This window comes from Gallinula chloropus (assembly GCF_964237585.1).
Source record: "Gallinula chloropus genome assembly, chromosome: 1".
Lineage (NCBI taxonomy): Eukaryota > Metazoa > Chordata > Aves > Gruiformes > Rallidae > Gallinula > Gallinula chloropus.
In genome coordinates, this window is record NC_140085.1 from 154,280 (window position 1) to 291,209 (window position 136,930).

General features: G+C 61.7%; 2 protein-coding genes across 3 annotated transcripts in view; one reads left to right on the top strand and one right to left on the bottom strand.

Annotated features, from left to right (window-relative positions):
• The first annotated feature begins 14,429 nt into the window (after positions 1–14,429).
• On the top strand, positions 14,430–94,065 carry PPP6R2 (protein phosphatase 6 regulatory subunit 2). Of its 2 annotated transcripts, none has more exons than XM_084272722.1 (24): positions 14,430–14,597; positions 48,350–48,482; positions 50,357–50,603; positions 51,664–51,850; positions 52,330–52,467; positions 55,394–55,459; positions 56,452–56,564; positions 60,450–60,563; positions 65,126–65,252; positions 66,306–66,458; positions 67,515–67,718; positions 68,310–68,374; positions 71,683–71,798; positions 73,291–73,376; positions 74,810–74,890; positions 76,160–76,257; positions 79,189–79,246; positions 79,859–79,986; positions 80,614–80,789; positions 81,438–81,600; positions 81,950–82,038; positions 83,552–83,759; positions 90,868–91,038; positions 93,733–94,065. In XM_084272722.1, the coding sequence occupies exons 3-24, from the start codon at positions 50,377–50,379 to the stop codon at positions 93,848–93,850; spliced, it is 2,886 nt and encodes a 961-aa protein (XP_084128848.1). In that variant the 5' UTR covers positions 14,430–14,597; positions 48,350–48,482; positions 50,357–50,376; the 3' UTR covers positions 93,851–94,065. The 2 variants fall into 2 exon arrangements, with proteins under 2 accessions (XP_084128848.1, XP_084128849.1); XM_084272723.1 differs by having other exon boundaries at positions 93,876–94,065.
• Positions 94,066–111,814: 17,749 nt separating this feature from the next.
• Positions 111,815–136,930, bottom strand: part of SBF1 (SET binding factor 1) — a gene marked incomplete at its 5' end in the record, with an annotated part of 59,966 nt that continues 34,850 nt past the window's right edge. The window contains 27 exons of the mRNA XM_084279214.1: positions 111,815–113,714; positions 113,834–113,965; positions 114,053–114,140; positions 114,351–114,562; positions 114,750–114,860; positions 115,054–115,287; positions 116,583–116,713; positions 116,794–116,920; positions 117,040–117,225; positions 117,327–117,428; positions 118,720–118,896; positions 118,983–119,167; positions 119,721–119,798; positions 120,119–120,211; positions 122,215–122,352; positions 123,640–123,836; positions 123,946–124,153; positions 125,484–125,623; positions 126,895–126,972; positions 127,869–128,044; positions 129,340–129,467; positions 131,676–131,871; positions 132,812–132,885; positions 133,648–133,820; positions 134,040–134,299; positions 135,694–135,852; positions 136,881–136,930. The exon at positions 136,881–136,930 is cut by the window's right edge and continues 19 nt beyond it. Coding sequence (XP_084135340.1) covers positions 113,616–113,714; positions 113,834–113,965; positions 114,053–114,140; positions 114,351–114,562; positions 114,750–114,860; positions 115,054–115,287; positions 116,583–116,713; positions 116,794–116,920; positions 117,040–117,225; positions 117,327–117,428; positions 118,720–118,896; positions 118,983–119,167; positions 119,721–119,798; positions 120,119–120,211; positions 122,215–122,352; positions 123,640–123,836; positions 123,946–124,153; positions 125,484–125,623; positions 126,895–126,972; positions 127,869–128,044; positions 129,340–129,467; positions 131,676–131,871; positions 132,812–132,885; positions 133,648–133,820; positions 134,040–134,299; positions 135,694–135,852; positions 136,881–136,930 — 3,932 coding nt within the window. The 3' untranslated portion in view covers positions 111,815–113,615. The remainder of the gene's footprint in view (positions 113,715–113,833; positions 113,966–114,052; positions 114,141–114,350; positions 114,563–114,749; positions 114,861–115,053; positions 115,288–116,582; positions 116,714–116,793; positions 116,921–117,039; positions 117,226–117,326; positions 117,429–118,719; positions 118,897–118,982; positions 119,168–119,720; positions 119,799–120,118; positions 120,212–122,214; positions 122,353–123,639; positions 123,837–123,945; positions 124,154–125,483; positions 125,624–126,894; positions 126,973–127,868; positions 128,045–129,339; positions 129,468–131,675; positions 131,872–132,811; positions 132,886–133,647; positions 133,821–134,039; positions 134,300–135,693; positions 135,853–136,880) is intronic.

Below are 136,930 nucleotides of genomic sequence, written 5' to 3' on the forward strand. Positions count from 1 at the left end.
CCTCACTGGGAAGAAGTTCTTCCCCACACTGGGGGGAACTCCCTGGGCTCCAGCCTGAGCCCATCGCCCCTTGTCCTGTCCCCACAGACACTGAGCAGAGGCTGCCCATGGCCCCTGGGTCCCACCCTTCAGCTCTTGATCCCCAGTGATCAGATCCCCTCTCAGGCTCTTCTCTGCAGGCTGAACAGCCCCAGCTCCCTCAGCCTTTCCTCCCAGGGGAGATGCTCCAGCCCCTTCAGCATCCCTGTCCCTCCTCTGGACTCTCTCCAGGAGATCCCTGGCTGGTTGATCCCAGGGAGCCCAGACCTGGACACAACACTCCAGTGGGGCCTGGCCAGGGTCAGACACGGTATTTCTGTGTACCCCAACCTCAATGTCCCCCCATTTAATGCCAGGCAGGTAATAAACAGGGGGAATGGTGATTATTACCCAGCCCTGGCATCCTCTCTGGGCTGTACCAGGTGGTTTTGCTGGAACAGTGTGTGGAGCGTTGGGCTGGGGCAGATTTTCACCTTTATTTCCAGGCTCTGTGAAAGAACCAGAGGAACTGCTCCAGGACACGGGGCAGCCAGGGGATCTCTACGGCTCCCCAACCCCTGCAGCAGCCCCAGCATGTCTGTGGGGAGGGGAGAAACCTCTGGGACCCAGCACCAGGCCCCCCCCGGGCTGGGACCCAGCACCAGGCCCCTGCCGGGCTGGCACAGGGCCCAGCACATCCCGGAGGGATCCAGCAGCCCCCTGGGGCTGTGCTCTGCTGCAGGACCCTCAGCCAGCCCCTGCTCCCAGCCCCAGCCCCAGCCCCTGGGTAACCAGCCCCCCCTCAGCCCTCTGCCAGGCTCCAGGCAGCAGGGAAAATCCATCCCCCCACTTCTGCTCCCAGACCCCCCTCTCTGCCCCCCCCCCACCCCCCAACCTCAGCCCCCCCCCAGCACCTCAGACTCCCACAAAGCCTCCAATGCAGGGTGCTCAGCCTGACAGACCCCCCTCAGCCCCCCTGCTCCCCAGAATCACCCCACCCAGCTCCCCCACTTCCCACCCAGCTCCCCTCTCCTCCCCTCCCTCGTGCCCAGCAGGGCTCCCCCTGCACCCCCTCCCCAGGGCTCCCTGCCCCCCTGGCACACCCCCTGAGCCTGGGGCACAGCCCTGCTGCCCCCCTGCTCCCCCCACCCCCAGCACCCCTCTGCCTGCCCTCTCCCCCCGCCCGCTCCCAGCCTGCGCTCCCCCCCGGCCCCCTCACTCCCCCCCCCAGCTCTGCTCTGCCCCCCCACTCAGAGCCCATCCCCCCACACCCTGCCCCTGGCCCCCCCTCTGCAGAGCCCTGCCAGGGCCCAGACCCCCCCCCCCAGCCCCTGGGCGAGACCCCCTCCCGCAGCAGAGACCCCCCCAGCTCACAGCCCCCTGCCCTCGGGCTCAGAACCGCCCCCTCAGCCCCCAGGTCCAGACCCTTCCCCAGCCCAGACCCACCCCCCAGCTCAGACCCCCCAGCTCAGACCCCCCCAGCTCAGACCCCCCCCCAGTTCAGACCCCCCCCAGTTCAGACCCCCCCCAGCTCAGACCCCCCCAGTTCAGACCCCCCCAGCTCAGACCCCCCCAGTTGAGACCCCCCAGCTCAGACCCCCCCAGCTCACACCCCTCCCCAGCTCAGACCCCCCCAGCTCAGACCCCCCAGCTCAGACCCCCCAGCTCATTCCCCGCTGTCCCGGCACAGCGCGTCCCTGGCAGCGCCCGCTCCGCCCGGCCCGGCCCCGCCCCGCCGCGCCGCGCCCCCCGGCGGACAGGAGGTCCCGCGCCCGCCGCCCCACCCCCACCCCCCCCCGCACCGGCCGGGCGCTGCGGAGCCGGGGCCGGGGCCGGGGTCGGGGCCCCGCGTCCCGCAGGGCCCGGCCCGCCGGGGCTGCTGCGCTCCCGCCCGCGGCCTCCTGCGGGCTGGGGCCGGTGCTGGCGGCAGGGAGGGGCTGAGCCGGGGGGTCGGGGGCTGCCCGCAGGGTCTGGGGGGCTGCCCGCGGAGCTGGGAGGTTGCCCGGGGGGTCGGGGGTCTGCCCGCGGGGCCGGAGGGCTGAGCCGGGGGACCGGGGCGCTGCCCGGGGGGTCGGGGGGCTGCCCGAGAGGCCGGGGGGCTGCCCGCGGGGCCGGGGGGCTGAGCCGGGGGACCGGGAGGCTGAGCCGCGGGGCCAGAGGGCTGAGCCGGGGGTCGGGGGTCTGCCCGCGGGGCCGGGGGGCTGAGCCGGGAGGTCGGGGTCTGCCCGCAGGGCCGGGGTCTGCCCGCGGGGCCGGGGCGCTGCACGGGGGCCCGGGGGCTGAGCCGGGGGGTCGGGGGACTGAGCCAGGGGACCGGGGGGCTGCCCGCGGGGCCGGGGGGCTGAGCCGGGGGGTCGGGGGACTGAGCCGGGGGACCGGGGGTCTGCCCGCGGCGTCGGGGGCTGCCCGCGGGGCCGGGGGGCTGCCCGAGGGGCCGGGGGGCTAAGCCGGGGGGCCGGGGGACTGCCCGCGGGGCCGGGGGACTGCCCGAGGGGCCGGGGGGCTGAGCCGGGGTCTGCCCGAGGGGCCGGGGGCTGCCCGCGGGGCCCTGCCTGGCTCGGGGGCTGGAGCAGGGCGCTGGCAGCGCTCCGCGGGGTCTGGGGGTGCCGGGTGTGGTGGTGGGACCGCGGCTGGAGACCCGACGCCCCCCGAAGCCGCCCCATCCCCCCCCTCGCAGCCGGGCAGGGGGGAAACAGGTGCTGAGCGGCTCGGGACCTGAAACCGTTCCCGCTCGTCCCGTCTCATCACCTGGGAGAAGAGACCGACCCCGACCTCTCTGCAGCTACCGGCCAGGTGGGGCGGTGAGAGGGGCTCCCCCAGCCTCCTCTCCCCAGGCTCAGCACCCCCAGCTCCCTCAGCCGCTCCTGGGAAGCTTTGCTGCTCTCCAGCCCCTTCCCCAGCCTGGTTGCCCTTCTCTGCACTCGCTCCAGGACCCCCATGTCCTTCTGGTGCTGAGGAGCCCAGAACTGGACCCAGCACTCGAGGTGTGAGTGTTGGAGAGCAGAAGGGGAGAGGGACCTGAGGGTCCTGGGGGTCACACCAATGTGGGGAAGAACTTCTTCCCAGTGAGGGTGAGGGAGCCCTGGGACAGGCTGCCCAGGGGGTGTGGAGTCTCCTTCTCTGGAGAGACCCCAGCCCCTGTCCTAGGGACCCTGCTTGGGCAGGGGGTGGGACCCCATGGGCTCTGGGGGGTCCTTCCCACCCCTACGATCCTGTGACTCTGTGATTCTGTGATTACAGGACATCAGGCCCAAAAATTCCAGGTATTTTTTATCCAGGATACTTTGTGTGATGTGTTCACCCCCCTCTTCTTCTCTCCAGAAGCTTGTGGGGTTATTTCCCTGCTTGTTTCCTTTGGTAACTTGTCCTACACGTTTAGTAATAAAGAAAAACCTCTCAGAGTGTTCTGAGAGTGTCGGCAGGACAAAGGGGCTGTGTCTCTTGTGATGGACTTTGTAGAGACCCCCCACCCAGCACCTCGTACACTGTGGTGGAGGCAGAAGGTTCCCAGCAAGGGGCAGGCTGAGGAGCTGGTTCTGGTGTGTCTGCACCGGGCAGCTGTGGGACTGGACCAGCACTGATGTGGAACAGGTCAGTGTAGCACAGAGCAGCAAAACTCCTGCAGGAACAACATGCTGGGAGCCTGTGCTAAATCCCAGTCGCCACTGCAAGTCGGTATTTGCCTGGGGCAGCACCCCTGCACCCTAAAACAAGCCACAGCTCCAGCTTGGTGGGGTGCTGGGAGGTGCAGCCAAGGAGATGCTGCAGCTTGAGCATGAGGAACCAGCAGGTCAGGGGAGTGAAAGTGCTGAAACAGTAATTACATCACTAAAGAGCCCAGGGGAGGATGGTGGTTAGCAGGGCCAGCGTCGGGCCCGCCGCATCGTTAGCCTAACGAGGCTGTGGCTGGGCTGCTCTGCTTGGAAAGCCACGTCTGGCCTGCTGGGTCCCAGCACAGCCTGGCTGAGGGAGGGCCTGGCATTTGATCCTCACTTCGGTGCCTCCTGAGGATTTACACAAGCTGAGGACGTGCCCCCAGAGTATTTTTGGTTTGGTGCTGTCCAAACACAAGAGGCTTTGTAATTCATTTCCTCAGCTCCTCTGGAAACAGACCCCAGGAAGGCTCCAAGTCCTGGGAAGGGAGGGGGATGTCTGGCTCCGCATCCCTTCTGTGGGCTGGAGGAGGGTGCTGGCCCCGTGCTCCTCTGGGTAAAGCTGCAGAGAGGTGTTTCCCCCAAGGAGAAGGATTTGACCTGCTGGGTGTTGAGGTTTGGGCCACCCCAGCTGCCGGTCCCTGGGAGCGCAGCCCCCCCAGCCTCTGAAGCACCGAGATGCTCCTGGACCATATTTGGGCAGCAGAGGTTCTGCAGAACTCCCGGCTGCTCTGATCCTCTCCAAAGCTCTGCCAGAGGCCGGAGCTCCTGTGCTGCACAGGGCCAGCCTCTGGGTTTTGAAGCTGCTCCTAAGCAACCTGAGTAAACAGAACATTTCACAACCCCAACCACAGCGGTTGCTACACTTTCATCTATAATTATCCTCGGCATCACAGCTCCCAACAGCAGCCAGCCTGGGTTTTGCAGGATAGTTTGCATCCAGCCTCAGCCTCCCTGCCCTTGCCAGTCGGGATAACGCTCCCCAGACACGGGGGGGGGGACGTAAACAGCCTGTGGGCCGGAGGACGGTGCGATGCTGAGTCAATGAACCGTGATCGTGCTGCAGAGATTGATGGGGCTGGAGCTCAAGGGACAGTTAATACCACTTTGATTGGCAGAGAAAAGGGGTTCCTGACTAGTTTGGGCAGGAATGGGGTTTTGAGCTTGGGAAACTATGGAGAAGAAAGGTGAAGAAAGGTAAAGAGGTTCAACAAGAGCAAGTGGAGAGTCTGGTACCTGGGAAGGGATAACGGCTGGGATCAGGACAGGCTGGGGGGAGCTGCTGGAGAGGAGCTCTGAGGAGAAGGACCTGGGGGTGCTGGTGAGTGACAGGGTGGCCATGAGCCAGCAGTGTGCCCTGGGGGCTGAGAGAGCCAAGGGGATCCTGGGGGCATCAGGAGGAGTGTGGGCAGCAGGTGACAGGAGGGGATCCTCCCCCTCTGCTCTGCCCTGCTCAGGCCCCACTGGAGTGTTGTGTCCAGTGCTGGGCTCCCTGGGATCAACCAGCCAGGGATCTCCTGGAGAGAGTCCAGAGGAGGGACAGAGATGCTGAAGGGCCTGGAGCATCTCCCCTGGGAGGAAAGGCTGAGGGAGCTGGGGCTGTTCAGCCTGCAGAGAAGAGCCTGAGAGGGGATCTGATCACTGGGGATCAAGAGCTGAAGGGTGGGACCCAGGGGCCATGGGCAGCCTCTGCTCAGTGTCTGTGGGGACAGGACAAGGGGCGATGGGCTCAAGCTGGAGCCCAGGGAGTTCCCCCCAATGTGGGGAAGAACTTCTTCCCAGGGAGGGTGAGGGAGCCCTGGGACAGGCTGCCCAGGGGGTGTGGAGTCTCCTTCTCTGGAGAGATCCCAGCCCCTGTCCTAGGGACCCTGCTTGGGCAGGGGGTGGGACCCCAGGGGCTCTGGGGGGCCCTTCCCACCCTGTGAGTCTGTGATTCTATAAAAGATCATGTGCTGAGAGAGAGGAAGACGTCCAGCCTTCATCCCTGAAGCCCACCAGGAGACCCCCTGAGTGTCCCTGAGCCTGCTCTGCCTGGGAGGAGTTAATATAATTTCTTAGACATAATTTGCATAACCCTGCCTGTTCTTAGAAATGGTAATGAGTATGTAGAGTTAATCTGTATAAATAGGAGAGATTTGGCTTTAGTGGGGCACACACTGGGAGGGGCGATGCCCTGTGTGCCCAGCGCTGTGACTGCTGGCAGGGGCTGCCCAGAGAGGGGGTGGGTGCCCCGTCCCTGGGGGTGTCCAAGGCCAGGTTGGCTGGGGCCCTGGGCAGCCTTGTGTAGCTCCAGGCCTGGAGGTTGGTGTCCCTGCCTGTGGCAGGGGGCTGGAGCTCTGGGACCCTTGGGGTCCCTCCCAGCCCAGCCCAGGCTGGGATTCTGGGATTCTCTGATACAGGATCCTGCTTCAGAGTCACCAAGGCCAGGGAGCTTTGATTCCAGCTTTCCAAGGCATCAGTACCAGGGGGTTTTGCTTCCAGCTTTCCAAGGCACCAACGCTCTGTCAGCCAGGCAGCGTTGGCTCACCAGCCTCCTGGCTGCTGCTGCTTGTTCCACACACTTCAGAGCCCTGCTGTTTGTTCGAGACCTTAGGACTTGCCCCAAGAGGCAGCCAAGTACAATTCTCTGTCTTCCAAAAGCCCAACTGGCAAATTAAACTTATGCAAAGAGGCTGCAGCTCCAGCAGGACACAGGGAGACTCTGCCCCTCCTCCCCCCCTTGGTGTGTCTCAGGGTTCCTGCCCGAGCTTGGCGATGCTGACACAATATCTGCTCTGGGCACTGGATCACACTTGGTTTCTGTGCCAGGAATGGAGCCCAGCATTCTTCAGCAGCAGCAGCCTATTTCTGGATGAGCAGCCTCCTCTCAAACCCCGTGCCTAACGCTGCTCCAGGTGTGAGGCTGGGGAAGGGTCAGGCTCGTTCCTCCGGGTCCAGAGCGTGGGTCTGAAACCCCAAAATTGCACTGAGGAGGAGGAGGAGGGAACACAAGTGCCCACCCTCTGCCTGGGTCCTTGCTGGGGCAACCTGACCCAAACTCTGGGGTTTAGGCTTTTTCCCTCAGCTATGAGCTCAGAATCCTTGGAGATCCCCCCAGGACGGGGTTCAGCGCTTCGGGGGATGAGCCAGCCCTGGGTGGCTCACCCAGCGAGTGTCACCACAAGGCCTGAGCTGATGTGTCCTGAGGGATGGGCAAGCTGGTTGTTTGCACCTGAGCGGTGGTGTTTGAGTCCAGGGGTGTTTGAGTGAATCCAGGGGTGTCTGAGTGAATCCAGGGGTGTTTGAGTGAATCCAGGGGTGTCTGAGTGAATCCAGGGGTGTTTGAGTGAATCCAGAGGCGTTTGAGCCCAGCAATGTTTGAGTCCAGGGGTGTCTGAGTGAGTCCAGGGGTGTTTGAGTGAGTCCAGGGGTGTTTGAGTGAGTCCAGGGGTGTTTGAGTCCAGTGATGTTTGAGTGAGTCCAGGGGTGTCTGAGTGGGTCCAGGGGTGTTTGAGTGAGTCCAGGGGTGTCTGAGTGAGTCCAGGGGTGTTTGAGTCCAGGGGTGTTTGAGTGAGTCCAGGGGTGTTTGAGTCCAGTGATGTTTGAGTGAGTCCAGGGGTGTTTGAGTGAGTCCAGGGGTGTCTGAGTGAGTCCAGGGGTGTTTGAGTCCAGGGGTGTCTGAGTGAGTCCAGGGGTGTTTGAGTGAATCCAGGGGTGTTTGAGTGAGTCCAGGAGTGTCTGAGTGAGTCCAGGGGTGTTTGAGTGAGTCCAGGGGTGTCTGAGTGAGTCCAGGGGTGTTTGAGTGAATCCAGGGGTGTTTGAGTGAGTCCAGGAGTGTCTGAGTGAGTCCAGGGGTGTCTGAGTGAGTCCAGGGGTGTCTGAGTGGGTCCAGGGGTGTTTGAGTGAGTCCAGGGGTGTTTGAGTCTAGTGATGTTTGAGTGAGTCCAGGGGTGTTTGAGTCCAGGGGTGTCTGAGTGAGTCCAGGGGTGTCTGAGTGAATCCAGGGGTGTTTGAGTCCCAGGGTGTTTGAGTCCCAGGGTGTTTCAGGGCAGGGGTGTTTGAGTCCAGTTTGAGTCCAGTGGCATTTGAGTCCAGTGATGTTTTTGTCCAGTGATGTCTGAGTCCAGGGGTGTTTGAGTCCAGGGTCCAGCAGGGCTCTGGGGGGCCCTTCCCAGCCCTACAGCTCTGTGACTCTGGGATTCTGTCACCGGCCAGAATAGCGGCTCCACCCCGGCTCCTGCCCTGCCCCTCATTTCAGCACCGTGCTACCTGGTTCCTTCTGCTCCATCCGTAGGGCCGAGATGTGGGGCTGTGGCACAGGCTGCCCAGGGAGGGGCTGAGTCCCCAGCCCTGGGGGTGTTGAACAGAGGGGAGATGAGGTGCTCAGGGAGCTGGGGCAGCACAGGACAGGGGCAGTTGGACTCCAGGGGCTCCCAGGGCTTTTCCAGCCTGGGGATCCTGGGATTCTCTAATTGCTCTGGAAATGCTAAAGCAGCCAGGGAAAGGCCACCAAAGCATCAGCTCCTTCCTGCTCAGGAAAGCCAAATCATTGTGAGAGGACAGTAAGATGAGCATCATCTCCTTCAGGGCTTTCACCCCAGAGTGGGTTTAGGAGTCCACAGCGGGCAGCAGCTGCCCCAGGGGCCCCAGCCCACCCGCTCTGCTTCCCCACTGAGGTGTCTCCCAGTTCTTGCACCTTCCTGGCTGGGGAGGGGTGAGTGGGCAGCCCCAGCCCTGCCAGGACAGCGGGGACAGAGGGACGCTGGTCCCAGGGCGCTGCTCCTGAAGGGTCTGCGGCCCGGGGTGGCTGGGGGGGCTGGGACCCGGCTGGGAGGGTTTGGGACCCGGCTGGGAGCGCTGGGACCCGGCTGGGAGGGCTGGGACCCGGCTGGGACCCGGCTGGGAGCGCTGGGACCCGGCTGGGAGGGCTGGGACTCGGCTGGGAGCGCTGGGACCCGGCTGGGAGCGCTGGGATCCGGCTGGGACCCGGCTGGGGGGGCTGGGACCCGGCTGGGAGCGCTGGGACCCGGCTGGGAGGGCTGGGACCCGGCTGGGAGCGCTGGGACCCGGCTGGGACCCGGCTGGGAGGGCTGGGACCCGGCTGGGAGCGCTGGGACCCGGCTGGGAGCGCTGGGACCCGGCTGGGACCCGGCTGGGGGGGCTGGGACCCGGCTGGGGGGGCTGGGACCCGGCTGGGAGGGCTGGGACCCGGCTGGGACCCGGCTGGGAGGGCTGGGACCCGGCTGGGAGCGCTGGGACCCGGCTGGGAGCGCTGGGACCCGGCTGGGACCCGGCTGGGGGGGCTGGGACCCGGCTGGGAGTGCTGGGACCCGGCTGGGGGGGCTGGGACCCGGCTGGGACCCGGCTGGGAGGGCTGGGACCCGGCTGGGAGCGCTGGGACCCGGCTGGGGGGGCTGGGATCCGGCTGGGAGGGCTGGGACCCGGCTGGGAGTGCTGGGACCCGGCTGGGAGGGCTGGGATCCGGCTGGGACCCGGCTGGGAGCGCTGGGACCCGGCTGGGAGGGCTGGGACCCGGCTGGGGGGTCTGGGACCCGGCTGGGAGCGCTGGGACCCGGCTGGGAGCGCTGGGACCCGGCTGGGGGGGCTGGGACCCGGCTGGGAGGGCTGGGACCCGGCTGGGACCCGGCTGGGAGTGCTGGGACCCGGCTGGGAGTGCTGGGACCCGGCTGGGGGGGCTGGGACCCGGCTGGGAGGGCTGGGACCCGGCTGGGACCCGGCTGGGAGTGCTGGGACCCGGCTGGGGGGGCTGGGACCCGGCTGGGAGGGCTGGGACCCGGCTGGGACCCGGCTGGGAGTGCTGGGACCCGGCTGGGAGCGCTGGGACATGGCTGGGAGCGCTGGGACCCGGCTGGGAGGGCTGGGACCCGGCTGGGACCCGGCTGGGAGTGCTGGGACCCGGCTGGGAGGGCTGGGACCCGGCTGGGACCCGGCTGGGAGTGCTGGGACCCGGCTGGGAGCGCTGGGACCCGGCTGGGATCCGGCTGGGAGGGCTGGGACCCGGCTGGGAGGGCTGGGACCCGGCTGGGAGCGCTGGGACCCGGCTGGGACAGCCAGCGCCGGGGCTTTGGACACACAAAAGACGCTTCAGAAACTGAAGAGAGAGCAAGGGAACTCCTGAGGTCGCCCTGTCTTTCTTCTCCTCATGAGCGGCCGGGAAGCAGCAGTTTCCACACAGGTACCCCGGGAGCCCTTGGGAAAGCCGAGCCTGAGGCAGAAGGTTTGTCCATTACCCACAGCTGATGGTTTGGTGGCGTTTATATAGATATAGTTAAAAATTACATTACATTATATTATATTATATTATATTATATTATATTATATTATATTATATTATATTATATTATATTATATTATATTATATTATATTATATTATATTATAACATATTATATTATAACATATTATATTATAACATATAATATATATTATGTAATATGTTATATATAATTTATATAAAAAGAACTATATAACATTGTATTATCTATTAGATATCAATATGCAAACATATATATAATGGTTATATAAAATATACAAATATAAAAAATACATTATACTATGTAAACATATTTTATGTATTTATTATTGATAAATATAGAAATATATACTTTTTATAGATATTAAATGATATAATATATATTACATATATAAGGATACAGATTATATATAGATTGTATGAAAATATATATGCTAAATGCACTATATTATATATGATATACCATGTAAAATATTAAATAGTATATATTATATATAGTTTTGGTAGCAAAAAGATATTAAATATACAAATATATATGTCTATAAATATATATATTTATACATATATACACCTATTTGTATTGTATAAATAGTTGTGTATATATATAAATAGTATATAATTTTCTATAATAAAACAGATATATTTATATATAAATATTTTATATTAAATTAATATATTACTATAAAATACTAATATAAAATAATAAATATAATATATAAATTATATGAATTTTAATATGTAACATATACTTTTTAATAATATATAATTATATTAAATATATTTTTATATAATATATTAAATTTATTTTTATATAATACATATAACTATATATGATATATTTTTATATACCTACAAATATATATATCTAAATATATATATAAATATACATAAGGCACCTATTGCCATATTGATAAACTGTCTGTGGAAACCCTCAGATGGCAGAGGTGGGAACAGGGTCAGCCTGTCAGCAGCTCAGGGTGGGATGAACCCCTCATTCCTTCACGTGCCTCAGTGGTGAACCCCAACCTTCCCCTCCTCATCCTCCCATCCACGGGGCACGTTCCCCACCGCGGCTGTTCCAGCGGCCGATCCGCCCGGGGGTCTGAAGGGGACCCGCGTGTGTCACCCGGGTGTGTCTGAGGCTGGGGGTCACGGGCTGGGTAAGAGCTGGGGCCCGGCACAGGAGGATGTGGGGCTGGTGGAGAGGGGTCAGAGGAGCCCTGGGGATGCTCAGGGGGCTGGAGCAGCTCCCCTACCCATGGAGAGAGGCTGAGGGAGCTGGGCTGGGTCAGCCTGGAGAAGAGAAGGCTGTGGGGGGACCTCACTGCAGCCTCCCCGTCCCTGAAGGGACCCCAGGAACAGGAGGGGAATGGGCTTGTTCAAGGGCAGAGACTGGCAGGACAAGGGGCTGGAGTGAAGCTGGAGGAGGGAAAGGAGAGAGGAGAGACTGGGGGGAAGTTCTGTGCAGAGAGAGTGGTGAGGGGCTGGAAGGGGCTGCCCAGAGAGGGGGTGGGTGCCCCGTCCCTGGGGGTGTCCAAGGCCAGGTTGGCTGGGGCCCTGGGCACCCTTGTGTAGCTCCAGGCCTGGAGGTTGGTGTCCCTGCCTGTGGCAGGGGGCTGGAGCTCTGGGACCCTTGGGGTCCCTCCCAGCCCAGCCCAGGCTGGGATTCTGTGATAAGGCTGGTGAAGAGGACACAGCACAGCAGTGTTGGCAGAACCTCCCTTGGGACCAAGAGCAGGATGGGACCCATTCCTGGGGGTTCCTGCGTGATGCTGGTGTGGGGAAAGCTGTTGGATCATGGCCCAAGCCGAGCCTGGTGTGGTGTTTTGGCCCTGGCTGGAGGCCTGACACCCACCAAAGCTGCTCCATCGCTCCCCTTTCCATCTGGACAGGGCAGAAGATGGATATCGAGAGGCTCAGGAGTGAGGTAAGGGCAGGGAGAGACCATCCCACAACCAGCATCACGGGCAGAACAGACCCAGCACAGAATAAAGGAAGGAAAACTCTCTAATTGGTGACCCTGCCCCGCACCCCCAGTGACTCCAGAGTCATGAGAAGTGTGGCCAGGTCTTCAAACACCTCCCCCACCCCTCCCTCCTTAGCAGACTGACCTTGAGTCAGGATTTGGGTCCCTTCTGCCCCCCACTGTGGCCCAGGGAGGGGCAGGGACTGGGGGGATGGGGGTTGGGTCAGTTCCTCACCCCCTTAGCTGGGGGGGGGGGGGGGGGGTGGATATTCCTCACCCCCTTCCCCTGCCGCAGCCTGGGGTCCCACCCACGGCAGCCAGTCCTGCAGGGGCTTCTCCACTGAGCCCTTCCCCACGGGGCCTGAGCTCTGCCCCCGCTTCACGGGGGCCACAGACCCGGGCACGGCAGCGCCAGAATGTGCCCAACCCCGGCGGGAGCAGCGCGGGGGCTCCCGCACCCCCAGCCTTCTGCCTTCATCTCCTCCCCTCCCGCCCTCCCTCCTCCTCCTCCCCCATCCCCACCTCCCCGCACAGGGGCCGGGTCACCCCCCCCCAGCCCCCCCCCCCAGCATCCCCCCCCAGCCTCTCCTCCCCGTCCCGGGACCCCAGCGCCGCCCCCGCCCGCCCTGGCCGGGGAACCGGGGCCCGGCCCCGTCCCGCCGCTGCCGAGTCCTTCCCCAGCCCCGGGGTCCTGCCCCCCCTCCCGGCCTCCGCCTGTGTCCCCCGAGGCCGGGAGCCACCCCGGGGCCCAGCTCGCCCCTCGCCCCGCCCCGCCGACCCGGTCCCCTCGCCCCCCGCCCCGTCCCCTGGACCCAGTCCGACCCCCGCCCCGGGCCCGGTTTCCCCGCCCCGTCCTCGATCCCCTCGCCCCCCGCCCTGTCCCGCGGACCGGGTCCCCTCGCCCCCCGTCCCCTGGACCCAGTCCCCCCGCCCCGTCCCCTGGATCCAATACCCGGTTCCCCGGCCCCTCGCTCCGCCCCTGGCTCCGATCCCCCCGCCCCGGTCCCTGAATGCGATTCCCCGGTCCCGGTCCCCTCGCCCCGTCCCTGGTCCCGGTCCCCCCGCCCCGGGCCCGGTCTCGCCGCCCCGTCCGCGATCCCCTCGCCCCGTCCCCCGGATCCGGTTTCCCGGGCCCGGTCTCCGGTCCTGGTCCCGATCCCGATCCCGATCCCCCCGCCCCGTCCCCAGTCCCGGTCCCCCCGCCCCGTCCCCCGGATCCGCTTCCCTGGTCCCGGTCCCCCCGCCCCGTCCCCCGCATCCCGTTCCCCGGTCCCGTCCCCGGTCCCGATCCCGATCCCGATTCTCCCGCCCCCTCCCCGTCCCCGGTCCCCCCGCCCCGTCCCCGGTCCCGATCCCGATCCTCCCTCCCCGTCCCCAGTCCCGGTCCCCCCGCCCCGTCCCCCGGATCCGCTTCCCCGTCCCCCGGTCTCCCCGCCCCGTCCCCGTCCCCGGTCCCGATCCCGATCCCGATCCCCCCGCCCCCTCCCCGCTCCCGGTCCTCCCGCCCCGGCACCGGATCCGGTTCCCCGTGCCCGGTCTCCGGTCCCCGGTCCGGGTCCCGATCCCGATCCCGATCCCGTCCCCGATCCCCCCGCCCCATCCCCCGGATCCGCTTCCCCGCTCCCGATCCCGTCGCTCCCTCCTGTTCCCCGCCCCCTCTCCCCGTCCCCGGTCCCCGCTCCCGATCCCGATCCCGATCCCCCCGCCCCATCCCCGGTCCCGGTCCCAGTCCCAGTCCCGGTTCCCCCGCCCCGTCCCCCGGATCCGCTTCCCCGGTCCCGATCCCGATCCTCCCGCCCCCTCCCCGTCCCCGGTCCCCCCGCCCCGGTCCCGGTCCCGGTCCCGATCCCGATCCCGATCCTCCCGCCCCGTCCCCAGTCCCGGTCCCCCCGCCCCGTCCCCCGGATCCGCTTCCCCGTGCCCGGTCTCCCCGCCCCGGCCCCGGTGCCCGGTCCCGATCCCGATCCCCCCGTCCCCGGTCCCGGTCCTCCCGCCCCGGCACCGGATCCGGTTCCCCGTGCCCGGTCTCCGGTCCCCCCGCCCCGATCCCGATCCCCCCGCCCCGGCCCCGGTCTCCCCGCCCCGTCCCCCGGATCCGGTTCCCCGTCCCGCGGTCCCCGCCCCGTCCCCGGGCCCGGACCCCCGGCCCGTCCCCCGGTCTCGGTCCCGATCCCCCCGCCCCGTCCCCGGTCCCCCCGCCCTGTCCCCCGCATCCCGTTCCCCGGTCCCGATCCCGATCCCGATCCCTCCGCTCCGTCCCCGATCCCGGTCCCGGTCCCGGTCCCAATCCTCCCGTCCCGTCCCGTCCCCCGGATCCGCTTCCCCGGTCCCGTTCCCGGTCCCTCCTGTTCCCCGCCCCCTCTCCCCGCCCCCAGCCCCTGTCGTGTCCCCGCCCCCCCTCCCCTTATCCCCGCCCCCCCTCCCTCCCTCCCTCCCTCCCCCCCCCCGCGCGGCGCTGGGCAGCCAGTCGGGGCCGCCGCCATTTTGGAGGCCGCCGGAGCGCGCCCGCAGCCCCCCTCAGCTTCGCCTCCCGCCGCTGTCAGCGCAGCCCCGGCGCTCCCGCCTCGGGACGCGCGGCCCATGCCCGCCGGCCCCTCGCAGCCAGGCAGCTTCGCCGCGGGGCGGGGCGGGGGTTGGGGGGGCGGGAGGGGGGGGGAAGAGAAGAGAAGCGAAGCCAGAACCAGGCCCGGACCCCCCCCAGCCAGCAGGTGAGAAGCCGCGGGCCGGGGGCCTCGCCGCCCTGTCAGCCTCCCGCCCTCCCCCGGCCGCCGGGGCCTAGGCCGCGGCTCTGCCTCCGGGCCGCTTCCGCCTTTCCTGCGGCGCGGCCGGGGGGGAGGCGGCGGCGGCGGCGGCGGGGGAAGGAGCCGGCGGGGCCCCGCCGGCTCCTTCCCCCGCCGCCGCCGCCGCCGCCTCCCCCCCCGGCCGCGCCGCCGCCCCCTTCCCCGGTGAGGCGGGAGAGGCCGCGGGCTGGGCCCCACCAGTCGCGCTGCCCCCCCCACCCCCTTTCCAAGGCCCCGGCCCCCGACCCGGGTGTCCGGCCAGAACCGGCTCCGCTCGCCGGGTTAATTTTGGGGAGAGGGGGTGGAGGGAGGCTGGGGAGGGGCCGCGGCCCGTGGCTCACGCCCGGGTGGGGAGTGATGGGTGAGGCGTGGGGGGGCATCTGGATGAGGAGACACCCCCTCTTCCCCAATCCTTTCCCCCCCCCCCCCTCCCCTGTGCGGGCTGAGGGGGGAGTTGGGGGTCGGCGGGGGCTCGGTTGGGGAAGGGGAGGTTGGGTGGGAGATGCGGCCGGGCTGGCTCCCTTGGCTCCTTTCCCCCCACCCCCTCCCCGGGGCAGCCGCGTTTTGCTCCGGTTTAAAATAACCCAAACACAGCGAAGCTCAACCCCCAAACTAGGAAGTGAAAACGAGAAACTGGGAGAACCCGGGTCGGGGGGGGTGGGTGGAGGGGGTGTGGGGGGGAGACCCGAGGTGTTTTTCATGGTTTCATCGCTCACTCTAAGAATTCGGAAAGCAAAGCTTGTTTTCAGGCTGCATTTTGGGGTTTCTTCCCCCCCCCCAAAAAAAAAAACCCTCCCAAAACCCAAAGGAGAGGGAGTTGTGATCCCAGAGCCCTGTGCGTGTCAGGGGCCGGGCGGGTTCATCGCCTCCTGACAGGTCCTTGTTTGTGAAGCACCTTTCAGAGAAGGATGGGCGAAGGCAGCTCCACGGTTTCTCTTCTTGCTCTGACACCTAAAAAGCAAAACCAGGCTGCCAAGATACTCGGGTGGTAAAAAACCCCCCCGGGTGGATGGCGATGTAGCCATTTCCATGGCAACCGGTGGTGATCTCATGGTAAGCAAAGTTACATTTGGGAAGTGCAGGAGGGACGTGGAACGGGCTGTGCTGGCTTGAGGGATGCCCATCGGCACTGGAGATGGCTGAGGATGGGAGAGGAGAGGAGAGGAGAGGAAGGCTGTGCAGCTGGAGCCTTGCTTTGCTTGTCACTCTGCTCGCTGTGCTGGTGGTGGTGATTTTGGAGCTCTCTTTGTGTTGTGTTGCCAACCCAGAGACCCAGGAATCCTGCCTGGGAATCCTGGAAAAGGTGCAGCAGGTTTCAGGGCAGAGCTGGGGCTGCAGCAGGACGGTGTCAGGCCGGTGGTGTGGAAAACAGCAGCGAGGGTTGGGGAGGTGCCTGCACAGCCCTCCCTGCGAGGGAGCCGCTGCTGTCACGGGTTGGTTCTGGGGATGGGAGGCAGCACTGAAGCATCATCCTCTTCCTGAACCTGCTGCTGGCCTAACCCTGCCTTGCGTCGTGGGAGGGACAGGTTGGGTGTCTTTACTTTGCAGTCTGGAAATTGGAGGGACCCTCCAAGCCCAATGACAGAGGGAAAAGGGTCCTTAAGAGCTCGTGGTGCTGGGGTTTGGTTTGGCTTCCTCATGAGCATCCTCTGAGAGCCCCAGGCTGCTGCCAGCAGCGGGGCAGCTGCTGTGGGGAGGGCTCAGCAGTGCTTCTGAGGGGGGTCCCCCCGATGCACCCATCCCTGGCTGGGCTGGGGGGACACCTGGGGCTGGTTGGATTCTCGCTGCCCCCTGAGAGCACGGGCCTGAGCTGGGAGGAGGAATCGCTTCGTTGTGCTTCCCCTCCTCTTCAGCAGGGAGGTGTCCCAGGAGCAGCTGATGGTGTTTTCCCTGCTCTGCACTGGGATCCCTTCACTCCTGTTCTCCCCTGAGGTTTTTGGGCTATGGGCTGAGGTGTCAAAGAGAAACCAAAACTCTTCCCCTCCCTGTGATGCAGAAGAACTTGAGCAGGGAGAAGCCAAGAAAGATGTGGGGGCTGTAGGAGAGGGGTCAGAGGAGCCCCGGGGATGCTCAGGGGGCTGGAGCAGCTCCCCTACCTATGGAGAGAGGCTGAGGGAGCTGGGCTGGGTCAGCCTAGAGAAGAGAAGGCTGTGGGGGGACCTCACTGCAGCCTCCCCGTCCCTGAAGGGACCCCAGGAACAGGAGGGGAATGGGCTTGTTAAAGGGCAGAGACTGGCAGGACAAGGGGCTGGAGTGAAGCTGGAGGAGGGAAGGGGGAGAGGAGAGACTGGGGGGAAGTTCTGTGCAGAGAGAGTGGTGAGGGGCTGGAAGGGGCTGCCCAGAGAGGGGGTGGGTGCCCCATCCCTGGGGGTGTTCAAGGCCAGGTTGGCTGGGGCCCTGGGCACCCTTGTGTAGCTCCAGGCCTGGAGGTTGGTGTCCCTGCCTGTGGCAGGGGGCTGGAGCTCTGGGACCCTTGGGGTCCCTCCCAACCCAGACCAGGCTGGGATTCTGTGATATGTTTTTGGAGAGCTCGGGGAGGGTCGGGGGGGGGTGGACAGGGATGAGCTTTCCTGCCCCGTGTTTCTGCTAATAAGGTGTGTGGAAGTGTGAAGTGTAAAAGCTGAGGATCACATGTTGGGAAAATGACTTCACATACATAATCAAGTAGTAGGTTCTCCTCACACGGTGGCTCAGAGGCTGAGGTGCTGGTGCCTGAAGGGCAATAGCTGCAGCGCTGTGAGAAGCTCAGCCATAGGAACGGGCGAACTGGAACACCGAGAAAGAGAGGAGGATCTTGTTGGGGTGACTGTTTCTGAAACACCAGTAGAACGACCAGAATAACTGGGAAACTTCATAGAATGGCATGGGCTTGGAAGGGACCCTAGGGGTCCCAGAGCTCCAGCCCCCTGCCACAGGCAGGGACACCAACCTCCAGGCCTGGAGCTACACAAGGGTGCCCAGGGCCCCAGCCAACCTGGCCTTGGACACCCCCAGGGATGGGGCACCCACCCCCTCTCTGGGCAGCCCCTTCCAGCCCCTCACCACTCTCTCTGCACAGAACTTCCCCCCAGTCTCTCCTCTCCCCCTTCCCTCCTCCAGCTTCACTCCAGCCCCTTGTCCTGCCAGTCTCTGCCTTTGAACAAGCCCATTCCCCTCCTGTTCCTGGGGTCCCTTCAGGGACGGGGAGGCTGCAGTGAGGTCCCCCCCCAGCCTTCTCTTCTCCAGGCTGACCCAGCCCAGCTCCCTCAGCCTCTCTCCATAGGTAGGGGAGCTGCTCCAGCCCCCTGAGCATCCCCGGGGCTCCTCTGACCCCTCTCCAACTTGGGCAGGGGGTGAGGTCTGTGAGTTGAGAGCGACGCAGGAGCTGGGGGGTTTGGCAGAACTTCAGAGAACTCCCTAGGGAGGGTGTTTGTGGGGGGTCTCACTGTTTCCCTGGATGTAAAATAACCGAGCAGCTAATTGAGGAGAGCAGAGTTAATGGGCCGTGTTAACGAGGGGGGTGTGAGCTCTGGGCCTGGTGGGATGCGGGGCCACGGTTCAGAGCAGCAGCCTTTACTCTCAGCCCCATTTACAGGGTGACACAGTTCTGTTCCTGATTACATTTCATGGGCTGGGGAAGGGGCCTGACTGGCTCTTTCCTCCGTTTCACGGGGACCTACGGACGCTGGTGGGTTCACACTGGGATTGGGGAAGGAAAGTGGCCTCTGTGTGACCAGGAGTGGCAACCCCGGCACCGACCTGTTCAGGGTTGTTTGTAGCAGAAGAGTGCTGTCTTTCCCTCTCTGCTGCTGTGTTTCCAGGGTGCTTGTTTCTTTAAATGCCGTCTGCTCCTTCCTTCCCCTCCTTATTCCTCCCACCATCGTTCCCTCCCCCTGTAAAGGGCTTCTCCACGCCTGTTTTGATCTGCTGAAGTGGTCAGCACCGCAGTAACCAGCGCTGACATCCTTACATCGTGTGCCTTGGCTGCTTGTTCCTGTGTGTTAACCCTGGGGGGGAATAACCCACGGTTATCCGGGGAAACAAAGCTTTCCCAGCCCAGCTTTAAACCCTCCAGACTGGAGAAGCTGGGGTGTGTGTGGAGTTTGGATGCCAGGCCCATCGCAAACATGGTGCTCGGGTCAGGGCTGCAGCTGGGACGGGTGACACTGCTGGCTGAGCTGCCAGCAGCGGCCTCCCTCGCTGCTGCAGACGCTCTGGAGGCCCTGCAGACGAAGCTGCAGCGGGAGGTGGGTGTGTAGCTGTGCCCACAGCATCCTCAGCCTTGGCAGGGTCGCTCCCGCTGGAGCTGCGGGTGACGCCGAGCCGGGGCCAGCGGGTAGCGGGTGAGGTGGGGATGAGGCAGCCTCGGAGGACGTGATGTCAGGAGGAGGAAGTCGGAGCCGTCAGCCGGAGCGGGGAAGCTCTGCAGCTGTCGAGCTGTGGCTGCTGCTGCTGTTCCCTCTCCCTTTCTCTCTCTCTCTCCTGTTTGCCCATCCCAGGCAGGGGCTGTCAGCTCCTGGGGGCTGCGGGTGCCTGGGTGGGACACTGCCTGTCCCTGCTGTGGTGCCTCTGGGTGGCTGTGGTTGCAGACACCCCGTTCCTTTCCCTGGCTGTGTGAGGGTGCAATCTTCTCTGGGTGGCAGGGGACACCGGAAGGCGTGAGAAAATAACCTTATGCTTAAATGGCAGAGTGAAAGCCTGAAGTTCCTCGGGCCAGACAGGCAGAGCTCAGAGCTGCTTCCTCACCGAGGAGGGCAAGGAGCTCCCACCAGCTGTCGCTTCCCCCGGTGGGATGGGAGGATGAGTGCCTGGGGTGCAAAGAGCAGTCGTGGATACGTTTGGGAAGCTGACTTCAAGGCTCGTGTTCAGTTGGTGAAGGTCTCTGCTGCTCTTCCCAGGGCGCCTGGGCGAGCTGTCCTCTGGTTTTTAAGCAGCTCGCGGCTCCTGGGAGCATCGCAGCCCGCAGCGGCGCTGGCAGCCGTGAGGTCGCTTTGACTCTGATTCGGTGTGGCAGGGCTGGGAGCGATGGCAGCGAAGCAGAGACCAGAGACCGGCGCTGCTTGCTGGGAGGGAGACAGGAAGGCACGGAGGCCTGTGGGGAGGCCTGTGGGGCAGTGGAGGGACCCACCGGGCTGCGGGGAGAGAGGGAGGCCGGCCCGCCGGGCTGCGGAGAGGCCTACCAGGCTGTGGGGGAGAGGCTTGCAGGGAGAGAGGGAGGCCTGGCCCACGGGGCTGCAGAGGAGAGGTCTGTGGGGAGAGAGGGAGGCCTGGACCACAGGGCTGCTGGGCTGTGGAGAGGCCTGCTGGGCTGTGGAGGCAAGAGGCCTGCTGGGCTGCAGGGAGGGAGGCCATCCGGGCTACGGAGACGGAGGCCTGCCAGGCTGTGGAGGAGAGGCCTGCAGGGAGAGAGGCCCACTGGGCTGCTGGGAGAGAGGGAGGCTGGCCCGCCAGACTGCAGGGCTGTGGAGGGGCCCGCCAGGCTGCAGAGGAGAGGCCTGTAGGGAGAGAGGCCCACTGGGCTGTGGAGACAAGAGGCCTACCGGGCTGCAGGGAGGGAGGCCTGCTGGGCTGTGGAGGAGAGGCCTGCCAGGCTGTGCAGGAGAGGCCTGCAGGGAGAGAGGCCCACTGGGCTGTGGAGACAAGAGGCCTGCTGGGCTGCAGGGAGGGAGGCCTGCTGGGCTGCAGGGAGGGAGGCCTGCTGGGCTGCAGGGAGGGAGGCCTGCTGGGCTGCAGGGAGGGAGGCCTGCTGGGCTGCAGGGAGGGAGGCCTGCTGGGCTGCAGGGAGGGAGGCCTGCTGGGCTGCAGGGAGGGAGGCCTGCTGGGCTGCAGGGAGGGAGGCCTGCTGGGCTGCAGGGAGGGAGGCCTGCTGGGCTGCAGGGAGGGAGGCCTGCTGGGCTGCGGAGGAGAGGCCTGCAGGGAGGCCCACTGGGCTGTGGAGATAGAGGCCTGCCAGGCTGTGGGGAGGGAGGCCTGGCGAGCTGTGGAGGGGCCTGCTGGGCTGCGGGGAGGGAGGCTGGCTGGGCCGTGGAGACGGAGGCCTGCTGGGCTGTAGGGAGGGAGGCCGGCTGGGCTGCAGAGGGGCCTGCCGGGCTGCATGGAGGGAGGCCCGCTGGGCTGCAGAGGAGAGGCCTGTGGGGAGAGAGGCCTGCTGGGCTGCAGAGGGGCCCGCCGGGCTGTGGCCTGCAGGAAGGAGGAAACGGGCCGCGATGCATTTCAGTTTCAGTTTGTTTGGTCTTTGCTGCTTCTCCTGTAGCCTTAACGAGGTGAGTGGAGAGAAGGCGTGCCGGGGATGCCGGGGCATCCTGTGAGCAGCAGCTGGGGCTCTGCCCGGTGCCACGATTTCACCCCTCTCATCCCCCAGCCTCTTGCACAACTCCAGGGACGGTTCCAGCCGCTGCCTTTCATGTGCAGCGGGGTGGGGTGAGAAAGGTGGCGTTTCCTTTGCTGTTTACTTTTCATTTGCTTCCTTCAGAAGCGCCTCTGCTGTGCCGTTTAATGTAATCCTTTCATGTGAAGGCTGATTTCTTTTTGGTTTAGAAGGATAATTGAGACAGCGAACAGGTTGAGCGCTGCACCCCGTCTTCCCTGATCCAGAGGACTAAGGGTGCTGTTCCACGGCGACAAGGGGCGATGGGCTCAAGCTGGAGCCCAGGGAGTTCCCCCCAATGTGGGGAAGAACTTCTTCCCAGTGAGGGTGAGGGAGCCCTGGGACAGGCTGCCCAGGGGGTGTGGAGTCTCCTTGTCTGGAGAGATCCCAGCCCCTGTCCTAGGGACCCTGCTTGGGCAGGGGGTGGGACCCCATGGGCTCTGGGGGGCCCTTCCAGCCCCTGTGATCCTGTGAGTCTGTGACATCCACTGACCCCAGCCCAGGTTGCTGTGTGTTGGCGTTGATACTTGCCTGGTGTGCTGCCTGGGAGTGCTGAGCAGGCTGGACACCAGCCCTGCTCAGAGGGAGCAGCCCTCAGCTGGCTCAGCTCCCCTGACCAGCTCGGTGTGGGGTTGCCCAAGCAGCTCTGACACAGGGCACGGCTCTGGGCTGTGTGACCCAGGAAGCAGAGGAGCACAAAGAGCAGGTCTCTGGCTGCCCGGATCTCAGTGGGGTGTGGTTCAGCTGCACTCACCTGTGTCTGTGGTGCAACACCCTCCTGGCGCGTCCCGCTGCGGCAGCGCCGGTCCCACCTGGCAGGGAGCCAGCCTGGCAGAGACCTGACCCCCTCCCCGCTCTCCACTGGCCTGTGTCACTGGACAGGCTCGGTGGGAACAGGGCTGCTGGGGCACCCCAGGCAGGTTAAACGGGGGGGGCTGGGGAATTGGGGGTTGCAGCCATGGTGACAGGAGGTGTGAGCCCATTTGGATGGAGTCAGGTGGAAGCCCAGGGGATGGAGTATCCAGGGTGTGCTCAGGGTCCCCCAGCCTGGCTCCTGCTCTGCATTGAACAGATTAGAAACGCAAAGTGCTGGACTCCAGCTTGGCTCTGGTGCATGTCACCCTTTTCTCTTCTAAACAGATTGTTTTCCTCCCTGCTCAGTTGTTCTTTCCTGCTGCTGCTCCTTCCCCCAGAACTCTCTTCCTTGCTGACCCTGCGCTGTCCCTGGTATATCCTAATTTTTCTTTTGCCTATTTTATGTTCTTCCATGTCTTTCTAAACCTCTTTTTTTCCCCCTTAACATCACCTTTCAGACCTTGCCTTTTGCTTTCAAGGGGCTGGAGACCTCCCACCAACCTTCACACACCTGTGATGTAGATGCTGAAGGGCTGAGGCAGCCCCTCAGCATTCTGTTTGTAGGCAGCAGAGGGACACAGATGTTTATTTTCTCTTTAGAAGTCTAAAATAGAGCTGAGTTTGGCTGTGGAAGTGCTCACTTCTCTCCTGCTGCAAAGGGACTCTGGGTGAGTAACTCAGCTTAGTCACCCATAGTGTGAATGTCTGCACGGTGGGGGAGACAGACCCCGGTGCAGAAGACCCTGCTCGCTGGGCAGAGGTTGATGGGGACCTCCTCAGCTCTCAGGGACCTCCTTGGTTCCTGGGGACCTCCTCAGCTCTCAGGGACCTCCTTGGTTCCTGGGGACCTTCTCAGCTCTCAGGGACCTCCTTGGTTCCTGGGGACCTTCTCAGCTCTCAGGGACCTCCTTGGTTCCTGGGGACCTCCTCAGCTCTCAGGGACCTCCTCAGCGCTTGGTGCAGTTGCCCTCTTGCCCTTGAGGGACCTTGAGGTGAATGAGAGGCTGGATGTGTTTCGCAACGTGCGTCGCCCTTCGCTCGGCTTGATGAATCTTCTTCCTCTTTCAGAGGTGGCTGATAAGTTTGAGGTTGAAACCCAGGTCTATAAATGATTCAGAATCCTATAGAATCCCAGGCTGGGCTGGGCTGGGAGGGACCCCAAGGGTCACACAGCTCCAACCCCCTGCCACAGGCAGGGACACCAACCTCCAGGCCTGGAGCTACACAAGGGTGCCCAGGGCCCCAGCCAACCTGGCCTTGGGCACCCCCAGGGACGGGGCACCCACCCCCTCTCTGGGCAGCCCCTTCCAGCCCCTCACCACTCTCTCTGCACAGAACTTCCCCCCAGTCTCTCCTCTGCCCCTTCCCTCCTCCAGCTTCACTCCAGCCCCTTGTCCTGCCAGTCTCTGCCCTTTAACCAGCCCATTCCCCTCCTGTTCCTGGGGTCCCTTCAGGGACGGGGAGGCTGCAGTGAGGTCCCCCCACAGCCTTCTCTTCTCCAGGCTGACCCAGCCCAGCTCCCTCAGCCTCTCTCCCTAGGGGAGCTGCTCCAGCCCTCTGAGCATCTTTGTGGCTCCTCTGAGTAGACAGTTACCTACTTGAGACAGCCCAACAGAGCAAACACAATGTTTTATCCTGTTTGTGACCCACACAGTTGGTTTTCCAGACTCAGGTTGTATCAGTGTGATCATGGGCTCTGTTTGGGTCACAGAGGAGCAGGGAGCTCCCTGCTGCAGGCCTCAGGGTTGCTCTGGGATGCTTCTCTGCCCGGAGCCAGGAAGGGCCTGGGCTACAAATCACGTTATCCCTCCTCCAGGAGATGTAAACACTGAGTTTTTCCCTTCTTCCATCCCTGCAGATGACTTAATTCCAACCAGTCCCAGAGGCTGCCACACGTGTCGGGGTTTGTGAGGACTCCAGAACGAAGCAGTGGAGTAGTTTACACAAACACGAAGGGGCTTGAGGATGCCAGACTTTGCAGGAGGGTGTGTAACGTTCCAGGGACGTGGTGCCAGGAATAAATGCATGTTTGATTTCATTGATGTTCTGCTGTACCCACTGTTTCCTCTTACAAAATCAGCAGCAAATTTCACTACTTCTGGTTTTCCTGTTCCTTCTGTCCTCCCTGTTCTTGGCTAACTACAGTCCTTAGAAAACAACTGCTACCCATGGTCGGTGTTACTCTCTGTAGTGCTTCCAACAGGGCAGCTTTCACCCTGGAGGGGATCCTCCCCCTCTGCTCTGCCCTGGCCAGGCCCCACTGGAGTGTTGTGTCCAGGTCTGGGCTCCCTGGGATCAACCAGCCAGGGATCTCCTGGAGAGAGTCCAGAGGAGGGACAGGGATGCTGAAGGGGCTGGAGCATCTCCCCTGGGAGGAAAGGCTGAGGGAGCTGGGGCTGTTCAGCCTGGAGAGCAGAGCCTGGGAGGGGATCTGATCACTGGGGAGCAATAGGTCTTTTCCAACCTGGTGATTCTGGGGTTCTGTGACTTCACTTTCCAAGAGTGAAATATCTTACTCAGCTGCAGTGAGCTGGGACAGGCTGGGGGTTGTTTTAAACCAGCTGGCAGAAGATGTTGGACCAAAGCAGCCCAGTTCCCAGGAGCAGAAGTGTTGAATGGCCACTGTTGGTCTTGGGGCAGAGCAGCAGGTGCCAGCGCTCGGTGTGTGCTGGGGGTTGGGGTGTGTGTCAGCCCAGCCAGGGGCCTGTGAAGCGAAACCCAGTCACCTGCTTGTCAGGGTAGAAATTGGGAGGGAAATCCTGTTGCATCATCAGGGTTTGTGTTGGAGCTGGTGGGCTGTGCCCTGCCCATGGAGGAGTGTTTTGGGGAGGGCAGCGACTGTCGCCAACAGCCCCACAGGGGACCCAGTGTTGGGAGAGACAGGAGCATCCCAGGGGCCTTTGGAATAAGGAACAGTCTTGTGCTGCCCAGTGTGGTGATGGTTTGAGCTGTGAAAGGGAGGAAATCACTCCAGTTTGTGTGTGTTGGCTGGGTTAAACTCTGGCTGCCGAACTGGGAGGAGCTGGGGGAAGGCCAGGAGGTGCTGCTGGAAGCTCCCTGGAAATCCATCTCTGTGTGTGAAGCAATAAGCCAGAATAACAGGGGAAGTGTAATTACTGGAGTGGAGGCTGTGCCTGAAAACAGCAGAATCCTCTTGGTGTTAGAGGCAGTTTGGAGGTGGGTGGTTAGAGAGGATAGCAGGGCAGGGCAGAGAGAACCCCTGCTGGGCCATGTGCTGTGCCTGGCAGCCAGAGAGAGGGGGGGGGGGTCTGATGGTACGGGTGGGATTCCAAACCTGCTGCTTGGACACAGGTTTTGGTGTGTCTGTCACTTGCCAAGCGTGACGTCAGGGCTGTGGGCTTCATGTCAGGGCTGTTGGCCAGGCCAAGAGTTTACGTGGGGGTCTCCCCTGAGTAAGGAAGGTGTGAAAGGTTTGTGTATGTGTAATGCCCAGCAGCACCTTCCTGTGGGGCTGGAGTGAAGCTGGAGGAGGGAAGGGGGAGAGGAGAGACTGGGGGGAAGTTCTGTGCAGAGAGAGTGGTGAGGGGCTGGAAGGGGCTGCCCAGAGAGGGGGTGGGTGCCCCGTCCCTGGGGGTGTCCAAGGCCAGGTTGGCTGGGGCCCTGGGCACCCTTGTGTAGCTCCAGGCCTGGAGGTTGGTGGCCCTGCCTGTGGCAGGGGGTTGGAGCTCTGGGACCCTCGGGGTCCCTCCCAGCTCAGCCCAGTCTATGATTCTATGATTGTTCAGCCTCTGGATCCTCATACTGCTGTGGGCTTGGGCTTCTTTGTGGCACAGAGGAAAGCAGAGATGGCTGAGGAAATGACCTCCCTTGACATGAGAACGTTCTTCTCATTCTGGGGGCTGAGAGAGCCAAGGGGATCCTGGGGGCATCAGGAGGAGTGTGGGCAGCAGGTGACAGGAGGGGATCCTCCCCCTCTGCTCTGCCCTGCTCAGGCCCCACTGGAGTGTTGTGTCCAGTTCTGGGCTCCCTGGGATCAACCAGCCAGGGATCTCCTGGAGAGAGTCCAGAGGAGGGACAGGGATGCTGAAGGGGCTGGAGCATCTCCCCTGGGAGGAAAGGCTGAGGGAGCTGGGGCTGTTCAGCCTGCAGAGAAGAGCCTGAGAGGGGATCTGATCAGTGGTTCTCAAGAGCTGAAGGGTGGGACCCAGGGGCCATGGGCAGCCTCTGCTCAGTGTCTGTGGGGACAGGACAAGGGGCGATGGGCTCAAGCTGGAGCCCAGGGAGTTCCCCCCAACGTGGGGAAGAACTTCTTCCCAGTGAGGGTGAGGGAGCCCTGGGACAGGCTGCCCAGGGGGTGTGGAGTCTCCTTCTCTGGAGAGATCCCAGCCCCTGTCCTAGGGACCCTGCTTGGGCAGGGGGTGGGACCCCATGATCTCTCGAGGTCCCTTCCAACCCCTGTGATTCTCTTCTATGATTCTTTGATTCTCTGGAGAATTCTCCAGCAGCAGCAGAGGGGAGTTGTGCCCGGGCCCCTGCGATGATGTCTGGACCGTGAGGCTGTGTCAGAATGCAGTGGATGCCCAGAGACATGTGGATGAGGTGGGAGGGGTCTGGAGGCATCACCTCTACCTCAGCACGGGGCTGATGTGCCCCTCTCTGCTTTCAGAACCCGGGCTGGAGTCCCCACACGTGGCTCTGCACGTGGCAGTGCCCCAGCTTGCTGAGGGGGGGGTGTCTGGGTCGGGCGCTTCCCGTGCCGGTGGGATGCAGGAGCAGCACCAGCCTGATTCAAATGTCACCATGGCATTTCCAGCTGAGCAGAAGCCCACGCCTTGCCTCCCTCCACAGTTGGTGCAGAGCAGGAGGAACTCCTTCTCTTCAGCAAGTAGTGCCAGGCTGCTGTAGCCTTCTGAAGTCAGGTTTTAAAGCCATCAGGAGACGTGTGGTGGGGCTGAGCGGCTGTGGGGCCCATGGGGTGCTGGGTGCTCTTTGGAAAGTTAATGTGGGAAGTGCTCAGTGCTGGGGAGAGCCCTTGGGTTGGGCCCAACAGGGTGAGTGTTCCTGCTGTGCATAGGATGTCTTCCTGGGGGAGCAATTCCCAAGCCAGAACCCCCTTTCCAAGGAGCCTGGGAGGGTTACGTGTGATCTTACGGTGACTCTGTAACTGAGGGTTTAGTTGCAAAGCTGAGCAAGCTGCATTTCAGAGAATCACAGGGGTGGAAAGGGCCCCCCAGAGCCCATGGGGTCCCATCCCCTGCCCAAGCAGGGTCCCTAGGACAGGGGCTGGGATCTCTCCAGAGAAGGAGACTCCACACCCCCTGGGCAGCCTGTCCCAGGCATCCCTCACCCTCACTGGGTAAACAAACCCCTAAGGGCAGGTCTGGGATGTCATAGAATCTCAGGCTGGTTTGGGCTGGAAGGAACATCAAAGCTCATCGACTTCCAACCCCAGCCATGGGCAGGAACACCCCCCAGCCCAGGGTGCCCCCAACCCCATCCAACCCGGCCCTGAGCCCTGCCAGGGGTCCCGGTGCAGCCCCAGCTCCTCTGGGCACCCAGTGCCAGGGCCTCACTGGGTGCTGGTTTCCAGTGAACCTTTTCCTTTTGGGCTGTTCTATGACAAGTGAAGCTGAGCCCACATGGGTGGTTTAGGTGTTGCCACACAGGGACAACAGGCTGGTGCTCCAGCACCACAGATAAGGCTTGTTACCTTCTGGCATGTCTTAATATCTGTTAACTGTGGAACCACTTAAACTGTGTGTAGGCTGTGTGATGCCCTGAGAGAAGGAGGAAATTAAAGCTCCTGTTGTTTAGTGTCCTCTGAGGCTGGTCAGGGGCTGGCAGAGCGCTGCTGTGCCACGTTTGGGTGGCCTTTGGTTGGTAGAGCAGCGTGGGGCTGGAAGAACCTGCAGCATGGCAAAGGCTGCCCGAGCTCCTCTGCTGTGGGTGGGGGTGCAGAAATGTTGGACTGGGAGACAGGGCTGTTCAAGGGGCCCAGGCTGCTGTTTTCCTTGCTCAGGTGAGGAACATCTTCATGGGGTGATGTTTAACAGGGCCAAGGGCAGAGTCCTGCCCATGGGCCACAACAACCCCCGGCAGCTCCAGGCTGGGGCAGAGCGGCTGGAGAGCTGCTGGGAGAAGGAGCTGGGGGTGTGGGGTGAGCTCAGCCTGCCCAGGAGCCAGCAGTGTGCCCGGGGGGCCAGGAAGGCCAAGGGCAGCCTGGCTTGTGTCAGAGCCAGCGTGGCCAGGAGGGCTGGGGAGGGGCTTGTGCCCCTGGGCTGGGCACTGGGGAGGCTGCAGCTGGAGTGCTGGGTCCAGTTCTGGGCTCCTCAGCACCAGAAGGACATGGGGGTCCTGGAGCGAGTGCAGAGAAGGGCAACCAGGCTGGGGAAGGGGCTGGAGAGCAGCAAAGCTTCCCAGGAGCGGCTGAGGGAGCTGGGGGTGCTGAGCCTGGGCAAGAGGAGGCTGAGGGGAGCCCTTCTCCCCCCTGCCCTGCCCTGGCAGGAGGGTGCAGAGAGGTGGGCGATGGTCTCTGCAGCCAGGGGCCAGGAGCTGGGCCGAGGGGCAATGGGCTCAAGCTGCCCCAGGGCAGGGTCAGCTCAGCTGGGAGGGCAAAGTTCTTCCCTGGCAGAGTTGTGGGGCTGTGGCACAGGCTGCCCAGGGAGGGGGCTGAGTCCCCAGCCCTGGGGGTGTTGAACAGAGGGGAGATGAGGTGCTCAGGGAGCTGGGGCAGCACAGCACAGGGAGTCAAAGGGCTTTTCCAGCCTGGGCACTCTGGGGTTCTGTGACACGTGGAACTGATGGAACAGCGATGCTCTCCCCTCTGTAAAGCCCCTCTGAAGTCTGGGTGTGCAGATGCTGCTGCCTGGCTGTGCAGCTGTCTGAGCTGTGTGACAGTTCCCAGTGTGCTGTGGGAAGTGGGATCACAGGGTCTGTGGATGGACGCAGTGAAGGGCTTGGGCAGGCCGGGCTCTCTGGTGTGCCCAGGAAATCCCAGCAGCTCATGTTGAGCTGTCAGTCTAATCAATCATCAGTATTTCTGAAGGGTTCTGCTGTGGTGCTGCAGGAACGTAGTTCATTTATTGCTTAAACAACAGGTAGTGAGCAGTGTGAGTGGTGTTGGGGTCTTGTTGACTGGGGTGAGCAGCGTGAGTGGTGGAGGAGTCCTGCAGGAGATGTGTGCCAGGGCCTAGTCCCCTCACCCCATATGCCAGCCCCTAGTACACACCCCCACCTTCCCCTGTATCCCAGGGCCTAACCCCACCTCCCCCCCCACGTCAGGGCCTAACAACCCCCACCCCCCATATGACAGGGCCTAACCCCACCACCCCCCCCCATACTCCAGGGCCTAACACCCATACACCATGGCCTAAACCCCCCCACCCCGTATGCCAGGGCCTAACACCACCACCCTACCCCCCTCCCCATACACCAGGGCCTAAAAACCACCCACCCCCCTCCTCATACACCAGGGCCTAACACCCCCCACCCCCTGCCCCAGCCCCATACACCAGGGCCTAACACCCCTTCCCCCCCCCATACAACAGGGCCTAACACCCACCCACCACCACCCCACCACCCTTACACCAGGGCCTAAGCCCAGCCCCCCTGCCCTGTACACCAGGGCCTAACACCCCCCCCCCCCCCCGTATGCCAGGGCCTAACACCCCCATCCCACTCCATACACGAGGGCCTAACCCCCCTGTACACCAACACCTACCCCCCTGTACTTTGTTCTGCCTGTTGAGCAGTGATCACACGCTGGGTGGTGGAGGTGCAGGTGGAGGTGCAGGCCTGACACTCAGGCTGATGTCTGAACTGAAGCCCAGACCCCCAGGGCTCCTCACAGACCCCGTTTTGCTGGGTGTTGGGCCCTCGACCTGGGCTGGAGGAATCTCATGGATCCAGGCTGGGAGAAGAGCTGCTGGGGAGCAGCCCTGTGAGAAGGACCTGGGGGTTCTGGTGGGGGAGAAACTCCCCCTGAGCCAGCAGAGGCTCCTGCAGCTGGGAAGGGCGATGGGATCCTGAGCTCCATCAGCAGAGGGGGGGCAGCAGGGACAGGGAGGGGATTGTCCCTCTCTGCTCTGCCCTCCCCAGCTGGAGTCCTGTGGCCAGAGCTGGGGCTCCAGGACAAGGAAGATGTGGGGCTGTTGGAGAGGGGTCAGAGGAGCCATGAAGATGCTCAGGGGGCTGGAGCAGCTCCCCTACCTATGGAGAGAGGCTGAGGGAGCTGGGCTGGGTCAGCCTGGAGAAGAGAAGGCTGTGGGGGGACCTCACTGCAGCCTCCCCGTCCCTGAAGGGACCCCAGGAACAGGAGGGGAATGGGCTTGTTCGAGGGCAGAGACTGGCAGGACAAGGGGCTGGAGTGAAGCTGGAGGAGGGAAGGGGCAGAGGAGAGACTGGGGGGAAGTTCTGTGCAGAGAGAGTGGTGAGGTGCTGGAAGGGGCTGCCCAGAGAGGGGGTGGGTGCCCCGTCCCTGGGGGTGTCCAAGGCCAGGTTGGCTGGGGCCCTGGGCACCCTTGTGTAGCTCCAGGCCTGGAGGTTGGTGTCCCTGCCTGTGGCAGGGGGCTGGAGCCCTGGGACCCTTGGGGTCCCTCCCAGCCCAGCCCAGTCTGGGATTCTGTGCAGACAGGGGGTCCTGCTGAAGAAGTTTTCCTGGGAATCTCCTTAAAGGTCCAGGGATTGAGGAAAGCCAGGTTAAGTGTGTTGTGCTACCTGTGCCCTGATGGGGAGCACGAGGCTGGAGGGCTGCAGAGCGCAGCTCCTCGCTGTGTGCTCAGCTCCATCTGCTCTTCACTGACCTAGAAACCAACCCCGCTCTTTGTGCAGCTCTTTTCACAGAGTTTGGGGTATTTTTATGGCCAGCTTTTTCCTGGTTGGTTTTTTCTCAAACACTGCAGTTCCTTCAGTGCCTGGGTGTGTTGAGTTTAATTAAAAATGTAACATTTAAATGAAGAAGCTGTGCAAATTCTGTCCTTAGCATGGGGTAGGGTGTCAATTAGAAGGCTGTTGAACTAGATGAGGATGAAGTTGATCATCAAAAACAAAGTGCTTCTTGATACCATCTCTTTATTAGGGAACTTCAGAGGCAGGGAATAATTAGAAGCAGCTCTTAATTTTGTGTGCATATTTGTGCAACAGACAGGCCTTCATAATTTTTTTTTTTGCCTGCAGCAGGTTTTTGTTAAGAGGAGAGAAACCCCAAAGTCCTTCCCGTGCTGCCGCGCTCGGGATGTGCTCTGTGAGCCCAGGGAACGCAGAGCTGGGTGTCGTTTGTCAGTGAGATGGGGAGAGGAAATGAAGGTTCCTGGCTTGTGTCAGAGCCAGCGTGGCCAGGAGGGCTGGGGAGGGGCTTGTGCCCCTGGGCTGGGCACTGGGGAGGCTGCAGCTGGAGTGCTGGGTCCAGTTCTGGGCTCCTCAGCACCAGAAGGACATGGGGGTCCTGGAGCGAGTGCAGAGAAGGGCAACCAGGCTGGGGAAGGGGCTGGAGAGCAGCAAAGCTTCCCAGGAGCGGCTGAGGGAGCTGGGGGTGCTGAGCCTGGGCAAGAGGAGGCTGAGGGGAGCCCTTCTCCCCCCTGCCCTGCCCTGCCCTGCCCTGGCAGGAGGGTGCAGAGAGGTGGGCGATGGTCTCTGCAGCCAGGGGCCAGGAGCTGGGCCGAGGGGCAATGGGCTCAAGCTGCCCCAGGGCAGGGTCAGCTCAGCTGGGAGGGCAAAGTTCTTCCCTGGCAGAGTTGTGGGGCTGTGGCACAGGCTGCCCAGGGAGGGGGCTGAGTCCCCAGCCCTGGGGGTGTTGAACAGAGGGGAGATGAGGTGCTCAGGGAGCTGGTTTAGCTCAGGATGGGGTTGGTTGGACTTTTCCATCTGGGGACTCTGTGATCTGTGGCTGGAATCCGGTACCTCTGCACCGCTCAGCTCCAGGGGCTGACTCTTCCCTGACAACACCATCAATAAAGGGAGCTGGGACCACTGGTTAACCGGTACCATGGGCTGGGGTACAGGCTGGGGAGGTGTGGAGATCTTCAGTCAGGAGGTTCCCCTGCTCCTGCTGTCCAGAGGTGTGTGGCAGCCCCAGAACCTGCCCTTCCCTTGCGGGAGCAGCTGCAGCCGGGGCAGCAGCAGCAGGTACCAGGGTGCAGGGGCTGGGGGAAGCTGCTGCTGCTCCAGCAAGTCCTGCTGCTGGGACAGAGCTGTGCTGCCCTGCTGTGCTGGAAGGGGCCTGTGGGCAGCACATTCCTCTTCTGAGAGGTGTCCTTCAGCTGGGCAGAGCAGAGGCTTGGGCTGGCCCGTCACCTCTGAGGGTGAGGAGGGAGTGGATGGAGGATGAAGGATGAAAATTAAGATCAACTAAATCTGCTTTTCTTTACTAAACCTGGGGCCTGGTGTAAAATACTGGTTTTCATGGGTTTTAAGTATTTAAGCTACCCCAGTTTTGTGGTAGCAGCTCGTTACAGAGCTAGCTGTGCACAACAGAGATGGGAGTAATTAATTCAGCAATGTAATTCCTTCCTGTGCTTTCTGCTCTGGGGACTTGGCTCTGTGGGCAGAGCGTGCTGGGGTGGTCAGAGCTTGATGTGCAGTGGGACGTGGGTGCTCACTGAGGGGTGCTGGAGCTGGTGCTGCCTCTGTGGGTGCTGGTCCATCCTGCTGTGCCTTTTAGTGAGAGTTCACAGAAAACAGGGTGGTGACTGAGAGGGGGATGGGAACAAGGAGAATGGTGATGAATGATGTAAAATTCTGATAGTAAACCAGTTCTGCTCGTAGAATCCCAGTCTGGTCTGTGCTGGGAGGGACTCCAAGGGTCCCAGAGCTCCAACCCCCTGCCACAGGCAGGGCCACCAACCTCCAGGCCTGGAGCTACACAAGGGTGCCCAGGGCCCCAGCCAACCTGGCCTTGGACACCCCCAGGGACGGGGCACCCACCCCCTCTCTGGGCAGCCCCTTCCAGCCCCTCACCACTCTCTCTGCACAGAACTTCCCCCAGTCTCTCCTCTCCCCCTTCCCTCCTCCAGCTTCACTCCAGCCCCTTGTCCTGCCAGTCTCTGCCCTTTAACAAGCCCATTCCCCTCCTGTTCCTGGGGTCCCTTCAGGGACGGGGAGGCTGCAGTGAGGTCCCCCCAGAGCCTTCTCTTCTCCAGGCTGACCCAGCCCAGCTCCCTCAGCCTCTCTCCATAGGGAAGGTGCCACTTCCAGAGGTGTCCTGAGACCACAGTGCTGCCTCCTGTGGAGTTTGGCAGAGAACCCTTTGGAGGTGACAGCCCTTGGCTTTATTTTCCCTGGGCTGCTTCAGGCAAGGACGGGCTCCTTGGGGGTGGCAGTGGGGAACCAGGAAGGCTGGTTTGGGCTCAGCAGCATCCGTCCTTAACACAGCAGCCTCATTCCCTCAGAGCTCTTGAACTTACAGCACCTCTTGCTTGTGCATCTGCCTGCTCACACCCCAGGCCTGCTCTGCTTTGCTGCACAAACTGCTTCTTGTTCCACAGGCTGTAATCAAGCCCCTGAGTTCTGTGTTTCTCACGGCTTCCTGCTTAGTCTCCCATCGCAGCACCGAGCTGCAGCTCCAGCCCGGCGCTAGGGGTGGGACAGATTTGCCTAAGTGCTTCATCTTGGGACATGAAGGCTCCAGGTTCCTCTAGGAGACAGATCTGTATCTGCTGGTTTCCTCTGGGCTTTATTGCTTGCAGCAGCCTGTCCTTAGAGTGATGTCTGCCCCTGTTAGCACGGCCTGTGAAAGCGAGGGGAGCAGCCCCTGGAAGGCTCTGGAACGTCTGGTTCTGTGGGCTGCTGGGTTCATAGAATCACAGACTCACAGGGTGGGAAGGGCCCCCCAGAGCCCATGGGGTCCCACCCCCTGCCCAAGCAGGGTCCCTAGGACAGGGGCTGGGATCTCTTCAGACAAGGAGACTCCACACCCCCTAGGCAGCCTGTCCCAGGGCTCCCTCACCCTCACTGGGAAGAAGTTCTTCCCCACACTGGGGGGAACTCCCTGGCTCCAGCCTGAGCCCATCGCCCCTTGTCCTGTCCCCACAGACACTGAGCAGAGGCTGCCCATGGCCCCTGGGTCCCACCCTTCAGCTCTTGATCCCCATTGATCAGATCCCCTCTCAGGCTCTTCTCTGCAGGCTGAACAGCCCCAGCTCCCTCAGCCTTTCCTCCCAGGGGAGATGCTCCAGCCCCTTCAGCATCCCTGTAGCCTGGGTGATGGAGACCTGCAGAGGCAGCAGGTGGCAGGCAGGAGCCCCGTCCTGGGGGCTCTAAAGGGCTGGCAGCCTGGGGTGTGGGTGTGCTGAGCAGCACAGCATTGATGCTCTGGCACTGACAGGTGGGACACACTGTGGTACAGACCTTAGTGCAGGTGGTCCCTGCACTGCAGGCAGCTGTCTGGTGGCTGAGCTCAGCCACAAAGTCCTTGGGAAACCAAACTGGTGTGTGCAGCAGCAGAAGAGAAGGTAGCTGAGTGCTCTGATGTGCAGGCCCTTAGCAGCAGGAGCGCACTAGAGGCATTAAAATCCACTCAGAAGATGCTCCATCTAACTCCCACTCTGTGCAGTGGAGGTTGGCCCGTCCCAGGATGTCCATCAGCTTGGCCAGGCCCGAATCCCTTCAAACACAGCAGCTTGTGGCTGGTAGGAGGTGGAGGAAGAATCCTTTCCAGCAGGCTGTGAGTGCCTGGAGCGTCTTCCTCAGCTCCACTAACAGCTCTGTCCTTGTTTCTGCTCTGAAACACCTTGTTCTGGTCACCCCCAGTGCAGAAGTGCTGTTGTGAAGTCCTCACATCTCCAGAAGCTTGATGAACCCCATCCCAGGGCAAGTACCAGTGTGTCTGCTGGGAGGGGGTGAGCTGAAGCGTGTCTGGGGTGCTCTGGGTGACACACAACCTGAGGGGTGCTTAATAGACCTGAGCTGCCCTGCAGAGGCACCTTGGCTGGCTGGAGGAATGGGCCTCAAAGTTCAGCCATGGGAAGCACCAAACCCCTGGGGAGGGGGGACCCTGAGCACTGGGCTGTGCTGGTGCTGAGCAGCTGGAAAGCAGCTCTGCAGGGAGTGACCATGGGGTTTGGTGGACACAAGGCTGGCAGGGAGCTGCAGAGTGACCAGCAGCCTTCTGAGTGATGCCAGCAGGCCAAGGGAGATGGGCCTGTCCCTCTGCCCAGCACTGGTGGGGTCACAGCTGGGGTGCTGGGCCTGGTGCTGGGCTCTGCAGGGTGAGGAACATGGGGGACGTACTGGAGAGAGCCCAGCAGAGCCACTGAGGTGCTTACTGGGAGCACTGTGGGAGCAGAGCTGGGGCTGGACGTCCTGGGGGTGAGATGGCTCAGGGGGATCCAGCACTGTGAGCAGAGCCCAGGATGGAGCCAGGTTCTCCTCAGCAGGAGGAAGGGCTGGGCAAGAGCCCGTGGGCACCAGCTGGACAGTGAGCTGAATGCACAGGGTTTTAGGAGTGGCTGAGGCTGCCCAGAGAGGTGGTGGAGGGAGCTGGTGCTGGGAGGTGTTGAGAACCTGCCTGGACGTGGTCCTGGGCAGCCAGCTCCAGCTGACCCTGCTTTGAGGAGCAGTGGGTTGGACTGGAGGATCTCCAGAGCTGCCTCTGCTCTGTGCTGGTGGCTGGTACTGGAAAGTGCTGCCTCACTGGGGGAAAGCTGCTGAACTGGGAGCGGTGCTGTGCGGGACCCCCCTGCTTTGCATGAAGCTGCTGTGTCTTTATCCACAGGAGTCAGGCAGCCAGGGCTTGGGGGTGGTTGTGTACCCCAAACCCACTGTCAGGCTGTCCCCTCGACAGGGACCAGCTGCTGCCTTTATTCATAGAAACACCAGGTTGGAAAAGCCCTTGGAGCCCCTGGAGTCCAACCCTCCCTGTGCTGTGCTGCCCCAGCTCCCTGAGCACCTCATCTCCCCTCTGTTAAACACCCCCAGGGCTGGGGACTCAGCCCCCTCCCTGGGCAGCCTGTGCCACAGCCCCACAACTCTGCCAGGGAAGAACTTTGCCCTCCCAGCTGAGCTGACCCTGCCCTGGGGCAGCTTGAGCCCATTGCCCCTCGGCCCAGCTCCTGGCCCCTGGCTGCAGAGACCATCGCCCACCTCTCTGCACCCTCCTGCCAGGGCAGGGCAGGGCAGGGCAGGGCAGGGGGGAGAAGGGCTCCCCTCAGCCTCCTCTTGCCCAGGCTCAGCACCCCCAGCTCCCTCAGCCGCTCCTGGGAAGCTTTGCTGCTCTCCAGCCCCTTCCCCAGCCTGGTTGCCCTTCTCTGCACTCGCTCCAGGACCCCCATGTCCTTCTGGTGCTGAGGAGCCCAGAACTGGACCCAGCACTCCAGCTGCAGCCTCCCCAGTGCCCAGCCCAGGGGCACAAGCCCCTCCCCAGCCCTCCTGGCCACGCTGGCTCTGACACAAGCCAGGCTGCCCTTGGCCTTCCTGGCCCCCGGGCACACTGCTGGCTCCTGGGCAGGCTGAGCTCACCCCACACCCCCAGTCTCCCCCAGTCCTGTAGCACTGTGGGGGTGGTTGTGTCCCGTGTCCATCACTCTGTTGGGGCACAGGGCTCCACAGCCCTTCTGCACACACGTGTCTTGTGTGTCCTGTCACAGCACCAGCCCCAGCACTGCTGAGGATGGTCTGTGAGGGCTCAGGGGAAGAGCCTCTGGTTCTGTGGGTCGTGGTGCAGCCCAGACAGCGACACAGTTGGTCTTTATTTACATCTGCTGGTTGCAGACAGTCTGAGTCACGCTGGTGCTGCGTCTCCGCTGGGGCCGGAGTGGCGACCGCAGCCAGGGTGGTTGATGGCATCTTTGCTCTGTGTTTCCTGGCTCTCAGAGGCAGCTTCAGCTCTGCTGCTGTTTGCCAGCTGACCTTGGATCCCTGTCAGCTCTGGGTGATGTTTAATGCACACGATGGGCCACGGGCTTCCTGATCTCTCGAGCCTCTTCAGGTGGGAAATGCTCTTCCCAGAAGAGGGGGAAATGGGCTTTTCCCTCTGAACGTGCCCTGAGCGTGAGAAGGAAGGGGCAGCAAAGGAGAATGTTGGGAATTTGGGCAGCCTTGTGTAGCTCCAGGCCTGGAGGTTGGTGTCCCTGCCTGTGGCAGGGGGCTGGAGCTCTGGGACCCTTGGGGTCCCTTCCAGCCCAGCCCAGTCTGGGATTCTATGAAGTGGGGATAAGCAGGAGGAACCCTTCCCCCAGCAGCCTCTTCCACTGCTCTGGGTCAGCGTTGGACTCTTGCTGCTGCAGACAGAGGCACTGTGGTGGTGGATGGTGTCCTTGGAGTGGTGGAAGGTGTCCTTGGGGTGGTGGAAGGTGCTGGTGGCTTTGGGCCAGGCCTTGGCTCCTTTCTCAGCCTCCCTGGGCCCACTCTGCCCCCCCAGGGCAGCTGCAGGGGCTTTGCAAGGCTCCCTGAGACCCTACAGCAGCTGGATCTCCTGGTTGCAGCTGGAGAAGGTGTTTTGCAGGATGGCTGCACCACTGGCAAGGACCTGGCAGGAGCTGTGGGTGCTCGTGGGAAAGCATCCTGTGAGTGTACAAAGCCAGCAGAGCCTGGGGACAGCAGGGACAGGTCACCTGCTGCTCACCAGCCACGGCACCAGCGCTGTGTCATTGCAGGCAGGGTGGGAACTCCCCCCAGAGCTCTGCCCCGTGACCTGGAATACCCAGCAGGTGAGGTGCTGGCTTCCTCCAGGAAGCGTGGAGACCTCCAGGAAGCGTGGAGACCTCCAGAAAGCGTGGAGACCTTCAGGAAGTGTGGAGACCTTCAGGAGATCTTCAGGGAGCACGGAGACCTTCAGGAGATCTTCAGGAAGTGTGGAGACCTCCAGGAAGCATGGAGACCTTCAGGAGACCTTCAGGGAGCACAGAGACCTTCAGGAGACCTCCAGGAAGTGTGGAGACCTCCAGGAAGTGTGGAGACCTTCAGGAGATCTCCAGGAAGTGTGGAGACCTCCAGGAAGCATGGAGACCTTCAGGGAGCACAGAGACCTTCAGGAGACCTTCAGGAAGCGTGGAGACATTCAGGAGATCTTCATGGAGCACAGAGACCTTCAGGAGACCTTCAGGAAGCGTGGAGACATTCAGGAAGTGTGGAGACCTTCAGGAGATCTTCAGGAAGTGTGGAGACCTCCAGGAAGCATGGAGACCTTCAGGAGACCTTCATGGAGCACAGAGACTTTCAGGGAGCACAGAAACCTTCAGGTTCCTTCTCCAGAGCTGTTACCTGGAGCGTGGGCAGTGTCTGTGCAGTGAGCTGGTTAAACTGGGAAGAGCTTTTCTAACTAAATGGTGCTGTAGGAATGGGATGAAGCCAACAGGAGCCCCAGTACCTTTTCAGCTGGTAGATTTACTGGGGGCTGATTCCTTCTGGCAGGTGGGGCTGGTGTGGAAGCTGCCCAGGAGCTCAGCAGCCTTGGTGGTGCAAAACATGTTCCTGCTGCAGCTCTCCAGATGCCTTCTTCTGGCTGGTTAGCCAGGAGCTCCTGGAACAGGGACCAGGCAGCCTCCCAGGGCTCCTTTTGTTGCTCTGCTGTGGTGTTCTGCCTGTCTCCTCCCAGCTTCCCACCCACCCCAGGCCCAGGACCGTGGTGGTGTTGGCACTGGGGCTGCCAGAGCTGCTGTGGAGGATCTGGAACTGGATGGGGTTTTCCCATTTACTCTGTAAAGTTGTTTCTCTGGTGGCACAGGAGGAAATGTCCTTCCTGGAGCTCCTGTTCCACAAGGTGAGCTGCAGGGACAGAGATGCACGAGCAGGTGGTGTAGCTGGGAAGCCCCAGTGAAGGAGGAGAGGTGAGGTGGGGTGAAGCAGAAGAGCCTCACAGGCTTCTCAGGAAGCTTAACAGGGCCAAGGGCAGAGTCCTGCCCATGGGACACAACAAGCCCCGGCAGCTCCAGGCTGGGGCAGAGCGGCTGGAGAGCTGCTGGGAGAAGGAGCTGGGGGTGTGGGGTGAGCTCAGCCTGCCCAGGAGCCAGCAGTGTGCCCGGGGGGCCAGGAAGGCCAAGGGCAGCCTGGCTTGTGTCAGAGCCAGCGTGGCCAGGAGGGCTGGGGAGGGGCTTGTGCCCCTGGGCTGGGCACTGGGGAGGCTGCAGCTGGAGTGCTGGGTCCAGTTCTGGGCTCCTCAGCACCAGAAGGACATGGGGGTCCTGGAGCGAGTGCAGAGAAGGGCAACCAGGCTGGGGAAGGGGTTATCCAGGCCTGGAGGTTGGTGTCCCTGCCTGTGGCAGGGGGTTGGAGCTCTGGGACCCTTGGGGTCCCTCCCAACCCAGCCCAGTCTGGGATTCTGGGATCTCAAAGGTCTTTTCCAACCTGGTGACTCTGGGATTCTCTGACTGTGCTTGCAGAGGAGACTTTCCTGCATCTTTCTGTGTGGTTCTTGGGAACAAACCCAGGTGAGAGCAGGGCTGATGTTCTGGAGGAACAGGCAGTGTGGTGTGGTGGTTGGGGCTGGTTTGACTTTACCCTGAGGAGTGTTTGAGTTCCTGGCCAAGGGCTGCCCTTCCCAGCAGCTCGTTAGCGCGGTAACGACCCGAAGCAGCTCTGCAGACAGAGCTCCTGAGCTCCCAGGGTGCCTGGTGAGCTTTCATCCCTTCCAGCTGTGGATCTGGTGGCCAGATTGGTGCGTGCTGCAGCCTGTGAGGGCACTTTGGGGAAGCATCAGGGGCATGGACAGTGCTTCCTGAGCTCCTGGGTGTAGCTGGGGCGTGGGGCACAGACCTGAGAGGTGATGTGGGGATGGAGGCAGAGCCCAGGAGCTGAGCTGAGCTGAGCAGTTGTCACTGTTGTTTGGTTGCCATCCATGAATTTAATGCTGAGTTGTGGTGTTCAGAGTGTGTTGTCTGTGGTGAGGACATCGGTGTGACTGTGGGTTGGTGCTTTTGGTTAGACCCAGGGTGGTTCCATGGTGATTTGTGCCTTGCTGGCAGAGTGTTTTGGGTCAGGGGGGTTCTCCTGCCCCTCTTCTCTGCCCTGGGGGGCCTCATCAGGAATGGGGTGTGTGGGTCTGGGCTCCCCAGGGCAGGAAGGACAGGAGAGGGGACAGCAAAGGGCTGTGGGGGTGCTGAGGGCACCAGGACATCTCTGGGGCAGAGAGGCTGAGGGACTCGGGGCTGCTCAGCCCGGGGAAGAGAAGCCTGAGGGGGATCTGCTCAGTGCTGAGCAACCCCTGAAGGGTGGGCTCAGGAGGAGGGGTCAGGCTGTGTTCAGGGGGGCCCAGGGACAGGTCAAGGGGCCGTGGGCACAGACTGGAGCAGAGGAAGCTCCCCCTGAGCCTGAGGAGGAACTTGTGTGCTGGGAGGGTGGCAGAGCCCTGGGCCAGGCTGCCCAGAGAGGCTGGGGAGTCTCCCTCCTCCTCTGGAGACGCTCAGACCCTGTGACCCTGGGCGCTGTCCTGTGCAGCTCGAGGGGACCCTGCCCTGGGGGGTGGCACAGGGGGGTCTCCAGAGGTCCCTCCAGCCCCCACCAGTCTGGGGTTCTGTTTTCTGGTGAGCACATGGTGAGGCCCTGGGCAGGACACTGGGGAAGGCAGCCCCAGCTGTGCCACAGCTGCCTCACTGGGTATCTCTATTTGGCACTGGGGTGGGCACACCAAGGGCCTGGGCTGCTGCTGCAGGGGAGGAGCTGTGGCAGTGTGAATGCAGAGACTGGCTGGAGCTGCTCTAGAGCTGCAGTTCTCAACAACCTCTTCTCTCCTTCGCTGGAGAAGGGGCCCAGGGGAACCTCAGGAGGTTCAGCAGAGCCAAGGGCAGGGTCCTGCCCCTGGGCTGGGACAACCCCCGTTATCCATCCAGGGCAGGAGGTGAGGGGCTGGAGAGCAGCCCTGAGGGAAAGGACTTGGGGGACTGGTGGGGGAGAAGCTGGACAGGAGCCACCAAGGTGCATCTGCAGCCCAGAAGGGCAACCCCATCCTGGGCTGCATCCCAGGAGTGTGGGCAGCAGATGGAGAGGGGATTGTCCCCTCTGCTCTGCTCTGGGGACACCTCACCTGCAGTGCTGGGTCCAGCTCTGGAGCCCTCAGCACTAAGAGGACATGGAGCTGTTGGAGTGTGTCCAGAGGAGCCACAGAGATGATCCCAGGGCTGGAGCAGCTCTGCTGTGAAGCCAGGCTGGGAGAACTGGGCTGGCTCAGCCTGGAGAAGAGAAGGCTCTGGGGGCACCTCCCAGCCCCTTCCAGTCCCTGAGAGGTGCCTGTAGGAAGCTGGGAAGAACTGTTCCCAGGGCCTGGAGTGGTGGGACCAGGGGGATGGGTTAAACTGGGACAGGGGAGGTTGAGGTTGGGGATGAGGGGAAAGCTCTTCCCTCTGAGGGGGGTGGGTCACTGGGTGCCCAGAGAGGTGGGGGAGGCCCCATCCCTGGAGACACCCAAGGTCAGGCTGGATGGGGCTCTGAGGGACCTGCTCCAGTGAAGATGTCCCTGTCACTGCAGGGTGGGATGAGGTGGGATCCAAAGGTCCCTTCCCACCTTACAGATGAGTCTGTGAATTAGAAGCTCTGGCTGTAGACAGGGCAGGTCACTGTTTGAGGACTCCCTGGTGCCTGAGGTGGCTCCTTCCTCCAGCCCCTCTGCCCCTCTCCAAGGAGCCCGTCTGTCTGCGCCGCGCGTAGGAGCCCAGGTTTTGGGTGGTATTTTTATCCAGGGATGTGTCTCCTGGAAATAGCTGCCTTGGGCTCCATGTGATTCCTCCTGCCCTGGCAGGGGCTCTGCAGTTGCTGTGCTGACAGTTGCCGTCCTGCCCCCGCGGCGCCGAGGTGCCTGTGCCACGGTGGGGCCTCGGGGTCGAGGCGCTGAGCAGCCGTTTCTCAGTCACCCCGGATGCTCTGGAGCAAAACTAGAACTTCAGTCTGGGTAGGAGGTGTTGAAGGTCCTTCCTTGTGCCTCCCAGCCTAATCCCAGACTCACAGAGCTGTGTAGGGCCCCCCAGAGCCCCTGGGGTCCCACCCCCTGCCCAAGCAGGGTCCCTAGGACAGGGGCTGGGGTCTCTGCAGAGAAGGAGACTCCACACCCCCTGGGCAGCCTGTCCCAGGGCTCCCTCACCCTCACTGGGAAGAAGTTCTTCCCCACAGTGGGGGGAACTCCCTGGGCTCCAGCTTGAGCCCATCGCCCCTTGTCCTGTCCCCACAGACACTGAGCAGAGGCTGCCCATGGCCCCTGGGTCCCACCCTTCAGCTCTTGAGAACCAGTGATCAGATCCCCTCTCAGGCTCTTCTCTGCAGGCTGAACAGCCCCAGCTCCCTCAGCCTTTCCTCCCAGGGGAGATGCTCCAGGCCCTTCAGCATCCCTGTCCCTCCTCTGGACTCTCTCCAGGAGATCCCTGGCTGGTTGATCCCAGGGAGCCCAGACCTGGACACAATATTCCAGGTGGGCCCTGCTGCACAGCTGACCCACACCTCCCGGAGACTCCAGCACTGGCAGACAACAGCCACAGTGCAGGTACAGCTGCTCCTGTGCTTTGTGTCAAGGATGAGGAGAAACCCAAGTTCTGCTCTCCAGAGTCCTGGGGAGACTTTGGGTTCTCCCCACGAGGACTTGGATAAATATGGGTGATTCTCAAGTTGGTGCCATTGCTGGTCCAGAGCCCAACACAAGGAGGATGTGGGGCTGTTGGAGAGGGGTCAGAGGAGCCCTGGGGATGCTCAGAGGCTGGAGCAGCTCCCCATGGAGAGAGGCTGAGGGAGCTGGGCTGGGTCAGCCTGGAGAAGAGAAGGCTGTGGGGGGACCTCCCTGCAGCCTCCCCGTCCCTGAAGGGACCCCAGGAACAGGAGGGGAATGGGCTTGTTAAAGGGCAGAGACTGGCAGGACAAGGGGCTGGAGTGAAGCTGGAGGAGGGAAGGGGCAGAGGAGAGACTGGGGGGAGGTTCTGTGCAGAGAGAGTGGTGAGGGGCTGGAAGGGGCTGCCCGGAGAGGGGGTGGGTGCCCCGTCCCTGGGGGTGTCCAAGGCCAGGTTGGCTGGGGCCCTGGGCACCCTTGTGTAGCTCCAGGCCTGGAGGTTGGTGTCCCTGCCTGTGGCAGGGGGCTGGAGCTCTGGGACCCTTGGGGTCCCTCCCAGCCCAGCCCAGGCTGGGATTCTGGGATTGGTACGAGCAGAGTCGCCCTGAGGGAGCTTCAGGGTGCATCAACAGGCCTTGGAGTGGGTGGCTTGAGTCTTTAGAGCATGCCCTGGATTTTGGAGGGTGTTTACCCAGCTCCCCTGGAAAATTGGGCCCTTTTTAGGCAACTTGGGTTGTGCAGCCAGAAAACTCTTGGGAACCCAAATTACCAAACGTCTTGGGGATAAAAATACTGGAGATGTCAGCTCCTGGGAGGTAGAGCGTGGTGTTATGTATGAAGCTGGCAGCTTTCCTCTGCTCCCCCAGCTCCTGGGTGGCTTGTCAGGCTCTGGAGCTGGCTCTCAGCTGACTCTGTACCAGCTCAGTGGTGGGATGGAGCCGTGTGCTCTGTTGATGGCAGGAGAATGGGGTGAAGTGACCCTGTCCCCAGCCCTGTGAACCATCAGGCTTCAGCCTGCGGCTCCTGCAGCTGGGTGAGGAGGGCAGGAGCCTGCTCAGGCCCTTCCCTGCTCCTGCCCACGATCCCTTGGAGGCTCCAGCTTATCTCCAGCCAGTGGATAAAGCTGATAAAGCTCCATCCTTGATTTCCTGCTGTGCCGCAGCCCTGGTGCCGTCCGGCTGCTGCTGCTGTAAATAACCACATGGGACCATCCAGCTTCTGGTTCTCTGGCTGTGCCCGACCTTGTGCCTGGGACCTCCTGCAGCCTGTTGTGTCTGACCCCACAGAGTCCCCAGGCTGGAAAAGCCCTTTGAAGATCATCCAGACCAACCAATCCCATCCTGTGCTGCCCCAGCTCCCTGAGCACCTCATCTCCCCTCTGTTCAACACCCCCAGGGCTGGGGACTCAGCCCCTCCCTGGGCAGCCTGTGCCACAGCCCCACAACTCTGCCAGGGAAGAACTTTGCCCTCCCAGCTGAGCTGACCCTGCCCTGGGGCAGCTTGAGCCCATTGCCCCTCGGCCCAGCTCCTGGCCCCTGGCTGCAGAGACCATCGCCCACCTCTCTGCACCCTCCTGCCAGGGCAGGGCAGGGCAGGGCAGGGCAGGGGGGAGAAGGGCTCCCCTCAGCCTCCTCTTGCCCAGGCTCAGCACCCCCAGCTCCCTCAGCCGCTCCTGGGAAGCTTTGCTGCTCTCCAGCCCCTTCCCCAGCCTGGTTGCCCTTCTCTGCACTCGCTCCAGGACCCCCATGTCCTTCTGGTGCTGAGGAGCCCAGAACTGGACCCAGCACTCCAGCTGCAGCCTCACCAGTGCCCAGCCCAGGGGCACAAGCCCCTCCCCAGCCCTCCTGGCCACGCTGGCTCTGACACAAGCCAGGCTGCCCTTGGCCTTCCTGGCCCCTGGGCAGTGGCAGTGTCTCTTCCACCCTGCCATGTGCCACACAGCTCTGAGGAGGCTCCAGCTCTGTCCCCACCACCCGCTGGCTCTGCGGATGGGGCAGCTCCTGGGAGAAACATGCAGGGTGCTTGGCCAGGAGTTTAAAATAGCTCCTGCTCTGGGCTGCTTCTATAATTACCAGGATCATTTCATCTATCTCATGATTTGCATATCACTTTGCAAGTGGCCAGATGGAGAGGAAAATAAGTTCTCAGTGGCTCTGAACCTGAATTTCTCAGGGGTGTTTTGAAGTGATGTTGGCTGGGGGGGTCGTGCCTGTGGGGGCTGAGACGTGGAGTGCAGAGCCTGGGACCTGGTGTCGGCGTGTGGGGCAGGAGGAGCAGGCTGGCTGCTCTCAGCTCAGTGGGAGATGGATTCCAAGCAGAGCAGAGAATGGCACATGCTTTGTAGTCTCTGGAGATGAGAGGGTAGAAACCCAGGGGGATTGCTGGGGGGGAGTTCTGTGCAGAGAGAGTGGTGAGGGGCTGGAAGGGGCTGCCCAGAGAGGGGGTGGGTGCCCCGTCCCTGGGGGTGTCCAAGGCCAGGTTGGCTGGGGCCCTGGGCACCCTTGTGTAGCTCCAGGCCTGGAGGTTGGTGTCCCTGCCTGTGGCAGGGGGCTGGAGCTCTGGGACCCTTGGGGTCCCTCCCAGCCCAGACCAGACTGGGATTCTGGGATTCTCTGCAGTCCTGAGGGGTGTCACAGTGTGTGTAAAAGGTTTCAGCTGATGTAAAAGGTTGGACAGAGTTAATCTCGCTTGATGCTTCTGATATGGAAGTAACAGTGATATGAATAACCTTGCTTGGTGCTTCTGATATGAAGGAAGCAGTGGGAAGACTTCAAGTTCCTTTAAAAATAGCAGCTTTTTGTGTGGTGTTACCCAAACCTGCTCGTGCTCTTGTCAGAGGCTCCCGTCCTGCTGGCTGCAGCGAGGTGCCACCAGTACGTGTGGGGAAGGCCAGATCCAGCTTGGCTCTTAGAACAGCCAGCCAAAGCTCTGTTCAGGAGTTAAGGTAACCCAAAGGTGTATTTTAAGTAGGACTTCTCATTCCCCTCAGTGTTTTCCTCTTCTTCCCAGGGAAATAATCCTCCTGTACCAGTAGCTAAGGGAACTCACTGCTGGGAAGGGGTGTCCCAGCCTCTGGGTGCTGTGGGGCAGTTCCCTTCTCCCCACACCCCCTTGAGCAGCAGGTACCAAAGCAGGAGGAGCCCAAGGAGAGCTTTTGGCTCACCCACGACTTCCTACACCCACTGGCTTTTGGGTGCCTTGGTGTCTTAAGGGAGCACCCCAGCGCTCCCAGTGCCCACGCTGCTGCCTGGGTTGGGATGTAGCTGATTCTGCAGGCTCAGTGGGTGGGTCTGAGTTGCCCTTCTCCAGCTGGGATGCTGAGGAGGCTGTTGGCCCAGGGCTGAGCCCTTTCCACGTGGCCCTGGGGAGGTGGGTGCAGCCAGGGGTGCAGGGCCAGGACCTGCCAGTCCTTTCGGCGTGGTGCCTGTACTGTCTCTGCCTGTCCATTACCACGTGTGCTGCCTTGGCACCAGCTACCCAGGGTAATCAGGGTGCCTCTGAGAGGTTGTGCAGGTCCTTCAGCAGGTGGAAGTTCTCTGAAGAGGGCTCAGGAGACAGTTGAGAAGCTTGACTTGCTGAGGCTTGACTTGCTAAGGCTTAACTTGCTAAAGCTTGACTTGCTAAACCTTGACTTGCTAAGGCATAAACCCTCTTTTGGAGGCATTGTAGAGGTTTGTGTAGTAGGTTTCAGACTGCTCATTGATGATCTTTTCTTAGTTATCCCAGTGGATTCCCTAAAAAGGCTGTGGAGCTCCTCTGAGAGCCCCCTTGGCTGCAGGACCATGAGGTGCTGGGGAGGACGGGCTCTGAGTGCTCACAGGGTGTTTGAGGAGCTGCATGAGGGGCACACAGCCACTTCCAGTGACGTGGGGTGTTTGGAAACACAACACTCCAGGCCCCTCCTTGGTGTGTTGTGTCCAGGTCTGGGCTCCCTGGGATCAACCAGCCAGGGATCTCCTGGAGAGAGTCCAGAGGAGGGACAGAGATGCTGAAGGGGCTGGAGCATCTCCCCTGTGAGGAGAGGCTGAGGGAGCTGGGGCTGTTCGCCCTGAGTGCTGCTTGATGACTGGGGCTGTACATCAGCCCTCTCCTGAATCCCCTTGGATTTCACTCACACCAAACAGTGGGCAGGACACTGGGGTGTTTTGCCAGTGATTCCAAAGTGGGTTTGATCCTTTTCTGCTTTGCTGGTTCCTGGGGCTGTGTGGGAGGTTGGGCTGGTGTGTGGTGGCTTCGGGGACGGGCTCGCTCGGTGATGCTGAACAGGAGCCCCATCAGCCTCCTGGTCTCCATGGAGCAGTGGAGAGCCAGGGGCATCCTGGCTTCTGTCAGAAATAGTGTGGCCAGTGGGGCTGGGCACAGGCTGCCCAGGGAGGGGGCTGAGTCCCCAGCCCTGGGGGTGTTGACCAGAGGGGAGATGAGGTGCTCAGGGAGCTGGGGCAGCACAGGATGGGATTGGTTGGACTCCAGGGGCTCCCAGGGCTTTTCCAGCCTGGGGATCCTGGGATTGCTGCTGTGTTCCCTCCCAACACACCAGCTTTGACACACAGCATGGGCAAGCAGTCAAAGTAAATTAGGGTGGATGCTCCCCACCTTCCCCCAGTGAGTTGGGTCTCCCCCCATGTTAACCAGTGACACACCAGACACGAGCCAGCCTGTCCCTCAGCACACCCAGGCAGAAGGCCAGGCTGGCATCAAACCAGGCACAGGTCATGGACACCAAAGCCTCTCCTTTCTAACAGGAGCGATCACCCACCTCAAAATAACAGCCAGGGGGAGGAACAACAGGGTTTCTCCTCTTTGTATCAGTAATTACTTAATTGAGGTGCAATATTCACCCAAAGCTGAAGAGATGGATTGGAACAGTGCTCACAGCTCTGCTGTGCACATCAAGGCTGTGAATTCACCTCCCTCCCTCAGCGTGTGTCCTACAGACTCTTTTAGACACAACAGTGAAGATAAAGTGGTGCCACACAGACTTCAGTCACAGCCTGAGGCCCAGGAACCAGGGGGCTGCGCTGGAAACAGGCTGAACTTCTCCTAAGAAACAGCTGTACACGTGGGATGGGGTCAGAATCCAGCACCAGGCCTGACAGAGGCTGGGAGGAGCTCCAGGCTGGGGCAGAGCGGCTGGAGAGCTGCTGGGAGAAGGAGCTGGGGGTGTGGGGTGAGCTCAGCCTGCCCAGGAGCCAGCAGTGTGCCCGGGGGGCCAGGAAGGCCAAGGGCAGCCTGGCTTGTGTCAGAGCCAGCGTGGCCAGGAGGGCTGGGGAGGGGCTTGTGCCCCTGGGCTGGGCACTGGGGAGGCTGCAGCTGGAGTGCTGGGTCCAGTTCTGGGCTCCTCAGCACCAGAAGGACATGGGGGTCCTGGAGCGAGTGCAGAGAAGGGCAACCAGGCTGGGGAAGGGGCTGGAGAGCAGCAAAGCTTCCCAGGAGCGGCTGAGGGAGCTGGGGGTGCTGAGCCTGGGCAAGAGGAGGCTGAGGGGAGCCCTTCTCCCCCCTGCCCTGCCCTGGCAGGAGGGTGCAGAGAGGTGGGCGATGGTCTCTGCAGCCAGGGGCCAGGAGCTGGGCCGAGGGGCAATGGGCTCAAGCTGCCCCAGGGCAGGGTCAGCTCAGCTGGGAGGGCAAAGTTCTTCCCTGGCAGAGTTGTGGGGCTGTGGCACAGGCTGCCCAGGGAGGGGGCTGAGTCCCCAGCCCTGGGGGTGTTGAACAGAGGGGAGATGAGGAGCTCAGGGAGCTGGTTTAGCTCAGGATGGGATTGGTTGGACTTGATGATCTTCAAAGGGCTTTTCATACCTTATGACTCTGACTCTCCAGCCAGGCACCAGCTCAGTGCTGAGCCCTGTGGGGAGGGGGCCCTTATCCGCTCCCTTCTCAGTGCTTTGGGCAAGTGAGGGTCCCAGTTTGCCCACTGCTACACTGGGCATCCCTGGCAGGAGCGTGTCCAGCACGGCTCTGTGAGGACTGTCCGTGGTTCCAGTCCTGCTCTGAGGAACCTCTGGGCTGCTGGGGGAGGTGGAACCTCTGGCCTCGATGCCCTGTGGGTGACAGTGGCTGTTGTTGCAGGAGAGGAGGCGTGAGGGAGGCCTGGCCCTGGATGAAGAGCATTTCCTGAGGCTGGATCCACTCCAGGAACCGTAACCCAAATGTGTCTCTGTCCGCGGAGGAGAGTCCACGTTTGAAATAACCCCTGCTGAAGGTACACACAGCTTCCCTTCCCCTTCCCCTTTGCCTTCCCTTTGCCTTCCCTTTCCCTTTCCCTTTCCCTTTCCCTTTCCCTTTCCCTTTCCCTTTCCCTTTCCCTTTCCCTTTCCCTTTCCCTTTCCCTTTCCCTTTCCCTTTCCCTTTCCCTTTCCCTTTCCCTTTCCCTTTTCCCCTTTCCCCTTTTCCCTTTCCCTTCCCTTCCCTTTTCCTTCCCTTCCCTTTTCCTTCCCTTCCCCTTCCCTTCACCTTTCCCTCCCGTTTCCCTTTCCTTCCCTTTCCCTTCTGCTGTCTGAGGGGGACTGGTGGTGTCCGTGGGGCTGTCCTGTGGTGTCCATGGGGCTGTCCTGTGGTGTCCGTGGGGCTGTCCTGCAGTGAGCTGTGGGGCTGTCCTGTGGTGTCTGTGGGGCTGTCCTGCAGTGAGCTGTGGGGCTGTCCTGCAGTGAGCTGTGGGGCTGTCCTGTGGTGTCCATGGGGCTGTCCTGTGGTGTCTGTGGGGCTGTCCTGTGGTGTCTGTGGGGCTGTCCTGCAGTGAGCTGTGGGGCTGTCCTGCAGTGAGCTGTGGGGCTGTCCTGTGGTGTCCATGGGGCTGTCCTGTGGTGTCTGTGGGGCTGTCCTGTGGTGTCTGTGGGGCTGTCCTGTGGTGTCTGTGGGGCTGTCCTGCAGTGAGCTGTGGGGCCGTCCTGTGGTGTCTGTGGGGCTGTCCTGTGGTGTCTGTGGGGCTGTCCTGCAGTGAGCTGTGGGGCTGTCCTGCAGTGAGCTGTGGGGCTGTCCTGTGGTGTCCGTGGGGCTGTCCTGCAGTGAGCTGTGGGGCTGTCCTGTGGTGTCTGTGGGGCTGTCCTGCAGTGAGCTGTGGGGCTGTCTGTCTGTGGTCACACTGCTCAGGTTGGTTGTTGATCCTGCAGCCTGGTCATGGGCCTGGGACTCCCTAAAACCGGGTTTAACTGGTGAGTGGTCCTCAAAAACTGCCCTAATTTCATGTCAGCAGCCCGTGGGAAGGAGATGGAGCTTCTCTTTGTCTTCCTGGTGGCTCTTTACTTCCTGGTGTGTCTCTCTACTCCCTGGTGGCTCTCTACTTCCTGGTGTGTCTCTCTACTTCCTGGTGTCTCTCTACTTCCTGGTGGCTCTTTACTTCCTGGTGTGTCTCTCTACTTCCTGGTGTGTCTCTCTACTTCCTGGTGGCTCTCTACTTCCTGGTGGCTCTTTACTTCCTGGTGTCTCTCTCTCCTTCCTGGTGGCTCTCTCCTTCCTGATGGCTCTCTACTCCCTGGTGGCTCTCTCTACTTCCTAGTGGCACTCTACTTCCTGGTAGCTTCCTCTACATCTTGGTAGCTCTCTCTACTCCCTGGTGGCTCTCTCTACTCCCTGGTGTCCCTTTCCTTCATGATACCAGCTCAGCACCCTCTGATACCAGCTCGTGCTGGCGATGGCTGTGGAGGTTTGGGATGGAGCAGGTGGAGGGCAGACACCCCCTCACCTGGTCCCTGGCCTTTCTGGAACAACAGCCCTTTCTAGACCCAGCTGTGGTGTGAGAGCAGGTGGGGTTGTGAGCTCAGGGCAGCGCTGGGTCTCTGGGGTTGGGCCCCGTGGGCTCTGGGGGTCCCTGCCCACCCCTGTGAGTCTGTGTGCCAGCCTGTGCACAGCCCAGTGAGTCCTTTCCATGAGGGGAGGTGCTCTCTGGCTGTCCTCTCACCCTGCTCACACCCTCAGGCAGCTCAGGGGTGTCCGGTGGCACCACGGAGTCGTGGTGGGTCTGTGGTGTGAGAAGCTCTTGGCTGAGTCAGCGGGCTTCACCCAGCAGCTCTGTTGAGGGGTGCACAGGAGGGGCAGGCAGCAAGGGCAGAGCATTCACTGCTGCTCCTGTGTCTGCAGCTAAGTTGTGTCCCACCAACATGTTCTGGAAGTTCGATTTGAACACGACATCGCATGTGGACAAGCTGCTGGATAAAGAAGATGTGACCCTTCAGGAGCTGATGGATGAAGATGACATCTTGCAGGAGTGCAAGGCTCAGAACCGCAAGCTGCTGGACTTCCTCTGCCAGCAGCAGTGCATGGAGGAGCTGGTCACCCTCATCACCCATGAGCCCCCCGTGGACATGGATGAGAAGGTCCGATTCAAGTAGGTACCTGTTTGCTGTCCTACGCCAGGAAAAGGCAGTGGGGGGTCTTGAGGGTGGGGATGGAACCTTTTCAGTCTGGGGGGGAAAGGCTCTGGGGGCTGTGAGATGCTTCACAGCCTTTTGATATGGGTTGTGGACTTTGAGAAGTTCTTCTCTGTTTGGAATGGCTTCATGGGGGGGTTGCCTACAAAACACACTTGCTGTTCCTTGAGAGCTGTGCAGGACCTGGATGGAGGGATTGAGTGTTCCCCCAGTCAGTTTGGGGGTGACACTAAGCTGGGAGGAAGTGTTGATCTGCCTGAGGGTGGGGAGGCTCTTCAGAGGGGTCTGACCAGGCTGGAGCCATGGGCTGAGCCCAAGGGGCTGAGGTTCACCAGGGCCAAGGGCAGAGTCCTGCCCATGGGCCACAACAACCCCCGGCAGCTCCAGGCTGGGGCAGAGCGGCTGGAGAGCTGCTGGGAGAAGGAGCTGGGGGTGTGGGGTGAGCTCAGCCTGCCCAGGAGCCAGCAGTGTGCCCGGGGGGCCAGGAAGGCCAAGGGCAGCCTGGCTTGTGTCAGAGCCAGCGTGGCCAGGAGGGCTGGGGAGGGGCTTGTGCCCCTGGGCTGGGCACTGGGGAGGCTGCAGCTGGAGTGCTGGGTCCAGTTCTGGGCTCCTCAGCACCAGAAGGACATGGGGGTCCTGGAGCGAGTGCAGAGAAGGGCAGGGGAAGGGGGACCACCCTGGGGGTGTCCAAGGCCAGGTTGGCTGGGGCCCTGGGCACCCTTGTGTAGCTCCAGGCCTGGAGGTTGGTGTCCCTGCCTGTGGCAGGGGGTTGGAGCTCTGGGACCCTTGGGGTCCCTCCCAGCCCAGCCCAGGCTGGGATTCTGGGATACACCACAGGGAACAGCGTTCCCTCAAAATGAGCCATTAATGCCCATGACCCTTGTTCCTCACAGGTTTGGGTTCCCCCCCACCCCAGGAAGGGTGATCCTCCTGCTCCTGACTTCCCCAGTTTACTCCAGGAGTGTTTCCTTGGGAGTTCTGCCTTGACCCTGGGTTGTTGTGCTTCTGCCCTTCCAGGTACCCGAACACGGCCTGCGAGCTGCTGACCTCGGACGTGCCGCAGATCAACGACAAGCTGGGAGGGGACGAGACCCTGCTCAACATCCTCTACGACTTCCTGGACCACGAGCCCCCTCTGAACCCCCTGCTTGCCAGTTTCTTCAGTAAGACCATCGGGAATCTCATTGCCAGGAAGACGGAGCAGGTAGGGATGGGCTTGGTCCTGCGCTGGGGTCTGTGTGGTGGGAGCGCTGCTGCCGTGTGGGGCCTGGAGCATCTCCCCTGCCAGGAAAGGCTGAGTGAGCTCCTCCAGGACCCCCATGGCCTTCTGATGCTGAGGAGCCCAGAACTGCACCCAGCACTCCAGCTGCAGCCTCCCCAGTGCCCAGCCCAGGGGCTGGGATGAGCCCAAATCCCTGTTAGGGCCATGTTAGGAATCCCAGCCCAGGCTGGGATGCTTTGATTGCCCTCCCTCTGGTTGCTCACACTTCTGTGGGCTTCGCTGTGGTGTGGAGGGAAGCAGAGGTGGCTGAGGAAGTGACCTGCCTTGACCTGCAGAGGATTCCTCAGCCTGGTCAGGGTTTGTGCCAGGGTTGGTTGGTTGGTGGTTGGTTGGCACAAGGAAGGGGAGTCTCAGGAGTCGTGTGCCATGCCTGCCTCTGGTGACAGTGCTTTTCTTTCCAGGTGATTGCATTTCTAAGGAAAAAAGACCAATTCATTAGCCTGGTGCTGAAGCACATAGATACATCAGCCATGATGGACCTGCTGCTTCGGCTCATCAGCTGCGTGGAGCCCGCGACGCTGCGGCAGGACGTCCTGAATGTGAGAACCCAGCCTGGTGCTGGCTGGGGCTGGGAGCAGGGGGGTGGGGGTGTCCTAAGGAGGTGGGATTCCTTTGGTCAGGTGGTACTGGAGCAGCTCCTCTCCTGAGGACACTGTGTCTGGGTGCTGGAGCTGGTTCCTCTGGGTGCTGCAGCCTGTGTGTGGGTTGCCCAGCAGAGTGAGTCTGGGTTGGTCACAGGCAGCAGAGGCTTTTCAGGGTGTAACAGCCGCTCTTCAGCTGGGTTTGGGCTCTGGCAGAGGAGATGTGTGACCCTTCCTGGTGTTTGGACTCTCAGGCTGATCCCTTGGCACAGGAATTCGTTTAAGCCTTTGCTCTGCTCTGAGTTTTGGGGATGCTGTCTCATTTTAGGGGTGCTGTCTCATTTTAGGGGTGCTGTCTCCTTTTGGGGATGCTGTCTCATTTTAGGGGTGCTGTCTCATTTTAGGGGTGCTGTCTCATTTTAGGGGTGCTGTCTCCTTTTGGGGGTGCTGTCTCATTTTGGGGATGTTGTCTCCTTTTGGGGGTGCTGTCTCCTTTTGGGGGTGCTGTCTCATTTTAGGGGTGCTGTCTCCTTTTGGGGGTGCTGTCTCCTTTTGGGGATGCTGTCTCATTTTGGGGATGTTGTCTCCTTTTGGGGATGCTGTCTCCTTTTGGGGTGCTGTCTCCTTTTGGGGATGCTGTTTCCTTTGGGGGTGCTGTCTCCTTTTGGGGTGCTGTCTCATTTTGGGGGTGCTGTCTCATTTTAGGGGTGCTGTCTCCTTTTGGGGTGCTGTCTCATTTTGGGGATGCTGTCTCATTTTAGGGGTGCTGTCTCCCTTTGGGGGTGCTGTCTCCTTTTGGGGGTGCTGTCTCATTCCTTCTCCTTCCCCTTCCTCCCTACGACATGGTGGGGGGAAGGAGAAGGCACAAGACAGGCTCTGAGTTTACTTTACAGGGAGGATGAGCTTTTCTCCCTTCCCAGCCCAGGGTGGTCTCAGCCTCCCCAGCCCCCTCAGCAGGCAGATGCTCAGGGTTGGAGGTAAAACCTCCCTTCTGTCCCCGCTCAGTGCAGCAGGAGGGCGCCGTGCCGCACCGAAAACCGCCCCAGTCACCCTGCCCACACCAGGATTTGGCAGGATTCTGCTCCCTACATCTTGTGTGCCCAGAGCATCGTAGCTGAGCAGTGAATGGTCTTTGGGGGGGCTCAGGAGGGATGATTCCTGTTGCTCCCTGGCTCCTCTCAGCCTTCCTGGGTGCAGTGTGGTGCCCACACAGAAGCTGTGGGTGCAAGTCCATCCTCACGGGCCCGTTTGGGCATCAGCCTGTGAAAGGAGCTCTTCAGCTTTGACATCAAGTAGCAAGATGGGAGGTGAAAGCCTTCAGGGGGGTCTGATGGAGGAGAACAGTGGTGGAGGAGTCTCCAGGAGAGGAACCAGCTTTGCAGGAAAGGCCCAAGCCCACCCCAGCCCGTGGTGGCCCAAGGGGTGAGGGCAGGGGTTGCTCCTCTCCACCAGCACTGGTGAGATCCATCAGGGTACTGGGGCTGTGATACACAGATGGCACAGTAGTGTGACACAACATCACTGCCAAGATGAAAGCAGTTACTCTTTCTTCTGATGTTAAAATGGCATTTTAACTGCCTAGTGTTTCTCCTGGATGGGTGGCTTCCATCCAGGATGGGTGGCTTCCATCCAGGGTAGGTGGCTTCCATCCAGGGTGGGTGGCTTCCACCCAGGACAGGTGGCTTCCACCCAGGACAGGTGGCTTCCACCCAGGACAGGTGGCTTCCCTCCAGGAACCCTCCACAGATGACCCACATGCAACTGGGCAGCTCTGGATCGGGTATATTTAACCCCATCCTGTTGGGTTCCTTCCACCTCCTTCCACACAGCCAGAAGAACAAACCCAAACTGAAGAGCCAGCTGGCACAGGGGGTGCTCCTGGAGGAATTCTTCCCCAATTAGTCTTCAAACAAGTGTTGTCCCCAAGCATTTAAAGATGGGATGGTGTAAGGACTTGTCCAAAAGCCAGGAGGTAGGGGCAGTCCTGAGATTTGGGATTGGATGTGCAGAGAGGGCACTTCCCAGCAGCTTTGGCAATATATTGGGAAACCTGAATCTCCAGAAAAGTTCTATTTCTATTTTGATTTTTGGTGGGGATGAGGAAGAAGAGTCAGGCTTCGTGGGCTGCTCTCACCTTCCAGCACATCAGGGGAGAGACCCCTTGGTGAGGCAGGAGCTGGCAGGAACCTGGGTGGCCCATTGTCCTGGAGCAGTCGTGGTGTTTCCCTGGGCACCTCGGGCAGGGGTTGGGCTCTTTGGAGTCGTAGCAGGAGGAAACACATTACTGGTTTCTCAGGAACTGGTGCAGCTGGTGGCTGAGCTTCCCAAGTTCTCACTCCTGCTTAAGCCACTCTTCCTCCCTCCTACCTGCTGCACCTGGGGGGAACGTGGTCCCTGGAGCAGTGTGGTACCTGTCATGCTGTGCACCTGTCCATCTGTCCTCTGAGCTGCTCAGAGCTGCACCCCTTCGTTTGTGGGCTCCTAATTAGCTTCTTGCACCGTGTCCTGTGTGCTGTCATCTTCTGTTAAACAGCTCCCAGTTGATTGATGCTTGTGTCCATATAGAACCCCTGACTGGTGTGGGTGGGCAGGACCCCAGAGCCCCCCAGTCTTCTTCCCAGTGAGGGTGAGGGAGCCCTGGGACAGGCTGCCCAGGGGGTGTGGAGTCTCCTTCTCTGGAGAGATCCCAGCCCCTGTCCTAGGGACCCTGCTTGGGCAGGGGGTGGGACCCCATGGGCTCTGGGGGGCCCTTCCCACCCCTACAATCCTGTAAGCAGAGGGGAAGGTCTGTCTGTCCCTCCCCACACACAGCACCTCACAGACCCTCTCACTTTGAATTCTGACATCAAACAAGGATTCTCTTCTCCTTTCCCTCTCCCTCCAGTGGCTGAACGAAGCGAAGATCATCCAGAGACTGGTGGAGCTCATCCACTCGAGCCAGGACGAGGACGTGAGTGTGGCCAGACTCGGGCTCCTCTCGGGGGGTCGCGGGTCCTGTCGGTCCAGAAGCAGCTCTGGGTCTGTTGGGTGACACCCAGGGGCCTTGGGAAGGAGATGGCTTGTGTGGGTGGACCATCCTCTCCCCTGGCCTGGGCACTGGTGAGGCTGCACCTCGAGTGCTGGGTCCAGTTCTGGGCTCCTCACCAGAGGACTGGGCTGGGCTGGGAGGGACCCCAAGGGTCCCAGAGCTCCAACCCCCTGCCACAGGCAGGGACACCAACCTCCAGGCCTGGAGCTACACAAGGGTGCCCAGGGCCCCAGCCAACCTGGCCTTGGACACCCCCAGGGACGGGGCACCCACCCCCTCTCTGGGCAGCCCCTTCCAGCCCCTCACCACTCTCTCTGCACAGAACTTCCCCCCAGTCTCTCCTCTCCCCCTTCCCTCCTCCAGCTTCACTCCAGCTCCTTGTCCTGCCAGTCTCTGCCCTTGAACAAGCCCATTCCCCTCCTGTTCCTGGGGTCCCTTCAGGGACGGGGAGGCTGCAGTGAGGTCCCCCCACAGCCTTCTCTTCTCCAGGCTGACCCAGCCCAGCTCCCTCAGCCTCTCTCCATAGGTAGGGGAGCTGCTCCAGCCCCCTGAGCATCCCCGGGGCTCCTCTGAAGGGGACTTCTGGGTTGTGCTGCCCTGTGTGGAGGCAGGAGGTCGGGGCTGGGCATCCCCAGAGCTCACAGCCCAACTCCAGACAGGATCCAAACCGAATCCTCGCTTCCAGTATCTTTACCCTCTTCAGATGGAGCTCAGGGAGAGCTGCTCTTTGAGTTTAAAGCCTGTTAATGCTCCTCCTGACCCCCCTCAGCGTTCTGTGTGTCAGATGAATCATCCAGAGCCCGTTGTTGTGAACGCTTGGGGTGGACTCAGCCCCTCACACTCCCCGCTGCGTTGGGTTGACACACCCAGACGAGGCCTTAGGCCTGACCTGTGCCCTATGTCGCTGTTCACAGAGGCAATCCAACGCTTCCCAGACCCTGTGTGATATCATAAGGCTGAGCAGAGACCAGAGCAATCAACTCCAGGATATACCTGAGCCTGATCCACTTCTCACAGCACTGGAATCGTAAGTACCTGCCAGGGGACTGTCGCCGAACTCCCTGTGCCCAGTGTTGCCACTCACTGGGAGCTCTCTGGAGGCCCAGGCTGTGTGGTAAGTACCCACAGGCCTTTGTTTAGCTCTTGACATCTGCACCAGCCATATAAAGCTGCCTGTAAATTGTAGCATCACTTGTCAGCCTCCCTGGGGAGGTTCTGCTGCCCTGTGTGGAGGCAGGAGGTCAGGGCTGGGCATCCCCAGAGCTCCCAGCGGGATTCGGGACAGGGCAGGACCAGTTCAGCCTGTTAAGGTGCTTGTGCTGGAGGAAGGGAGATGTGGTGGGGATGGGGAAATCCCTCAAGGACTGACCCTAAATTCCTGTGTTGGTGCTGTTCCTGGATGCCAGCTGGGACGGTGTCTGTCACACTCAGACACACACTGGTTGTCATCCCCCGCTGGTAGACACGTTGTGACCTACAGATGGACTTCAGGTCATCAGGTTCCTCTTCATCAGAAGGGGGAAGAAACTGCTGTGACAACAGGAGGGGTTTGTCACCACAGACCATCCAACTGGTGTGGGTGGGAAGGACCCCAGACCCGCCCCCCCCCCCCCCCCACAGTGTTCGCCCGCCATGGGCAGGGACACCCCCCCAGCCCAGGGTGCCCCCAGCCCCATCCAACCCGGCCCTGAGCACTGCCAGGGGTCCCGGGGCAGCCCCAGCTCCTCTGGGCACCCTGTGCCAGGGCCTCCCCCCTCCCCAGGAAGGGTTCCTGTCCCCCAGCCCCTCTCCATCCCCCTCCTGCAGCTGGAGGCCGTTCCCCTGGGCCTGGCCCTCCCTGCCCTGGGCACCAGCCCCTCTCCAGCTCTCCTGGAGCCCGAGTCACATAGAGGGTGCAGACGTTGACTCTCCATGTGTGGGGACCCAGAGTTGTGGGGCTGTGGCACAGGCTGCCCAGGGAGGGGCTGAGTCCCCAGCCCTGGGGGTGTTGAACAGAGGGGAGATGAGGTGCTCAGGGAGCTGGGGCAGCACAGCACAGGGACGGTTGGACTCCAGGGGCTCAGAGGGCTTTTCCAACCTGGTGACTCTGGGATTTACTGGACATGAGGCTTGTCAAGTCAGGAAAGGCTCTTACTGGGCACTGGGGTTTGGAGAACAGTCCCCAGCATCCACCATCCCAGCCTGGGGAGGCAGCTGAGTGCAGCCGCTGGGGAGCCGGGGATGAGTGACGACGGTTCCAGCCCCAGCCCTGGGCCCTTCTGCCTGCCAGTTGTTCACTGTGTAGGCTCTTCCCTTCGTGCTGCTCTTCAGCTCCAAGGCCTTGTTGGAGCACCCAAACCGTTTGTAGCCCTGGAAGGACCCGTGTCATCCCCCACTGAGCCTGCAGCAGTCTCCAGCGCTTGGACATCCCTCCACCCACCTCCCTCCGCTGTGGGAGGCTTCGTACTCACTGCAGGGGCTCAGAGCAGTGGGGGACTGATGGAAACGTTTCATGGGGACACCAGTGTCACATCGTGTCCAGCTCCTGCTCCTGGGCCTGTTTCCAGGACCTTGCCCTGCCAGCAGCACACCAGGGTCAACTCCCACCAGTCGTTGTCCCGTCTTCTGTGATTCCAGTGGGTGGTTTTAAACTCTGAGCTCATGGCTTCATGTTGCCTCCACTCACTTCAACTACCCTGGGGTTCTCCTCCAGTTTATGGGAGGTGTATCCTCTTGGTAAAGAAGGAGAAGGGTGTTCTGGGTTGGAGTTGGGGTGTTTATGAGCAGGTCTCACCTTAGTTCAGAACCTGCTGGAGAACCGTTCCCATCCTCTGCAGCTGCAGAGAGGAGAGTCTTTATTCAGAGAGGAGAGTCTTTGTTCAGAGAGGAGAGTCTTTATTCAGAGAGGAGAGTCTTTATTCAGAGAGGAGAGTCTTTATTCAGAGAGGAGAGTCTTTATTCAGAGAGGAGAGTCTTTATTCAGAGAGGAGAGTCTTTATTCAGAGAGGAGAGTCTTTATTCCTTCTCAACAGGAAGAGAAAAACCCAAACCAGCCTTTTTTAGGTCAGAACTTCTTTAGGTGGGGAAGGCCATGGCGTGGTTGGAGCTAAGCATGGCCAGGGATGCCAGGAAGAACAGGAAGGGCTTCTACAGGTGCATGAACCAGAAAAGGAAGGTTACAGAGTGACAGCAGGTGAGGAAAGGGCTGAGGTTCTCAACAGCATTTTCACCTCTGTCTTCACTGGTGACCTCTCTCCTCACTGCTCTCGAGTTGAAGCCCCCAAGGTGGGGACAGGGGAGACAGAGTCCCTCCCACTGTCAGTGAGCAGAAGGTTTGTGACCACGTGAGGAGCCTGAACATGCACAGGTCTGTGGGACCTGGTGAGATGCAGCCCAGAGTCCTGAAGGAACAGGCTGATGTGGCTGCCAAGCCGCTCTCCATGGTACTTGGAAAGTCACGGTGCTCAGGGGAACAGGGAGAGAGGAACCATCAGGGCCATTTCCCACAAGGGCAGGAAGGGCACCCTGGAACTGCCCCCTGTCAGCCTCCCCTCTGTGCCTGGGAATCATGGACAGATCCTCCTAGAAGCTCTGCTGAGGCACATGGGGGACAGGGAGGTGGTTGGTGACAGCTGGTGTGGCTTTACCAGGGGCAAGTCCTGCCTGAATGATCAGGTGGCTCTCAGCAGCACAGTGACCTCATCAGGACAAGGGCAGAGCTCGGGATGTCACCCCTGGGTCTCTGCACGGCCTCAGGCAGGGTCCCCACAGCACCCTGCTCTCTGGGCTGCAGAGAGATGGGTGGGTGGGTGGGCTGCTCAGGGCACGAGGAGCTGGCCAGCCAGAGGTGCTGGTCACTGACCCAGAGGTGCTGGTCACTGACCCAGAGGTGCTGGTCACTGGCCCCAGGTCAGATGGACCCGGTGACAAGTGGGTCCCTCAGGGGTCTGTGCTGGGCCCGGGGCTGTTTGGGCTCTTTACTGGTGACAGCAGCAGTGGGACCAGTTGCACCCTCAGCCAGTCGCTGGTGGCACCCAGCTGGGTGCTGAGGTCAATGTGCCATCCAGAGGGGCCTGGGCAGGAAGGAGAAAGGGCCCAGGGGAACCTCAGGAGGTTCAGCAGAGCCAAGGGCAGGGTCCTACCCCTGGGCTGGAGGGCAGGAGGTGAGGGGCTGGAGAGCAGCCCTGAGGGAAAGGACTTGGGGGACTCGTGGGGGAGAAGCTGGACAGGAGCCACCAAGGTGCATCTGCAGCCCAGAAGGGCAACCCCATCCTGGGCTGCATCCCAGGAGTGTGGGCAGCAGATGGAGAGGGGATTGTCCCCTCTGCTCTGCTCTGGGGACACCTCACCTGCAGTGCTGGGTCCAGCTCTGGAGCCCTCAGCACAAGGAGGACATGGAGCTGTTGGAGTGTGTCCAGAGGAGCCACAAAGATGATCCCAGGGCTGGAGCAGCTCTGCTGGGAGAGCTGGGCTGGTCCAGCCTGGAGAAGAGAAGGCTCTGGGGGCACCTCCCAGCCCCTTCCAGTCCCTGAGAGGTGCCTGTAGGAAGCTGGGAAGAACTGTTCCCAGGGCCTGGAGCGATGGGACCAGGGGGATGGGTTAAACTGGGACAGGGGAGGTTGAGGTTGGGGATGAGGGGAAAGCTCTTCCCTCTGAGGGGGGTGGGTCACTGGGTGCCCAGAGAGGTGGGGGAGGCCCCATCCCTGGAGACACCCAAGGTCAGGCTGGATGGGGCTCTGAGGGACCTGCTCCAGTGAAGATGTCCCTGTCACTGCAGGGTGGGATCAGGTGGGATCCAAAGGTCTCTTCCCACCTTACACATTCTGTGAGTCTGATTTTTTCCCCAGAAACCCCAGAATTGGGTATTTTGTGTTTAAAACAACTCCCCAAGCCCTTCTAAGCCTCATGCTGCTGCTCTGTGTGTTGCTCACAGGCAGGAATGTGTGGAGCAGCTCCTGAAGAACATGTTTGATGGGGAGCAGACCGAGAACTGCATAGTGAATGGAACCCAAGTTCTTCTGACCCTGCTGGAGACGCGGCGCTCTGGGTGAGTTAGTGCTGGGCCAGCTCCGGGGGTCCCCTCCAGCTTTATTCAGGCAAAAAAGGCTGGTTTTGGCCAATTGCAAAGTGCTGCCCAGGTCTGAGGGGGGGAACAGCCGTCTGGTTGGTGTGATGGGGCCACTGGACCTCACAGCAGCTGGTACCAGTTGGCAGCTGGTGCTGGGTGTGGGCTCTGGCTGCTGGAATCTTGTCACAGGTATCGGAGATGGTGGCAGAAGGTGGAGTGGGGGGAGTGGACCAGCACGTGTGATGGTGTGTGATGGTGTGTGATGGTGTCTGACTGTGTGTGATGGTGTGTGATGGTGTGTGATGGTGTCTGATGGTGTGTGATGGTGTTTGATGGTGTTTGATGGTGTCTGATGGTGTGTGATGGTGTGTGATAGTGTCTGACTGTGTGTGATGGTGTCTGATGGTGTGTGATGGTGTTTGATGGTGTGTGATGGTGTCTGATGGTGTGTGATGGTGTCTGATGGTGTGTGATGGTGTCTGACTGTGTGTGATGGTGTCTGTGTGTGATGGTGTCTGATGGTGTGTGATGGTGTCTGATGGTGTGTGATGGTGTCTGTGTGTGATGGTGTCTGATGGTGTCTGATGGTGTCTGATGGTATGTGGTGGTGTGTGATGGTGTCTGACTGTGTGTGATGGTGTCTGACGGTGTGTGATGGTGTCTGACGGTGTGTGATGGTGTCTGATGGTGTCTGACGGTGTGTGATGTTGGTTGATGGTGTGTGATGGTGTTTGATGGTGTGTGATGGTGTCTGACGGTGTGTGATGATGTCTGATGGTGTGTGATGGTGTGTGATGGTGTCTGATGGTGTGTGATGGTGTCTGATGGTGTCTGTGTGTGATGGTGTCTGATGGTGTCTGATGGTGTTTGATGGTGTGTGATGGTGTCTGACGGTGTGTGATGGTGTGTGATGGTGTCTGATGGTGTGTGATGGTGTCTGATGGTGTCTGATGGTGTGTGATGGTGTGTGATGGTGTTTGATGGTGTGTGATGGTGTGTGATGGTGTGTGATGGTGTGTGATGGTGTCTGATGGTGTGTGATGGTGTGTGATGGTGTCACTGTGGCTGTGCAGTCTCAACCTTGAGTGTTCAGATTGCATCAGCCTTTTGTTTCTCTTAATGGAGACAGAAAGGAGTTCAGGGCAGGGACAGACAGACAGACAGACGCTGGAGAGCTCAGAAGGGAGAAGATGGGAGGGAGGAGAGGTGGGGATAGGGACTGGGAGAAGGACAGGGGTGGCAGTCAGAGAGTCATGGCAGAGTCAGCGCTGGGAAGTGCAGATCCTGATCCTGCTGGGCTTGTGCCCCGGCCTCCAAACAGCTCCGAGGTGAAGGCTCCAGGCTTCCCAGCTCAGGGCTTCCCAGCTCCCAGCTTCCCTGCTCAGGGCTTCCCAGCTCCAGGCTTCCCAGCTCAGGGCTTCCCTGCTCCGGGCTTCCCAGATCCGGGCTTCCCAGCTCCGAGCTTCCCTGCTCAGGGCTTCCCTGCTCAGGGCTTCCCTGCTCAGGGCTTCCCTGCTCCAGGCTTCCCAGCTCCAGGCTTCCCTGCTCAGGGCTTCCCTGCTCAGGGCTTCCCATCTCCGGGCTTCAGCTCAGGGCTTCCCAGCTCAGGGTTTCCCAGCTCCAGGCTTCCCTGCTCAGGGCTTCCCTGCTCAGGGCTTTCCTGCTCAGGGCTTCCCATCTCCAGGCTTCCCAGCTCAGGGCTTCCCAGCTCCGGGCTTCCCTGCTCAGGGCTTCCCAGCTCCAGGCATCCCAGCTCAGGGCTTCCCAGCTCCGGGCTTCCCTGCTCAGGGCTTCCCAGCTCCGGGCTTCCCAGCTCTGGGCTTCCCAGCTCAGGGCTTCCCAGCTCCAGGCATCCCAGCTCCAGGCATCCCAGCTCCCAGCTTCTCAGCTCCGGGCTTCCCTGCTCAGGGCTTCCCAGCTCCAGGCATCCCAGCTCAGGGCTTCCCAGCTCCGGGCTTCCCTGGTCAGGGCTTCCCAGCTCCGGGCTTCCCAGCTCTGGGCTTCCCAGCTCAGGGCTTCCCAGCTCCAGGCATCCCAGCTCCAGGCATCCCAGCTCCCAGCTTCTCAGCTCCGGGCTTCCCAGCTCAGGGCTTCCCAGCTCCAGGCATCCCAGCTCCAGGCATCCCAGCTCCCAGCTTCCCAGTCAGCCCTTCCCTCCTGGCTGGAGTGAGGGTTCCTTACCCACATCTCTCCTGCTCCGTGTGAGCCCCCGGTAGCGGTTGCGCTTTACGCTGCTGACGGGAGTGAGGTGCAGTGCTGAGCACAGCTCCACGCTGGCCTGGGGTGTTCATCCTCGGGGTGTTCATCCCTTGGGGTGTTCATCCCTCGGGGTGTTCATCCCTCGGGGTGTTTCCTTTCATCCTTCAGGGTGTTCATCCCTCAGGCTGTTTCCTTTCATCCCTTGGGGTGTTCATCCTGTGGGGTGTTTCCATACATCCCTCGGGGTGTTCATCCCTTGGAGTGTTCATCCTCAGGGTGTTTCCATACATCCCTCAGGGTGTCCATCCCTCGGGGTGTTTCCATACATCCCTCAGGGTGTCCATCCCGTGGGGTGTTCCATACATCCCTCAGGGTGTTCATCCTTGGGGTGTTTCCATACATCCCTCAGGGTGTTCATCCTCGGGGTGTTTCTGTACATCCCTCAGGGTGTTTCCCTACATCCCTCGGGGTGTCCATCCCTCAGGGTGTTTCCATACATCCCTCGGGGTGTCCATCCCTCAGGGTGTTTCCATACATCCCTAAGGGTGTCCATCCCGTGGGGTGTTCCATACATCCCTCAGGGTGTCCATCCCTCGGGGTGTTTCCATACATCCCTCAGGGTGTCCATCCCTCGGGGTGTTCCATATATCCCTCAGGGTGTCCATCCCGTGGGGTGTTCCATACATCCCTCAGGGTGTCCATCCCTCGGGGTGTTTCCATACATCCCTCAGGGTGTCCATCCCGTGGGGTGTTCCATACATCCCTCAGGGTGTTCATCCTTGGGGTGTTTCCATACATCCCTCAGGGTGTTCATCCTCGGGGTGTTTCTGTACATCCCTCAGGGTGTCCATCCCTCGGGGTGTCCATCCCTCAGGGTGTTTCCATACATCCCTAAGGGTGTCCATCCCGTGGGGTGTTCCATACATCCCTCAGGGTGTCCATCCCTCGGGGTGTTTCCATACATCCCTCAGGGTGTCCATCCCTCGGGGTGTTCCATATATCCCTCAGGGTGTCCATCCCGTGGGGTGTTCCATACATCCCTCAGGGTGTCCATCCCTCAGGGTGTTTCCATACATCCCTCAGGGTGTCCATCCCGTGGGGTGTTCCATACATCTCTCAGGGTGTCCATCCCTCGGGGTGTTTCCATACATCCCTCAGGGTGTCCATCCCTCGGGGTGTTTCCATACATCCCTCAGGGTGTCCATCCCGTGGGGTGTTCCATACATCCCTCAGGGTGTTCATCCTTGGGGTGTTTCCATACATCCCTCAGGGTGTTCATCCTCGGGGTGTTTCTGTACATCCCTCAGGGTGTCCATCCCTCGGGGTGTCCATCCCTCGGGGTGTTTCCATACATCCCTAAGGGTGTCCATCCCGTGGGGTGTTCCATACATCCCTCAGGGTGTCCATCCCTCGGGGTGTTTCCATACATCCCTCAGGGTGTCCATCCCTCGGGGTGTTCCATATATCCCTCAGGGTGTCCATCCCATGGGGTGTTCCATACATCCCTCAGGGTGTCCATCCCTCAGGGTGTTTCCATACATCCCTCAGGGTGTCCATCCCGTGGGGTGTTCCATACATCTCTCAGGGTGTCCATCCCTCGGGGTGTTTCCATACATCCCTCAGGGTGTCCATCCCTCGGGGTGTTTCCATACATCCCTCAGGGTGTTCATCCTCGGGGTGTTCCATACATCCCTCAGGGTGTCCATCCCTCAGGGTGTTTCCATACATCCCTCAGGGTGTCCATCCCTCGGGGTGTTTCCATACATCCCTCAGGGTGTCCATCCCGTGGGGTGTTCCATACATCCCTCAGGGTGTCCATCCCGTGGGGTGTTCCATACATCCCTCAGGGTGTCCATCCCTCGGGGTGTTTCCATACATCCCTCAAGGTGTCCATCCCTCGGGGTGTTTCCGTACATCCCTCAGGGTGTTCATCCTTGGGGTGTTCCATACATCCCTCAGGGTGTCCATCCTGTGGGGTGTTCCATACATCCCTCCCTGGAAGCTGTAGGGTTTGGGAGGCGGGTTTGTCTCTCCCTTGTGCTGATCTCATTTACTTTTCCAACGCTTGGGAAGTTCCAGGAACCAGGACAAGCTTCAGCAACCTCTCAGCTCTGTGTGTGGCTCCACTGCCTGCCTGCTCACCTCATTCACACGTTGGGTTATGGGACTATCTCTGTGTAAACGAGGTGTAGACACAGAGTAGCTAAGTGAACACAGCCAGGAGCTGGAGGTGGTGGTTGCCTTTGGTGCTCACTGCTGTTCCTCAAGAGGAAACACCAGGCACAGCGTGACCAACACCGTTCCAAGGCTGTGTCCAACTGCTGTGCTTTGCTTCCCCACAGAGTGGAAGGACTGATGGACTCATACACTCAGGGATTTGAAAGGTCTTACACTGTCAATAGCAGCATCTTACACGGCATCGAACCCAGACTAAAGGACTTCCACCAGCTGCTGCTCAGCCCTCCCAAGGTAAAGCGGCTCAGCCCTGTGCTGCACGTGTGTTCTGGGGTCACCCTTCCCTTGCTCACAGCCATCCGGGGTGGTTTCCACATGCCAGAACAGGCAGAGGTCTTAATTCACACGTTGAGGTTGTGATTCCCACGTAGGGTCTGTGATTGGGGTGCTGAGGGACGAGGCAGTGGGTGGTTTTGAGAGCTCCTGACCTGGGGTCAAGCCAAGAGGCAGAGGTACGGCGGGACCAGCGGCTGGTGGGAACATGGTGAGGGGGTGGAGAGAGAGGAGCTCATAGTTAGGGGCTGTGTGGAGTTTAATCCTCACTTCTGGAAGCACAGGTATCATGGGGGTCACACAAGGCTGTCCCTACGTGGGGGAAGATGGTTGAGGTTCCTGAGAACGCTTGTGAAGCCAACTCGTGCCATGTCACCATGTAACGATGGTGTTACGTGGTGACACGAAACGTTTGTGCCCCTGGGCTGGGCACTGGGGAGGCTGCAGCTGGAGTGCTGGGTCCAGTGCTGGGCTCCTCAGCACCAGAAGGACATGGGGGTCCTGGAGCGAGTGCAGAGAAGGGCAACCAGGCTGGGGAAGGGGCTGGAGAGCAGCAAAGCTTCCCAGGAGCGGCTGAGGGAGCTGGGGGTGCTGAGCCTGGGCAAGAGGAGGCTGAGGGGAGCCCTTCTCCCCCCTGCCCTGCCCTGCCCTGCCCTGCCCTGGCAGGAGGGTGCAGAGAGGTGGGCGATGGTCTCTGCAGCCAGGGGCCAGGAGCTGGGCCGAGGGGCAATGGGCTCAAGCTGCCCCAGGGCAGGGTCAGCTCAGCTGGGAGGGCAAAGTTCTTCCCTGGCAGAGTTGTGGGGCTGTGGCACAGGCTGCCCAGGGAGGGGCTGAGTCCCCAGCCCTGGGGGTGTTGAGCAGAGGGGAGATGAGGTGCTCAGGGAGCTGGGGCAGCACAGCACAGGGACGGTTGGACTTGATGATCTAAAAGGGCTGTGGTCATGTCACCATGTGTGCACAGCCAGGGCAGCACCAGCCTTTCTTTGAGGGACTCACCCTCTGCTTCCCTGACAGAAATCAGCAATCCTGACTACAATCGGGGTCCTGGAGGAGCCGCTGGGGAACGCCCGTCTGCACGGCTCTCGTCTCATCGCTGCTCTGCTCCACACCAACACTCCCAGTATTAATCAGGAACTATGCAGACTCAGTACCATGGATTTATTACTTGTGAGTAGCACTTGATTTTTCACTTGAGAACAACCCTGCTGAGAAGGACCTGGGGGTTCTGGTGGGGGAGAAACTCCCCCTGAGCCAGCAGAGGCTCCTGCAGCTGGGAAGGGCGATGGGATCCTGGGCTCCAGCAGCAGAGGGGGGGCAGCAGGGACAGGGAGGGGATTGTCCCTCTCTGCTCTGCCCTCCCCAGCTGGAGTCCTGTGGCCAGAGCTGGGGCCCAACACAAGGAAGATGTGGGGCTGTTGGAGAGGGGTCAGAGGAGCCCCGGGGATGCTCAGGGGGCTGGAGCAGCTCCCCTACCTATGGAGAGAGGCTGAGGGAGCTGGGCTGGGTCAGCCTGGAGAAGAGAAGGCTGTGGGGGGACCTCACTGCAGCCTCCCCGTCCCTGAAGGGACCCCAGGAACAGGAGGGGAATGGGCTTGTTCAAGGGCAGAGACTGGCAGGACAAGGGGCTGGAGTGAAGCTGGAGGAGGGAAGGGGGAGAGGAGAGACTGGGGGATGTTCTTTGCAGAGAGAGTGGTGAGGGGCTGGAAGGGGCTGCCCAGAGAGGGGGTGGGTGCCCCGTCCCTGGGGGTGTCCAAGGCCAGGTTGGCTGGGGCCCTGGGCACCCTTGTGTAGCTCCAGGCCTGGAGGTTGGTGTCCCTGCCTGTGGCAGGGATGGTTGGACTCCATGGACTCAAAGGGCTTTTCCAGCCTGGGGATCCTGGGATTCTTCCAGTCTCACTGAGGGATGTTCTGGAAGCAGCTGGTGTATCCAGGGCAGTCACTCAGAGAACTAATTTTCCACTTAGTAATTACTTAGTTGATTTTTTCTTTGGGTAAATGCAGCCACAGAAAGGACAAGGATTTTATGGGGTGTCTGTGCTGTGTGTTCCAGGCAGGAGCAGGGCACAGCAGCACAGGGATGCTGCAAGGGCACTTGTTCTAGTGGGATCAGTGGTGAACTGGGCAGTGCTGTGCTGTGGTTTGTTGCTGGGGGCAGGATGATGACCCCAGAGTGATGTGTTGCTGTGGCTGTTGAATTGATTCTGTTTCTCCTTTTCCTCCCAGGATTTATTTTTTAAATACACATGGAATAACTTTTTGCATTTCCAAGTGGAACTGTCCATAGCAGCTATCCTCTCACACTCTGTGCAAGAGGGAAAATCTACTACTAACGCCCTAGAAAGCAAAGAGGAGGTGCTGAACGGCAACGTGGCCACGGAGAACGCGGCGGCGCCGGGCAACGGCGCCCAGAACCTCATGGTCACTCACGTGAGTCTGGCTCTGGCACCCTGAGGGGCAGGGGGGTGGACTCAGACTCTGTGGTGTGGGGGAAGACCCCTGAGGGCATCAAGCCTGAGCATGGATCCAGCCCTGCTGAGCCCACTGCACCCACAGCCCCCTGTCCGCAGGGGTCAGACCCCCAGGGATGGGGATGGGGAGATGGGGATGGGGAGATGGGGATGGGGAGATGGGGATGGGGATGAGGATGGGGAGATGGGGATGGGGAGATGGGGATGGGGAGATGGGGATGGGGAGATGGGGATGGCGATGGGGAGATGGGGATGGGGAGATGGGGATGGGGATGGGGATGGGGAGATGGGGATATGGGGATGGGGATATGGGGATGGGGATATGGGGATGGGGATATGGGGATGGGGATGAGGATGGGGATGAGGATGGGGATGGGGATGGGGATATGGATATGGGGATGGGGATGGGAATGAGGATGGGGATGGGGATATGGGGATATGGGGATGGGGATGGGGATGGGGACCCCGAAGGTCTCTTCCAGCCCAGGGGATTCCCTGGTTCTTTGGTTGTATGTTGACAGGTTTTTCCTCTCTCTCTTTTCCCCTCCAGCTGTTCCAGAAATGCTGCCTGGTGCAGAGGATACTGGATGCCTGGGAAGCCAATGACAAAATCCAGTAAGGGAAAAGCCCTCGCGCTGCGCTGCCCATGTAGAGTGTCCCCTTGGAACGCTCCTGGGGGGATGCACAGCTCCCTGTGTCTGGCACAGACTGGGTCTGGTTGTGCTTTGGAGTTGGGATTATCTGTGTGTTAAAAAGCTGTTCTCCAGAGAGGTGTGGGGCCCCAAGCACAGCCCCTTCTTGGTTCTTTAAATCCTTGTCCCATTTCAGTGCAAATCATAGACTGGGCTGGGCTGGGAGGGACCCCAAGGGTCCCAGAGCTCCAGCCCCCTGCCACAGGCAGGGACACCAACCTCCAGGCCTGGAGCTACACAAGGGTGCCCAGGGCCCCAGCCAACCTGGCCTTGGACACCCCCAGGGACGGGGTGTCCCCTCTCCACCAGCCCCACATCCTCCTTGTGTTGGGCCCCAGCTCTGGGCACAGGACTCCAGCTGGGGAGGGCAGAGCAGAGAGGTACAATCCCCTCCCTGTCCCTGCTGCCCCCCCTCTGCTGATGGAGCCCAGGATCCCATCACCCTTCCCAGCTGCAGGAGCCTCTGCTGGCTCAGGGGGAGTTTCTCCCCCACCAGAACCCCCAGGTCCTTCTCAGCAGGGCTGCTCCCCAGCAGCTCTTCTCCCAGGCTGTGTCTGTGGTTCTTTTTTCTCTCTTCCTCAGCAGTTACACAGTGTATTAGTTACAGGGAACACACACTTCTTCCTTCTTCATTATCTTTTAAAATAGAATTCCATTCTCCCTGGGCTGAGCAGCCGTGGAAGCTGAGGCAGACACCTCTTTTGCCCAGATTTGCCCCATATTTCATGTTCTAACTTCATAAACCCCTTGGATTTCATGCTGATGGCAACAGGACCTAAATATTTACTGCCCCCCCTTAAAACACACTGAAGTGGAAATCCCATCTAGGCTTCTGTTCCTTTGTCCATCCCAGTGGTTTTCTCCTCCCACACTATTTTGAGCTCCTTGTGGCTTCCAAGTGCTGAGTAGTCCCACTGACATTATTTTAGGCTCATTCTCAGGCCACAATTGATGGGTTGGGTTTGGGTTTGGTTGTTGGGGCTGGTTTGGCTTTGCTGGGGTTGGGTTTGGTTGTTGGGGCTGGTTTGGCTTTGCTGGGGTTGGGTTTGGTTGTTGGAACTGGTTTGGCTTTGCTGGGGTTGGGTTTGGTTGTTGGAACTGGTTTGGCTTTGGTGGGGGTTTTGGGGTTGGGTTTTCCCCTCTTGCAACCCCTTGGGCAGCTCATACCAAACTTTGATCGTTCCATTGCCCAGAGCTCTGTAGGTGACAATTATCCATGGTTTCCCTAATTAAATTAGACAGGAGCTGGAGCTCAGACCTGTTAAGTTAAAAGAAATTAAGTCTGGTCCCCAAGATGAGTTCAGAGGATGGAGGTTACTGAGATCCCTTGGTTTGCTGCTGTAGCTGTGTGAAGGGAGGGAGGTGGTGGGTGAAAAGCATTCCAGAGTGTGGGAACCAGGTACATCCCAGCAGGGAGTCAGGACAGCTCAGCTCCAGAAGATGTGGGGCTGGTGGAGAGGGGTCAGAGGAGCCCCGGGGATGCTCAGGGGGCTGGAGCAGCTCCCCATGGAGAGAGGCTGAGGGAGCTGGGCTGGGTCAGCCTGGAGAAGAGAAGGCTGTGGGGGGACCTCACTGCAGCCTCCCCGTCCCTGAAGGGACCCCAGGAACAGGAGGGGAATGGGCTTGTTCAAGGGCAGAGACTGGCAGGACAAGGGGCTGGAGTGAAGCTGGAGGAGGGAAGGGGCAGAGGAGAGACTGGGGGGAAGTTCTGTGCAGAGAGAGTGGTGAGGGGCTGGAAGGGGCTGCCCAGAGAGGGGGTGGGTGCCCCGTCCCTGGGGGTGTCCAAGGCCAGGTTGGCTGGGGCCCTGGGCACCCTTGTGTAGCTCCAGGCCTGGAGGTTGGTGTCCCTGCCTGTGGCAGGGGGTTGGAGCTCTGGGACCCTTGGGGTCCCTCCCAGCCCAGCCCAGGCTGGGATTCTGTGGTTCTGTGATGAATACACCATTGCCATACACTGATTTACCAGTGTAGGCTTTAGGTTTTGGGAAAGCTGAGCTCTGTGAGCTTGCTGGAAAATGTCCAGTCTTCTGGAGAGCATCCAGAGAGTGCTGGGTCCCTTCACTCCATGTGTGATGGGGTTTCATCCTCCAGAGCACAGGTCTCTGCAGGGCCCTGAGCAACCAGGGTCAGATTAGATATTAGAAAAAATCTTCCCTGGCAGAGTTGTGGGGCTGTGGCACAGGCTGCCCAGGGAGGGGGCTGAGTCCCCAGCCCTGGGGGTGTTGAACAGAGGGGAGATGAGGTGCTCAGGGAGCTGGGGCAGCACAGCACAGGGACGGGTGGACTCCAGGGGCTCCCAGGGCTTTTCCAGCCTGGGCACTCTGGGATTCCTCCCAACTGGTTTGATTCTGACCCACCAGTTCCATTCCTGGTGGCTCCTTGTGCTGCAGCCAGTGGGAGGAATTCCTGAATTGCAGTTCAGGATGTGGGATCCTATTCAGCATCAGCAGTGAAGAATGGCCTTGTACAGGAGAGCTTAGCCCAGGCTTTTCAAGGCAGAGGTGCTGTATCTAAGTGTGATGCTGCCAAACTCCTACCCCCAAATCTGCAGGGGGTTGTGTTTCCCTCCCCAGATCCCATCAGTCCTTGGATATGATGGGAAGCAGAAGTATTCCAGGCTCTGCATCCCCTGAGTCCCAGGTTGCTGCTTTGCCAGCTGGTGCAGGAGAGGCAGTGAGGACTCAGAGGAGCAGCTTGGGGAGGGCTTGGACTGGGTGTTGGCTCCGTCCCTCTTTGGGGAGGGGGAATCTAATGCTTGGGGATCAGTGTCTTCTGCTCTCTTGGTGCACCTTCTAAATACCTCAGTTGTGAGGAAAGCTCTGAGGCTTTTGGTAGGGGTGGACCTCTTACTGCTGAGACTTCTCCTGAGTGGAAGTTACAGGCAGGTTCCTCATCCTGGTGTGGGTGTTTCAGTGCCCCCAGGTGACTTTCACACCGTAACCGGGTTAAATTGTACCTCATCCGTTCAGACTCTTCCCTCTCAGTACCTCAGAGAACTTCAGGAAGGTTTGTTTCCCTGGGAAAGCCCTTCATATGAGTGGGGTAACATCCTGATGCCATCCTGAGGATGCTCTGCTGCAGCGTGGGCAGGATGCTGCGGTGCAGACCCAGGGCTCAGCCCTGCCTCCCTCAGGCTCTCAGAGCAGCAGGGAGCGCAGCGTGGCTGGGGTGGGACCAGCAGCCAGGGGCTGTCCCTCCCCAGCTCTGTTGCTACCAGCTCTTTTCCCTTTCCAGGGCAGAAGGAGGAATGAGGAGGGGGAATATGGGCCACCTGACCCGCATCGCCAACGCCGTGGTGCAGAACATGGAGAAGGGCCCCATGCAGACCCAGATCAGTGAGTTCATTAAAGGTACGTGTGGCCCTCCCCAGCCCCTGGCTGGGGCTTCTCCCTGGCTAAACAGCCCTTTTGGGAGGCTCCTCTCAGGTGTGTCTCAGGAGGGTCCCATCTGCACTGAAAAGGATTTTCCCAGTTAAATATCACACTATCCCAGAAGCCCCAAAGCCCCAGCCAGCCCCACAGTGGGTTCATCTGGTGGCTCTTCGCTGTCACACGGTGACACTGGTGTGTCTGGAGTGGGGTCGTTGAGGCCTTTCTGCCCCAAGGGTCTCTGCTGTTCAGCCAGATGGGTGCCTGGGGTCAGGGTGCTTCTTCACAGCCCCCTGGGCTGGGGATGAGCATTGAGTCTGTATTTCCTTGCTGGGAGACTTGGCTGGTGTGGGTGGGCAGGGACCCCAACCCCCCTAGTGCCCCCCTGCCACGGGCAGGGACACCCACCACCAGCTCAGGGCTGCTGGGTGTCACACTTGGACCTTCCCTTGGGATGGGGCACTCGGTGCCTCTGCAGCCTCTGATGGCACCTGAGGGGATGGGGCCAGAGACCCCCTGCAGAGGGACTGTGGTCCACACAACCCCCAGCCAGTGTGGGTGGGAAGGACCCCAGAGGCCCCCCAGTGCCACCCTGCCATGAGCAGGGACACCCCCCCAGCCCAGGGTGCCCCCAGCCCCATCCAACCTGGCCCTGAGCCCTGCCAGGGGTCCCGGGGCAGCCCCAGCTCCTCTGGGCACCCTGTGCCAGGGCCTCCCCCCTCCCCAGGAAGGGTTCCAGCCCCCCAGCCCCTCTCCATCCCCCTCCTGCAGCTGGAGGCCGTTCCCCTGGGCCTGGCCCTCCCTGCCCTGGGCACCAGCCCCTCCCCAGCTCTCCTAGAGCCCCTCGAGGGCCGGGAAGGGGCTCAGGGCTCTCCCCAGCAGCAGCCTTCTCCTCTCTTCTCTGGGCTGAGCCAGCCCAGCTCTCCCAGCCTGGCTCCAGAGCAGAGGGGCTCCAGCCCTCCCCTCATCCCTGGGGCTCCTTGGGACTGAATCCCACAGCTCTGTGTCCCCCTTGTCCTGAGGGCTGGTCGGGTTCTGGCGTGGTGCTGGCTGGGTGCTGGCTGGGTTCTGGTCAGGTACTGGCCCAGTGCTGGCTGGGTGCTGGCTGGATGCTGGCCCAGTGCTTGCCCAGTGCTTGCCCAGTGCTGGCCTGGTGCTGGCCAGGATCAACCCACCCCAGTCACCATGCAAGAGAAGGGAGAACGAAGCAGCTGTAGGAGTTCTGGGGGTTTGACCCTCTCTGCTTCCATGGGTGAGCTCAGCCTGCCCACACCAGTAACATCTTACTGGGCATAACACAAACTGCTCCTTTTCCAGCAGAATTCCCCATTTTCAGAGCCTCAGGAGCACAAAGTCATTGGCTGTGTGGGGCACCCACGTAACACCCAGGCTCCTGGGCCAGGGTGGGGGGTGTCTGCTCAGACCCTGAGGCAGCCAGGGGCCTGCTGACCGTGGGGTGATGTTTGCACTGCAGAGCTGCCTGAGGACTGCAGGGGGAGGTGGGAGAGCTTCGTGGAAGAGACGCTGACGGAAACGAACCGGAGGAACACGGTGGATTTGGTGAGGACTCTGCTGCCTTTGGATACTCCTCCCCCAGCCTTCTGGGCTCTCTTGGACTAAGCAAGTGATGCTGCTGGGTTTGTTCTGCTGCTGGTGGTGTAGGCAGAGTGTCTGCAGAAGCCCTGTTCCATGATAGGATGAGGGGTGATGGGTTAAACTGGAGCAGGACAGGGTTAGATGGGACCTGAGGAAGAAGTTCTTCCCTTTGAGGAGGGTGAGAACCTGCCCCAGGGTGCCCAGAGAGGTGGGGGAGGCCCCATCCCTGGAGACATCCAAGGTCAGGGTGGATGGGGCTCTGAGCACCCTGCTCTGGTTCCAGGTGTCCCTGCTCACTGCAGGGTGGGACAGGGTGACGTTGAAGGTCCCTTCACACCTGACGTGTTCGATGGTTGGATGATCCTGTGTGTCCTGAAAGCCAGAGCTTAGCCAGAGCTGAACCTGGGGGAGGATGTGATGAGCAGGACCTGGCCCAGGGCTTCGTCCTCCCAGGGCCCTGCAGCTCCTGACAACACAGCTGCAGTGTCCCTCAGCCGTGGTGTCGGGGCGCAGGGGGCATGAGGAGCAAGGGGGGGTCAGCCAGGGGCTGGGCAGCCTTGGCCTGGGGCAGGCTGGGCTGCTGGGAGCTGTGTGTGTGTCCAGGCAGCTCACCTGGGTTCATCCTTCCTGCAGAGTGGAGCCTCCATCGTGAGGGGAATCGAAGTAGCCCAGAGTCACAGAGCTGTAGGGGTGGGAAGGGCCCCCCAGAGCCCATGGGGTCCCACCCCCTGCCCAAGCAGGGTCCCTAGGACAGGGGCTGGGATCTCTCCAGAGAAGGAGACTCCACACCCCCTGGGCAGCCTGTCCCAGGGCTCCCTCACCCTCACTGGGAAGAAGTTCTTCCCCACATTGGGGGGAACTCCCTGGGCTCCAGCCTGAGCCCATCGCCCCTTGTCCTGTCCCCACAGACACTGAGCAGAGGCTGCCCATGGCCCCTGGGTCCCACCCTTCAGCTCTCAGGCTCCCCAGTGATCAGATCCCCTCTCAGGCTCTTCTCTGCAGGCTGAACAGCCCCAGCTCCCTCAGCCTTTCCTCCCAGGGGAGATGCTCCAGCCCCTTCAGCATCCCTGTCCCTCCTCTGGACTCTCTCCAGGAGATCCCTGGCTGGTTGATCCCAGGGAGCCCAGACCTGGACACAACACTCCAGTGGGGCCTGAGCAGGGCAGAGCAGAGGGGGAGGATCCCCTCCTGTCACCTGCTGCCCACACTCCTCCTGATGCCCCCAGGATCCCCTTGGCTCTCTCAGCCCCAGGACACTCTGCTGGCTCATGGCCACCCTGTCACCCACCAGCACCCCCAGGTCCTTCTCCAGGCCCTTCATGCCCTTCAGAGCCCTCACTGGACTGGTGGAGCTTCCTGAGCTCTCTGTGTGCTGATGGGCCTTGTCCTTTTTCCAGGTGAGCACCCACCACCTGCACTCCTCCAGTGAGGACGAAGACATCGAGAGCGCCTTTCCCAACGAGCTGTCCCTGCAGCAGGTGAGTGGACAGACAGACAGACAGACAGACAGACAGACAGACTGCCCTTCACTGCTCCTGGGAAGCCTTCTTCTCCAGTCTGCCCTCAATCCACCCTGGTGCAGAGCAGCTTCCTGAGTTGCACTCACGGCGTGTTCAGCTCTCTTCTCCTTTCCCAGTGTTACTTTCCCAGTATAGTTACTTTTCCAGTATCCTTATCTCACTGGTCTAGATTCCAGCTGGGAATAGATTTGGCTCAGGCTGCCTGCAAGCCCCAGCTACACAGTGTGTCCCACTCCTGTGGGATCCTCTTTCCCTGCCCCTCTCCTTGCTGGGGGCTTGGCTGCCCCTGGTCCTGCAGCCCACCCACAGCACGTGGCTGTGTTTCCCAGCCAGGGGGTGTTCATGGCCCACCTGCTGCAGGCCAGGAGCTGGGAGAGGCCTTCTCCTCCCTCTCAGGCTGCACAGGCCTGTACTAAAACCTGACAGCACCACACTACAACGTCAGCAGTACAGAGCAGTGAGCAGTTAAGAGCAGTAAGAAGCCTCAGCTTGGGAATAAGTGGAGGTAATTAAAGGTTAATTTGAGTTTCACAGAATCACTCTGGAGCAGCTCCCATGTACCTGGAGCCCTCCAGCAGAGCAATACACATCATGAGGGCCTGGAGGTCATTCCTAAACTCACCACCTACAACCACCTGAAGGGAGGTTGTAGAGAGGTGGGCGATGGTCTCTGCAGCCAGGGGCCAGGAGCTGGGCCGAGGGGCAATGGGCTCAAGCTGCCCCAGGGCAGGGTCAGCTCAGCTGGGAGGGCAAAGTTCTTCCCTGGCAGAGTTGTGGGGCTGTGGCACAGGCTGCCCAGGGAGGGGGCTGAGTCCCCAGCCCTGGGGGTGTTGAACAGAGGGGAGATGAGGTGCTCAGGGAGCTGGTTTAGCTCAGGATGGGGTTGGTTGGACGTGATGATCTTCAAGGTCTTTTCCAACCTGGTGATTCTGTCCATGGTGGGTTGGAGTTGCAGGAAGGTAGAATCCCTATTTCATTAGGGCAGAACAGACTAAACCTGGTACAGTGTGTGATGGAGTCCAGAAGCCCAGAAGTGGCTGCCCAGGAAAGATCCCTGACTCTCTTTCTTCTGAAGAAGTGAAGATGCTTCTCAGAGAAGCTTCTGTCCAGGACGTGCAGGGGTCTGGAGGGTCCTGCTTTGAGAAGGGATCTGGAGTAGGTTTTCAGCTGGCTGAATCTACTCTCAGGGCAGCTCAGTGACAGCTCTTCTGTGCTTCCTTTGCTCAGGCCTTCTCTGAGTACCAGATCCAGCAGATGACAGCCAACTTCGTGGATCAGTTCGGCTTCAACGATGAGGAGTTTGCAGACCAGGATGATAACATCAAGTAAGTCTCTCAGACACCCAGAGGTTTGTGTGTAAGTCTCCTTGCATCTCATCTTTCCTCTTCTGGTCCAGGTTTTGAGGTGGACCTCGTGGTATAGCCCCTTGGGTTCAATCCATGGCTCTGAGCCATGGCTTGGAGAGCAGCTGAGCTTTTTCTACAGGAGCCCATCTCCAGAGGCAGTTGTAGAGCCCAGAAAGTGCTGCTTCATTTCACAGAGAATCATTTTAAACACAACAGTTACTATCCAGCCATAACCTGGAACTGGAGATGGGCAAGGAAAGCATTAGAGCTCTGGGCAGCTGTACAGCTCCTCTCCAGGGGTGTGAAGGCCTGATGGAAACTGGGAGTAGGAGGAGCAGTGTTCTCATGGAGTGTGGGGACACTGAGCTGTGTTCCCTCTGCTGAAGGAGGAGAGGAGGTGGGGCAGGAGCTGGTGGCAGTCCTGAGGCAGTAGGTGGAGGTGCAGTGACTGCTACACACCCTGCTGAGCTCGGGGCTGGGAGTCTGAGCTGGAACCAGGAAGCACAGCTCATCCTCTCTCCTGACAAGGGGCAGCTGAGGACGTGACAGGGGTCATGGTTATCCTGCCTGTCTGTGGGGTGTCAGAGGTTGTAACCTTTACTACACCCCCATGGTGGGTGAGTTCCCAGGAGGATTCCAGTGTTTCCAGTTGCTTTCATTGTGGGGCACCATTTGTCTGGACCAAAGGGCTGCTCAGGCACACAGGGGGCAGGGAGGGAGCGAGGCTGTACCCACAGCACCTGCCATCCCCACTGGGGTCTGCTCAGCCAAGAGCTGTGGGACCCCAGTGTCCTGGAATCCCAGCAGGAACTGGGAGCTTTGGGCTGGAAAGCTCAGGACACGTCACACTGCTCTGGCTCTTTGGTGGCTCCACCTCTGATTTACTGAGGAGTCTTCTGCCCTGTTTTTAGCAGCCTCAGGGGTCTGTGACACACCTTACGTGACCTGATGATGTGGAAATGGTGTGGCTGTGACAGAGTTGCTTTCAAGAGTGAGTCAGAGTAGAGCCACAAGATCCTCAGGGCCATGGGAGCTCCAGGGAGCTGCTGCCAGAGCTGGGAGCTGAACCTGACATGCAGGGAGGTGTTTGGAGACCTTTCCCATCCTTTTATTTCCTGAGCATTGCAGTTGTCCAGAACTCTCACCACAGAACCACAGGGTAGGGTAATGTTGGTGGCCAGAACGTTCCAGGCTGGAAGGGGAGTTCAGCTGAACAGGGATCAGCTCGTTCTGCACCTCAGAACCAAAACCCAAAGCACTTCAGCAGCAAATACTGAGCTTCTGAGTGTGTAGGTGGGGCAAAGAGGTCACTGATGTGGGAGCTGCTGAAGGTCATATGGTCCATCTTGGGTGTGAAACCAGACAGGATCTGTGACTGAAACACAGAACCCCAGAGTCCCCAGGCTGGAAAAGCCCTGGGAGCCCCTGGAGTCCAACTGTTCCCATCCTGAGCTAAACCAGCTCCCTGAGCACCTCATCTCCCCTCTGTTCAACACCCCCAGGGCTGGGGACTCAGCCCCTCCCTGGGCAGCCTGTGCCACAGCCCCACAACTCTGCCAGGGAAGAACTTTGCCCTCCCAGCTGAGCTGACCCTGCCCTGGGGCAGCTTGAGCCCATTGCCCCTCGGCCCAGCTCCTGGCCCCTGGCTGCAGAGACCATCGCCCACCTCTCTACACCCTCCTGCCAGGGCAGGGCAGGGCAGGGCAGGGCAGGGGGGAGAAGGGCTCCCCTCAGCCTCCTCTTGCCCAGGCTCAGCACCCCCAGCTCCCTCAGCCGCTCCTGGGAAGCTTTGCTGCTCTCCAGCCCCTTCCCCAGCCTGGCTGCCCTTCTCTGCACTCGCTCCAGGACCCCCATGTCCTTCTGGTGCTGAGGAGCCCAGAACTGGACCCAGCACTCCAGCTGCAGCCTCCCCAGTGCCCAGCCCAGGGGCACAATCCCCTCCCCAGCCCTCCTGGCCACGCTGGCTCTGTGGAGCAGGCAGCACATTCACTCCAGGCTTCTCTGCACTTGGTATTCCCAAAGGACACTGTGCTACAGACCTGTTCCAGTTTGGATAGTCAGGGGACGCTGCTCCCTGCCATCTGTTCTCCAGCTGCTGGGACCTGGGGACAGGAGTCTGAGTGCTTTAGGAGCATCAGTCACGGTTTGGTGTCCTGCTGCTCGGTGTGGCCGTGGTCCCTACGAACCACAGACCCGGCCAGACCCGGCTGCTGTGCCCAGCAGCACCCTCTGCTGTCCTCCCAACACAGACACTCCCATCCTCATCACAATTTGGGTTCTTTAGTGGTTTTGGCAGCAGAGTCAGAGTGTCCCAGGGCCGCTGTGGGGTTCCTGAGCCACACTGAGTGTCCCTGAAGTGAATGTGAGTCCCTTAAACCAGGCGGGTGCCACCCCATCAGCATCATGTGCCCACCCTGGGGGGAGTCAGTCCCACCTCTGGGCCTCCTCTCCAGTGGAATTCTTGGGTGGGTGTCAGGCTGTGATCCCAGAGCAGTGGGGTGCAGCTCCTCCTCTTCTCAGTGGATTATGAGCTGGGGTTTTCCCTAGGATTTGGTTCAGCTGGAGAGAGATGGTGAAGAAAATAAGACAGCCTTGATGATAGGTACCATGAGAGCCCCACAATCACAGCCAGGGGTCACTGTCAGTGCCATCAAAGTACCCTGTCAATGAGACAGTGACAAAGGCTGTTCACTCAGGGGTTGAGTCAGACCAAGGAATGGAAATCCTGCATGTTTGGGGGTTTAATGTTCCAAAAAACCCCAATAATCTTCCGTCCCAGGGAGAGGATGTTCCTGCACGGGGGAACACACGCATGGAGCCATGGGGTGTGCTGAGCTGTCCGCAGGGCTGGGCTGGGGGTGCCTGGGTCCTCCACACCCTCCCTGACTCCTCTGTCCCTTCCTTTCCCAGTGCTCCCTTTGACAGGATCGCAGAGATCAACTTCAACATCGATGCTGATGACGACAGCGTAAGTGGGGCTTCGGGGAGCCGCTCCCTAACGGAGCGGGTACTGGTGATGCAGCCCATACTGGGACTGTCTCTCTGGAAGGAAAGGCAGATGGGGTGTGTTGCTTTGCTAGAGGGCAGCTGGGAGCTGAGTCCTGTTAAAGAACTGGGGTGTTGTGGGTGCCCTCCCAGCACCTCCCTGCGTTTCACAGCGCTCAGAGGCAGCGCTCAGTGCGCAGAGGAGCCGCTCACCCACCCACCAATCTTGTCACAGATCAGAGAATCACATCACAGAGTCACAGGGTTGGAAAAGACCTTTAAAGATCACCCCTCTGCTGATGGAGCCCAGGATCCCATCGCCCTTCCCAGCTGCAGGAGCCTCTGCTGGCTCAGGGGGAGTTTCTCCCCCACCAGAACCCCCAGGTCCTTCTCACAGGGCTGCTCCCCAGCAGCTCTTCTCCCAGCCTGGATCAATGGCTGGGATTCCTCCAGCCCAAGTGCAACCCCTCACACCTCACAGTGTTGAACCTCATCAGGTTCACCCGGGGCCACCTCTCCAGCCTGTCATGAATGAGTGATGTATCATTACCCAGCATGACTAAAGGGAGCTGGTTTGTGTTCGGTGCTGTTCCAGCCCAACGCTTCCCTCTTCGAGGCCTGTTGCAACGAGCGCATCCAGCAGTTCGATGACAACGAGGAGGAGGAAGACATCTGGGAGGAGAAGGAGATCACCTATGCAACCCAAGTCAAATCAAGGACACGGTAAGGTGAACACAAGACATCCAGTTTTTCATGATTATTTCCCCCCTAATTGCCAGGAAACGGCCCATTTCTGACATAAACTGATGGGCTGAGCCCAAGGGGATGAGGTTGAACAGGGCCAAGGGCAGAGTCCTGCCCATGAGACACAACAACCCCCGGCAGCTCCAGGCTGGGGCAGAGCGGCTGGAGAGCTGCTGGGAGAAGGAGCTGGGGGTGTGGGGTGAGCTCAGCCTGCCCAGGAGCCAGCAGTGTGCCCGGGGGGCCAGGAAGGCCAAGGGCAGCCTGGCTTGTGTCAGAGCCAGCGTGGCCAGGAGGGCTGGGGAGGGGCTTGTGCCCCTGGGCTGGGCACTGGGGAGGCTGCAGCTGGAGTGCTGGGTCCAGTTCTGGGCTCCTCAGCACCAGAAGGACATGGGGGTCCTGGAGTGAGTGCAGAGAAGGGCAACCAGGCTGGGGAAGGGTCTTACGCTGTGCCGGCTCTCTCCTGCCCCAGCTTGGTATCACTGGGGGAAATGAGCCCAGTAAAAGGTGTTCCTGGGTCCCAGTTTCTCCCTGGGGCAGGGAGGGGGTCGGGGAGCGGTGAACTGGGTGCTGTAAGGGCTTTCCTAACTCTTGAGCTCCTCACTTCAGGTTTGGGGCATCTCAGACCTCAGAGAGTTCATCAAAAAGCGATCTGGAGAACGGCGATCACGACGGTAGCGTGGACTCCGAGGAGGAGGAGGAGGCAGAGCAGCAGCCACCTCCTTCCTCAGCAAACAACAGCAAGAGCAGCGCTCCTGAGCAGAAGGACTGCGACTCCTCCGAAGGTAAAGGCTGGGAATCGGCACCGTGGGGTGAGGATGGTGGGGGGTCTGTGCCCCCTCTGCGGGTGAGAGGTGTGTCTTTGGGTGGTCACAGTGGGTCTCTGCAGTGCTGGTGGGATGGAGCACAGCCCAGCTCCTCCCAGCCAGCAGTGAGGTGCCACAGTTACACCCAGACAGGTGTAACGGGTAGAGTAATGCCAGGAGGGTGCAGAGAGGTGGGCGATGGTCTCTGCAGCCAGGGGCCAGGAGCTGGGCCGAGGGGCAATGGGCTCAAGCTGCCCCAGGGCAGGGTCAGCTCAGCTGGGAGGGCAAGGTTCTTCCCTGGCAGAGTTGTGGGGCTGTGGCACAGGCTGCCCAGGGAGGGGGCTGAGTCCCCAGCCCTGGGGGTGTTGACCAGAGGGGAGATGAGGTGCTCAGGGAGCTGGGGCAGCACAGGACAGGGTTTGGTTGGACTCCAGGGGCTCCCAGGGCTTTTCCAGCCTGGGCACTCTGGGATTCATGTGGCACCCGCAGGTGCCAGAGGAGGGTCCCTGGGTGGTCAGTCTGTCCATCTGTCCCTCTGTCTGTCTGGGATCACTTTGGAATGTGTCTGGGATGTCAAAAGACAGTGGAACCTCGGAGGAATTCCATGCCCTTGTTGTGCATCCCCAGGGTCGGGCTGGACGGCCGTGTTCGAGCCCGTGAGCGCGAAGCCCCCCGCGCCCTGCGTCGCCATGGACGTGGGGTCCAGCGTGTGGGACTCGGCCGCCCCCGCGAGCTCCGCGCCCGAGGAGAAGGGCTGGGCCAAGTTCACCGACTTCCAGCCCTTCTGCTGGTAAGGGGCACACCTGCTCTCCCTCCCCTCCTTCCTCTGAACAGCTCAGTGCTAGAGATCCAGTTCAGTGGAGGATGCTGACCACAGTCCTTCCTTCTTCCCTTCCCCTTGCTACCTGTTGTATCGCCTGAGTATTCTGGCTCAGGGCTTCCCACTTCCCTCTGCCTCCCAGTGCTTCTGACGGGTGTTGCATCCACCTCATACAACACAGGGCTGCTCTGTGTGGTACCACTACAAGTATAAACTAAGGAAATGAGTCAGTTTATTAGAAGATAGAAGCCCTGGGGGTCTGTTCCATCGGGGTGCACCCCCCAGTCCTCACTCTCCAGACTTTCCCCCTCTGCTTCAGCTCAGAATCGGGCCCACGGTGCAGCTCTCCGGTCGACACAGACAGCAGCGGCTCCGACGGGACCCTGAAGCAGAGTCAAGACAAGACCTGTAAGTGAGACTCTTGCAAAGCTCCTGTGTTGCTTGATCTGATTCAAATTCTGCTGTGGAGAACTTCCCTCTGGGGCCACTGGCCGTGCCTGCTTCACAGCTCTGCTTCCTCCAGGGAGCAGGGGATTGAAATCAGAACTCCTGGGTGCTTGGTGGGGTGATGGTTCTCAGCAGGAAAGGGATGGAGCCTAAATTGGTAACACACAGGGATCTGTACCTGAATCTCTCCTGCAGCCCAGATGCTCCTGGGATGTGGCTCAAAGGATGAACGGAGCTACAAACATGTTACTGATTAGTAACACACAGGGATGATCCATTGCAAACTGTTCAGGATCCCTGTTTTAAAGGGATGATCCAGTACAAACTGTTCAGGATCCCTGTTTTAAAGGGATGATCCATTAGAAACTGTTCAGGATCCCTGTTTTAAAGGGATGATCCATTACAAACTGTTCAGAATCCCTGTTTTAAAGGGATGATCCATTACAAACTGTTCAGGATCCCTGTTTTAAAGGGATGATCCATTGCAAACTGTTTAGAATCCCTGTTTTAACTGAATTCTTGGTTATAAAGTTACTTTCCCAAATTAAATGGGATTAAGTCCTGCTGCTGGTGGCTGTGCTGAGCCCACTGGTCAGCGTCAGGCTGATCCCCTTCCATCTGCGTTCCCCAGTGAGGAGAAGCAGCGCTTAACAAAGGGCTTCAAGGGGACCAGTAAGCACTGGTCAGGCTGGGAGGGGCAGCACAGCCCCTTTCACAGCCATATATTCTTCCAGTGAGTTGGAGCTCTGGGTCAGTCAAGGTCACAGTGGCTGAGATGATGGCTCAGCGTAGGTGGGGGCTGCTCTGCGGGCAGGCACGGTGCAGCCATCGAGCTGTGTGAGCAGGTACCACCCTGGGGAGCTGAAATGCTTCCTGAGACCACAGTGCTGCTGCTGGAGAGGTTCTGCTTGCAACTGGGGAGGCTGCAGCTGGAGTGCTGGGTCCAGTTCTGGGCTCCTCAGCACCAGAAGGACATGGGGGTCCTGGAGCGAGTGCAGAGAAGGGCAGCCAGGCTGGGGAAGGGGCTGGAGAGCAGCAAAGCTTCCCAGGAGCGGCTGAGGGAGCTGGGGGTGCTGAGCCTGGGCAAGAGGAGGCTGAGGGGAGCCCTTCTCCCCCCTGCCCTGCCCTGCCCTGCCCTGCCAGGAGGGTGCAGAGAGGTGGGCGATGGTCTCTGCAGCCAGGGGCCAGGAGCTGGGCCGAGGGGCAATGGGCTCAAGCTGCCCCAGGGCAGGGTCAGCTCAGCTGGGAGGGCAAAGTTCTTCCCTGGCAGAGTTGTGGGGCTGTGGCACAGGCTGCCCAGGGAGGGGGCTGAGTCCCCAGCCCTGGGGGTGTTGAACAGAGGGGAGATGAGGTGCTCAGGGAGCTGGGGCAGCACAGCACAGGGATGGTTGGACTCCAGGGGCTGAGGGGGCTTTTCCAGCCTGGGGACCCTGTGATTCTGTGGTTTGCCATGTGAATCGCTTCCTTCCCTCAGCCAGCACTGCCTCTCCCTGTGTTTGGAACGTCTGTGTGACGAGGAAAGCGCCGCTGGTGGCCTCAGACAGCAGCTCCTCCGGTGGCTCCGACAGCGACGAGGACGAGGACAAAGCTGATACTGTCACAGAAACCATCAGCACAGGCTCAGGCCAGGAAACCATCAAGCTGAGTGTGGATGCCAAGAACGAGAAGGCTGTCTTCACCAGGTACTAACAGAACCCCCTCCCAGGCTGGGGCCCTGCTCTGCCCCCCAGTTAACCCCTGGGGACGTGGGGTGAGGCGTTGCTTCCCCTTCCTGATGTCCCACAGGAGGGTGGTGTTGTCACAGGGGGGTTGTTTTGAGGATATGTTGATAATGGGTTTATTTTAAGAGTTGTTTGTGGCTCAGTTCAGCCTCTGAGCCACATCCCAGGAGCATCTGGGCTGCAGGAGAGATCCAGGTGTGGGCTGAGGGCAGAGGTGCCAGGTCAGATCGCAAGGAAGAGTCCTGGAAAGCCTCACACTGCCCGAGTATGAGATCCAGCCTGGAATCAGTGTGCAGCCTCACAGGGGGTGGGAGTTAAATGTCTCAAGCTGCCCCCTTCCCCCGGCACCCCATGAGGGGGGAGAATGTGCCCCTGGGCTGGGCACTGGGGAGGCTGCAGCTGGAGTGCTGGGTCCAGTTCTGGGCTCCTCAGCACCAGAAGGACATGGGGGTCCTGGAGCGAGTGCAGAGAAGGGCAACCAGGCTGGGGAAGGGGCTGGAGAGCAGCAAAGCTTCCCAGGAGCGGCTGAGGGAGCTGGGGGTGCTGAGCCTGGGCAAGAGGAGGCTGAGGGGAGCCCTTCTCCCCCCTGCCCTGCCCTGCCCTGCCCTGGCAGGAGGGTGCAGAGAGGTGGGCGATGGTCTCTGCAGCCAGGGGCCAGGAGCTGGGCCGAGGGGCAATGGGCTCAAGCTGCCCCAGGGCAGGGTCAGCTCAGCTGGGAGGGCAAAGTTCTTCCCTGGCAGAGTTGTGGGGCTGTGGCACAGGCTGCCCAGGGAGGGGCTGAGTCCCCAGCCCTGGGGGTGTTGAACAGAGGGGAGATGAGGTGCTCAGGGAGCTGGGGCAGCACAGCACAGGGATGGTTGGACTCCAGGGGCTCCCAGGGCTTTTCCAGCCTGGGCACTCTGGTTGCTAAAGTACATCACAGATGACACCGAAACACCAAATGCCAGGGAAGCTCCTGGGGTGTGTTTGCTCTGGGCAGCAGCTGGTTTGGCTCTGCACAGGCTCAAATCCAGCTGAAATCCATCCTGCTCTGACCCTCCGAGCAGGAAAGGTGCTTTTTGAGTCAGTCAGCACCCACTTCTCAGTGCACCCAGAAATGCTGCCCAGCCTCATGGCGTTTGGGGTTTCCCCCTCATGCCCCTCACAGGTACAGAGGGTCTGGCTGAGCCAGTCCAAGTCCCTGTGGTTTTGGGCCCCTGGCTCAGGAGCAGGGATTTGCTCTCATGACCTTGTGGGTCTGTGGCTTTTTGGGTGATCCACGTGAGCTGCTTGGCACGTGCTCACACTCCTGGAGCTGAAAGGCAGCGCTGGGGTTACAGGATGGGGTGAAATTCCAGGATGTTTGGGTCAGGCAGCTCGGAATTGAGGTTTTAGTCACAGGACTGGGGTCTGGTTGTGCTGTCACCTCAGAGGGCCTGTGCCCTTCATACTTGGAATGAGTGAGATGCCAGAGATTGCTCTGCCTGCGGTGCGCCGCTGGAGACCTGACTGGCAGCTGGAGTTAGGATCAGTAGTAGTATTACTAGTAGTAGTATAGTGAGTGTTGGTCTCATATTGCACAGGGGCTGGAATCTCTCCAGAGAAGGAGACTCCACAGCCCCTGGGCAGCCTGTCCCAGGGCTCCCTCACCCTCACTGGGAAGAAGTTCTTCCCCAGCCCGGGGCAGCTGGGTGCCTGTGGGATTCGGGCTGCAGAGCCAGAGGGAGCCAGGAACCGGTTTGTAGTGCCTGGATCTGGGAACGGGGATGCTCTGGAGCTCCCGGTGACACGGATGGTGCGGAGCAAAAACTGCCAGCGCCGCGCTGCCTTTATGGGGGGCTTTGCTCTGAGGAGTTGCTGGGGTTGGAGCTCCTTAGTTGAGAGAGCGGGAGGGGTTTGGAGAGTGGAAGGGTTCAAAGAGCAGAAGGGGTTCAGAGAGAGTGCAGAAGGGGTTCCAGGGCAGGTTCAGAGAGACGGAGGGGTTCCGGGAGGGGTTCAGAGAGCTGTAGGGGTTCGGAGAGCCAGAGGAGTTCCAGAAGAGTTCAGAGAGCTGGAGGGATTCAGAGAGCAGGAGGGGTTCAGAGGGCAGGAGGGGTTCCAGGAGAGGTTCAGAGGGCAGGAGGGGTTCCAGGAGGGGTTCAGAGAACGGGAGGGGTTCCAGGAGGGGTTCAGAGAACAGGGGGAGTTCCAGGAGGTGTTCAGAGAACAGGGGGGGTTCCAGGAGGGGTTCAGAGAACGGGAGGGGTTCCAGGAGGGGTTCAGAGAACAGGGGGGGTTCCAGGAGGGGTTCCAGGAGGGGTTCAGAGGGCAGGAGGGGTTCCAGGAGGGGTTCAGAGAACAGGGGGGGTTCCAGGAGGGGTTCCAGGAGGGGTTGAGCAGCGTGTGATGTGCGGATCTCAGGGGGCGCTGTCGGCCCATCTTTCCCCGCAGCAGGAAACCGGATGTGGTTCTGGATGTCGTTCTGTCCGTCCCCTCGCGTGTGACTCGGGAGGGGTCACCAGGCGCCCTCGTGAGACCAGCTGTCAGTGTCCCAGTGTCCCTGCCTGCCCTGTGCTCCGACCCCCTGACCCCCTTTCCCGGCGGCGAGGCAGCCTGCGCGTGTCTGTGTCCGTGTGGCTGTGTCCGTGTGTCTGTATACGTGCGTGTCCGTGTGTCCGTGCGTGTCCCTGTGTCCGTGCGTGTCCGTGTGTCCGTGCGTGTCCCTGTGTCCGTGCGTGTCCGTGTGTCCGTGCGTGTCCCTGTGTCCGTGCGTGTCCCTGTGTCTGTGCATCCGTGTGTCTGTATACGTGCATGTCCATGTGTCCGTGTGTGTCGGTGTGTCTGTGTGTGCCAGTGTGTCTGTGTGTGTCCCTGTTTACATGTGTGTCCGTGTGTCCATGCATGTCTGTGTGTACGTGCCTATCCATGTGTACGTGTGTCTGTATGTACATATGTGTCCGTGTGTGTCTGTATGTACATGTCTGTGTGTCCATGTGTGTCCGTGTGTCCATGCATGTCTGTGTGTACGTGCCTATCCGTGTGTACGTGTGTCTGTGTGTACATACATGTCCATGTGTGTGTCTGTATGTACATGTCTGTGTGTACATGTGTGTCTGTGTGTCCATGTGTGTCTGTGTTTGTTTGTGTGTATCTGTGTTTCCATGTGTGTCCGTGTGTCCATGCATGTCTGTGTGTACGTGCCTATCCATGTGTACACGTGTGTCTGTGTGTACATACATGTCCGTGTGTGTCTGTATGTACATGTCTGTGTGTCCATGTGTGTCTGTGTGTCCATGTGTGTCTGTGTGTGTTTGTGTGTATCTGTGTTTCCATGTGTGTCCGTGTGTCCATGCATGTCTGTGTGTACGTGCCTATCCATGTGTACACGTGTGTCTGTGTGTCCATACGTGTCCATGTGTGTCTGTATGTACACGTCTGTGTGTCCGTGTGTCCCTCCCAGCCCAGCCCAGTCTGGGGTTCTGTGATTCTGTGAAGTGTTGGAGATGTTTGTGGAGCTCGACTGGAAGAGCCCAGAGGAGACACAGATGTTGCTGCTGAGGACTCCTCAGCGTGCGGTAACCAGCCTTGTGAGGGAAGGGGGCTCTGGAGGTAACGTGCTCTCCATGTGCAGCATGGAGCACAGACAGGGATCCATCCCTGGCACAGCACAGAGCTGGTGGGATCCATCCCTGGCACAGAGCTGGTGGGATCCATGGATGGCATGGAGCTGGTGGGATCCATCCCCGGCACAGCACAGAGCTGGTGGGATCCATCCCTGGCACAGCATGGAGCTGGTGGGATCCATCCCTGGCACAGCAGCAGGGCTGTCCCAGCCTGGCTTGGCAGGGACAGAGCTGGTGGGATCTATCCCTGGCATAGCACAGAGCTGGTGGGATCCATCCCTGGCACAGCAGCAGGGCAGGGCCAGCCCGGCTTGGCAGGGACACAGAGCTGGTGGGATCCATGGATGGCATGGAGCTGTTGGGATCCATCCCTGGCACAGCAGCAGAGCTGTCCCAGCCCGGCTTGGCAGGGACACAGAGCTGGTGGGATCCATCCCTGGCACAGCATGGAGCTGGTGGGATCCATCCCTGGCACAGCAGTAGGGCTGTCCCAGCCTGGCTTGGCAGGGACAGAGCTGGTGGGATCTATCCCTGGCACAGCACGGAGCTGGTGGGATCCATCCCTGGCACAGCAGCAGGGCTGTCCCAGCCCAGCTTGGCAGGGACACAGAGCTGGTGGGATCCATGGATGGCATGGAGCTGTTGGGATCCATCCCTGGCACAGCAGTAGGGCTGTCCCAGCCTGGCTTGGCAGGGACAGAGCTGGTGGGATCTATCCCTGGCACAGCACAGAGCTGGTGGGATCCATCCCTGGCACAGCATGGAGCTGGTGGGATCCATCCCTGGCACAGCAGCAGGGCTGTCCCAGCCTGGCTTGGCAGGGACACAGAGCTGGTGGGATCCATCCCTGGCACAGCAGTAGGGCAGGGCCAGCCCAGCTTGGCAGGGACAGAGCTGGTGGGATCTATCCCTGGCACAGCACGGAGCTGGTGGGATCCATGCCTGGCACAGCAGCAGGGCAGGGCCAGCCCGGCTTGGCAGGGCCATGGCGCCAGCAGGATGCTGATGCAGAAGCTTGGCAGGTACCAGAGTTTATCCCAGGCTGGAGCTCCATGTTGTCCTTAACCCTCCAGCCGGGTCAGAGCACCCTGAGCCTGACCCCAGCAGCTCAGCCTGCGCGTGTCCTTGTGCAGGGGCTGGCGTGTCCGGCTTCCTCAGCCTGTTGCTGGGAGATAAACTCCCCTGGCCCCTCTGTGGTCGGGTGACCTCAGGACCTGATAACATCAGAATCCTCGTGTCATGGAAACTCCAGTGCCTGAAGAAGTTTATCTTTGGGCCATTAAAGCTCAGGAGCTCCAGCTCCTCGTGTGGGAAGTCATTTCCCAGTGACATTCAGGTCTCTCCTCCACCAGCTCATCCAGCTCCTGCCCTTTCACCACCAGCTGGTTTTGTCCTTGGGGTGTTTCTTCTTCAGAGCCTGTTGGCCCCTTAGGAAGAGAAATGGTTTCATCTCCTTATTCCTCATTTTTTATAGGCTGTGGGCTGGATTTTTCCAAAAGTGCCCAGAAAAGGAGCTACAGGAATAGAGCCCTGAGCTCAGAAGCTCTTGTCACGTGGCGTAATTACCAGGCTGTGATGATTGAATCCATTATAAACTCCCCAGCAGCTGCTGACTGGGTTCCAGCTCAGTCACCAGCTGAGCTTTCCTTCCAGCTCTGTCAGAGGAAGGAGGAGAAATCACTCCCAAAATGGGGACTGGGTTAAAATCGAGGGGTTTGGGGTTCACTGGGAGCTGGTCCCTCACCTCGAAGGCAGAAGATGAAGGTGTGTGGAGAAACTGCTGCTCTGGTTGGACGTTCAGGGCATCTACTCCTCTGCTCTGCCCTGGCCAGGCCCCACTGGAGTGTTGTGTCCAGGTCTGGGCTCCCTGGGATCAACCAGCCAGGGATCTCCTGGAGAGAGTCCAGAGGAGGGACAGGGATGCTGAAGGGGCTGGAGCATCTCCCCTGGGAGGAAAGGCTGAGGGAGCTGGGGCTGTTCAGCCTCCAGAGAAGAGCCTGAGAGGGGATCTGATCACTGGGGATCAAGAGCTGAAGGGTGGGACCCAGGGGCCCTGGGCAGCCTCTGCTCAGTGTCTGTGGGGACAGGACAAGGGGCAATGGGCTCAAGCTGGAGCCCAGGGAGTTCCCCCCAATGTGGGGAAGAACTTCTTCCCAGTGAGGGTGAGGGAGCCCTGGGACAGGCTGCCCAGGGGGTGTGGAGTCTCCTTCTCTGGAGAGACCCCAGCCCCTGTCCTAGGGACCCTGCTTGGGCAGGGGGTGGGACCTTCTTCCCTTCCTGGGGATGTTTGGTTCTGCACCTGGGTTGAAGGACACAGAAGGGCTGGCTGCCACATGGGAAAGGTCTGCAGAGTAGAATCCAAGGCCACCTCATCCCACCCTGCAGTGACAGGGACATCTTCACTGGAGCAGGTCCCTCAGAGCCCCATCCACCCTGACCCTGGATGTCTCCAGGGATGGGGCCTCCCCCACCTCTCTGGGCACCCAGTGACCCACCCCCCTCAGAGGGAAGAGCTTTCCCCTCATCCCCAACCTCAATCTCCCCTGTCCCAGTTTAACCCATCCCCCTGGTCCCATCGCTCCAGGCCCTGGGAACAGTTCTTCCCAGCTTCCTACAGGCACCTCTCAGGGACTGGAAGGGGCTGGGAGGTGCCCCCAGAGCCTTCTCTTCTCCAGGCTGGACCAGCCCAGCTCTCCCAGCCTGGCTTCACAGCAGAGCTGCTCCAGCCCTGGGATCATCTCTGTGGCTCCTCTGGACACTCCAACAGCTCCATGTCCTCCTTGTGCTGAGGGCTCCAGAGCTGGACCCAGCACTGCAGGTGAGGTGTCCCCAGAGCAGAGCAGAGGGGACAATCCCCTCTCCATCTGCTGCCCACACTGCATCCGATAGAGCAGCATCGGTGCCCAGCCTGGGTGAGAACTGCACTTTGCCAGAGCCAGTTGAGGGAGCAGGAAGTGTACTGGGAGACGTTGGGTGATGGAATGTGGCCCCTGAGAGGTGACCTGGAGGCTGGACCAGAGCATCTTCTGAGGCTGCCCTGCACCATGGCGCTCACATCCCTCCCTCACCAGCAGATGGGACTTCCCAGACCCTCTGACCTTCTGGAGTCTCAGCCGAATGTGCTTGGTGCTGGCACCCTTCTCCTCTTTGCTGTGCAGGGAGTGGGGCAGCAGAGGGGCTTGCAGAGGGTGTCCACAGGCAGTGGGGGTGTGTGAGGGGCTCTGAGGGTGGGATGCACCCCAGGAGACAGAGGAGAGGCCTTTCCTGAGGAGCTGCTGTTCCTTGCCTGCTTGGCAGCTCATGGATTTTCAGGACATGCAGCCACCAGTGAGCGTTCCCTGCTCTTTAATTCCAGTTTATTCCCAGTTTGTGGGGATCCTGGGTGCCTGAGCTGGGACAGGAGGAGGAGGAGGAATACTTTTTCCTCTGCTGGAGCTTTAACACCTTTAAATGACGTTTTACCCTGAACTTGGGCTCTCCCCACACAGCGAGGCAGACTGCATGGTCATCGATAAGCTGGCCATCGCGGACATGGGCACGACGAAACCATCCAAACCCCTCAACAACGTGGCGCAGCACCCAGAGGAGCACCAGAACCCCGCCAGCGCCGTCACCACCACCGTCCTCACCACCGTCACGGACACAGCCACGAAAGACAGGTGAGACGGGCAACACTCCGCCTGACCGCCCGGCCACAGGGCATCGGACTGTGCCGCGCCGCTGAGCGCGGCTACTGTGCCGTGCCGTGGGGTGCCTGGCATCTTGTGGGGTGCCCAGCATGCCATGGGGTGTCTGGCGTGCCATGGGGCACTGGTAGTACGCCTGGTGTCCCGTGAGGCACCTGGCATGCCGTGGGGAGCCTGGCGTGTCATAGAGTGCCAGCGCCTGGAGTGCTGCGGGGTGCTTGGCATGCTGTGAGGTGCCTGGCATGTTGTGGGGTGCCTGGCGTGCCGTGGGGCGCCTGGCGTGCCACGGGGTGCCTGGCATGCCATGGGGCGCCTGGCGTGCCACGGGGTGCCTGGTGTGCCACGGGGTGCCTGGTGTGCCGTGGGGTGCCTGGTGTGCTGTGGGGCACCGGCAGTATACCTGGCGTGCCGTGGGGCACCTGGCATGCTGTGGGGCACCTGGCGTGCCGTGGGGTACCTGGCGTGCCATGGGGCGCCTGGCGTGCCACGGGGTGCCTGGCGTGCCACGGGGTGCCTGGCGTGCCACGGGGTGCCTGATGTGCCACGGGGTGCCTGGTGTGCCATGGGGTGCCTGGCGTGCCGTGGGGCGTCTGGCATGCCATGGGGCGCCTGGCGTGCCATGGGGTGCCTGGTGTGCCACGGGGTGCCTGGTGTGCCGTGGGGTGCCTGGTGTTTCGTGGGGCACCGGCGTTATAACTGGCATGCCGTGGGGCACCTGACATGTTGTGGGGCACCTGGTGTGCTGTGGGGTACCTGGTGTGCCATGGGGTGCCTGGCATGCCGTGGGGTACCTGGTGTGCCCTGGGGTACCATGGGGCGCCTGGCGTGCTGTGAGGTGCCTGGCATGTTGTGGGGCACCCGACGTGTCGTGGGGTCCCTCGTATGCCGTGGGGTGCTGTTGTGGGGCATGTTGTGGGGCACCTGGCATGCTGTGGGGTACCTGGTGTGCCATGGGGTGCCTGGCGTGTTGTGGGATGCCTGGCGTGCTGTGAGGGGCCTGGCATGACATGGAGTGTCAGAAGTATGCCTGGCATACCGTGAGGTGCCATGGGGTACCTGGTGTGCCGTGATGCTCCTGGTGTCTCGTGGGGCACCTGGTGTGCCATGGGGTGCCTGGCGTGCCATGGGGTGCCTGGCGTGCTGTGGGGTGGCTGGTGTGCCACAGGGTGCCTGGCGTGCCGTGGGGCTGCTGGCATGCTGTGAGGTGCCTGGAGTGCTGGGGGGTGCCTGGCTTGTCATGGGGCAGCTGCCATGCTGTGGGGTGCCTGGCATGCCATGAGGTCCCTGGCATGCCACGGGGTGCCTATCGTGCCATGAGGTCCCTGCCATGCCGTGGGGTGCCTGGTGTGCCATGAGTGTTCCCAGGCCGCGTGCTGCTCTGGGACTTCTCCTTCCTTACCCCTGCGGAACAAATACCCTGAGAGCCCGGGGGACGGGGAGGCGCTTGGTGACGCAGGGGGGACGGTGTTTTGGGAGCTGAGGGGGTCTCGAGGAGAAACGATCCGCGTGTTTCTCCGTGGGTGTGAGGGTGAAGGTCTCATTACAGGGAAACCAACCCATGCAGCACCCCCAGGCTCCTGGGTTTGCCCAGGGGTGTGTATCAGCAGGGGGGTGCTTCCTCTCTCCTGGGGCTCAGGCAGCTGTGCTGGGAGTCTCAACCCTCCCACAGCCAGCTCATGCTTAGGTGGGATCACAGAATCACAGACTCACAGAGCTATAGGGGTGGGAAGGGCTCCCCAGAGCCCATGGGGTCCCACCCCCTGCCCAAGCAGGGTCCCTAGGACAGGGCCTGGGATCTCTCCAGAGAAGGAGACTCCACATCCCCTGGGCAGCCTGTCCCAGGGCTCCCTCACCCTCACCGGGAAGAAGTTCTTCCCCAGACTGGATCTTCAGGGGCTGGGGATAAAGCCAGACATTGGGCCACCCTGTGGGAATCTCTTTGGTGGTGAGGGGATGGAACCCTCCCCCGAGCTTTGAGCTGGCACCCGAATTGCTGCGTAACGGGGTGTCCTGGCTTCGGGCACCGCTCCTTCCCCCTCATATGGCTCCTGCCAGGACTCAGAGGAACTGTGGCACAGGGTAGCTCCTATCCAGGAGGAAACAGAGTCCCACTGAGTTGATGTTCTCACCACCACACCCCCGGTGCTGCCAGGGCCCTGAGCACAGCCCAGGCAGGGCACAGACCCTGCTGATGAGGTGCCTGGTGCCGCAGGTCCCCGTCCCACCATCACCACTCGTGTCCTTGTCCTGGGATCCTGGGATGAGCCGTGGAGTCAAGTTGGTGGGTCTGTGTCAGGAAGGTATGAGGCCAGCACGGTGTGTGTATGGCACAGCCTGACATCCAGCTCCTGGTGATGGTGGGAAGGTGCTGGGGCAGGGGAAAGGCCCCAGGTGAGGCCAGTGGGGACCCTGATGGTCACATTCCAAACCTGAGGTCGGATGCACTCATCAGTGTTGTGTCATCAACGCTCAGAGCTGACTTCTTGGGTTCTGTGTGCGCTTCTAAACGCAGCAAGTGCTGTAAAGCCTTTGGAGGGGGCTCTCGCTGGGATAATCCCACATCCCCAGCATCCCAGCCTGGTTTGGGCTGGGAGGAACCTCAAAGATCCCCTCATCCCACCCCCCACCATGGCCAGGGACGGGCTTGACATGTCCATCATCTCTTAGCAGGCGGAAGAGACAAAAGCAGAGGAAGGTTGGCTCGGATACCACGAAGAGGAAAGTTTCCAGCCAGGAAGAGAGTCAGCTGTCGGAACGAGGATGCCCCAGCACTTCCCTTCTGTAATGTTCCTCTCTGGGTTTCTCTTTAGGAAAGAAGAAGCCTTGCCCTGTGCTGAAGCCACATTAAATGGCCCTGCTTGATGCCACAGACGCAGTGGGACGTGTGTGATCCAGGCCAGGCTGCTACCTGGTGATGCAAATTTGTCAATTTTTTTTTTTTTTCCTCTTTTTTTTTTTCCATTTTAATTTTATTTTTTAATAAATGCTGCATTGATGAGAGAGCTGGCATTCAGGACCAGACACGCAGTTCCGACACCCACCAATCTGTTCCGAAAGACACTGTCTAAATGTAGCATCCATCAGTTGAGTCATCCCAGGAACCAGGGGGGTTCTTCCCGAGCGAGCCTTCTGCCTAACTTTAGCTCCTTGCCCCCCCCCTTTCCCTCTCCTCCTTGGTTTTTTTTTTGGTTTTGTATTTGGGGTTCAGTCCTATTTTCTTAGTGTTATTGCACACAGTATTCAGCTTCTCTCTCCGGAAAGGTAGCAGGTCTAACGCCGGGGCTCGCACGGCGCACAAGAGCCCCGCAAGTCGTTGTGACCAAAGTTCCCGATGGAGCTGCCCTGGGGCAGCGTTTGCACCGCTTTTTGTATAGCAATAAAGCCTTATTTCAGAGGAGGAAAAGATGCAAACCCTTTACACGGGATGAAGCAGGGAATCCCAGCTTTGCGGGGTGGGTGGGAAGTCGCTGCCCTTAGCCCAAAGCCGGAGGCCGGCCGGGCGGCTGACTCGCCCTAAGTCCCACCCGTCTCCAGAAGCGGGGACTCGTCTGCGTCCCGGCGGAAGGCTCAGCGCTCTCTGTCCCTCTGGAGACGCCACCGGTTCCGCCGCAGGAGCCCGGGGTTGGTTGGCAGTTGGGCTCTTCTCTCCGAGCCGTCACAACGCAGCTCCTTGGATCTCGTCCTCCGCTGGCTGGAGAGTTGCGCGCAGGAGGGAGCGCGGCGTTGGCCGGCTCCGAGGATCCCGACCCCGCTGGACTTGCCGCCGCGCGGAGCGAGAGCAGATATGGCACAAACAGGTTATCAGGTGTTCGCTGGCTTTTTTGGAGACTTAATGTATTTTCAAATGATTATGGAAATCCTGTTCTGTTGGGGGTTTTTGTTCTGTTTTTAACGTTTTTAATGGATGCAGGAACAGCAACACTTTTGCACTTTGTACCTAAGCGACGACATTGGAGGGTGACGCGGCCCCGGCGCCGGACTCTGCCGCTGCTCCGCGGGGAGCCGCTCACGGGCGAGTTTGGGGAGGGGGGAGGCCAGGGGGGATGTGTGTACCCCACCGCCGCGGGAGAGGAGAGTAAAGCGGTGTGGAGAAACAGACTGCGCCTGTCGCTGCCTGGGAGTGGGCTCAGGGGAAGGTGTGTGTGTGGCTGCGGAGCGCGGGGGCTTCGCTGTAGGACCCCCTCCCGAAGGACTTGGCCCGGTGTTGGTCACTCTGAGCGGCGACGGCCTCTGCTGTGAGCTGGTGATACGGGTGTGGGTGTCGGGCTGCTTGGCTGGGTGACGGCACAGTGCCAGGAGCGATGGGTGCTCCAACGCTGCGCTCGGGTGGGCAACGGCACTGGGAGTGATGGGTGCTCCAACGCTGCATTGGGTGGATAACGGTGCCAGGAGTGATGGGTGCTCCAGCGCTGCGCTCGGGTGGGTAACAGTGCTGGGACTGATGGGCGCTCCAATGCTGCACTTGGGTGAGCAACGGTGCCGGGAGTGATGGGTGCTCCAACGCTGCGCTCGGGTGGGTAGCGGTGCTGGGTGTGATGGGTGCTCCAATGCTGCACTATGGTGGGTAACAGCACTGGGAGTGATGGGTGCTTGAACACTGTGCTGGGTGGGTAATGGCACTGGGAGTGATTGTGCTCCAGTGCTGCGCTTCGTGGGTAACGGTGCCGGGTGTGATGGATGCTCCAGTGCTGCACTCGGGTGGGTAACAGCACTGGGAGTGATGGGTGCTCCAACGCTGCGCTTGGGTGGGTAACAGTGCCAGGAGTGATGGGTGCTCCAATGCTGTGCTGGGTGGGTAATGGCACTGGGAGCAATGGGTGCTCCAACGCTGCACTATGGCAGGTAACGGCGCTGGGAGTGATGGGTGCTCCAGTGCTGCACTATGGTGGGTAACAGCACTGGGAATGATGGGTGCTCCAACGCTGCGCTTGGGTGGGTAACGGCACTGGGAGCAGTAGGTGCTCCAACGCTGCACTATTGTGGGTAACAGCACTGGAAGTGATGGGTGCTCCAACGCTGCGCTGGGTGGGTAACAGCACTGGGAGTGATGTGTGCTCCAGCGCTGTGCTGGGTGGGTAACGGCACTGGGAGTGATTGTGCTCCAGTGCTGCGCTTGGTGGGTAACGGTGCCGGGAGTGATGGGTGCTCCAACGCTGCGCTTGGGTGGGTAACGGCACTGGGAGCAGTAGGTGCTCCAACGCTGCACTATTGTGGGTAACAGCACTGGAAGTGATGGGTGCTCCAACGCTGCGCTGGGTGGGTAACAGTGCTGGGACTGATGGGCGCTCCAATGCTGCACTTGGGTCAGCAACGGTGCCGGGAGTGATGGGTGCTCCAACGCTGCGCTCGGGTGGGTAGCGGTGCTGGGTGTGATGGGTGCTCCAATGCTGCACTATGGTGGGTAACGGTGCCAGGAGTGATGGGTGCTCCAACGCTGTGCTGGGTGGGTAATGGCACTGGGAGTGATTGTGCTCCAGTGCTGCGCTTCGTGGGTAACGGTGCCGGGTGTGATGGGTGCTCCAGTGCTGCGCTCGGGTGGGTAACAGCACTGGGAGTGATGGGTGCTCCAACGCTGCGCTCGGGTGGGTAACAGTGCCAGGAATGATGGGTGCTCCAATGCTGTGCTGGGTGGGTAATGGCACTGGGAGCAATGGGTGCTCCAACGCTGCACTATGGCAGGTAACGGCGCTGGGAGTGATGGGTGCTCCAGCGCTGCGCTGGGTGGGTAACGGTGCTGAGAGTGATGGGTGCTCCAATGCTGTGCTGGGTGGGTAACGGTGCTGAGAGTGATGGGTGCTCCAGTGCTGCGCTCGGGTGGGTAACAGCACTGGAAGTGATGGGTGCTCCAGCGCTGCGCTGGGTGGGTAACAGTGCTGGGAGTGATGGATGCTCCAACGCTGTGCTGGGTGGGTAATGGCACTGGGAGCAATGGGGGTGCTCCAACACTGCACTATGGCGGGTAACAGCGCTGGGAGTGATGGATGCTCCAGCGCTGCGCTGGGTGGGTAATGGTGTGGTGCCAGGAGTGATGGGTGCTCCAGTGCTGCGCTCGGGTGGGTAACAGCACTGGGAGTGATGGGTGCTCCAGCGCTGCGCTGGGTGGGTAATGGTGTGGTGCCAGGAGTGATGGGTGCTCCAACGCTGCGCTCGGGTGGGTAACGGCACTGGGAGCAATGGGTGCTCCAACGCTGCACTATGGTGGGTAACAGCACTGGGAGTGATGGGTGCTCCAACGCTGTGCTGGGTGGGTAACGGTGCCAGGTGTGATGGGTGCTCCAACACTGTGCTGGGTGGGTAACGGCACTGGGAGTGATGGGTGCTCCAACGCTGCACTATGGCGGGTAACGGCGCTGGGAGTGATGGGTGCTCAGCGCTGCGCTGGGTGGGTAATGGTGTGGTGCCAGGAGTGATGGATGCTCCAGCGCTCCTGTCTCCCGCCGCGCTGTAGCTACAGAGCAGGGTCCCGCTCCCGTGTGTGAGCTGTGAGCTGGAATCCACCTGCCCAATGTTAAACGCCGCTTCTTGTGTTAGTCAGAGAACTGAGCTGGAAAAATGGTTCACTCTTTGGAATTACAGCCTGACAGGCAGGTAGCCACCCATCTGGTTCCCAGACTCCTTCTCCCATGGGTGTGATGAGGAGCCCTGCCCTGCCAGCGGGAACACCGGCCTCACCCGGAGCTGTTGTTAGAAGCAAAGGCATCCTCAGGCTTCCTCTGGCCCCTTCCTTGCTGAGCCAGGCACGGGGTGTGTGTGGCACTGGAGAGGTGGGAGGGAGCTGAACAGAAAAGCTTTCCCCATCCCAGTCACTCTGTTCTGCTGGATCTGAACCCGACAGCGACGTACCCGCTGCTCCAGGTTATCCGTGTGAGCCCGGTGGGGTTTCCCTGCCTGCTCCCCTCGAGTTGTGAGGGTTCACTGTGCCAGGGAGCCCGTGGTGAGGGAGGCAGGGTGGGATCTCTGCGTGGGGCCGCTCGGGCGTGGCCGTGGTTGGCCGTGGCATGCAGGTGCGTGCGTGGCGCGGTGCTGTGGCGTCCTGAGTCTGCTCCCCTCTCCTTGTCCTTGGAAGTAAGTCCGGTGAGGTTCCGTGGCGCTGGAGGACGGACTCTGTTTGCTGCTGGGAGATGGATCGTGTGCTTAGCCAGGGTTGTCGGAAACAATTAGAGGGTTTAGGTTGCTAATTGGAGGCACCTAATTAAAGTCTTAACTTGGGGAGGATCGGTGCTAGAGCTGTTCTGGGAATCAGGTTCCCTTTGGGTGTTCTTGGAGCGAGATGATGGAGACTCAAACGTTGTTCCCCTGGCACAGGATGAGCGCAGCAGCTCCTGTCGCACACCGGGCGATGGCCACAGCTCTCCTCCACCCAGCTGGTCTTGGCTGCGGTGCGTGTGGTGATGCTTGTCCCCCCTCCCCAGGCTGTGGTGATGGCTGAGGCCCTTCAGGGTCAGAGGCTCAGGGCAGATGTCTCTGGCAGGCAGGATTTGATCATCAGTCTGGCTCTGTAGATCCTCAGCCGCCCTGTTGAACAGACCTTTGTGCTGGGTTACGTCACAGACGCGTCACCTCACGTCACCTCGAGCCGTGTCAGGAGTTCCCTGGAGCTGTGCCCACCTGTGATGGTGCAGCCGTGGTGTGGGGAGCAGTGACCCCGGTGGGACGCAGCACAGAGCAGCTGGTGGTGGTATCAATGTCCTCACACCCTTTGGAGATGCCCAGGGCCACGTCCCCACCTCTCCCCGCGGGTTCCCAGCTCGTTCCCGAGCTGTGAGTCTGGGTTTAAACAAGAGCTTCAGCACTGGGTCTGAGATACCCAGCAAGGAGATGGGAAAGCAGCTGTGGTACCAGGGGGCTCGTTATCCTTATTAATTCAATTACTGGTGTCTGGTTGCTTCGGGCTGAGGTTTTTACTGGTGTGGATTGGTCAGAGTGCACTGGGCTCCCCCCACGCCTGGGTTCTAGCTCCAAGTTACCCACATCGTTCCTCACCCGTGGGGTGTCAGAGCTGGCAGCTCAGTTGGAGCCGTGTGGGGGTTTCCCAGCCTGGCTGAAGTCATTCCACAGGGAAACTGGGCATCAGGTCCTGTCTGGATGTGAGGTTGAGCTTCCCATCTCCCCGGCATCACCGGGACGGGCGCGGGTTGGTCCCCACCGGCTGCTGACAGATTCACTTCCCTGGCTGTACCCCTTCCTTACCCCCCTGGCTTGCTCCAGAACCTGCTCACGAGTCCTTCACCCCGTCCCTCCTCACCCATGGGTGGTACTGGGTGGCTGCACAGGCGGGTTGGTGTGCCGTGTCGGTGTGACAGCACGTGTCTGCACTGGGCACTGTCCCTTGGCTGGGTGTTACATGTGCAGCTGGGCACCCATGGGTGCCCGTGGAGCAGGCAAGGAGCACAGCGAGTCACTGACACCACGGCATGTGAGACTGGCACCAGCAAGGCCAGTAGTACCGTACTGGGAGGAATGGGTCTGCAGGGACGTGCTGTGCTTTTACCTGGCTGAGCCAGAGCGGCTTGCGTGGTGATCCCGGTGCCGATCCCAGTGCTGGTCCCGGTGCCATTCCCAGCATCCCACATGCTTCCACACTGGGAGAGGAGGGTCTTTTCTGCCCAATTAGCTGTTAAAAAGCGATCAGTAGTTCTGGGCTGGCAGCACCTCTGTCTGGCTGGTTGGACTGTGGGACACGCTCCTTTGGATGATCCGGCCGCTCGGGCATCGTGCTCATCACAGCGGGTGGCTTGTTGGGTGTCAGACCCCCTGGGCTGGGTACCGGGGTGTTAAACTGCTGGGGGGCAGCAGGTCGTAGGGATCCCCATTGGAAAACCCAGCACAACTCGCTTGGAGCCACCGAGAGGGAGAGGTGCCGGCAGCATCCGCACTCGGGAGGTTTGGGTTTGCGCCCTTGCTGCTCACTGTGGGTGTGGGGAGGACGGTGCTGGGAGCACCAGGACGGTGCTGGGAGCAGGTGGGAGAGGTCTGGAGGTGGGTCTGTGGGTCTGGAATCCCGTGTGCTGCCCCAAGGGGGCAAGGACCCCTCTGAAGTGGTATCTGCTGGCTTCACACGAGAGCCCGGGTGCGGTGCTGTGGTGAAGGGGACGTCACGGGAGTCGCATCGGGTTTCGCTGGTTCTCAGACAAAATCTTCCCCCCCAAGAGAATTCCCTGCTCCTCCCTTGGGTCGTGGCATCCCGGGTGTTCATCTGGATGTGTGTCCTCAGCCAAGCTGGGGAGACATTCTGGGAGTGTCCTGAGCCTTTGCTGCCCGTGTTGCTCTCTTGGGAGCGGTGGCTGGCGGCTCGCACGTGGAACGGGAAAGCAGCAGGGGCACAGACTGCAAAAATACCCCAAAATGCCCCAAAACCAAGAGCATTCCCCTCAGCATCTCTTCAGAAAGGCTCTGGCGCCCCAGTAGGAAGAGTTTGGGTACGGTGCGGTGTGGATGGATGGAGGGAGGGATGGATGGATGGATGGAGGGAGGGATGGATGGATGGATGGATGGATGGATGGATGGATGGATGGATGGATGGATGGATGGATGGATGGATGGATGCAGGGAGGGATGGATGGTGGGATGGATGGATGGATGGATGGATGGATGGATGGATGGATGGATGGATGGATGGATGGATGGAGGGACGGAGGGAGGGAGGGATGGAAGGAGGGAGGGAGGGAGGGATGGATGGATGGATGGAGGGACGGAGGGAGGGAGGGATGGAAGGAGGGAGGGAGGGAGGGATGGATGGATGGATGGATGGATGGATGGATGGATGGATGGATGGATGGATGGATGGATGGATGGATGGACGGATGGATGGACGGACGGATGGAGGGACGGACGGATGGATGGATGGACAGATGGACGGATGGATGGACAGATGGAGGGATGGAGGGATGGACGGACGGACGGACGGATGGAGGGATGGACGGATGGAGGGATGGACGGATGGATGGATGGACGGACGGATGGAGGGACGGACGGATGGATGGATGGACAGATGGACGGATGGATGGACGGATGGATGGATGGATGGATGGATGGATGGATGGATGGATGGATGGACGGATGGATGGATGGACGGATGGAGGGATGGACGGATGAACGGATGGACGGATGGACGGATGGAGGGACGAATGGAGGGACAGATGGAGGGATGGATGGAGGGATAGATGGAGGGATGGATGGAGGGAGGGAGGCATGGATGGATGGAGGGATGGAGGCATGGATGGATGGAGGGATGAAGGGATGGATGAAGGGATGGGTGGAGGGATGGAGGGATGGATGGATGGATGGATGGATGGATGGATGGAGGGATGTTAAGGGATGTTCCTAACTAACACAGCAAGGAGAGGAGTTGAGGTGCTGCCCTGGTGCCTCTGGGCAGCCCAGAAGCTTTGTCCAAGACCTCACCAGGGACCGTCCTCACTGAGCAGCACCGTACCTCAGGCCAAACCTTCTGCCAGCTGCTAAGGGTTTACACCCCGGTGTGTGTGCTCCGTAGCGTTTCCATCTCAGCTGGATCCTCACTTCCCTCCTGCCCAGTTAGAGCCGTACCCCAACCACAGCCGGGGCTCTGGCAGCCTGGGATGGGCTCGGGGGGTCCCCTCTGCTCTGCTCCCACGCTTGACTTGCCGGTGGTGGTTTTGTAGTCGCTGGGAAGTTGTTTCATCGGTTGTTTCTCTTGGGCTTTGCCCTTGGGTTGTGCTGAGCACAGTCCTACGGCGGCGCCGCGCCGCGGCAGAGCCCGCTCGGGGTGTCTGGTTGGGAAACAGCTGCTGTGGGTCAGAGCCCTCCCTGTTCCTGTGCACATGGGGGGTGGTTGTGGTGGGGGTCCCGGCACTGACCGCGCGGTTCCGTGTCCCAGGGGCTGCCTGGGGGGGAGGCCCCACGTCCCGCTCCGGAGCCAAGGACCACCTGAGCTCTGCGATGCCAACCGGCGGCTCCTGCTGCCAGCTTCAGTCATCCAGGGGGTTCTGCCCCTCTCGCTCCCCCCAGGCAGCGGCCTCACCCCGAGTCACCCCCCGAGACCCCACGGGGGTGGTTGTGATGGTACCGGAGGTGCCGCTGGTGTCGGGAACGAGACAGAGTGAAACCCGCTGCCGCCAACACCGTGCTCGCGCTGTTCGCCACGGTGGGTGGTGTTCTTCCCTGTGTTCTTCCTGGTGTTATTCCTGGTGTTTTTCCTGGTGTTCTTCCCAGTGTTCTTCCCGGTGTCCTTCCCGGTGTTCCCAGTGTTCTTCCTGATGTTCTTCCCGGTATTATTCCCGGTGTTATTCCTGGTGTTTTTCCTGGTGTTCTTCCCAGTGTTCTTCCCGGTGTCCTTCCCAGCACCAGTTCTCCCCAAATCCCTTTGTGCCGCTGCTCTTGTCTCACACACCTCCCTGTGTCTGGTGTTCCCAGTTTTCTTCCCAGTGATCTTCCTGGTGGTGTTCCTGGTGTTCCCACTGTTCTTCCTGGCACTGGTTCTCCCCAAATCCCCTTGTGCTGCTGCTGTCTTGTCCCACACACCTCTCTGTGTCTGGTCACAGCTCCCTGGTGTTCTTCCCGGTGTTCCTAGTGTTCTTCCTGGTGTTCTTCCTGGCACCAGTTCTCCCCCGATCCCCCTGTACTACTCTCTTGTCCCAAATACCTCCCTGTGTCCAGTGTTCTTCCCGGTGTTCCCAGTTTTCTTCCCAGTGATCTTCCCAGTGATTTTCCTGGTGTTCTTCCCGGCACCAGTTCTCCCGAAATCCCCTTGTGCCGCTGCTCTCTTGTCCCAGACACCTCTCTGTGTCTGGTCACAGCTCCCTGGTGTTCTTCCCAGTGTTCTTCCTGGTGTTCTTCCCAGTGTTCCCAGTGTTCTTCTGGGTGTTCCCAGTGTTCTTCCCGGTGTCCTTCCCAGCACCAGTTCTCCCCAAATCCCCTTGTGCCACTGCTCTTGTCTCACACACCTCTCTCTCTCTGGTCACAGCTCCCTGGTGTTCTTCCTGGTGTTCTTCCCGGTGTTCCCAGTGTTCTTCCCGGTGTTCCCAGTGTTCTTCCCGGTGTCCTTCCCAGCACCAGTTCTCCCCAAATCCCCTTGTGCTGCTCTCTTGTCCCACACACCTCTCTGTGTCTGGTCACAACTCCCTGGTGTTCTTCCTGGTGTTCCCAGTGTCCTTTACCGGTGTTCCCAGTGTCCTTCCCAGCACCAGTTCTCCCCAGATCCCCTTGTGCTGCTCTCTCATCCCACACACCTCCCTGTGTCCGGCCGCGGCTCTCCCGGAGCGCCGAGGCTGGCTCTAAGGGAAGGTGCCTGTGGCTGCTCTTCCTGGAGTCTCCTCACATCCCACCAGTCCCCTGGAGCGGGGATGGGGGCTCAGGGGGGGCGTTGGGGCAGGGTTGGGCAGGGGATGGTGACGCGGGAGAGCGGCGGGTGGCTGGAGGTGCCACAGGCCATTGAAGCCACCCAGCTGGGTGACACACACCCACACCCCCTTGGAACCAGCCCAGGGATGTGCTGGCTCTTCCAGCACCGCTCTCCGGCACGGTACCGTGCCGTGCCGGAGAGCGGTGCTGGAAGAGCCAGCACATCCCTGGGCTGGAGAGCGGTGCTGGAAGAGCTGGCACATCCATGGCAGAGCAGCTCTGGCAGCCTTGGGCTCCCCAGTGCTCACATCCCTGCCTGGTCCCCTCCTGCCATGCCCAGTTTCCCTCCTCAAGGTGTGAAACTCTTTGTTGAGGCCTCATGACCCAACCAACCCAGGATCATGGTGCCTACAACAGAACTTGGTGCTGGGCTTGGGGGTGGCTTCACTCCATTTCAGAGCACCCCGTGGGCAGGGGAGAGCCCTGGGGGTCCCCACAGCCCGGCCAGACCCTTGTTTTGGGGGGCTCTTGGGGGTGTCAGTGCTGGGTGTGTGGCTGGAACTGCCCTGAGGCAGCAGCTGGCTGGGTGGGTGGCAGCAGCTGGATCTTTTCTCCTTTGCTGAGGTTGAGTTTGAGCTTGTGGCGCTTTGCTGGTGTGGGGGGCACCTCTTCTTCCTCAGGACAGACCCCTGTGCCTGAGCCTGGGGCTGGAACTGGGGCTGGGGCTGGAACTGGGGCTGGAACAGAGCTGGGGCTGGGGATGGAACTGGGGCTGGGGCCGGAACTGGGGCTGGGGTTGAAGCAGAGCTGGAACTGCAGCTGGAGCTGGGGCTGGGGCTGGGGATAGAACTGGGGCTGGGGGCTGGGGCTGGAGCTGGAACTGGGGCTGGAACTGGGGCTGGAACTGGGGCTGGAGCTGGAGCAGAGCTGGGGCTGGGGCTAGATCTGGGGCTGGGGCTGAGGCTGAGGCTGGAGCTGGGGCTGGAGCTGGAACTGGGGCTGGGGCTAGAGCTGGGGTTGGAGCAGAGCTGGGGCTGGAACTCGGGCAGGAGCTGGAGTTGCAGCAGGAGCAGAGCTGGAGCTGCCGACCAGGCACAGCGGCTTCTGGTGTCCCTGGGGCCGTGTTGAGCGGGGCTGGGCCCTTCCCAGGGGCTGGTTGGCTCTCTGGTCACACGGCTGTGGGTCAGGGCAGCACAGGGGGCTCAGTCTGGCTGGGTCAGGGCAGCACAGGGGGCTCAGTCTGGCTGTGGGTCAGGGCAGCACAGGGGGCTCAGTCTGGCTGGGTCAGGGCAGCACAGGGGGCTCAGTCTGGCTGTGGGTCAGGGCAGCACAGGGGGCTCAGTCTGGCTGTGGGTCAGGGCAGCACAGGGGGCTCAGTCTGGCTGTGGGTCAGGGCAGCACAGGGCTCTCTGGCTGTGGGTCAGGGCAGCACAGGGCTCAGTCTGGCTGGGTCAGGGCAGCACAGGGGCTCAGTCTGGCTGGGTCAGGGCAGCACAGGGGGCTCAGTTTACCTTACAGCACCTCAGTCATGTGGGGGGTTCACAGCCCCAAAATCCAGGTGGGTTTTGCCTGGCACGTAGGGAAACACGAGTGTGACACGTTGTGGTGAACAGAAGGGGGTAGAGCAATTAGGAGGCAACACCCTGAGTGGCAGTAGCTGGTTCCTCAGTGGGGTTGGGTGGGATGGAAGCGCTCTCCAGCCTGGCAGCGAGTTCTTCCTCCCCGGGGCTTCCTGGTGTTCTTCCTGGTGTTCTTCCCAGTGTTATTCCAGAGCTGGAGCTGGGGCTGGGGCTGGAACTGGGGCTGCTTCTCTTTCTTCCTTCCACTCAACAGCCCCAAGCGCGGGGCGGAGAGTCCCGAGTCCCGGGGGGGCTCCTTGGGTTCCCCTCCCAAACTTCCCTTCCCCTGGCACGTGTCCTGTTGGCTTCGGAGTCGCTCTGGCTGCTGCTGCCCGTCCGTCTGGTGCTGCCCTTGTGAACCCCGGAGCGAGGCCCCTGGCACCAGTGCTCACCAACACGTGCTGGTGCTCACCAAGGGGCAGAACCAGTGCTCACTGATGGGCAGAGCTGGTGCTCACCAACACGTGCTGGTGCTCACCAAGGGGCAGAACCAGTGCTCATTGATGGGCAGAGCTGGTGCTCACCAAGGGGCAGAGCCGGTGCTCGGTGCTCACCAGTGCTCACCAGTGTGCCCAGTGCTCACCGAGGGGCAGAGCCGTCCCTTGGCCGCTCCGGCTCGGCTCAGTCCTCACACTTCCATGTTGCCCCCATATGGCACAAACCCAGAGCCCCCCTCCCTGCCAGCCCCCCTCCCTGTGCCGCGGGGAGCGGAACCACGGCGTCTCCCGCGTACGCACGGTGTCTGTCCTGCTCCCAGCTGCATTCGTGGCACCGGGAGCAGCTGCTCTGAGCCAAACCCCGCGGGGTTGGGGCTGGGTTTGCTCCCCCTGCTCACCAGACTGTCCCAGTCCCTCCCCAGTCCAGTCCCCGCTCCGGCAGAGACTCGCCCCGCGTGCGTCCCGCTGGCGGCCCAGCGCCCTGGGAGCGAGCGGCCTCCGGGCAGGACAGTGATCAGCAATAACAACCCCCTGCCAGAACAACACCAGTGCCTTTGCCAGGGCCTGGGAGGAGCGAGTCCTCCTCGCCACGGGTTTGGAGCCAAGTCAGGGCCCATCTCCAGGCGGCCGGGAAGCGGGGAGTGAGGGCGGGATGCGCAGACCCACCCCAGGCTGCAGCAGCACTGAGAACTTTGGGACCCCCAGCGACGCTCCGAGTGCCTTAAACCCACCCAGAGCCCGGCACCTCCCTCCGCTTCTGCCGCGCGGTGTGTCCCCGGCGTGTCGCCGAGCTTCCAGCCTGGCTGTCTTCCTCCCGGGGCTGGGACAAGGGGCTGAGTTCAGGGGGTCAGGTGGGTCTGCAGACCCTTACGGACAGGCCGTGGGGGTGCAGCCTTCTTGGCGTTGCCATAGCCCTTCGCGTGTCGGCGCTTCGTGAGAGGAGTGTTGAGGAGCCGCCGTCACCGCGCAGCGAGTGCCAGATGGGGCTGTGCCGGGGGATTCCTTGGTCCAGGGGCTCTTAGGGCCCCTGCAGCGGAGCACTGGTGGGATGTGGGGGGTGCAGGTGACCGTGCCATCCATCCTGCTGCCGTGTGGGATGGTTTGTTGAGACCCAGAGTCAACACTGAGTTCATCCTCCGAGCGTTACAGCAGCCGCGCTTCGAGGCGCCCGCGGGAGGGGTGGCCCATCACTGAGCTGGTATTTAATAGTAAATATCTTATTATTTGAGGTGTAAGTTAAATGGAAGCCTGACCTGGCTGTGGGCAGGTAGATACCTCCCCCACAGAGACACAAACACCCCTCTCTGAAGCTTGGGGTTTGAAGGACGAGCCGTCTGTCCCTCGAGCCGTCACCAAGGGGCACCTGGGAAGCGGCCGAGGGGCTTTTCCCCGCGCAGCGCGGTGCCGGTGTCACCACACATGGCAGAGACACACAGCCCTCCGTGCTGTGGCACACGGGGCCGTCGGGGTGTTGGGAAGGCGGTCGCGTGGTCTGGGGCCATCGGTGGGTCCCCTTCTGTTGGTGGCACATGGAAGAGGAGATGGGGGTCGGGTGCTGTGGTGCCGGTGCCGTGTGTGGGGTGTCTGGAGCTGTGCCAATGTGTTGTAACAGGAAAACAGCCCCAGCTCCCATTGTACCAGCTGGCACCAGCGGGAACTGTGCCGATGCCACTGGCACCGGGGCGGCACGGCTCAGCCTGGGGCGCGCTGGTTCCACCAGCAGCGAGGAGCCCGGCAGCGGCCTGGCCGATCCATGACTCCAGCTCTCGGATCCTTGGCGCAGGCAGAGCCGGCTGCCTTCACCCCGCTGGGGCTTGGTGATGCCATGTGCACGCTGGAGGGACCCCTGGGGCTGGAAACACCCCGTGCCTGGTGGGATGGAGCTGCCTGAGCCCAGCCGTGCGCGGGCCACATCGGGCTGGGGACGGGGCGCGAGGCAAGCGGCAGGACGTCATGGTGGGGCAGCCTGGAGACCACACAGAGGGGCTCACAGAGTGTGCATCACCCCTTGTGCCGTGCTGGGGTTCGGGCAGCACCCAGGGGAGTGTCACCTTCCCCTTCCCCTGTGTCCCGTGGCTGGGGCCGTGTGTGACGCAGGGCTGGCGGGCAACAGGAGAGCCCTTGTAATTAGAGCAATTAACAGGCCTTCAGAGAGGGGGATAATTCCTGCTGCTCGTTGCTCCAGGAGCAGGTTTGGGAGCAGGAGACAGATGGGGATGGGTGCCAGCAGCTCCGGCTCCGCGTGCGGGACGGTCCCCAGGGCGGGGAAGCCGGGTCTGCTGGCGAGGTGGCACCGTGGGGCGAGGGTGAGCGCTGGGGCCGCGTCCCTGCCTCCTCCATCCCTGTCTGCAGCTGTCAGTGTATATAGGGACTATTTATATAGAGACAGACATATATATATATTTCTAAGCTCACGTTAAACCTATTTTTCTCAGAGCTTTGGGGGGGTGTAGAACGCCCCGGGGCGGCAGCGTGGCCCCTCCGGCGCGGCCGAATCCGCGGTACAGAGCACCCAGCGGGACAGGATGGGCACACGGGGCTGGGCTGGGGCGCAGCAAGGTCAGCCCAAGGTCAAACACTGTCCTGCCGAGTCCCCGAGGTGGGTGAAGCTGCTTTTGGGCTGGGGAGACACAAACACCCCCCACCCCCTGTCCGTCCCGGCATCCTTCCCTGCGAGGCTCCTGGGAACGGTGTCTGGGAGTTACCACTCCTCTTCCTCGCCTGTATCTTCACCTCGTGGCTCCCAGCCGGGTGTTGGGAGCAGTTGAGGCTCAGCCGAGCTCTGAGGGTTTGGAGGAACCTTCCTCCTGGCCGGGTGAAGCGTTTCCTGACCGTGGCCACGTCCTGGTGTGCGGTGGCCGTGGCGGCGCTGGAGGCCATCGTGTCACCCGTGTGTGTGAGTGTGTGAGCGTGTGGGGACACACGGACGTGGTGGGGGTACCCGGAGTGGGCGATGGGTGTCGCTGCCCCTTCCAGTGTCCATGGTTCCAGCGGGGTGTTCCTACAGGGTGTATCTGTCTGCTCCTCCGTCGGCTCTGGCTCGCCGGCCCCGCCAGGACGCCCTCGTTACCCGGGTTAATTTGCACTGCTCCTACTGAAAGCAATCAGAATATTAAATACCCTTTGCCACCTTATGTCTTGGTCCACGGTCTGGTTGACTCGGAGCTTCCGGAGCTGCTTCTGGAGCTGCTTCTGGAGCTGCTTCTGGGGGGCTTTGCCGTCTCCTCCATCGGTTCCTTTTCCCTTGGGCGGCGCTTGGGACGTGAGGGGATGGGAAACACGCGGCGTTCTGACTGTTAACACAACGTGCCCACCCCCAGAAACCCCACCGGCCGCCCCTCCGGCTGAAGGACCCGAAGCACTTGGTTCAACTCAAAATCAACCAAAACCTTGGCAGTTCTCATAAGGAATTATTACTACTTCCCTCTGGGAGACCTGGGGGGCTGCGGTGACTGCGATGCCGCTCCGAGCCCGGGAGCTGCCCCGTCCCTCCAGGCATCTCCCAGAGGGAGCAGAGCTCCAGCCGGGGCGGGTGCGGGACCCTCCCTGCTCCCAGCCGGGGCTCTCGCTGCAGCCACTCGTTTTGGGAGAAGATGGAGTCAGCCACCCTCCAGTACCTGCATCCCAGCCAAGGTAGAGCCAAAGGATGGGATGGGATGGGAAACCTTCCCAGGGAGCTGTGAGATCCACCACCCCGAGCTGGGGAACGGCACCGCAGCCACGGGCACCGACAGACACATTTGGGAGCCAGATCGGCCGTGCCCAGAGCTGAGCCCGGCTGTGCCCAGGGCTGAGCCCAGCTTTCCAGCCCAGCTCTGCACCCACTTCGCTCTTCTGGAGCTCCAGACCTCCTGGTTCCATGACCCCAGGGCCCAGGAAATCTGCTGGTGACCGGCCAAGCCCCAGCGGGATGTGCAGCCACTGTGCTGCCCCAGGAGCGGCCGGCCGGGGACGGGGCAGAGGTGAAGGTGCCGGCGGGGCGAGCGCCAGGGGCTGGTTCTGCCCTGGGAAACCACCACCCCGACCCCGGGGAGCCGAGCGCGGCACCGGGCTCCCCACAGCAATAAGAACCCCCCGTGCCCACAGTGGCTCCCGGGGCCGCGGCCGCACCAGGGGGCTGATCCAGGAGGGTCCCCGTGGAGTCCAGGACACCGGGGGACACAGAGATCCCACTCCAGCTCCACGTGGCCTTTTCCTCCTCACTGGGAAGGGGCAGCGAAAGGGGAGGGGGTGCCCACTGGGGTTAATTAATTAGTGCAATGACGTAGGGGAGCCTTTTCTTCTCATGATGCCTACTGCCCTTAAATGTTGAAGCCGGGTCTTTGTACGCACTGTCTGTGTATCTATGTGTAAATACGAGGGACAGATTTGAAATTACTGCCTTTTTTTTTCCCACCCCCTCCCCCTGTTTATTTTTCTGAGTAATTCCAGATGTACTTTAGTCTCTCTACTGTCAAAACTTTTATATTGTAAATCTGATGCTGGTGGCTTTGGGTTCTTTTGGGGGGGGAGGGGGAGGTTGGGGTGGGGGTTTTTGTTTTTGTAAAAAAAGGAAAGAAAAACCAAGAAAAAAAAGCTAAAGAGGAAAAAAGTCTGAGAATTCTGCATCTCTGTGTTGTCAGGTTTAGGCTGTAAATTCCAACTATCAATAAAAGCTGAACATTCACGTGCTGGTGGTGGATTCCTCCATCCTGCAGGATGCTGAGCCCCCCCCCCCCCCCCCCCCCCCCATGCTCCATCCCAGGCTTTGCTCCAATGGATCTGGCCTGCACAGGGAGGCACTGGGTGGGAAGGGCCCTTTGGATCCCACCTCATCCCACCCTGCAGTGACAGGGACATCTTCACTGCAGCAGGTCCCTCAGAGCCCCATCCAGCCTGACCTGGGGTGTCTCCAGGGATGGGGGCCTCCCCCACCTCTCTGGGCACCCAGTGACCCACCCCCCCTCAGAGGGAAGAGCTTTCCCCTCATCCCCAACCTCAATCTCCACGTCCCAGTTTAACCCATCCCCCTGGTCCCATCGCTCCAGGCCCTGGGAACAGTTCTTCCCAGCTTCCTACAGGCACCTCTCAGGGACTGGAAGGGGCTGGGAGGTGCCCCCAGAGCCTTCTCTTCTCCAGGCTGGACCAGCCCAGCTCTTCCAGCCTGGCTTAACAGTAGAGCTGCTCCAGCTCTGGGATCATGACTGTGGCTGAAGGAGGGGGAAGACAGAGGATGCCTGGGGCAGCACTGGCTGCTGGGGGGTGTCAGTGCAGCAGCACTGGTGCTGGAAGGCAAGAGGTGCCCTTCTGGCAGCGCAATCCCCTCCCCAGCCCTCCTGGCCACGCTGGCTCTGACACAAGCCAGGCTGCCCTTGGCCTTCCTGGCCCCCCGGGCACACTGCTGGCTCCTGGGCAGGCTGAGCTCACCCCACACCCCCAGCTCCTTCTCCCAGCAGCTCTCCAGCCGCTCTGCCCCAGCCTGTAGCACTGTGGGGGTTGTTGTGTCCCAGGACTCTGCCCTTGGTGGTTTTCCCAGCTTCTGGCAGTTTTGCTGGTGGGGTCTGCGTGTGGCTGTTCCCTTCTGTGACTCATGGTCGCTGCTGGGGAAGGACACTGCTGTCCTGTAGCTTCTTGGGCCCAAAATCCTCAGATCATCACCCAGAAGACGTTCTGGTGATGCAGCTCAGGGCCGTGCCAGCAGCAAGGTGGAGCTGGGCTGGCACCACGCTGGTGGCATCGGCCCAGCTGGGCCGCAGTGACCAGTTCAGGGCTCGGTGCTGAGTGTGGAGCCCCTGAGCAGTGTGTGTGTGTGTTGGGGGGGTGGTGGGGGGGGGGGGGGTGGGTGGCCCTTTGCAAACCAGCTCTGGTGGGGTTGGGGTTCTCCCTGGCCCCTTTTAACACTGTTCCCATCCCCACGTCGTGGTGCTGGTCACTGGGAGCAGTGGTTTGCTCAGCGGGGACAGGCAGGGGCCACCCCCCCACCACGTAACACACACACACCCCCACCCCCACACACACACACCCACACCCACACACACCCCCCCCCCCCCCCCCCCCCCACACACACACACACACACCCTCCCCCCCTTATTCCCACTGCAAGCGCTGGGCCAGGCAGGGACCGGCACCCCCAGCACCATCTGCCTGGGGCTCAGCCAGCCCCTGGGGAAGAGGAAGAAGAGGAAGACTCATCACCCTTGCTCACCATGAGCTGAGCATGGTGCCGACTCCCCTATCCCCAGTGCTGTGCCCATGTCTCCCACTGAAGCAAGGGACAGCTGAGACCCCTGTTCCCTGTGGCTCCCACAGCGCCATCCCAGTGCACCTGGGATGGCCGATACTGGGATTACTGGGATTACTGGTGCCAGAGAGGCAGGAGCAGAGGAGTCATATTAATTTTTTTATTAAATTCCGTTAGTTTCTCTTTATAGAATACCCTTTTCCTCTAGGCACAATACAATACAAGGACTCTGGCTGTTTGACACAATGTACAAGAAACTTCAATAATCTACAACTGCTCCAGGAAGCGGCCGAACCCCCAACGTGGGCAGTGAAACGGGGAGGGGGACACAGGGGGAGCTGTACAGAGGGTCCTGCACGGGGATAAAACGGGGTACGCCTTTAAAAACAAGACAGGTAGAAGAGGCTGAGCTGGGGAGGGGGCGGGAGGGTCGGGCCCCAACCAGCAGCGGGCTCCTGAGGGACCTCGTGCTGCCTCTTCAGGGTTCCCTTGGGTTTTGAGGGGGGGCAAACCCCCAGCCCCGTGTTCAGACCAGTGCAGGGGGTGGGTGAGGTGCTGGAGGGTGCGTTTCTGTACCGACATTCCCCGTCTGCACTGACACTGGAGGTGGCAGCAGGTGGTGGGACGTGCAGCTCCCCCCCGCCCTGCCCCAAACCTGCCCTGGCTGCCCTCAGCCCCCCGGCAGCACACAGGGACGGGGCTGGGGGCTCGGGGGGCAGCGCTGTGGGGTGTCCCCCCCAGGTGCTGCCCCCTTCTTCCTGCAGGAGGGCTGGGGGAGGGGGGAAAGGGGGTGACCTGTGCAAAGAGATGGGGTGACAGCGGCTGGCACCACTGTGCCCGTCCATGTCCCAGCCCCGGCAGCGCTGCCGGTGGTGACCCCCCTGCGGCCGGGCAGGACCCCCGTCCCGGGGCTGCGCTGGGACAGAGGGGACAGCGCCAGGGCAGCAAGGAGGTGGCAGCATTTGGCACCTCCCATGGGGAACGTGCCCCCTGTGACAGCGACCCTGACCCTGGTGGGACGGGGAGCCCGTGTCACAGCTGCCTGTGGGACCCGAGTGGCCACGGCCACGTCCCCTCCCGCAGCTCCAAGTGCCAACCCCCCCCCCAGCCAGCAACCAGCTCGTCTGTCCCGGTGTCCGTCTGGCGCAGCCGAGGCTCCGGGTGCCGCTGCCCGGGGGAGGATGGGCCCCACGCCTGGGTCAGGATGGGCCCCACGCTGGGGGCAGGATGGGCCCCACGCCTGGGTCAGGATGGGCCCCACGCTTGGGACAGGATGGGCCCCACGCTGGGGGCAGGATGGGCCCCACTCTGGGGGTAGGATGGGCCCCACGCTGGGAGCAGGATGGGCCCCACTCTGGGGGCAGGATGGGCCCCACGCTCGGGCCAGTCGCCTCCGCCAACACCCTGAGCTGCAGATCCCGGATCCAGCACGACGGGAGCGAAGGCCGGGGCGCGCGTGGGGCCGGAGGGCGCAGGGTGGGGGTCCCACCAGGGAGCTGGGGCAGGGCAGACGTGCAAGCCGCGGGGAGGGGGCTGGGAGGGGGCTGGCAGCTCCTGCATCCTCCTGCAGCAGGGGGTGGGCGGGGGGAGGCCGCCGACACCCCGTCTGCCACAGAGCGCTGGAGCGGGGCCACGCGGGGAGGACACGCAGTAATTACAGGCTCAGACAGGCCGGGGAGGACACGGGGGCAGCAGGAGGGTCTCCCGCCCCCCGCACACCCGGCCGCTTCAACGCGAAGGGCTCCTCCATACAGTCCTACCACAGTGTCACGAACCGACCCCGCCCCGCCGCCGGCCGGGGGGGTGCGTGGCCGAGGGCACCCCCCGGGCAGGTGGGGAGAAGGAGGGGCAGCTGCTCCGCTCCCTCAGCCCCGAGCCCGGGCGCTGCCTCTGCTCCACGAGCCGGGGCCCGGCGGACTCGGCGCCTGGAATGGCGGCTGCGCTGGGCCGGGCTCACGCGTCCGACAGGCAGCTCTGGATGCGGTCGATCCACTGCTGGGCCAACTGCACGTCCTGGGCGCAGAAATTGTAAACTCGTTTTGTCGTCTTCAGCTGTGGGGAGGAGACAGGGGGGGTGAGAGGGGCCGGGGGGGCAGCACCCTGTGAGCCAGCAGCACCCCCACGCCCCCAGCCTGGCGCTGCCGGCGCCGCTCGCCCGCTGCCGGACTCACGTCGAAGAAGGCTTTCTCATCCACGGTCTTGGGGGCCCCCATGGTGGGGGTTCCTGGGGTGATGGACTCCACCTCAGCCAGGTCGATGACCCCTTTGCACTCCGTGTCCATCCGGCTGTCGTAGTACCGCAGCTGCCGGGAGAGACCCGCGGGCGTCAGCGTGGGACGGAGGGGGCTGGGAGGACAGACACCCCCCTGCACCCCCCCAGCCCTCGGTACCTGGTGTTTGGTTTTATCCAGCACGAACCAGCGAGGCTTCCAGGGCTTCATGAAGGCGCCTTTCTTGTACAGAGACCCCTCGTAGGACCTGGGGAGGGGGCAGGCAGCGTGTCAGGGCCCAAAGCCGGCGGGGCAGAGGGCAGCTCAGCCTGGGGCATCCCAGCAGCAGCAGGACCAGAAGCCCTTGGGGGCTGCACTCTGCACAACCCACACACCTTCCCCCCTCCCTTGTGAGGGATCCCCCCTCTCCCAGCACCACCAGCAGCCCCCTCCCCAGCGCCCTGAGCCCTCCCCCTGCCTGTTCTCGCTCTCAGACATCTGGAACTGGCTGTAGAGGGTGCTGGTGCTCTTGCGGGCGCCCTGCTTGCCGCTGGACGGGGTGGAGGTGCTGCTGGTGTCGCTGTCCAGGCTGAGGTTGAGGGTGGAGCCCACCCCGCTCTCCTGCAGGTACACCCCCAGCGAGCGCCGGTGGTGGGACAGGCCCGACGACATCAGCAGGGAGCTGGGGGTCTGTGGGGAGCAGAGGGTCCGGCGTGAGGGGGAGGACGGCCCCACAGCCGTGGGGGGCCAAGCACCAGCACCCCTCGGCCCCAGGCTGCAGGAGCAAACACCTGCTTGGCTGGGGGTGTCCTTGGGGAAAGCCCCCCCCCATCCCAAACCCCTTCAGCCCCCCGCCCGCCCCAGCCCCCCGGCCTACCCGGCTGCCCTCCTGCCGCACTTCGGAGCGCTGGGAAGCTTTCACCTTGTCCCACGTGTCCTTCCAGCGCTCTGGGACCTGCCCCAGCTCCATCTCCAGGTTGTGCAGCTCCTGAGGGGGGTTCAGGCATCAGCCCAGGTGGGGACAAGACCCCCCCGCCATGCCCAACGTCTGTGTCCCACGGGACTCCCTGCGCTGCCCCAGCCCTGTCCCGCTGGGTGCCCCGGGCAGCATCCCAGCCCTGGGGATGCCATGGGGAGCCCAGGCTGGAGCCAGCCCCCGTCTGGGCCACCACCAGGCTCACCTCCAGCAGCTTGGAGATGGCGTCGGGCTCCAGGCGGCTGCGGTTGTCGTAGCAGGGCCAGATGATCTTGCGCTTGGTCTGGGGAGCGCTGGTGTCCTGCCGATCCGCCTCCTCCACCTGCTCCAGCTGCCCCTGCGCCAGCTCCCAGTCGTAGGAGGGACCCTCGGAGAGCGTCTCCTCCGTGTAGTAGTCCCACACCTTCAGGTTGGAAATGTTGCTGTACGGCTTCAGCACCTGTGGATGGGGCAGGGTTACACCGTGTGTGGGCAGCAGCACCCAGCAGGATCCAGCCCGGCCGGGTGGGAGGAGGGTCCTTTCCACAGAGTCATGGGATCCCAGACTGGGCTGGGCTGGGAGGGACCCCAAGGGTCCCAGAGCTCCAGCCCCCTGCCACAGGCAGGGACACCAACCTCCAGGCCTGGAGCTACACAAGGCTGCCCAGGGCCCCAGCCAACCTGGCCTTGGACACCCCCAGGGACGGGGCACCCACCCCCTCTCTGGGCAGCCCCTGCCAGCCCCTCACCACTCTCTCTGCACAGAACTTCCCCCCAGTCTCTCCTCTCCCCCTTCCCTCCTCCAGCTTCACTCCTCCCCCTTGTCCTGCCAGTCTCTGCCCTTGAACAAGCCCATTCCCCTCCTGTTCCTGGGGTCCCTTCAGGGACGGGGAGGCTGCAGTGAGGTCCCCCCACAGCCTTCTCTTCTCCAGGCTGACCCAGCCCAGCTCCCTCAGCCTCTCTCCATGGGGAGCTGCTCCAGCCCCTGAGCATCCCTGGGGCTCCTCTGACCCCTCTCCAATAGTCCCTTTGCCATGAGCCTTCCAGGGGTGATGCTGCCTGACCCAGGGGCGGCCAGGGCTGGGGAATGGCAGGAAAATCCCAGGATCCCCAGGTTGGAAAAGCCCTTTAAAGACCATCAAGTCCAACCGTCCCTGTCCTGTGCTGCCCCAGCTCCCTGAGCACCTCATCTCCCCTCTGGTCAACACCCCCAGGGCTGGGGACTCAGCCCCTCCCTGGGCAGCCTGTGCCACAGCCCCACAGCTCTGCCAGGGAAGAACTTTGCCCTCCCAGCTGAGCTGACCCTGCCCTGGGGCAGCTTAGTCCCCAAAAGAAAGGCACCAAGGCGATGCCTGGGCCCTGGATGGCAGAGCTGCTCCCAGCCCAGACCCACCCAGAGCTCCCAGCAGCACCCCCATTCCAGCAGAGCACCCCCCTTGTCCTGCCAACTGACCGACCAGGAGTTGCCACTTTCAGCCCCTGAGGATGTTTCCAGCTGGTGGGGGGGGGTGAGGACCCCAAACCCAGATGCCAACAGCTCCAGCCCAGGGCTGCCCCAGCCTCACCCCCAGCCCCCAACTCCTCCCCAGGGACACTGACTCTGCCCAGCCCCCCCAGGGTGGCCGACACCCTCCTCGGGGTCCCAGCACCACTCGGGTGGGCAAACACCGGGGTCCACCCGGGCAGGGGGCTGCTGGCTGGGCTCCCCCTGGGTGAGGAGACCCCACGGGAGCCCTGTCCAAGCCGAGCTCTCACCTCCCCATCCTCGGGGGCGTACATGTAGTTGAAGAAGACGGGGGCTTTCTTGTTCAGGCGCTCGATGTAATCCCAGATGGACTTGTAGACCTGCTGGCTCTTCCGTTCCCCCTTCTCCTCGTAGAGGAGCCCTGAGGAGAGGAGGGAAGGGGGGTTATTCAGGGCAGGGTGCTGGCTGCCACCCCCCACGGGCCCCACAGGCTGCCCGTACCCAGCTCGATGCGCTCGTAGTCGGAGTCCAGCAGGAAGGTCCGGAAGCGGTTGGAGATGTAGTGGTAGCTGAGGAACTTCAGGTAGTACTGGCTGAACTCGAACTCCATGGGGAACTGCAGGTGGATCTGCAAGGAGGGGCGAGTGTGAGACCCCCCCAGGGCCTCTACTCACCCCCCCACGGCACGAGGAGCCGGCCCTGGAGTTTGGGGAGCCCTGGAGCCGGGGTGCTGAGAGCTGAGCTGACCTGATGGACACAGTCCAGGAACTGGAGGAAGATGGGAGCGAAGCCGCTGCTCTGCCCGGCCAGGGTCTGGGCGCCGCGGTGGCTGAAGCGGTGCCCGAAGGACAACCACTCCTTCTCCACCAGCAGCCGGAACCCCTCCAGCGTCCGGTAGTAGGGGTCTGACAGCAGCTGCACCAGGGAGACCACCTGCAGGGACAGGGACAGGGGCAGGGGATGGGGACGGGGCTCGGGACGCCGCGGGACACGGCCGGGGCAGCCGGCGCCTCCGGCAGGCGCAGGGCTCCTACCTGGGTGGTGATGTCCCAGCCGTCCTCCAGGCTGACCAGCACCGAGGAGCCGGTGTCCAGCAGCTCCACCACCAGCACCGAGATCTGCAGGATCTTATGGATCTGCCGGGAGGAACTGGAGTTACTGGGCTGCGGGAAGCTCCTGCGCTGGCCGGGGCGCGAAGCCACCCCTTCTCCTGGCAGCCAAACTAAGCCGAGCCCAACGAAGGCAAGCCCAACAAAGCCAAGCCCAACAAAGCCAAGCCCAACAAAGCTGAGCCCAACGAAGGCAAGGCCAACAAAGCCAAGCCCAACAAAGCCAAGCCCAACAAAGCTGAGCCCAATGAAGGCAAGGCCAGTGAAGCTGAGCCCAACCAAGGCAAGACCAACAAAGCCAAGCCCAACAAAGCCAAGCCCAACAAAGCTGAGCCCAACGAAGGCAAGGCCAGTGAAGCTGAGCCCAACGAAGGCGAGCCCAACTAAGCTGAGCCCAACAAAGGTGAGTCCAATGAAGGCAAGCCCAATGAAGGTGAGCCCAACAAAGCTGAGTTCAACAAAGCCAAGCCCAACAAAGTTGAGCCAAATAAAGCTGAGCCCAACAAAGCCAAGCCCAATGAGGCTGAGCCAAACAAAGCTGAGCCCAATGAAGGTGAGCACAACAAAGCCGAACCAATGAAGGTGAGCCAAACGAATCCAAGCCCAACGAAACTAAGCCCAACAATGCCAAGCCCAACAAAGGTGAGCCCAGAAAGACAAGCCCAACAAAGCCAAGCCCAATGAAGCCAAGCCCAGCAAAGCCGAGCCCTGTGAAGGCAAGCCCAAGGGAGGCGAGCCCAACAAAGCCAAGCCCAGGGATTGCCCAGGGCCATGACATGTGAATCCCGGGTCCCAACATCCCCAGAGCAGCAAAGCTGCCGGGGCAGAACCGCCCCACCACAAGCAGAGCCGTGGGTCCTGAGCAGAGCTGTGGGTCCTGAGCAGAGCTGTGGGTCCTGAGCGGAGCTGTGGGTCCTGAGCAGAGCTGTGGGTCCTGAGCGGACCCATGGGTCCCTCACCCCCTCCCACAGCCAGAGCATCCAGTCCCACACCAGTTCCCCCATTCCAAGCCCTTCGGTGTGCTTGGCCATCCCTCAGATCCCACCCAGCTCCCCCAGCTGGTGCCAGCGCCGGGCATGGGCGGCTCTCACGCACCCCCAGAGCCCCCCAGCAGCGCTGGGCCCTGTTACCCTCCATCCTCCCACCAACCCTGCTCCCCACACACGCCCCCACTCCGCACCCCAGCGAGGGGGCAGGCAGAACCCCCCTCCTGCTCTGCCAGGAGTATCAGCACGCTGCCTTGTGCAACAGCCAACAGCAAAGACCCCCCAGGGCGGGGTTGGACCATGATCCCTCGGAGCTTGGGGTGACAACAGACCTGGGACAGCCACTCAGACTCCTCCAGGGACCGCAAGTAGGTGACGCTGTAGTCGGTGGCGAGGCAGCCGGGCACACAGGCCTTCATCAGCTTCTTGAAGCTGGCCTTCACCTGCCTCACATCGAACACCTCGATGGGAACCACCTCCCAGTGCTGCAGCGGGTCCGGCTTCACCCCCTGCGGAGGAAGGATCAGCGCCCGTCCCAAAACCACCCCAACGGGGACCCCACGGTGTGTGACCCCCTGCCCGGGGCCGGGGTTACCTTCAGCTGCGACTTGTCGCCGATGATGTAGAGGGAGGCGCGGTGCTGGCGCAGGAAGCTGGCCTCGGAGGGCGCGCCGTTGTGCTGGGCACCCAGCAGGTCCTTCCCAGCCAGCCGAGAGCCGATCTCCACGTTGAGGCCGTAGCTGCTCATGCGCCCGCTGGCTCGGATGCTGCCCCACTTGCCTGCGCGACGGGAGGAGCTCAGGATGGGTGGGGGTCCCTGGATGGCCGGTGGGGCTGCACCCCCGGCACCCACCGCCACGGTGGGGGGGACGAGCTGCTCGCCATGGAGGTGGAGCAGCCACCCCCCCCCCCCAGCCCGGCGCCCCGGGGAGCGCATGCTGGGAACCCAGGTTTGCTTTCGCTCCTCCTCCTTGCTGGGTGCTCAACGAATTCCTGTCCCCCCAAAACCAGCGCCAGCGGCTCTGCGCCCCGTCACCGGCACAGCTGCACCGCGCTGCCACCCCAGCCCTGCACCTGCACCCCCAGCACCCTCTCCCAGCCCCCACCACCCAAGCACCAGCGGATGCGCAAGGAGCCCAAAGCAAACCTGAGAGGAGCCGGGGACGGGCCCGGTACTTACCCGGGGTGTGACACGCTGTGCGGAGGCGTTAGCGGGCCGAGGTGGGTGTTACTGGGGCATTAGTGGTGTGAAGGGAGGGAGAGTGTGTGTGGGGGGGTGAGTGGTGGGGTTAGCGCCCGGGTGTCGGTTATTGGGTGGCCGGCAGTACCGTACCTCGGGGCGAATCGCGGCCCTTCGCCGACGCGCACTTGGGGGTGGACAGAGTGATGACCCTAGCTCTGTGAGCCAGCCCTGAGAGCACAGGATGAAAGCAGCCTCAGCATGGGGACCAGGGTGATGTGGGACCCCCCCAGCTCGGCTGGGCGGGCGGGCAGACGGACAGACAGACCCCAGGCACCGTCCGGGAATCGGCACCCGGGCGCCGTGTGGATGGAGCAATGAGCGGGGTGATGGAGATGGAGCCGGGGTGCTGCAGCAGGTCCCTCCCACCCCATCCCTGCCCCACGGCAGAGAGCTGGGGGTGGGGGGAGCAAAGGGGATGTGACTACTCTACCACGGGCCGGGGGGCCGCTGCGGGGCCCCCCAGGCAGCGCCCACTCACACGTCCTCACCTCCGCGGCTAATAGTACCGGGCCCATCGTCCTTCCCTCCCATCACCTGCTTCATGAGCGATCCCAGCTTAGGCTGCCTCTTGTCGCAGAGATCTGTAGCACCAACAGAACGTCAGCTCTGGGCCTGGCCATGCTGCTCCTTGGGGAGGGGGGTGATACCCCCCACCACCACCTCTGCCTACCCACAGCTGCTGGGGGAGTGGGGAAGGGGCTGGGGAGAGCAAGTGGCAGCGAGCAGGACCGCCTGGTGCCCGGCCCGGAGCCCGGCACGCTGGGAACACCTTCCAGCTGGAGCCAGAGGGAAAAGGCTCCTGGTGCAGCAGCACTGGGGGTTCAACCCTCCTGCAGCTCTGCCCCCACATGTAAGGGGGCCAGCTTCGCACCAGGTGGGGGGTCACCTCCTCTGCCAACCCTGACACCCCTCCTTTGGCTGCAGCTCCGGGCACCTTGCCCCTCAGAGGGGTTTTGGGCAGGTCCTCTTCTCCCCGGGGTGTGGGGAGCCCTGAGCTGGGCTCCCCCAGGGTCCCCCTGGCCCCCCAACACCTCTGTGGCATGGTGGGGGGAATGGCTGCACAGAGGGGGACAGGCCGGGGAGAAGGACAGGGGGTGAAGGGCATGGGATGAAGGATGGGATGAAGGGCAGGGGATGAAGGGCAGGGGATGAGGAGCAGGGGATGAAGGGCAGGGGATGAAGGGCAGGATGAGGGACAGGGCATGAAGGGCAGGATGAAGGATGGGATGAAGGGCAGGGGATGAGGAGCAGGGGACGAAGGGCAGGGGATGAAGGGCAGGATGAGGGACAGGGCATGAAGGGCAGGATGAAGGATGGGATGAAGGATGGGATGAAGGACAGGGGATGAAGGGCAGGGGATGAAGGGCAGTGGATGAAGGACAGGGGATGAAGGGCAGGGGATGAAGGATGGGATGAAGGGCAGGGGATGAAGGGCAGGATGAAGGACAGGGGATGAAGGATGGGATGAAGGGCAGGGGATGAAGGGCAGGATGAAGAGCAGCAGATGAAGGATGGGATGAAGGATAGGGGATGAAGGGCAGGATGAGGGGCAGGATGAAGGACAGGGGATGAAGAACAGGGGATGAAGGGCGGGGGATGAAGGGCAGGATGAAGGGCAGGGGATGAAGGGCAGGGGATGAAGGGCAGGATGAAGGACGGGATGAAGGACAGGGGATGAAGGACGGGGGATGAAGGGCAGGATGAAGAGCAGCAGATGAAGGATGGGATGAAGGATGGGATGAAGGATAGGGGATGAAGGGCAGGATGAGGGGCAGGATGAAGGACAGGGGATGAAGAACAGGGGATGAAGGGCGGGGGATGAAGGGCAGGATGAAGGGCAGGGGATGAAGGGCAGGGGATGAAGGGCAGGATGAAGGACGGGATGAAGGACAGGGGATGAACGACGGGGGATGAAGGGCAGGGGATGAAGGGCAGGGGATGAAGGGCAGGGGATGAAGGGCAGGGGATGAAGGGCAGGATGAAGGGCAGGGGATGAAGGGCAGGATGAAGGATGGGATGAAGGACAGGGGATGAAGGGCGGGATGAAGGGCAGGATGAAGGGCAGGGGATGAAGGGCAGGGGATGAAGGGCAGGATGAAGGGCAGGGGATGAAGGGCGGGATGAAGAGCAGCGGATGAAGAGCAGCAGATGAAGGGCAGCACAGCAGCGGTGGCGGCCCTGCCCAGCAGCAGAGCGCGATGGCAGCCGGCACTTACCGAGGCTCCCTGCAGCAGCGACCCCGCGCCGCAGCCCATCCCGCTGGGGCCAGGCAGCGCCGAGACCTCAGCTGGCGGGCTCCGTTCCCCACCTGGATTCAGGCTGGGGCTCCCAGTGCTCCCAGTTCCAGGGCCACTGGGTTTCCCACAATCCATGTGTGTCCCACCCCACTCCGCCAGTCCCCAGCCACAGAGGCTCAGCTGGATCTGGGAGCTCTGGCAAGCGCGCCGGGGCGGCTCTGCCATCTCCTCTGACGTGGTGACCAGGGCCAGCAGCTCCTCTGCTTGTCCAGGCTCTGGGACGACCCCCCCACAACCCAACCCCCCCCAGCCCAGGTCCCCAACAGGGCCCTGCCCGAGCTCCTCACCTGAGCTGCTCATGTGGGCGGAGGTGAAGCCGCTGAGCGTGTTGCGCCCGCCGGTGTCGGCGTAGTGCGGCATGGAGTTGATCACGGCCTGGAGGTACTTCTCCTGCTCCAGGCTGGTGGAGTCCGTCTGCGAGGGGCCTGGCAGGGGACAGCCACCAGTGTCACCGCTGCGACACCGCAGCCGAGCCGGGCACGGGCACAGGGACCACGCAGGGACGGGGATGGAGGGGATGGGCACGGCACGGGGACGGGGTCAGCACAGGGATGGGGACGGCACGGGGATGGAGGGGATGGGCATGGGGACAGCACGGGGATGGGGACGGCACAGGGGTGGAGGGGATGGGCATGGGGACAGCATGGGGATGGAGGGGACAGGGACAGAGGGGACGGGAACAGGGATGGCATGGGCACAGGGATGGAGGGGACAGGCACAGGCATGGGGACGGCACGGGCACGGGAATGGAGGGGACAGGGATGGAGGGGATGGGGACAGAGGGAATGGGCATGGGGGAGCATGGGGATGGGGATGGAGGGGATGGGGACGGAGGGGACAGGCATGGGGATGGCAAGGGCACAGCGATGGAGGGCAGGGGACAGGGACGGCACAGGGATAGGGATGGCACGGGGACGGAGGGGACAGGCACAGGCATGGGGATGGCACGGGCACGGGGACAGAGGGGACGGGAATGGAGGGGATAGGGATGGAGGGGACAGGGATGAAGGGGACGGGCATGGGGACGGCATGGGCATGGGGATGGAGGGGATGGGGAATGAGGGGATGGGAATGCAGGGGATGGGCACAGGGACGGCACAGGGACGGGGATGGAAGGGATGGGGATGGAGGGGATGGGAATGGAGGGGAAGGGCATGGGTATGGCATGGGCATGGGGATGGGGACGGAGGGGACAGGCACAGGGATGGTATGGCGATGGCATGGGGACGGGGACAGCATGGGGACAGAGGGGAGAGGGATGGAGGGAACGGGGATGGAGGGGATGGGGATGGAGGGGATGGGGACAGAGGCGACGGGGATGGAGGGGATGGGGATGGAGGATATGGGGACAGAGGGGACAGGGATGGAGGGGACAGGGATGGAGGGGATGGGGACAGAGGGGACAGGGATGGAGGGGATGGGGATGGAGGATACAGGGACAGAGGGGACAGGGGTGGAGGGGACGGGGATGGAGGGGATGGGGACGGAGGGGATGGGGATAGGAGGGGACGGGGATGGAGGGGATGGGGACGGAGGGGACGGGGATAGGAGGGGACGGGGATGGAGGGGATGGGGATGGAGGGGACAGGGATGGAGTGGATGGGGATGGAGGGGATGGGGATGGAGGGGACAGGGATGGAGGGGATGGGGATGGAGGGGATGGGGACGGAGGTGATAGGGACAGAGGGGACGGGGATGGAGGGGACAGTCACCTGCGGCGGGGGCGTTCTGGGACTTGAAGAGGCCGACCACCCCCTTGCCGTGCAGCCCCCCGGAGCGCAGCAGCACGGCCTTGGTGCGGGAGTTCCTCCAGCACACCACGGGGAAGCGGTTCTGCCGGTAGCAGCGCGAGATGCGCTGGATCGTGTTGTCCTGGATGCTCTGCGGCACGATGAGCAGCCCGGGGTAGCTGCGGGGCACAGGGAGCCTCAGCAACGCTCAGCACGAGTCCCCCCAAACTGAGCCAGCACCCTCCCACACTGTCCTGCCCTCCCCTGGGGCCCCCCAGGGCAGCTCACCTCCGGCATATGGCGTACATGCGGTTGACGGTGGAGATGCGGAAGGGCTCGTTCTTGGAGCGCGTGAGGCTGCTGCTGAGGGTGCCCAGCCCCAGGCGCTGGTAGTCGCGGCAGCAGGCGCGTTCCACCAGGTGGTTGATGGTCATCTTGTCCGAGGGTTTGATGGCGGTGGAGGGGGTCAAAGTGCTTCTGTCCATCTCTTCAGACACTGCGGGGATCAGGGGGAGCAGGGGGTCTGGCCTCGGCGCTGACACGGCGTCCTGTGAGGCTGGGGGTCCCTCCTACCCCCCCGCTGCCACCCGAAAGGGGAGAGCTTGGCCAGCCCAAGGGCTGAGAGCTGCCCTGAGCCCCCTGGGGCGGGCAGAGCTGCCGGGCCGTGCCGCAGCGGGCACACCCGCTCCTGTTCCGCACCACACGGGCTCCTCAGGAACCGGTTCCCAGCGGATCCAGAGTGGCAGCTTGTTCCCCTCCCTCAGAGCAGCAGCCCTTCCCCTCCCTCAGACAGGCAGCCCTTCCCCTCCCTCAGAGCAGCAGCCCTTCCCCTCCCTTAGATCAGCAGCCCTTCCCCTCCCTTAGAGCAGCAGCCCTTCCCCTCCCTCAGAGCAGCAGCCCTTCCCCTCCCTGAGAGCAGCAGCTGGTTCTCCAGGGTTGTTACACTTGGGATGTTCCCCTCAGGCCTGACCCTGCTGCACCGGTCTGAGCTGAGGAGCCCTGAGGGAGAGGGGCTGGTGCTCTGCTGCCAGTGAGAGCCACTGCCTTGGGGTGCTGGTGGTCCAGACCCCTCATCACCCCTATCCCAGCCCCTCCTGGCTGCTCCCAGCCTTATCATAGAATCACAGGGTGGGAAGGGCCCCCCAGAGCCCATGGGGTCCCACCCCCTGCCCAAGCAGGGTCCCTAGGACAGGGGCTGGGATCTCTCCAGACAAGGAGACTCCACACCCCCTGGGCAGCCTGTCCCAGGGCTCCCTCACCCTCACTGGGAAGAAGTTCTTCCCCACATTGGGGGGAACTCCCTGGGCTCCAGCTTGAGCCCATCGCCCCTTGTCCTGTCCCCACAGACACTGAGCAGAGGCTGCCCATGGCCCCTGGGTCCCACCCTTCAGCTCTTGACACCCAGTGATCAGATCCCCTCTCAGGCTCTTCTCTGCAGGCTGAACAGCCCCAGCTCCCTCAGCCTTTCCTCCCAGGGGAGATGCTCCAGCCCCTTCAGCATCCCTGTCCCTCCTCTGGACTCTCTCCAGGAGATCCCTGGCTGGTTGATCCCAGGGAGCCCAGACCTGGACACAACACTCCAGTGGGGCCTGAGCAGGGCAGAGCAGAGGGGGAGGATCCCCTCCTGTCACCTGCTGCCCACACTCCTCCTGATGCCCCCAGGATCCCCTTGGCTCTCTCAGCCCCAGGGCACACTGCTGGCTCATGGCCACCCTGTCACCCACCAGCACCCCCAGGTCCTTCTCCTCAGGGCTCCTCTCCAGCAGGTCTGATGCTCCCACTCCAGCACCCACCCATCTCCCCACAGCTCCCAGGCTGCTCCCCACCTGAGATCTCGTCCTCGTTGTCCTCCAGGAAGTGCTGGCTGCCCCGCTGCTCCCAGCTGGGGGGGGTGTATTTCTTCCGCGTCACGTACTGGCGGCCGATGGTTTTCTTGGCGTTCTTCACCAGGTTTTTGGAGAGGGTCCTGGAACCAGACAGGAGGCTGATGGGCGCTGCCACCACCTCTGGGTGCCACAGGTGTGACCACAGCCCAGCGCAGCCCCTGACGTGTTAAGAGACCCCAACCCCCAGTGACACCGAGAGCGAAGCAGAGGCAGGAGCATCCCTCGCCACCAGCCCAAGTCACTGTCACCAGGAGGGGAGACGTCACCTCCCTGGCAGGGAGGAGCCGGGTGCCTGGCTGTTGGAGGGCACTGAGGCAGAGCCTGCTGCTCTGAGGGTCCTGGGGGGCTGGGGGAGCTGGATGGGGCTCAGAAGGCGCCACAGCCACCCACCCTGAGGGGACACCAGCCTTGTCCCCAGCTCTAATGCCATCGCCTCCACACTGGAGCTGCCACGGGCTGGGACCCAGCTCAGACCCAGAGGAGGTGGGCAGGGGAGCTGCTGGGTTCCCCCCTGCTTCACAGAGCAAAACAAGGCACCTCCCAGTCCCACCTCAGCCCCCACTTCCCAAACTGGGCTGTGGGCAGGGTGGGGATGCCACCGGCGCGGCCACGCACCAGGCAGAGGGGTGACAGCGTGGTGACAGCAGAGCCCAAAGCCCAGGGGGGTCAGGCTGGGCAGGACGGGGCTCCAGAAGGTGGGAGACCCCCAAAAGTGGGGGCGACCTCGTGCTCGTCACCATCCAGCGAGCGCTGGGCTCAAAGGGGAGCAGCACAGAGAGGGGGGGGATCTGTCATTGGGGAAGGGGCCGTGGCCAGCCTGGGGTGGCAGCTACACTCAGGCAGGGAGTTTGGGAAGGGGGGAGCTGAGGTGGGAGCTGGGGGTGCCTTGTTTAGCTCTGTGAAGCAGGGGGGAACCCAGCAGCTCCCTGTGTTCACCCCGGGAGGGAAAGCCCTGGGATGGAGGGAGAACACTGACCCAGACCCCCCCAGAACACTCTGGGGGGCAGGGGGGGCTTCCTAACCAGAGGAACAAGATGGGGGGCACTGGAAGAGGATGTGGAGGGAGGTGACAACGCTCAGAGAGACTTCTGCAGCCGTGCCCAGGCCAGGACCTGGACCCAGGGGGGCTGTGGAGGGGCCACAGAGCACCAGGACGCCTGACCAGCACCACAGCACTGGGATGGGGAGAGTGCACCCCAAAAACCTGACCCTCAGACCCGAAGAGGGCGATTCCCAGAGCCAGCAGCCCCGTCCCAGGACACATGCAGAGCAGGTGAGAAGGAACCCGGAGCAGTGAGGCTGCAGCCTGAGCACAGGCCACCTGCAAGCACCCAGGGCGATGGCATCTTACGTGGTGGAGTGGCCAAGGTGCCCGAGGGACAGGACCCCCCCTGTCAGGCCCTGGAGCATATCGGTCACCTGCTGGGAGCTGAGTCACAAACACAGGCGCTTAGAGCCCAGGGGACACCCAGCACCACGGGCGGCAGCACCCGGACCCCCAGCACCGCTCAGCCCCGACACCGGGCGCGGGCGCAGGGCGGGGCCGCGGCTCAGCACCACGCAGGAGGCTCCGTCACCGCTGCCCCGCGGCGCTGCCCCGGCTCTGCAGCGAAGCCACCGCCTTGGGAAAGGCCACCCAAGCAACAGCCCCGTGGCCCCAAGTCCCTGCACGGGGCTGGGGGACTGTGGGCACGCGGCACGTCCCCTCCCAAGGGTCCTGCACCGGGAGAGGTCTGAGAGAGGCGGGATCTGTGATCACAGGATCCCAGAATCCCAGACTGGGCTGGGCTGGGAGGGACCCCAAGGGTCCCAGAGCTCCAACCCCCTGCCACAGGCAGGGACACCAACCTCCAGGCCTGGAGCTACACAAGGGTGCCCAGGGCCCCAGCCAACCTGGCCTTGGACACCCCCAGGGACGGGGCACCCACCCCCTCTCTGGGCAGCCCCTTCCAGCCCCTCACCACTCTCTCTGCAAAGAACTTCCCCCCAGTCTCTCCTCTCCCCCTTCCCTCCTCCAGCTTCACTCCAGCCCCTTGTCCTGCCAGTCTCTGCCCTTGAACAAGCCCATTCCCCTCCTGTTCCTGGGGTCCCTTCAGGGACGGGGAGGCTGCAGTGAGGTCCCCCCACAGCCTTCTCTTCTCCAGGCTGACCCAGCCCAGCTCCCTCAGCCTCTCTCCATGGGGAGCTGCTCCAGCCCCCACCCCAAGCTCCAGCTCAGCACCCGATTCCCAGCTCAGCTGCTCTCTGCTGGGGAGCAAAGGAGGGAGAGGAGCTCCCAGGAGGGTGGGGGGCACCCCACATGCTGTCTGCCCCACGGCAGGGTACCTGAGGGAGGGGTTCTTCTCCTTGGCCTTGGGCTGCATGGCTTGCTTGGGGGACTGGCCCACGGTGAAGGCGAAGGTGCCGCGCACGTGCTGGGGGTAGCGCAGCTTGTGCAGGTGCTTCCGGAACACCTCTGCGCTGTCCGAAGCCACCTCCTCGTCGAAGGCGATCCTCAGCAGCTGCAGGGACACCGCGGGGTCAGGAGCTGCCCTGGCCTGGGAGGGGAGCCAGGCCGGGAGAGCTGGGCTGGGTCAGCCTGGGGAGAGGGAGAGGGAGGGGGAGGGGGAGAGGGAGAGGGAGGGGGAGAGGGAGAGGGAGAGGGAGAGGGAGAGGGAGAGGGAGAGGGAGAGGGAGAGGGAGAGGGAGAGGGAGAGGGAGAGGGAGAGGGAGAGGGAGAGGGAGAGGGAGAGGGAGAGGGAGAGGGAGAGGGAGGGGGAGAGGGAGAGGGAGAGGGAGAGGGAGGGGGAGAGGGAGAGGGAGAGGGAGGGGGAGGGGGAGAGGGAGAGGGAGAGGGAGAGGGAGGGGGAGAGGGAGAGGGAGAGGGAGGGGGAGAGGGAGAGGGAGGGGAGAGGGAGAGGGAGGGGAGAGGGAGGGGAGAGGGAGAGGGAGGGGAGAGGAGAGGAGGGGAAGGGAGAGGAGGGGAGGGGAGGAGAGGGAGAAGGGGAAGGGGAAGGGGAAGGGGAAGGGGAAGGGGAAGGGGAAGGGGAAGGGGAAGGGGAAGGGGAAGGGGAAGGGGAAGGGGAAGGGGAAGGGGAAGGAGAAGGAGAAGGAGAAGGAGAAGGAGAAGGAGAAGGAGAAGGAGAAGGAGAAGGAGAAGGAGAAGGAGAAGGAGAAGGAGAAGGAGAAGGAGAAGGAGAAGGAGAAGGAGAAGGAGAAGGAGAAGGAGAAGGAGAAGGAGAAGGAGAAGGAGAAGGAGAAGGAGAAGGAGAAGGAGAAGGAGAAGGAGAAGAAGGAGAGGAGGCTGCTTCTGAGGAGAGCCCCGAGCCCCTTCCCGGCCCTCGAGGGGCTCCAGGAGAGCTGGAGAGGGGCTGGTGCCCAGGGCAGGGAGGGCCAGGCCCAGGGGAACGGCCTCCAGCTGCAGGAGGGGGATGGAGAGGGGCTGGGGGGCAGGAACCCTTCCTGGGGAGGGGGGAGGCCCTGGCACAGGGTGCCCAGAGGAGCTGGGGCTGCCCCGGGACCCCTGGCAGGGCTCAGGGCCGGGTTGGGTGGGGCTGGGGGCACCCTGGGCTGGGGGGGGTGTCCCTGCTCATGGCAGGGTGGCACTGGGGGGGCTCTGGGGTCCTTCCCACCCACACTGGCTGGGGGTTGTGTGGACCACAGTCCCTCTGCAGGGGGTCTCTGGCCCCATCCCCTCAGGTGCCATCGGAGGCTGCAGAGGCACCGAGTGCCCCATCCCAAGGGAAGGTCCAGCCGTGGCCAAGCACCCGCCGTGCCCCTCGGGGAGCCCAGGAGCACCCGCAGCCCCGGGTCGCACCTGGAATGTGCAGGAGCGGAGCTGCAGCCCCTCCGGCGTCAGCTGCTCCCCCTGCGGCTGGTTCGTGAACTTCTTCTCTTTGGTCAGCGAGGCGATGGGGAAGGACCGGATCACCACCTGCTCCCCCACTGCGCACAACCACCCACACGTTAGGCACAGCCCGACAAGCATCCCCACACTGCATCCCAACACTGCATCCCAACACTGCATCCCAACACTGCATCCCAACACCACATCCCAACACTGCATCCCAACACCACATCCCAACACCGCATCCCCACACCACATCCCAACACTGCATCCCAACACCACATCCCCACACCACATCCCAACACTGCATCCCAACACCACATCCCAACACCGCATCCCAACACCGCATCCCCACACCACATCCCAACACCACATCCCAACACCACATCCCAACACTGCATCCCAACACCACATCCCAACACCGCATCCCCACACCACATCCCAACACTGCATCCCAACACCACATCCCAACACCGCATCCCCACACCACATTCCAACACTGCATCCCAACACCACATCCCAACACCGCATCCCCACACCACATTCCAACACCACATCCCAACACCACATCCCAACACTGCATCCCCACACCACATTCCAACACCACATCCCAACACCACATCCCCACACCACATCCCCACACCACATCCCCACACCACATCCCCACACCACATCCCCACACCACATCCCAACACTGCATCCCAACACTGCATCCCCACACCACATCCCAACACCGCATCCCGACACCGCATCCCAACACCACATCCCCACACCACATCCCAACACCGCATCCCCACACTGCATCCCAACACCGCATCCCCACACCACATCCCGACACCACATCCCAACACCGCATCCCCACACCACATCCCAACACCGCATCCCAACACCGCATCCCAACACCACATCCCAACACCGCATCCCAACACTGCATCCCCACACCACATCCCCACAACGCATCCCAACACTGCATCCCAACACTGCATCCCCACACCACATCCCCACACCACATCCCAACACCACATCCCAACACCGCATCCCAACACCGCATCCCAACACCACATCCCAACACCACATCCCAACACCGCATCCCAACACTGCATCCCCACACCACATCCCCACAACGCATCCCAACACTGCATCCCAACACCGCATCCCAACACCGCATCCCCACACCACATCCCCACACCACATCCCAACACCACATCCCAACACTGCATCCCAACACCACATCCCGACACCACATCCCAACACCGCATCCCAACACCGCATCCCGACACCGCATCCCCACACTGCATCCTGACACCGCATCCCCACACCACATCCCCACACCGCATTCCCACACTGCATCCCAACACTGCATCCCAACACTGCATCCCCACACTGCATTCCCACACTGCATCCCAACACTGCATCCCAACACTGCATCCTGACACCGCATCCCCACACTGCATCCCCACACTGCATCCCCACACCACATCCCAACACCACATCCCAACACCGCATCCCCACACTGCATCCCAACACTGCATCCCAACACCACATCCCGACACTGCATCCCAACACCACATCCCGACACTGCATCCCAACACTGCATCCCCACACTACATTCCCACACTGCATCCTGACACCGCATCCCGACACTGCATCCCGACACCACATCCCCACACCGCATCCCCACACCGCATCCCGACACCGCATCCCAACACCGCATCCCAACACCGCATCCCCACACTGCATCCCAACACTGCATCCCAACACTGCATCCTGACACCACATCCCAACACCACATCCCAACACCGCATCCCAACACCGCATCCCGACACCGCATCCCAACACTGCATCACCACACCGAATCCCCACACTGCATCCCCACACTGCATCCTGACACCGCATCCCCACACTGCATCCCAACACTGCATCCCGACACTGCATCCTGACACCACATCCCAACACCACATCCCAACACCACATCCCACTGTTCAATCCCACTGCTGCATCCCACCAAATCCCACCACCAGATCCTACCACCAGATCCCACCACCAGATCCCACCCCTGCATCCCACTGCTGCATCCCACCACATCCCACAGCCACACCCTGTCACTGCATCCCACCACTGCATCCCACCACCACATCCCACCACCACATCCCACTGCTGCATCCCACCACATCCCACCACCACATCCCACCGCCGCATCCCACTGCTGCATCCCCGCGCCCGGCACTCCCACAGCAGCCGCCACCAGGGCAGGAAGAGCTCCCAGCCCCGTCCCGGCACCGCCCACCCCCCTGCCGGCCCCTCACCCAGCGGGTCGGTGGGGGTGCCCTTGAAGATGATGCGGTAGGTGGTGAGGAAGATGGCTCCCTCGGCGGGGAGCAGCGGGGGGCCCCCGATGCTGCCCCCAGCAGCTTCCTCCCGGCCGTCAGGCATGAGGTACACGCGCAGCCCCTCCATCACACACTCCTCCCCCACCAGCAGGCTGGGGCGCAGCAGCTTTGGCTACAGGGACGTGCAGAGTCAGAGTCACCAGGCTGGAGAAGCCCCCTGAGCCCCTGGAGTCCAACCATCCCATCCTGTGCTGCCCCAGCTCCCTGAGCACCTCATCTCCCCTCTGTTCAACACCCCCAGGGCTGGGGACTCAGCCCCCTCCCTGGGCAGCCTGTGCCACAGCCCCACAACTCTGCCAGGGAAGAACTTTGCCCTCCCAGCTGAGCTGACCCTGCCCTGGGGCAGCTTGAGCCCATTGCCCCTCGGCCCAGCTCCTGGCCCCTGGCTGCAGAGACCATCGCCCACCTCTCTGCACCCTCCTGCCAGGGCAGGGCAGGGCAGGGCAGGGCAGGGGGGAGAAGGGCTCCCCTCAGCCTCCTCTTGCCCAGGCTCAGCACCCCCAGCTCCCTCAGCCGCTCCTGGGAAGCTTTGCTGCTCTCCAGCCCCTTCCCCAGCCTGGTTGCCCTTCTCTGCACTCGCTCCAGGACCCCCATGTCCTTCTGGTGCTGAGGAGCCCAGAACTGGACCCAGCACTCCAGCTGCAGCCTCCCCAGTGCCCAGCCCAGGGGCACAAGCCCCTCCCCAGCCCTCCTGGCCACGCTGGCTCTGACACAAGCCAGGCTGCCCTTGGCCTTCCTGGCCCCCCGGGCACACTGCTGGCTCCTGGGCAGGCTGAGCTCACCCCACACCCCCAGCTCCTTCTCCCAGCAGCTCTCCAGCCGCTCTGCCCCAGCCTGGAGCTGCCGGGGGTTGTTGTGGCCCATGGGCAGGACTCTGCCCTTGGCCCTGTTGAACCTCATCCCCTTGGGCTCAGCCCATGGCTCCAGCCTGGCCAGACCCCTCTGAAGACCCTCCCCACCCTGAGAAGGTCAGACTGGCGCAGGGTGCACAAGGAGACCCCCAGAGACCCTCAGAACCACCCCCCCCTGCCCCACAGCAGGCCGGGACGTACCTTCTGGATGGGGGGAAGCCTCTTGCTCTCCCTGTGCACAGCATCCAGCGTCTCTATGTGCATCTGCACGATATCTGAGGAGAGACACAGCATCAGCAACTGGGACCGAAGCCAGGTCCTACACAGCACCCAGCAGGCTGCCAGCCCACCCCACCTCACCCCACCCCATCCCAGCCCATCCCATCCCATCCCAAGTGCCGTGTGCCGAGCTCTTGGCCACCCCACTGCTTCTTTCCCAACCTCCAGCTCCAGCTGCTGGAGCAGGTCGGGAGAAGGGACACAGATTGGGGAAGGGGCTGATAGGAGGAACTGGGGCTGGTCTGGAGCCTGAGGGAGCCCTGCTCGCTCTCTGCAGCTCCCTGGAAGGAGGGGGTTGGGAGCGGGGGCTGATCCCTTCCCCCAGTAAGGAGGGATGAGAGGAAACAGCCTCCTGTTGTGCTGGGGAGGTTTGGGCTGGAGCTCAGGGGAAGCAGCTTCCCCAGAGGGCTGTGGGTCACCGGGATGGGCTGCCCGGGGCAGGGGGAGTCCCCATTCCCATATCCCCATCCCCATCCCCATATCCCCATCCCCATCCCCATCCCCATCCCCATATCCCCAACCCCATATCCCCAACTCCATATCCCCATCCCCATCCCCATCCCAGGGGGGCTGAGCCCTGCAGATGGGGGCCTTGGGGCCGTGGTTTAGTTGGCACAGTGGTGCTGGGCTGGCAGTGGGACTGGCTGACCCGAGAGGCCTGTTCCAGCCTTCACAACCCCATGAGACGAGACCCCCAGGCCGAGGTCACCTGGAGCGATGCCCAGGGAGGTCCCAGAGCCCCCAGCCCCGCGCCGTACCCGGGATCATGACGTGCAGCCCCTTGAGGTGCTCGTTGGTGACGCCGCTCTCCGTGCAGACCTTGTCCACGAAGCGGTTGATGAACCTCACCACGTAGTTGGCCACGTCCGAGCTCTCGGCATCCTCAAAGCCGCTTTCCGTGTCGTAGCTCTCGGCCACGCTGCCAGCGATGCTGTTGGGCACGGGGAGCAGGGGGGAGTTACCCCCCAAAACACCCCTCTCCGCCAGCACCCGCGCCCAAGGGACCCCTCACCCCTGCGATCACCCCAGGAGAGGTTCCACTCTTGATGTGAGACCCCCAAAAGTCCTGCTGGCACCCCAAGCAGCGCACCGAGGAGCTCCTGTCCCCCCATCAGGGCCGCCCCGGGGTCCCCACAGCCCGTCCCCCTACCTGTTGGTGACGAAGCTGTTGCTGACACTCTCCACGTCGCCCAGCCCGGAGCTGCGCAGCAGGCGGCTCTTGCTGGTGTCCAGGGGCAGCAGCAGGTAGCTCATGCGGTTGGCGTAGTGGATGGCCTGGCTGAACACGGTGCTCTCCTCCTTCTGGATCAGCTCCTGCTGCTTCTCCCTGCTCATGGTGGGCCAGAGCCTCAGCTGCTCCGACGCTATCTCCAGGGCAGACTTGGCTTCCTGCGGCCCCTCCGCGCTCTCCTGCAGGGGTGGGAAGGTGTCAGACCAGACAGGAGACCCTCACCCCAACTGCTGCCATGGGAGAGAAGGCAGAGAAGGACCTGGGGGTGTGGGGTGAGCTCAGCCTGCCCAGGAGCCAGCAGTGTGCCCGGGGGGCCAGGAAGGCCAAGGGCAGCCTGGCTTGTGTCAGAGCCAGCGTGGCCAGGAGGGCTGGGGAGGGGATTGGTTGGACTTGATGATCTTAAAGGGCTTTTCCAACCTGGGGACTCTGTGAATCTCCCAGGACTGGGATGGTTCAGCATCCTCATCAGCCCACAGAACCCTGGGGAGAGCAGCCTCCATGCAGCTGCTCTCCAGGGACACCAGCACTGCTGGCACCACGGGCACCACCGGAACCATAGGCACCATGGGCATCACATCACGGGCACCATGGGCACCACAGGCACCACGGGCACCACGGGCACCACGGGCACCACAGGCACCACAGGCACTGTGGGCATCATGGGCACCATGGGCACCACGGGCACTATGGGCACCATGGGCACCATGGGCACCACAGGCACCATGGGCATCATGGGCGTCACAGGCACCACAGGCATCATGGGCACCATGGGCACCACGGGCATCATGGGCACCACAGGCACCACTGGCACCATGGGCACCACAGGTGCCACGGGCATCATGGGCACTATGGGCACCACGGGCACCACCAGCACCATGGCACCATGGGTACCATGGGTACCACAGGCACCACAGGCACCACGGGCACCATGGGCACCATGGACATCATGGGCACCACAGGCACCGTGGGCATCATGGGCATCACAGGCACCACGGGCACTATGGGCATCATGGGCACCATGGGCACCACAGGCACCGTGGGCATCACAGGCACCACAGGCATCATGGGCACCATGGGCACCACGCGCATCATGGGCACCACAGGCACCACTGGCACCATGGGCACCATGGGTACCATGGGTACCACAGGCACCACAGGCACCACGGGCACCATGGGCACCATGGACATCATGGGCACCACAGGCACCGTGGGCATCATGGGCATCACAGGCACCACGGGCACTATGGGCATCATGGGCACCATGGGCACCACGGGCATCATGGGCACCACAGGCACCACTGGCACCATGGGCACCACAGGTGCCATGGGCATCATGGGCACTATGGGCACCACGGGCACCACCAGCACCATGGCACCACGGGCACTATGGGCACCACAGGCATCATGGGCACCACGGGCACCACTGGCACCATGGGCACCACGGGCACCACCAGCACCATGGGCACCACAGGCACCATGGGCATCATGGGCACCACAGGCACCACAGGCACCACAGGCACCATGGGCATCATGGGCACCACAGGCACCACGGGCACCACGGGCACCACCTCACCTCATGTGCGTGGGTGTCCTCGGCGCCGTCCAGGTAGAGGGCCCGGATGTGGTTCTGCACGTCGCAGTAGAACATGGCCTCCCAGAACTGGATGTTGGTCCACACCACGTGCTCCTGCACGCAGCTGTAGGCGAACTGCGTGATGCCCGGGCCCAGTTTCTGGGGGTGCACAAGGTGGGACAGGGTCTCACACAACCAGCATCGCGGACACACAGACTGGTGGGGGCTGGAAGGACCTCTGGAGACCCCCCAGTGCCACCCCCCAGGGCAGGGTCCCCTCGAGCTGCACAGGACAGCGCCCAGGGTCACAGGGTCTGAGCGTCTCCAGAGGAGGAGGGAGACTCCCCAGCCTCTCTGGGCAGCCTGGCCCAGGGCTCTGCCACCCTCCCAGCACACAAGTTCCTCCTCAGGCTCAGGGGGAACTTCCTCTGCTCCAGTCTGTGCCCACGGCCCCTTGGCCTGTCCCTGGGCCCCCCTGAACACAGCCTGACCCCTCCTCCTGAGCCCACCCCTCAGGGGTTGCTCAGCACTGAGAAGATCCCCCTCAGGCTTCTCTTCCCCGGGCTGAGCAGCCCCGAGTCCCTCAGCCTCTCTGCCCCAGAGATGTCCTGGTGCCCTCAGCATCCCCACAGCTCTTTGCTGTCCCCTCTCCAGCAGCTCCCTGTCCTTCCTGCCCTGGGGAGCCCAGCCCCACACACCCCATTCCTGATGAGGCCCCCCCAGGGCAGAGCAGAGGGGCAGAAGAACCTCCCCTGGCCCGTGTGCCCAGCTCTCCTCTCCAGGGAACACAGGGGGGCAGGAGGGACGCTCACCCTGAGCTCCCAGCACCTTCCCTGCAAAGGCCCCCATGCCCAGTGCCCACCCAGTGCCCCATCCTCACACCATGGGCATGTTTCAGGAGGCAGCATCAGATCCCAGCCCAGCCTGAGCCACCGGCCGAGCTGGGGTGTCAGCACAGCCCCAATTTCTGAGCCCCACTCCTGTGGGGGGGCTGCAGCTCTCCCGGGTGCCCGGGCCCCCCCACAGCCTGGCACAGCGCTCAGGAGCTTCTGGGAAGGACCCTCCGCTCCAGGAAGCACTGAGGGGACAATGAGCCCTCAAGGTTTGGGTCCTGCAGCCCCCCGAGGAGCTGGGAGTCGGGGGGGGGGGGTCAGGCCGGGTTGGGTCAGGGTCCTGCAGAGCCTCACCCGGCAGAAAGCGGTGACCAGCGGCAGCAGAGCGGCTGCGATCCCGTGCT

Bases quoted from the DNA above. Each gene is read 5' to 3' on its own strand.
- PPP6R2 (XM_084272722.1), top strand. From the start codon at position 50,377: ATGTTCTGGAAGTTCGATTTGAACACGACATCGCATGTGGACAAGCTG. The intron at 55,460-56,451 runs GTGAGTGTGGCC...CGCTGTTCACAG, and splicing joins ACTCGAGCCAGGACGAGGAC to AGGCAATCCAACGCTTCCCA. The intron at 81,601-81,949 runs GTAAGGGGCACA...CCTCTGCTTCAG, and splicing joins GACTTCCAGCCCTTCTGCTG to CTCAGAATCGGGCCCACGGT.